Here is a 112,069-nt window from a genome sequence, read left to right as displayed (position 1 = left end):
GGGGGGGAGAAGGGTGTAGGGAAATGGGGGGGGGGAAGGGTGTAGGGAAATGGGGGGGGGGAAGGGTGTAGGGGAATGGGGGGGGGGGAAGGGTGTAGGGGAATGGGGGGGGGAAGGGTGTAGGGGAATGGGGGGGGGGGGGGAAGGGTGTAGGGGAATTGGGGGGGGGGAAGGGTGTAGGGGAATGGGGGGGAGAAGGGTGTAGGGGAATGGGGGGGGGGGGAAGGGTGTAGGGGAATGGGGGTGGGGGGCGAAGGGTGTAGTGGAATGGGGGTGGGGGGCGAAGGGTGTAGGGGAATTGGGGGGGGGGGGGGGAAGGGTGTAGGGGAATGGGGGGGGGGAAGGGTGTAGGGGGAATGGGGGTGGGGGCGAAGGGTGTAGTGGAATGGGGGTGGGGGGGGGAAGGGGTGTAGGGGTGTGTGTGGGAGGTGTGTGGGGGGGGGTGTGGGAGGTGTGGGGGGGGTGTGGGAGGTGTGGGGGGGGGGTGGGAGGTGTGGGGGGGGGGGGTGGGAGGTGTGGGGGGGGGGGTGGGAGGTGTGGGGGGGGGTGGGAGGTGTGGGGGGGGGGGTGGGAGGTGTGGGGGGGGGGGGGGGGGAGGGGGAAGTGGGGTGTAAAAGAACGCGGCCCCTCTGCAGTGTCCCGGCTTCCTCCTTTACCTGTTCTCGCTCTGCACGCCCCCCAGGCGGACTGTTCCATCCCGACCCACGTACAGCTGCAGGCCGCTGTCTGCAAAAGAAAAATGCAAGAGGAAAACAAGAGAGAGAGAGAATTAGGACTACAACAATCTGCATTTACGTAGCACCTTTCTAAAACACAGAGGCCGCAAGCGGCCAGATTTCCCTCACGCCGCACAGGCACCTCGTGAGCGCCCGTCCCCCGCCCTGTCCCGGCCCGGCCCTCACCCTCCGTGTTGCTGGACTGGCTGAAGTCCTGACTCCGGACAATCTCCTCCACGATGTCGTCCGCGTCCACCCGCGTGTCTTCCACCCCCGTGGGCCGGCTCTCCGCCGCCTCGTTCTTCCGCCTGCGGCCACAAAGAGGGAGCCGTGAGGCACGACCCGCCCACCGCCAGCACCGTCACCGCGCTACCCTTCACAAAGTGTCTCTGCCATGCTCCCGACCACCATCAACCTCACAGTCGGGGGCAGGATTGGGCCATTCGGCCCTTCGAGCCCGCTCCACCATTTAAACAAGCTTATGGCTGATCTTCTGATCTCAATTCCACCTTCCTGCCCGCTCCCCAGAGCCCATTGGAAGCACACTAGCTTCCAATTAAACCTGTTGGACGATAACCTGGTGTTGTGTGATTTTTAACTTTGTACACCCCAGTCCAACACCAAATCATATTTCTTTCTTGCATCTGTCGATCAATTCTGCCTCCACTGTACTCTGGGGCAGTGACTCCTACGGAGTCAGAACCCTCAGAAGTAATTTCTCCTCATCTCACTCTGTACCCGTGACCTTTTTTTTTGCTCGAGGGTCCCACAAGGGGGAAAAACGAGTCTGTTCAATGTCCACCTTATCTACCCCCTTTGGCATTTCAAATACCTGAAATCAGATCTCCCCCCTCCTCGTTCCGCTGAACTCCAGCGAGTACAAACCCTAGCTACTCAACTGTTCCGCACTGGATAGCGGTTTCATTCCTAGAATCTGCCGAGTGAACTTCCTCCAGTGTCACCACATCCTTCTTCAAGGAAGGAGGCCAAAACTCAACAACACTCCAGATGTGGTCTCACGGACGCCTTATATCATTGCAACCCCACTTTTATAATCCTGCCCTTTTGCAGTAATTACCAAGACTCCATTTGCCTTCTCTACTACGTGCTGCATGCACCTGCACACCCACTTTCTGCGATTCATGCTTCCCATTCCAAATAATAAAATTTGCCTTTTTTATTTTCCAGGCCAAAACTGACTTATCCACATTCAACTCTCTCTGCCAGATTTTGGCCTATTCTCCTAGCCCATCAGTATCCATCTGTAGATTTTCATCTCCTTGTAAGCTTTCCCACTTACTTTAGTATCATCTGCAACTTTGCTATGTTACACCCTGTCCCCGCTTTCAGATCATTTGTACACATTGTAGTGCATGTAGTTGAGGTGCAAGAACTGAACTGCGTTGACTCAGTGGTTAGCACTGCTGCCTCACAGCGCCAGGGACCGATCCCACCCTCGGGCAACCGGGTGTGGAGTTTGCACATTCTCCCCCGGTCAGCGTGGAATTCCTCCGGGTGCTCCAGTTTCCTCCCACAGTCCAAAGATGTGCAGGTCAGGGTGAATTGGCCGTGCTAAATTCCCACAGTGTCCAGGGATGTGTAGGTTAGGTGCTTTAGTCAGGGGTAAATATAAAGCAACAGGGTAGGGGAATAGGTCTGAGTGGGATACTCTTCGGATGGTCAGTGTGGACTTATTGGGGCAAATGGCCAGTTCACACACTGCAGGGATTCCTCCCCTACTGGATCAGTCTTTCACATGGCACATCACCGGTATCTTTTTTAAAAAAAACCTTGATGAGGTGGAGGTTGCCTTTGCTGTGACTGGGTCAGTCTCATTGGTCAAGCAGCCTCATTGGGAGCACGGTGCCTCTGACACTGCGGCACCCTCTCAGTGCTGCAGCCTGGGTTTTCACACTCAGGGCTCGAAACCAGGTCTTCCCGGCCCGGGGTGGGGGGGGTTGTTTTGGGTGGAAAGCAACATTCCTTGTCAAGCTAACGCAAACCAACCTTAAAAAGTTTCACCACTCCCGCCCCCGTCCACCTTCTCCGGACCTTACCTCGACAGTTGCTCGGAACGCAGCGGCGGTCTGAAGGGCACCGTAGATTTCTCCGGACCGAGATCCCGGACGTCAGCCATGCTCCCGAGGCCGCTGCTCCCGGAGGAGTTTTCCCGCCGGTGGGTCGACTCAGAGCGGGAGACGGAGGGGGAGCACTCTGAGCTGTAACCTACCGCGAGGGCAAGGAACGGAGGAAGAGGCAGACTCCAGGTTAGTAACTCGACACAGAGAGCGTCTTACCCAACCCCTCCCCCGTATTACCCACCCATTTGTGGGTTGGCTATAGCAGACAACAATCCACCATTCCCATACTGGGTCTGGGGGCCAATGGTAAAAAGGATAGACCACCAGCAAGACGACACTGAGCCATAGAAAATAGGAGTAGGCCGTTCAGCCCCTCGAAATCCTCTCCCACCATCACGGCCGATTCTCCAACTCTGTACTCAGTTCCTGCTTTCTCCCCCATTCCCTTTAGCCCCAAGGACTACACCCCACTCCTTCTCGGGAACCAGTCGTAACCATGACGCAGTGGCTGATCGTATCAGTACCAAGTGACCTGGCTGGTCAGACAGAATTCCCTCAGACTGGTCTGCCTCCGTCAGAAGTTAGTGTTGGACTGCCTGGGCTCTCCAGCCAAAGATAGCCTCATCTGATTGGTTAATGTAACCTCGATATATCTATCGGAACCGTGACCTTATACAATAACATGACACACACATACAGACTCAGTTGGAGCACAGATAAAGCTAGTAGTCTCAATGGGAATGGGAGGCAGGAGGGTGGGAGAAGTGATACCAGTTGTAACCAATCTGCCATCAATAAAGATACAGGATGATTATAGCCCATCCCAGTCAAAAGCCACCTCTGCCCCTCCACTTCAGTCAAGTACATCTCAAGCATCCCATCCCAGAGTTTTATCCCATTATCCTCTGGAGAAGGTGGCTTTCCGAATACAGGTATCTCCTGCTTTTTGAAAGTTTGCTTGACGTAACTTGGCTTTGACAAAAGACCTACATTAGTAGTTGTTTTCGCTAACCAAAGAGGATTTTCAATTTATAGAAAAATAAAAAAGGTGAAAAATTTCCCAAATAAATTAATGCTTCTTCACTTTACACCATTTTGGCTTACAGAAGATTTCATAGGGACACTACTTTCGGATAGCGGGGGGATACCCGTAATGGAATTGGTGCTCCAGTGTGATGCCCCACACAGTCCAACAGCCGGGTACCGTGTGGACCAGAGCTGACACCAGAAAAGATCCAGCCTGGTATGGGTACAAACAGGGAGCAGCCCTCTTCCCCTCCTCTTACCCCTCCCACGAGCGACGTTACTCACCTGAAAACTTTGATACTTGGCTGCAGGCACTAGAATTCCGGGAATGCCTTTGCCGGATCACTTCCTCCGGAGCAACATGGGTAGTGTTTTCCAAATCCTCCACCACACCCGCTTGGGGGGAGAAAAATAGAACAAGATTGCGGGTTTAGCTGAGTCAGCGCACCCCAGAGCACTTAACAACTGACGCAACAATCAGGGAAGCCTACCCTGAGGGAGGGGGAGGGGGAGAGGGATATAAGAGTCGGGAGATTCTGCCAAAACTATGCAAAGGCAAAGGTCAGACCACCAACTGGGAATACTACTACAACTGGGTTCCTTATCTAAGGCAAGATATACATGGCATTGAAGGCAGTCCAGAGGTGGTTCACTCAGGTGATCCCAGGAATGGAGGGATAGTCTTATGGGGAGGTGAGGTTGGGTCTGTACTCATTGGAGTTTACAAGAATGGGAAGCCACCTCATTGAAACATACTTAGAGGACTTGGTGGCTCAGTAGTTAGCACTGCTGCCTCACAGCAACCCGAGTTCAATTCCAGCCTCAGGCGACTGTCTGTGTGAAGTTTGCACATTCTTCGTCAGTTTCCTCTGGATGCTCCAGTTTCCTCCCACAGTCGTGCAGTTTAGGGTGAATTGGCCGTGCTGGAATTGTCCGTAGTATTCACAGATGTGGGGGTCAGGTACATTAGTCAGGGGTAAACGTAGAGTAATGGGGTAGGGGAATGGGTCTGGGTGGGTTATTCTTCAGAGGATTGGTGTAGACTTGGTGGGCCGAAGGGCCTGTTTCCACACTGTAGGGATTTTATGAATCTCTGACTTGGAAGGGGAGATGGGGAAAGGTTGGTTTCCCCTCATAGGAGAGCCTTGGACCAGAGGACATCATAAGGGGTCACATGTTAGAGTGAGAGGAAGGGAAATTTCTTCTCAGAGGCACCAAGGCTGGGTCATTACATATATTCCAGGCAGCGATAGACAGATTTTCCAACAGTGAGGGAATCGAGGGGAAAAAGGCAGGAAAGCCGAGCTGTGGATGATCAGATCAGCCACGATCACATTGAAGGCAGCAGCAGACTCGATGGGCTGAATGGCCTACTCCTGAGGCTATGTCAGGGCTTCGAGTCAAAACTTCAGCAGCATATCAGGGGCCCCTTCAGGCCATCGTGCCTGCACCAGACATCAAGCATTTCCGCGATGCAATCCGTTTTCCACCACATGACCCATAGCCTCGTAGACTGTGGTGTTTCACCTCGAGCAAGGATGGACAGGAGGAAGCCATTTCTTCATTGGAAGAGAGCTAGGAGACTCTCCCCAAACCAATTTACACCCAGCCAACTCCCACTGACAGCTGTGTGAAAACTCCAGATTAAGCAGTCTCCCTGCAAGGAAGGTGGGTGGATTAAATGTTTCATAGAGACAGAGTTTGGTGAACGTAAAGATTAGATTAGATTCCCTACAGTGTGGAAACAGGTCCTTCGGCCCAACAAGTCCACACCGACCCTCCGAAGAGTAACCCAGCCAAACCCATTTCCTTCTGACTAATGCACCTAACACTACGGGGACAATTTAGCCTGGCCAATTCACCCTGACCTGCACATCTTTGGACTGTGGGAGGAAACCTGAGCACCCGGAGGAAACCCACACAGACACTGGGAGAATGTGTAAACTCCATACAGACAGTCGCTCGAGGCTGGAATCAAACCCAGGTCCCTGGCGCCGTGAGCCACCATGCCTCCCGGACGACAAGCCCTCTGGGACGTTCGGTGATAATTGCCCCGACCTCAGTACCCGTATGTTGGGGTTGAATCTTGTATAGCTCAGCCTGCTGCTCCCAAACCAGCCAGGGAACAGGGAAGTGGTGGAGGGGAGCTCAGCGATTCTCCTCTTACCTGCAGCCAGGAAGGACCTGGATCTCGACAGTTTGGAAGAGCCACCCTCTGACGTGGGGCTCCCTTTACCATCATCTCCTTTGCAGTCCGGAGCCAGGGAATTCTGCCGCCCCAGGACCTCAATGGGCTGTGCTGTGGAGGGTGGCCTGTGGGGAGCAAGAAATGAGGAAGTTAAAAACATTTCTTTTCTGTGTTTTAAAAAAGGCGCCACCGGCAAGTTGAACACTAGAAAGCGCACTGTACAAGAATCTTGAAGATCATAGGACAAGCACGGTGTGGGCGGCACGGTGGCACAGTGGTTAGCACTGCTACCTCGCAGCGCTAGAGACCCGGGTTCAATTCCCGCCTCAGGCGACTGACTGTGTGGAGTTTGCACATTCTCCCCATGTCTGCGTGGGTTTCCTCCCACAGTCACAAAGATGTGCAGGTCAGGTGAATTGCCCGTAGTGTTAGGTAAGGGGTAAATGTAGAGGTATGGGTGGTTTGTGCTTTGGCGGGTCAGTGTGGACTTGTTGGGCCGAAGGGCCTGTTTCCACACTGTAATGTAATCTAATCTAATTCACTCGAGAAGCGCTTTCCTCAAAAGGAAATTAAAAAGGGGCGTTGCCATGTACTATAAATTTATAAAACACTGACTAGTCCTTGGTGGATTAGTGCACTCAGAAGACAAACAACATAGGAAGGGTATCAAGGCTTTGGGGATTGTTGCAGACTTTCTGCTGCGCTTTGTGGGGAATATGGGTCATTTTTCCTTCGAGCAAAGCACAACGGTTAGCGCTGCTGCCTCACAGCACCAGGGACCCAGGTTCGATTCCAGCCTCAGGCAACTGTGTGTGGAGTGTGCACATTCTCCCCGCATCTGTGTGCATTTCCTCCCACAATCCAAATATGTGCAGGTTGGGGTAAATTGGCCATGCTATATTGCCCCACAGCGTAGGATAGGTGTATTAGTCAAGAGTAAATGTAGAGTAATAGGGTAGGGAAATGGGTCTGGGCAGGTTACTCTGATAATAAAACCCAGGGTCACTTCACACATCCAACTGGGATAAGCAACAACCAAAACAGGAAGAGTTGGAAAACAACGCAGAGCCAGACCCTATAGAGACAGGGTTAAAAACGGACACACTGACAACTCCTGAGTCTGCTCTGCCCTTCAATAAGACCACAGGTAAATCAGATCGGAGCATGTCTGCAGTTGATGGGGGTGGGGTGGGAGGAGGCATCACAATTTGGACTGTGCTTTTAAATTTTGAAGCAAGTGGGGAATTGGATATTGGAAAAGGGGAGGGAAAAGCAACCAGCATCCCACCGTATGGTAATTACTCACGTCTTGAAACAGGGATCACCGGACAACAGCTGAAGACTGATGGATACCTGGGGGAGGCAAAGAACAAAGAGGTGGGGGAGAAAGAGGGAGGGGGAGGGAAAGAAAAAAAAAGTCAGTATACACAGGCCCAAGGAATTTCAGGGGAATTCTGTTCACTTTGGGAACACTCCTCCTGCATGCTGGAGGACCTTCCCTGGAGGAACCCGTCCCTGTCCCGCTCCGGACTGGGTTTCATTCTCCAGCTGGTGCTGGACAAACTACTGGGATTGCTGCAGGGAACCGGGACCTCTGCTTGGGAACTGCATGGGGGTCAGCTCTCGGAGCCAGAGGGCAGACAGGGAGTGTCCCCGAGGTGAGGGGTACTGTCTGAATGGGAAAGGGCAGGATGATAGGCCCCAGCGTTCCATCAGCCCATACTGCGTGAGGAACCCTCCAGTTCCAGCCCCTGCAAACACTAACCACGCGACGCCTGGAGGAAAAAAAAGCCTCATCTTCTGCTTTGGGACCCTGCAATCACACAGGATCAATGTGGATTTCACTGGTTTCCTCATCTTCCCCTCCCCCCACCTGATCTCAGATCCAATCTTCCAACTCTGCACCGCTCCCTCGACCTGCCCATCTATCCGCTCAGCTCCATCACCCCCGACCTCCACCTACCCATCACACACTCAGCTACATTCCCCCAGCCCCATTCCATTTATCTCTCAGCCCATTTGGGCCCCCCCCTCCCCATATTCTTGACGAAAAGCTTATGCCCAAAACGTCAGTTCTCCTGCTCCTCGGATGCTGCCTGACTGGCTGTGCTTTTCTAGCACCACACACCAACTCCTGTTTCATTCCCCCATCTGACAGGAGTCTACAGCAAAGCAGCAATGTCACTGGGCGAGCTGACTGGCCTATACCACTGGGGGTGGGAGAGTGGGTTCAAGTCCAACCCGGACAGGGAGAGAAATTCGCAATTTTTTTTTTTAAAAATCTGAAAAGTTACGAAGGTCAATTGTTGAAAAACCCCATCTGATTCACTACTGCCCTTCGGATGGGAAATCTGCCATGACTCCTGAACCAGTGGCTGGTTTGTGGATGGCAGCTGGGCAGTTAGGGATGGGGTCAGCGATCCCACAAACAAATACACACGTTTAAAGAGAGATAACCTCGACGGGCAGATTCGCCATCGTTTACCTGAGAGAGTTGGGCTCCTTGCCAGGACACCCAGGCCACGGAGTAGAATTTGGGATCTCCGTTTTAATTGGACAGTGACAATAAATGCACACAGTTAGCAACGATGCTAACCCCCAACTCCCCCGAGGACCCCTCACCGTGACTCAATGGGAGGTGACCAGCACTTCCAGAGCTCTGTACCTTATACACACACAGACCAGTGAAAGGGAGAGACTCACATACAGGGGGAAAGAGACCCACCCACTTGGGGAAAAAAAACTCTTAAATAAGTCATTATCTGAGTGCCCATCTGAGGTGGGGTGACTCAGGTTAATGTCTCATCTGATAGGTTCGCCCTCATGACTGCAGCGCCACCTTCAGTCTGTCCCTGGGTTGCCCGCACAGTCCGGTAAAATTGTCCAGTTGCTCAGCAGGACCAGTCCCTCAGCCTGGACCCCGGTCTTGTGAACCGTCTCAGAAAGGAGCAGCGGCCCTTCACATTGGGAATGGTCACTCAATGGAGGTGCCAGAAGGAAGTTGGAAGTGGAGTGCGCCCCCCCCCCCCCCCACTACTTAACGCTTTCTCACCGACACTAATCCCACCTCGCCCCTCCCTTCTGACCACACTCCCACACCAACCCTCCCGCCAGCTACCTTCAGGATGGAGTTGTCCTGTCGCGTTTTCTTGGTGTCATAACCCTCCAGGATGTAACAGCGAGCGGTGGAACCGGAGCCCGCAAACTCCGCCAGGTTCAGGTCCACAAATCCCAGCTGCAAGGAGGGAGAGGGGAGACAGTGTTAAAATAAGGACAACACATCAACGACAGTACGGCTGGGCAGCTCGTTCTGGGAGCACAGGGGGAGGTCGAATCAGGGGTTAGGGTTGTACCCACTGGAGCTCAAAAGATGGAGTGGGCGTCATCTCATAGAAACCTATGCTCTGGCTTCCTCCCACAGTCCAGAGATGTGCAGGTTAGGGTGGAATGGCTGTGCTAAATAGCCCCATAGTGTTCAGGGACGTGTGGGTTCAGGTGGATTGGCCATGCTAAATTGCCCCATAGCATTCAGGAACGTGTAGGTTAGGTGCATTTGTCAGGGATAAATGTCGAGTAATAGGATTGGGGAATGGGTCTGGGTGGGTTACTCTTTAGAAAGAGTGTGGACTTGATGGGCCAAATGGCCTGTCTCCAAACTGTAGGGATTCTATGATGATTCTAACAGAACTAGACGGGGCAGATGCAAGAAGGATCTTCCCAATAGTAGGATGGGGAAGATCCCAGAACGGGGTGAGGGGGGTGGTTTATGGTCTAAGGATACACAGTCTAAATCATTTGGGACAGAAATTTCTCCTCCCAGAGCAATAAGCCTGTGGAGTTCATTTTGACAGAAAGCGATCAAGTCTGGGAGAAAGTGAGGACTGCAGATCAGAGTCAGGAGAGAGAGTGTGGCACTGGAAAAGCACAGTCAGTCAGGAAACATCCGAGGAGGAGAGACGGCGTTTCGGGCATAAGCTCTTCACCACACATTCCTGATGAAGGACTTATGCCCGAAATGTCGACTCTCCTGCTCCTCGGATGATGCCTGACCGGCTGTGCTTTTCCAGCACCGCAGTCAAGTCTGGGGCAGCTGGGGGACAACGTGCTGGATGGACCAGTCACAATTGATGTGGAGATACCAGTGTTGGACCAGGGTGGACAAAGTTATAAATCACACAAACACCAGGTTGGAGTCCAACAAGTTTATTTGGAAGCACTCGCTTTCGAAGCGCTGCTCCTTCATCAGGTAACTCGTGGGCAGGACCATAAGACACCGAATTTATAGCAAAAAAAGATTAGTGTCATGCAACTGACATGAGATGCTGAACAAGTTAAAAAAATCACAATCACGAATGACAGACCAGAAAAGGGGTGAATGGACTACTGCTCAGTTTCTGGAGTGAGAGACTAAAAATACAGCTCAGATTCATGTTGAAATGCAGAAGGATTAGATTAGATTGTCTTCAGTGTGGAAACAGGCCCTTCGGCCCAACTAATCCACTCCGCCCCACCGAAGAGTAACCCACCCAATACGTATCCTACGGGGAGAAAGTGAGGTCTGCAGATGCTGGAGATCAGAGCTGGAAATGTGTTGCTGGAAAAGCGCAGCAGGTCAGGCAGCATCCAGGGAACAGGAGAATCGACGTTTTCATTCCTGAAGAAGGGCTTATGCCCGAAATGTCGATTCTCCTGTTCCCTGGATGCTGCCTGACCTGCTGCGCTTTTCCAGCAACACATTTCCAATACTTATCCTACCCCTACCCCAGGCCTCCAATGTTCCAGGGAAAACAGCCCCAGCCTATTCAGCCTCTCCCAACAGCTCAAACCCTCCAACCCCGGCAACATCCTTGTAAATCTTTTCTGAACCCTTTCATGTTTCACTCATTCACTCTTTTTATTGTTCAAGAGCCCAGGGAGAAAGGCAGGCCTGATACCTCCCCCATACCGGACAGTCTCTGCAGGCCAACCCTATACTTATCCCTGACTAACACACCTAACACTATGGGCAATTTAGCCTGGCCAATTCATCTGACCTGCACGCCTTTGGATTGTGGGAGGAAACCGGAGCACCCAGAGGAAACCCACGCAGACACAGGGAGAATGTGCAAACTCCACACAGACAGGCGGGAATCGAACCCAGGACCCTGGTGCTGTGAGGCAGCAGTGCTAAACACGGAGCCACCGTGCCACCCAGAAGGAGTTCAGTGGCTCTTCAAAACAAGCATCATTACCTCGTGCCAACCTTCCCGCCCTCCCCACCCCAAACATCTTGCCCACTATTTACCCTCTGTCCCCTCGATCGCCTGAATTCAACCTGCCTCCACCTCACACTGGAACTAGAGACTATGAAAACAAGTTGAATAGGACCCACCCCGCCCCCACTTCTTCTCTCCACCAGAAAGCCTCATGACCCTCAGCCTTTCCCCACAAGACCTTACCTCCGCACCAGGCAACATCCTATTAAATCTCCTCTGAACCCTTTCCAAAGCTTCCACATCCTTCCTAGAACATGCTGACCAGAACTCTCCGCAATGCTCCAACTGTGGCCACACCAGAGTTTTGTACAGCTGCAGCATGACCTCGTGGCTCCAAAACTCAATCCCCCTACCAATAAAAAAGTCAACCCACCGTACACCTGCTTAACAACCCCATCAACCTTGGGTGGCAGCTTTTAGGGTTCTACGTACATGAAATACAGTTCCAAGATATAAAAGGGACAGGCCATTGAGGATGGGGAGGGGGGAGAAATGTCTTCATCCAGAGAGTGGGCAGCCTCTGAAAGAAAGTGGTCGAGGCCAAGACATGGAATGTTTTCAGGAAGGAGTTGGATAAAGTTCAAAGGGCATGGGCGATAACAGAGGGACTGAAGTGGATGATCAGCCTCCATCATATTGGAGCATACTCTGTAGGGCCTATTGCTGGTTCTATTTTCCATGATTTCAGATTTAAAATTTCACTGTCCTCGAGTAGTGAATCTGCCCCCCCCCCAACACCCCCGCCCCCTCAGAGCCTCCACTGGCACGTTAAACACAATTGAAAAGTCTCACTCACCTTCACAAACGATTTCCCGCCCTTCAGCTCCTAGGGAGAGATCAGATAACATCTGAGTGAGTTTCCGAGTTTACTCTTTCACTGTGCTGTGGATGTCCCCGACGAGGCCAACATTTATCGCCCCAAACACAACTCCCACCCACCAGTTTCCCCCTCGAGAAAGCAATTCCGAACAGTCACCATCCGTCCAGCCAAACCCTGGGGAGGTTCAATACACCCGAGGGCCTTGTTCTGGCCTTTCGGAGGGGAGCTGAGGCGTTGCTGAGGATCTGGAGTCAGACCAGGTAAAGATGGCAGATTTCCTTCTCTTGAAAAAGGCGACATTAGTGACACAGGTGGGTTTGCCTTTAAAACGTGAACTGGATGGCGGGGGGATGCAGACAGAGGGATGAGGGGCAGAAGGAGAAAGATGTGGGGGGAGGGTGGTGGAGAAGGAAAAACAGAGAGAATGAGGTAGAAAAATAAAAGCCTGACCCCTCTGGCCTGCAGAGACTGTCCGGTGTGGGGAGGTACCAGGCCTGACTTTCTCCCTGGGCTCTTGAATAATAAAAAAAGAGTGAATGAATGAAACATGAAAGGGTTCAGAAAAGATCCCTGGAACGTTGGAGGCCTGGGGTTTGGGGGGGTGGTCCAGAACTAGAGGGAATAGGTTTACAGACCTAAGGGGCAACTTTTTCACACAGATGGTGGTACACGTATGGAATGAGCTGCCAGAGGAAGTGGTGGAGGCTGGTTCAATTACAGCATTTAAAAAGGCATCTGGACGGGTATACAAATGGGAAGGGTTTGGTGGGATATGGGCCGGGTGCTGGCAGGAGGGACTAGATTTGGTTGGGATATCTGATCAGCATGGACGGGTTGGACCAAAGGGTCTGTTTCCATGCTGTATATCTCTGTGGCTCGATGAGAGAAAAGTTTTGACACTGCTCCCATCCTGTCACTGAGCCCCTGCTCTCCCCAAGGCTCCCCTCCCGAATATGCAGACACATTCTGAAAAGGAATAGGCACACCCAACACACCCATACCTCCAAGCTCTGTACAAAGCACACAATTAAACATTCTCTACATTCAGCACACCAAAAACAATCATTATGACCTTGGATTGGACATAGCACAGGGGGAACAGGCACTAACCCTTTCCTTGAACTGCCCAAGGAGGACTGGGAACCACTGGGTCAGAGAGCTTCTCAGGAGGATGTGGGAGCTGGGGGGGAATGGGGACTTTGATGGATATTGAAGATGGAGAAAACAGAAATAAATGAAAACAAAAACACAGAAGGAATGCAGGAAGGTCAAGGAGCAGGATGGACAGGAGGAGAGAGAGAGAGAGAGCAGATATTGGAAAATCAATTCATTGGCTGTGATTGTAGGGGTGGGGTGGGGGGTGAAGAAAGGGGTCTCACAAACCTTGCGGACGGAAATCCGACAGATGCTGGGGTCCAAGACCCCAGTGGCTGAGCTGGCACTCATCTTGCACATGAACCGTGACTTCTTTCGCCATTGCACGCAGTTTTCCTGCACCTCTTGCCTGGGAATAACAAAACAGGAGAAATCATCAAACCATCAAAGTGAGCACACAAACACACACACCACCCTTCTCTCGCTAGAGAAAGGGACCTTGCTTTCCGATAGTGGTCACTAACTCATCGCCTGCAAAGTAAACAGGGGCAGTGAACGGACAAGTTCCCAAACTGTTGCAACACGGGGTAAACCCCTCCTGCTAATTTAACCCCGACACACAAAGTCAACTCGCGCCGTAATCTGCTACATTTGGGGAGACAAAGAACTATGAGAGAGGTCGCTATTTAAAGTAAAACTTAACAATTTCATTCTTCAAGTCCAAAAGAGAACATTAAACAAGTATTTACGACTCCTTTCTCTTAAACCTATCTTTTACTTCCCACTCAAAAATACTGGCCTGATAAAAAAAACCCTGATTATGATTTACAAAATAAGAATTCAAAATTTCAAAACCAGCCAGCTGTCAAATCTTCTCTTTGTATCTTCCTCTGGAGATTTTCCTGTTGTCTTTTCTTCAATATTCTGGTTCACAGGTCTTTAAATGAACAGGTACCTTCCAGAGCACTATTCGGCTGGCAATCTATACTTGTTGATTTTATTGGCAGTTCTCCCCCTAACTGTTCAAAAGGTCTGGTTTTATAACCCAAAATATTGGATCATTTCATTGGTTTGATGTCATCCCAAACAGTAAAATTCAAATTCGATTGGATGTTTATATCTGGGGCATAACTTAAACGGATTGGTCGAATTTGAACTGGTTTTTGTTCTCTGGCAACCCAACACCACTGTGTCAACCAAATGTTACAATTTTACCTTGCTCAAGGCACACTGCTTTCAGCCAGTCCTTGCTAGCTTCCTCTCTCTCTCTCGAAGGTACAGAACACACCTACACCTTCATAACAAATGCAATGTCTCCTTAGTGAAATTTGGAGACAAAACTTCTGAGAGAAGGTAAGCTATGTTCTCACTAGAGGCTCTGTGGGTGGGGGATGGGGGTGTGTGCTCACGTCAAATAAACCAGTGACAACTTCAGCGGGTAGCTGATATTCCCTCTGCCCATCCCAATGACAGTGTCAATTCAAAACATTGAGGTAAAACGTCAGCAGATAGTGAATTGGGAGTGGGGGAGGAAGCAGAGAAACAAAGCCAACAAGGTTACACTCTGAAAAATCTGAGATGGATAGCTCAGTTGGTTGTGCAACTGGTTTGAGATGGCAATGGCATGGGTTCAATTCCTACGTTAGCGAAAAGTTAGCACAAATTACTTCCTTTCTCCTAACCTCACCCAAGATATGGTGACCCCCTCAGGTTAAACCACCACCAGCACCCTCCTCTCTGTGTCTCTCTAATGAGAGAACAGCTCTATGGATCAGTAAGACTATGGAAACTCCATCTTTACTAGACTGACTGCCTGACAGCTCTATAACCAGGAGCCTGGTGCTAGGTATGTTCGAAGTTGGATTTCAGACAGGTACCGCTGTCGCACGACAATGACTCACTCACCAAACACCTTTCACAGAGAGGGAATACACACCTCCCAGAACCCCACCACTAGAAGCTTAATTGCAGGTTTTTAAATAGCAAATTAAAAAGGAAACAACCACGTGGCTCCAGGGGAAAAAAAAATGTTTGGCTCGCTAGAAAGGAATTGGCAACAGAATAAAACAAAGTCTCCCAGCGCCATTGGGAACAGGACCCATCCTTCGAGGGGAGAGGGAACGGGTAGAAAAGCAACACCAGACTGACCCAGGCCTTTCGCCTGGGAATCCGGTCGGGAACACACTCTAAGGCAAGGTCAAGGGACAGAGCGGTCAGCAACCAGCCAGGAAGAAAAATCTACTTTCAGCTGTTACTGGCTCACTATTCAAGCCATTCCTTATCTCTGAAGATTTCATCCCAATATTCCAACATATTCAAAGTCTAAAGATATCAGCTGACACTTGGGAGCTGCTCAGCACACAGCGAATGGCCAATCTCTGTGGTAGTTCATTGGCCTACTCTGTAGGCCCTAGGCTTCACTCCAGTCGGCTGTGGTTGGTGGTATGTTGGTTGGGGACCGGGGAGGGAAGTGGTTGCCTAGGCAAGACATCGAAGGGGAGAAGAGGTTGGATAAGGAATCACACCAACGCTTCTACTTCCTCAGAAGGTATTCGGTCTGCTTTCCTTTAGGTTAGATTACTTACAGTATGGAAACAGGCCCTTGGACCCAACAAGTCCACACCGACCCTCCAAAGAGCAAGTCACCCAGCCCCATTCCCCTACATTTACCCCTTCACCTAACACTACAGGCAATTTAGCATGGCCATAGAGCTGTACAGCATGGAAACAGACCCTTCGGTCCAACCCGTCCATGCCGACCAGATATCCCAACCCAATCTAGTCCGACCTGCCAGTACCTGGCTCATATCCCTTCAACCCTCCCTGTTCATATACCCATCCAAATGCCTCTTAAATGTTGCAATTGTACCAGCCTCCACCAAATCCTCTGGCAGCTCATTCCATACACGTACCACCCTGTGCTTGAAAACGTTGCCCCTTAGGTCTCTTGCATACCTTTCCCCTCTCACCCAAACCTATGCCCTCTAGTCCTGGACTCCCCGGCCCCAGGGAAAAGACTTTGTCTATTTATCCTATCCATGCCCCTAATAATTTTGTAAACCTCAATAAGGTCACCCCTTAGCCTCCGACACTCCAGGGAAAACAGCCCCAGCCTGTTCAGCCTCTGCCTATTCCCAGATCCTCCAACCCTGGCAACATCCTTGTAAATATTTTCTGAACCCTTTCAAGTTTCACAACATCCTTCCGATAGGAAGGAGACCAGAATTGCATGCAATATGCCAACAATGGCCCAACCAATGTCCTGTACAGCCGCAACATGACCTCCCAACTCCTGTACTCGATACTCTGACCAATAAAGGAAAGCATACCAAACGCCTTCTTCACTATCCTATCTACCTGCGACTCCACTTTCAAGGAGCTATGAACCTGCACTCCAAGGTCCCTTTGTTCAGCAACACTCCCTCGGACCTTTCCATTAAGTGTATAAGTCCTGCTAAGATTAGCTTTCCCAAAATGCAGCACCTTGCATTTATCTGAATTAAACTCCATCTGCCACTTCTCAGCCCATTGGCCCATCTGGTCCAAATCCTGTTGTAATCTGAGGTAACCCTCTTCACTGTTCACTACACCTCCAATTTTGGTGTCATCTGTAAACTTACTAACTTTATCTCTTATACTCATATCTAAACCATTTATGTAAATGACAAAAGGTAGAGGGCCCAACACCAATCCTTGTGGCACTCCACTAGTCACAGGCCTCCAGTCTGAAAAACAACCCTCCACACCACCCTCTGTCTTCTACCTTTGAGCCAGTTCTGTATCCAAATGGCTAGTTCCTCCTGTATTCCATGAGATCTAACCTTGCTAATCAGTCTCCCATGGGGAACCTTGTCGAACGCCTTACTGAAGTCCATATAGATCACATCTACTGCTCTGCCCTCATCAATCGTCTTTGTTACTTCTTCGAAAAACTCAATCAAGTTTGTGAGACATGATTTCCCACATACAAAGCCATGTTGACTATCCCTAATCAGTGCTTGCCTTTCCAAATACATGTACATCCTGTCCCTTAGGAATCCCTCCAACAACTTGCCCACATCTGCACATTATTTGGACTGTGAGAGGAAACCCACGCAGACACTGGGAGAATGTGCAAACTCCACACAGACAGTTGCCTGAGGCGGGAATTGAACCTGGGTCTCTGGCGTTGAGAGGTAACAGTGCTAACCACTTGTGCCACCCAAATTTCGTCTGTTTACCGTGACTCTTCCCAATTTTGATAGACACATTGAAGAAAGCACCCTATCCAGGTACATCACAGCTCAGTAATGGCAACTGCTCTGCCCAGAACTGCAAGAAATTACAGAAAGAGTTGTGAGCACAGCCCAGTCCATTACACAAACCAATCTTCCGTCCATTGACCGTCTGCACTACCCAATGTCTTGGGAGAGCAGTCAACATAATCAAAGAGCCCTTCTACCCCAGTTATAATCTCATCCATTGGGCAGATATTTGAAAGCACATACTGACAGGTTCAAGTGTAGCTTCTACCTCGCTGTTATCAGACTTATGACCAGTTGATCTTTCTCTGCACCTTCTCTGTAGCTGTAACACATTACTGTGCATTCTGTTCTATATCCTGATGTACTTATGTAAGGCATGATTTGCCTGGATAGTACGCAAAACAATACTTTCCACTGTATCTTGGTACGAGACAATATTAAAGTCAAATCAAACAAAAACTAATTAAACCTAAAACACTCCCAAGGCTCCACAATCTGCAGATAAGCACAGAGGTGGAAAGCCAGCAGGTATTATTATTGGGATTACAATACTGTAGTCAGCATTAAGTCATCGTCATTATTTCAGTCTTTCAGAAGGTTTCCATGGCAAAGACACACAACCCACCCACTCTTCCAAATCATCAGCTCCTGCTCTATGGTGTCAGAGGATCCCACTCTACAGTCTGACTCGCCAATAAATTGATGACGGAGGTAGATAAACTCTAAGTAAAGAGTTGGGGGTGGGGGGGGGGAATGGAAACATTCAGTACAGACAGGATTGTGGCTTGGAGGCTACAATTAGAATAAAAGGGCACCGAATGCCTACTCCTAATTCACACGCTCACAAACAACCCCATTGCAGTGAGAGAAGTGCAAAGCAATGGGAGGGTTTTTGTACGATGACAGAATCGGGAGTCCCTGTTCTAACAAGGAGTTTGTCATCACGGGTTGCCATGGGGACAACTCTCAGAAACTTGTCTGTACACATCGAGGGCAGAGACCATTTCCTCATGACGCCAGAGGTTTGCGGCTTGACATCATGTTGCTAGGGTAAACATCTGGAGAATTTTTTTTTGTAAGTTGCAAGGAGTGAAGGCTGGGCAAAAGAAGTTTTAAAAAAGTGAGTGACCTTCACAGATAGCAGCTCAGGGATAACCGTATTAACCTAATCTCACTGACTAAAGAGAGATCACAGACAATAAAATAAAACAAAACATCCCATGGTGAAATAGCTCAGTGACAACTCATCACAGAGTTATGTGCAGATAGGTCAGGATGCATTTCTGGTATTGGTTAGCACAAAGTTAGCATGCAGGTACACCAAATGTTCAAAGCTAAGAGGAAGTGATAGTTCATCGCAAGGGGAAATAGAACATGGAAACGTGGATGTTACGTCCTGAGTAACTGAAACATCTGGTGAACTGTGTAGAGCATCATGGGCCGAAGGGCCTGTTCCTGTGCTGTACTGTTCTATGATGTGGGAGGTGCCTGTGTCGGACAAGGTCAGACGTTACACGACACTGCCTCTTCACCTGAAGGAGGAGCAGCGCTCCAAAAGCTTGTGATTTCAAACAAACCTGTTGGACTGTAACTTGGTGTCGTGTGACTTCTGACCTTGTCCATCCCAGTCCAACACCAGCACATCCACATCATAGAACAGGCCCTTCAGCCCATGATGCTCTACACAGTTCTCCAGCATCGGTCACCTGAGTTACAGAGTTGTGCAGCTCAAACAAATCCTTCGGTGCAACTCATCCATGCCGACCAGATATCCTAAAATTAATCTAGTCCTATTTGCCAGCATTTGGCCCATATCCCTCCAAACCCTTCCTATTCACATACCCATCCAGATGCCTTTTAAATGTTGTAGTTGTACTAGGCTCCACCACTTCCTTTGGCAGCTTGTTCCATATACACACCACCCTCTGTGTGAAAACGTTACTCCTTAGGAACCTTTTACATCACTCCCCTCTAACCTTAAACCTTACACCCTCTAGTTCTGGATTCCCCCATCCTGGGGAAAAGACCTTGGCTATTCACCTGCTCCATGACCCTCCTGATTTATTAAACCACTATAAAGGTCACCCCTCAGCTTCCAAGGCTCCAGGGAAAACAACCCCAGGCTATTCAGCCTCTCCCAGTAGCTCAGGAAAAGGATATAAACGCATTGAGAAAAGGCGGAGTAGACTGATACCTAACACAGACAGGCTGTCTTATGAGGAAAGTTAGATTTGCATCCAGTGAATGCAAGCAAAGGGGAAACTTCACTGAACATAAAAGATCCCAACTGGCCTCGACAGGGCAGATGGGGAAAGGATATTTACTGTTATGTAGAATTGTGATCTTCTATTTAAAACTGAGGGAATAGATGATGAACTATAGGCCCCTGGGAAGCACTGAGGAGCAGAGAGACCTTAATGCACATTTTCACCGGTCTCTGAAGGTACAAGAACACACAGATAAAGTGGGTCAGGTGGTACATGGTATATACTTGTCTTTTCAGTCAAGACTGAGGGTTCAGAGCAGGGCTGTTAGCCTGGAACAGCATAAAACATTGGTTAGGCCACAATTGGAGTGGTGTTTAGTTCTGGAATGCACATTTTGGAGGTGGCTGTGTCGCAGATATGTAAAATCGTGAGGGGCATAGATGGGGCGGACGGGAAGAAACTGTTCCCCTTGATGGAGAGGTCGTTGACCAGAGGGGCATGGATTAAGGGCAAGGGGCCAAGAGTTGAGAGGAGATACGAGGGAAACTCATTTTCACCCAGAGGGTGGTGGGAATCTGGAATTCACTGTCTGCAAGGGTGGTAGAGGCAGGAAAACTTCATAACATTGAGGAAGGCTGCAGGTGGGGACTGGGGACGCCAAGGTTGGGGTTAGAACAGTTAGCTAGTTGTATCTGCACAAGCCAAAAACAATGGACTGAAGGGCTTTATCTGTGCTGGAAATCTCTAGGGCTCTGATTATTATTAGCAAAGGAAATCCTTTTTCTCAGGGGGAGGGGAGGGAAGAAACGGAGGCAAAACATGAGGCTTTAGAATTCTCTCCCTGTAAGAGGTGGCAAAAGGAGGGACCTTGAATATTTCTGAAGCAGAGGTGGATATATTCTTAAGTGAGGGCAGGCAGGAATGTGGATTGGAGATTACATTCAGATCAGCCATGTATCTAGAACAGGCTTATGGGGCTGAATGGCCTAGTCCTGCTCTGAATTAGTGTCATCATAAACAAGCTGGAATCATAGAATCCCTCCGGGGTGGAGACAAGCCCTTTGGCCCAACAAGTCCACACCGACCCATTCCCCCACCCTATTGCTCTACATTTACCCTTGACTAACCTGCACACCTCTGAACACTATGGAGCAATTTAGCACAGCCAATTCACCCTAACGTGCACGACTGTGGGAGGAAAGCGGAGCACCCGGAGGAAACCCACGCAGACACGGGGAGAATGTGCAAACTCCACACAGATAGTTGCCCGAGGCTGGAATCGAACCCAAGTCCCTGGCGCTGTGAGGCAGCAGTGCTAACCACTGAGCCACCATGCCTCCAAAGGTTGGAAGTGTATCCCATCGGAAGAAACATAGAGCTACCAGTTTCAGAAGATGCAACACACAAGGCGACTGGTCAGCAGCTGTGGCCTCTGTTGTGCTTTCTCTGAGATACAGCAGATAGACCCCTATCCAACCTCTGCCCTCACAGCACCCTCCTACCCTGCTGCCTGCAATCCCCATCCAAGAGCTGCTGCAACACTTGTGCGCCTCAAGATGAGGTCAGAGAAGGAAAAAAAAAACAAAATTAGGAAACATTCTCAGAAGCTCTTTCTGTGGTGAGTAACTCACTTCCTGACTCCCAAAGCCTGTCCATCAACAACAAGTCACAAGTGGGATGGAATATTCCCCACTTGCCTGGATGGGTGGAGCACCAACACTCTAGAAGCTCAGCACCATCCAGGACAATGCAGTCCGCATGATTTGCCCCATAACTATTACCACCGACATTCAGTCCCTCCACCACTGATGCTCAGTAGCAGCAGTGTGCACTGTCTACAAACGTACTGCAATAATTCTCCACATTCATCCTCAACAGTGGGTTCCAAGTGCATGGCCTCTACTACTTAGAGGAGGGTAGCATGTATATGGAAGTTTCATTGCAAGTTCCCCTCCAAGTCACTTATACAGTCAGACTCACTGTCTCTGAACGATCCCTGCAGCCAGAGTCAGAGAGATGCTCAGCACAGAAACAGACCCTTTGGTCCAACTTGCCTATGCTGACCAGATACCCTAAAAATTAATCTAGTCCCATTTGCTAGAACTGGACCCATATCCCTCCAAACCCTTCTTATTCATATACCCAGTTTTCTCATTTCAGCTCTGCGTTGGGAACACCATCACCCAATGGTCTCTGGTGACCAAACATTCTGGCCCACCAACCAATCCAGTTCCCAAAGCAGTTTACTGGGAATCATTCCAGAACACAAGAATTGTGAACTGGCTTATTTTGGACAGAAATGTGCCCAACAGTCACCTCAATGTCCTCTGGAAGGAGGACAAAATGGTATACTGTATGCGTCATAGAATCCCGACAGTGTGGAAACAGGTCATTTGACCCAAGTCTACACTGACCCTCCAAAGAGGATCTCATCCAGACCCATTCCAAAACCCTCCTCCTCTACATTTATCCCTGACTAATGCACCTAACCTACACATCCTTGAACACTATGGGCAATTTAGTATGGCCAATCCACACTAAGCTGCACATCTTTAGATTGTGGGAGGAAACCAGACCACCCAGAGGAAACCCACGCAGACACGGAGAACGTGCAAACTTCACACAGACAGGCGCCCATGGCCTGAATTGAACACAGGCCCCCGGCGCCGTGAGGCAACAGGGCTAACCACTGAGCCACCGTGCTGCCCTTGAGTAATCGTCAATGTAAAAGTTGAGACCCTATTTTTAGCCAATTTTCCATATATCTCATGTAAAGATTGACCCTGGTTCTTCACAGAGAAGAGATCAACATTTCCTTCGTTATTCGTTTAGAGATGGGCGACACGGTGGCACAGTGGTTAGCACTGTTGCCTCACAGCGCCAGAGACCCAGGTTCAATTCCCGGCTCAGGCGACTAACTGTGTGGAGTTTGCACATTCTCCCCGTGTTTGCGTGGGTTTCCTCCAGGTGCTCCAGTTTCCTCCCACAGTCCAAACATGTGCAGGTTAGGTGAATTGCCCGTAGTGTTAGGTAAGGGGTAAATGTAGGGGTATGGGTGGGTTGCGCTTCGGCGGGTCGGTGTGGACTTGTTGGGCCGAAGGGCCTGTTTCCACACTGTAATGTAATCTAAAAAAGATCAATTGGGCTTCTGTTAACGATTCGGTATTTTTGACCGTAGCATGAATTTCAGCCCCTCAGTAATGGCATCCACGTAATAGTCGGCCTCATAAAACCTTAACCTTAAAAGCAATTGACTTTCACATGAGTATGTACAGTATTAGGTATGGATGGTAATGGAAATGGGTTGGGTTGGAGTTGGGGGGCGGTTTGGAGGAGGCGGCTGAGAGAGTCACGGGCAAAGGAGGAAACTAGAGAACGCGGAAACAGATTTGCATTTAAACACCACCATGCACATCCTCAGTTCATTCCTTAACAAAGCGACTCCTCAAAAGTTTTGGCCAATTTATGACACAGCAAGCTCCCACAAACCGCCCAATGAGCTCACGTCTGACTGCAAGCGGCTCTCATACCCCGTCTAGACTGTTCTCAGTTTGGATGGTCTTTCTGGCTCCCCAGGTCCCAGAGTGGGAATCGAAGCTGGAGGCTTCTGCCTCAGAGGTGGCGGGGTTAAACAAAAAAAAAAGAGAATCTGCCGACCAGGTTAAACTGGGGCAGGATGCGGCGACTCAAGGGGCCTACACGCAGTTTAGACAAATAGGGTAGGCGGGCAAACACGTGGCGGGTGCCGCACAACCTGAATGTGTGTGAAGTCGTAGACTTTGACGTGATAAATGTGAAGCGTTATTGAACACTGATGTATTGGGAAGCGTGGACATCCAAAGGGATGTGGGTGCCTTGGCAATATGAGCATATAGGCAGCCGTGGCAAGTAACTCAGACGCCAAGTGGCACATCAAGAGGATGTGTGTTGAGGAGGGGGGATGCTTCACTGCTGTTAGGCAGTGCCTTGGAGATACCACACATGGAGTCTTGCACACAGCTTTGGCCCTCCCTGCCTAAGAAAGGATACACTTGCCATAGACAGAATGCAGCAGAGGTTGATAGGGGGATGATGGGCATCAAGCACAGAGATCAGACCTGTATTCCAGGTTTAAAAGCACGAGGAGGGAGATCCTATTGAAACGTATTAAATTCTCACAGGGCTGGACAGACAAGACAAAATAGGATGGCTCCAATGGTTGCGAGTCTCAGGGACACGTATCTCAGGATATACAGGGTGGTTCAGCTTGAATTGAATGAGCTTTATTGTCACATGTACTCACACCGTGAGCAGTGAAAAGTCTACAAGTCACCACATTAGGTACGGATTCCAAATACAGATTCCTCGGGAAAATAAAGAAGAGAAAAATAGACATAAAGAGTCCAGCATAACAGATCTTCAAAAACAAAAATCACAGGAATACATTAGAAAAATGAAGATACAAGCTCAGAATAACAGTCCTTTCATGTTAGAATAATGAAAGAGAAAACAAGGAAATTTTTAAAAAATAAAAGAAAAATTAGTCCATAGCTGTTGTGAAACTTGAAAGGGTTCAGAAAAGATTTGCAAGGATGCTGCCAGGATTGGAGGATTTGAGCTGAACAGGCTGGGGCTGTTTTCCCTGGAGCATCAGAGCCTGAGGGGTAACCTTAGAGGTTTTTAAAATCATGAGGGGCATAGATAGGATAAATAGACAAGGTCTTTTCCCTGGAGTGGGATGGGGGAAAAGAGTCCAGAACTGGAGGGCATAGGTTTAGGGTGAGAGGGGAAAGTTTAAAGGGACCTAAGAGGCAACTTTTTCACACAGAGGGTGGTACATGTATGGAATGAGCTACCAGAGGAAGTGGTGGAGGCTGGTACAATCACAGCATTTAAATGGCATCTGGATGGGTATATGAATAGGAAGGGTTTGGAGGGGTATTGGCCAAGAGCTGGCAAATGCACTTGGGACTAGATTAGGTTGGGATTTGTGGTCGGCATGGACCAGTTGGACCGAAGGGTCTGTTTCCGTGCTGTACATCTCAGTGACTGTATTTCACAGCTCTGGGGACAAGAATCCCAACCCCACCCAGATGGTGGAATCCCGGGTTAGACTCGAACCACGCTGAAGAAAAACCACAGAGACCTACGCCAAAACCACTACGAGGAAATCCAGACGGAAAGATGAGGAGACAAGGGAAAATGTCTTCAGTCAAAAGGGGATAGAACCTATGCAATTTTCTACAATAGAATGATGCTGTGGAGGTCACATCGTTGAGTGACAGCGACAGAGAGAATTTTCTTCAAGATATTTAAAGGCATCAGGGTGAAGGGTAGGAAGAGAAAGCAACAAAGTAGCATTAAGACAGAGGATCAGATACAATCCTACTGAATGGCAGAACAGGCTCTAAGGGCCGAATGGCCTACTCCCCATTCACGCATAAGCATGTGGATGGAGCAGCATGACGAGCATCAGGACAGAGTTCATGAAGTAGTTTTTCGATAACGTAACAGCCCAATCAGAGTCTGGTATATCTGTGTGCTATGCACTATAGTACACAGTCTCAACATGAATTAAATGGTTTTATTAAAAAAGTCTAAGCCCCAAGACAACTTTTGTCTTTGCTTTCTGTTTGAACAGCCAGTCTTCAATCCAATCCCATTGACGTGAGGCAAATAAAAACACACGCAAAGGAATGAGGAGAATTTCTCTCTCAGACAGATTCATTAGTCTGAGGAATTCTGTTCCCCAGAGAGCGGTGGAGACTGATCGCAGGATTTTTTATGAACAACATAATCTGTGGTCAGACTCCTCTGGTCAGAGCAGAACAGTTCCCAAAAAGATCAGCCATTGTCTTGTCAAACAACAGGGCAGGATAGAGGGGCTGAATGGCCTGCTCCTAACCGGTGTGTTCTTCTGCTGACTCGCAGTAACGAGACGATGGAGGTCTACAGCATGGAAACAGACTCTTCGGCCCAACTTGTCAATGCTGCCCAGTTTTCACAATTAAATTTTTGTCCCATTTGCCTGTCTTTGGTCCATATCCCTCCATACCTATCCCATCCATGTCCCTGCCCAAATCTTTCAATGACAAAATTGTACTTTGTGAAGAGTAATTGCCCCTCTGGACCCTATCGTATCTCTGCCCTCTCACCTTACACCCATGCCCTCTAGACTCTAGCCCTAGCCTAAGGCTATCAAGAGGAAAAGCTGTTGACTATCTACTTTAGCTACACCTCATGATTTTATAAACCTCAGTAAGGTCAACCCTCACCTCCTATGCTCCAGGAGAGAGAAAAAACATCCCATCCTATGCAGCTTCTCCAAATAACTCAAAACCTTCCAGTCCAGGTAGCATTCCAGTAAATCTTTCCTACACTTTTCCCAGTTAAGAAAGATAGAACCCCTACAGTGTGGCCCTTCAGCCCAACAGGTCCACAATGAGCCATTCCCCCAACCAATGTTTACCTCTGACTAATGCACCTAACCTACACTTCCCCTGGACATTATGGGCAACTTAGATTAGATTAGATTCCCTACAGTATGGAAACAGGCCCTTCAGCCCAACAAGTCCACACTGACCCTCTGAAGAGTAATCCACCCAGACCCATTACCCTCCCCTATATTTAACCCTGACTAACACTATGGGCAATTTAGCATGGCCATTTCACCTAACATGCACATCTTTGGACTGTGGGAGGAAACCAGAGCACCCAGAGAAAACCCCCGCAGACACAGGGAGAACATGCAAACTCCACACAGACAGTTACCAGAGGTTGGAATTGAACCCAGGTCCTGGCACTGTAAAGCAGAGGTGCTAACCACTGAGCCACCGTATAATAGGGCAGCCAAGTACTGCACTCTCCAAATATGGCCTTATATTAGTCTTGTACAGCTGCAACAAGACATGCAACTCCTTTTACTCAAATGCTCTGACTGACGAAAGCCACGCAAACTGAAAGTCGCTTTCAGTTTAGATAACAGAGCAGGGTGAAACAGGACTCTCTCAAAAAGGAGGAAAGTGAGGTGGGAGGAAATTCAGGGAGTGATAGGATGATGATTGGGGTTGGGTGGGGGGGGGGGGGGGGGGAGAAAACAGTGTTTGTGTTAAATGCACGATGAGGGAAGATGGCCTCCCTGAACAGGCAGGGTCAGTTTGCAATTACACCTCACAATCACAAGGTTGTGGGTTCAAGTCCCACTTTGGACGATAATGGTGTCTCATGCTGCAGCCTGCGCAGCACTGAGGGGGTACCACACTGTCTGGGGTGCCGTCTTCTGGACAGAAAGGTTAAACAGAGGCTCACTTTCAGTTGGGACATAAAAGAACCCAATTTCAGAGAAAGGAGGAAAAAGAAAGAGATCCCTGGGGTCCTGACCAATATTCATGCCTCAATGTCACAGAAACACAGGACCTGGTCAACATCAGCTGGCTATATACTGGTTACAAGTCATGTCCACCATTTCTCCACCAACACTTTGACAATGTGTGTTTGGCTGCAAGGCTACTTGGAGGGGCCCTGTGCTTACAAAGGTTATACATACATGCAAATTAATTGTGGCTTGAGTGACAAATACATGGTTTACATTTTTAAAAACCACTGGGATGACACAGGAGGATGTGGATGAAGGATGGGCGAGGAGAGAGGCGAGAGAGCGAGAAAAAAGGAGAGAAGAAGAGAGAGCGAGAGAAGAAAGAGCGAGAGGCGAGAATGGGGAGCGAGGGCAGAAGGAGAAAGAGCGAGAGAAAGAGCGAGCGAGAGCGAGCGAGAGCAAGAGAGAAAATGGGGAGGAGGGGGAGTGAGGGCAGAGAGAGAGACAGAGAGACGTGAGGATTTACCCCATAATTTCTGAAGTTGGACTGAGAATCAATTTTCTCTGTCCCATTTCAAAGCAAAAAGAAAAAGTGTGTGTGGGGAGAGGGGAGGGAGGGAGGGAGGGAGGGGGGGTTTTGTCACCTTTTGGGGGAATTCTGCAGCACGTTTTAACCTCCTGTACTTGGTCAGAGGCTGCAAAGGGTGACCTGAAAATACCAGTGATTTTTCTTGACCAAGAAAGCAACAATACTGCAGCTAGCCTGAAGAAGGGAGAGAGAGAGAGAAAGTGGGGGTGGGGGGGAGGGGGGGGGAGACGAGACGAGAGGAGAAAGTGGGGGTGGGTGGTGGGGGGGGGGGGAGACGAGACGAGAGGAGAAAGTGGGGGTGGGGGGGGGGTGGGGGAGACGAGACGAGAGGAGAAAGTGGGGGTGGGGGGGGGAGACGAGAGGAGAAAGTGGGGGTGGGGGTGGGGAGACGAGAGGAGAAAGTGGGGGTGGGGGGGGGGGGGAGACGAGAGGAGAAAGTGGGGGTGGGGGGGGGGGAGACGAGAGGAGAAAGTGGGGGTGGGGGTGGGGAGACGAGAGGAGAAAGTGGGGGTGGGGGGGGGGGGGAGACGAGAGGAGAAAGTGGGGGTGGGGGGGGGGGGAGACGAGAGGAGAAAGTGGGGGTGGGGGGGGGGGGGGGAGAGACGAGAGGAGAAAGTGGGAGTGGGGGGGGAGACGAGAGGAGAAAGTGGGGGTGGGGGGGGGGGGAGACGAGAGGAGAAAGTGGGGGTGGGGGTGGGGGGAGACGAGAGGAGAAAGTGGGGGTGGGGGGGGGGGGGGACGAGAGGAGAAAGTGGGGGTGGGGGGGGGGGGGGGAGACGAGAGGAGAAAGTGGGGGTGGGGGGGGGGGAGACGAGAGGAGAAAGAGGGAGTGGGGGGGGGAGAAGAAAGGAGAAACTGGGGGTGGGGGGGGGGAGAAGAAGAGGAAGGGGGGGGTGGGGGGTTGGAGAAGAAGAGGAAGGGGGGGGTGGGGGGTTGGAGAAGAAGAGGAAGGGGGGGGAAGGAGAAGAGGAAGGGGGGGGAAGGAGAAGAGGAAGGGGGGGGAAGGAGAAGAGGAAGGGGGGGGAAGGAGAAGAGGAAGGGGGGGGAAGGAGAAGAGGAAGGGGGGGAAGGAGAAGAGGAAGGGGGGGAAGGAGAAGAGGAGGGGGGGGGAAGGAGAAGAGGAAGGGGGGGGAAGGAGAAGAGGAAGGGGGGGGGAAGGAGAAGAGGAAGGGGGGGGAAGGAGAAGAGGAAGGGGGGGGAAGGAGAAGAGGAAGGGGGGGGGAAGGAGAAGAGGAAGGGGGGGGGGAAGGAGAAGAGGAAGGGGGGGGGAAGGAGAAGAGGAAGGGGGGGGAAGGAGAAGAGGAAGGGGGGGGAAGGAGAAGAGGAAGGGGGGGGAAGGAGAAGAGGAAGGGGGGGGAAGGAGAAGAGGAAGGGGGGGGAAGGAGAAGAGGAAGGGGGGGGAAGGAGAAGAGGAAGGGGGGGGAAGGAGAAGAGGAAGGGGGGGGAAGGAGAAGAGGAAGGGGGGGGAAGGAGAAGAGGAAGGGGGGGGAAGGAGAAGAGGAAGGGGGGGGAAGGAGAAGAGGAAGGGGGGGGAAGGAGAAGAGGAAGGGGGGGAAGGAGAAGAGGAAGGGGGGGGAAGGAGAAGAGGAAGGGGGGGGAAGGAGAAGAGGAAGGGGGGGGAAGGAGAAGAGGAAGGGGGGGAAAGGAGAAGAGGAAGGGGGGGAAAGGAGAAGAGGAAGGGGGGGAAGGAGAGAGGGGAAGGAGAAGAGGAAGGGGGGGAAGGAGAAGAGGAAGGGGGGGGAAGGAGAAGAGGAAGGGGGGGGGAAGGAGAAGAGGAAGGGGGGGGAAGGAGAAGAGGAAGGGGGGGAAGGAGAAGAGGAAGGGGGGGGAAGGAGAAGAGGAAGGAGGGGGGAAGGAGAAGAGGAAGGGGGGGGAAGGAGAAGAGGAAGGGGGGGAAGGAGAAGAGGAAGGGGGGGGAAGGAGAAGAGGAAGGGGGGGGAAGGAGAAGAGGAAGGGGGGGGAAGGAGAAGAGGAAGGGGGGGGAAGGAGAAGAGGAAGGGGGGGGAAGGAGAAGAGGAAGGGGGGGGAAGGAGAGAGGAAGGGGGGGGAAGGAGAAGAGGAAGGGGGGGGGGAAGGGAGAAGAGGAAGGGAGGGGGGGAAGGAGAAGAGGAAGGGTGGGGGAGGAGAGAGGAAGGGTGGGGGAAGGAGAAGAGGAAGGGTGGGGGAAGGAGAAGAGAAGGGGGGGGAAGGAGAAGAGGAAGGGGGGGAGAGAGAGAGAGAGGGGGGGAGAAGAGAGAAGAGGGGGGGGAGAGGAAGAGAGAAGGGGGGGGAGAGAGAGAGGGGGGAGAAGAGGAAGAGAGAAGGGGGGGAGAGAGGAAGAGAGAAGGGGGGGAGAAGAGGAAGAGAGAAGGGGGGGAGAAGAGGAAGAGAGAAGGGGGGAGAAGAGGAAGAGTGAAGGGGGGAGAGGGAAGAGAGAAGGGGGGAGAAGAGGAAGAGAGAAGGGGGGGAGAAGAGGAGAGAGAAGGGGGGGAGAAGAGGAAGAGAGAAGGGGGGGAGAAGAGGAGAGAGAAGCGGGGGGAGAAGAGGAGAGAGAAGGGGGGGAAGGGGGGGAGAGAGAGTGAGGGGGGGAGAGAGGAAGAGAGAAGGGGGGAGAAGAGGAAGAGAGAAGAGGGAGAGAGAAGGGGGGGAGAAGAGGAGAGAGAAGGGGGGGGGAGAAGAGAAGAGAGAAGGGGGGGGGGAGACGAGAGTAAGGGGGGGAGAAGAGAGTAAGGGGGGGAGAAGAGAGTAAGGGGGGAGAAGACGAGAGTAAGGGGGAGAAGACGAGAGTAAGGGGGAGGAAGACGAGAGTAAGGGGGGGCGAGTCGGGGGGGAGCGAGAGTAAGGGGGGGAGACGAGAGTAAGGGGGGGAGACGAGAGTAAGGGGGGGAGACGAGAGTAAGGGGGGGAGACGAGAGTAAGGGGGGGAGACGAGAGTAAGGGGGGGAGACGAGAGTAAGGGGGGGAGACGAGAGTAAGGGGGGGAGACGAGAGTAAGGGGGGGAGACGAGAGTAAGGGGGGGGAGACGAGAGTAAGGGGGGGAGACGAGAGTAAGGGGGGGAGACGAGAGTAAGGGGGGGAGACGAGAGTAAGGGGGGGAGACGAGAGTAAGGGGGGGAGAAGAGAGTAAGGGGGGGGAGAAGAGAGTAGGGGGGGAGAAGAGAGTAGGGGGGGGAGAAGAGAGTAGGGGGGGGAGAAGAGAGTAGGGGGGGGAGAAGAGAGTAGGGGGGGGAGAAGAGAGTAGGGGGGGAGAAGAGAGTAGGGGGGGGAGAAGAGAGTAAGGGGGGGGAGAAGAGAGTAAGGGGGGGGGAGAAGAGAGTAAGGGGGGGGGAGAGAGAGAGTAAGGGGGGGGAGAAGAGAGTAAGGGGGGGGAGAAGAGAGTAAGGGGGGAGAAGAGAGTAAGGGGGAGAGTAGGGAAGAGTAAGGGGGGGAGAAGAGAGTAAGGGGGGGAGAAGAGAGTAAGGGGGGGGAGAAGAGAGTAAGGGGGGGGAGAAGAGAGTAAGGGGGGGGAGAAGAGAGTAAGGGGGGGAGAAGAGAGTAAGGGGGGGGAGAAGAGAGTAAGGGGGGGGAGAAGAGAGTAAGGGGGGGGAGAAGAGAGTAAGGGGGGGGAGAGAGAGTAAGGGGGGGGAGAAGAGAGTAAGGGGGGGGGAGAAGAGAGTAAGGGGGGGGAGAAGAGAGTAAGGGGGGGGAGAAGAGAGTAAGGGGGGGGAGAAGAGAGTAAGGGGGGGAGAAGAGAGTAAGGGGGGGAGAAGAGAGTAAGGGGGGGAGAAGAGAGTAAGGGGGGGGAGAAGAGAGTAAGGGGGGGGAGAAGAGAGTAAGGGGGGGGAGAAGAGAGTAAGGGGGGGGAGAAGAGAGTAAGGGGGGGAGAGAAGAGAGTAAGGGGGGGGGAGAAGAGAGTAAGGGGGGGGAGAAGAGAGTAAGGGGGGGGAGAAGAGAGTAAGGGGGGGAGAGAAGAGAGTAAGGGGGGGGAGAGAAGAGAGTAAGGGGGGGGAGAGAAGAGAGTAAGGGGGGGGAGAGAGAGAGAGAGTAAGGGGGGGGAGAGAGTAAGGGGGGGAGAGAAGAGAGTAAGGGGGGGGGGGAGAGAAGAAAGTAAGGGGGGGGGAGAGAAGAAAGTAAGGGGGGGGGAGAAAAGAGTAAGGGGGGGGGAGAAAAGAGTAAGGGGGGGGGGGGAGAGAAGAAGAGGAGAGAAAGTGAGGATCCCAGGGCGTGGGATGAAAGTAACTCCCTCCCTCACCGGGTGGACTCCTCGCTGAAGGATCCTCCGTCCAGCAAGCGGATCTTGCAATACAGAATCCCGTTGATAAACGGCACGGCGGAGAGATGCACCACCGTCAGACTGACCAGGAACTTAAATTTCTTCTTCTTCATCATCAGGAAGGCCATAGAACAGGGGACCACCCCTCCTTCTGAGACGGAGCTGAGGAGGGGGGGGGCGGGAACAACACTATTAAACACAGACCAAAATCCATTCACAAACTGGCATGAGAGACAAAAAAATGTCGAAAAAAAAATACTTAAAAGGACAACACCCCAAATATCTGGCTTCCCTCCCCGTCAAAATCCAACATTGTTTTTCTTTCTCCATTACCTGGCTGAGGGGGGGAAAACAAACAAATCCTCGCTGGAAAAGGTCAGGTCAATCTCTTTAAAGTCGCCTTCTCGGGAGAGTGAACTCTTATCCCCTCCAGTGTGCCTGTATCTCCAGCGAAGGGAGTTGGTTAACTGACAGAAGCGGGGGAGGAATGTCACAATCAGGAAAAGCCCGAGCACTGGGTTGGACTTTTTATTTCTCCCTGAGCAGTTTTTTTTTTAAAAAACAGTCCCTCCTCGTTTCTCTCCCTGTGTCTGTCTGGTCTTGTCAGCCCCCAACCGGTTTGACCTGACACTTGAGCTGCTTTCTTTCTGACTGACTTTAAAGCTGCCACTCTCTCGTATTTTAAAAAATTATTGATATCCACTTTTCTGACAGAACTCTCCACGCCCCTTCCCCTCGTGGCCTGAGGTAAAGCACCAATTGAACTATTCGAGTTAATACCTGAACATATCCAGGATTTCAGTCATGTGGGAGTCCCTGTTACTCTTCCAGCACAGACAGAGCTACAGCGAAGGACATGGGTTGGGGGGCCGCGGGGATGGGAGAGCAATTTGTCCGCAAGCTGTTGTTTCCTCGCCTCTTGAGGTGAAATTATGACCTCTACAAAAAAAAACCCAAAAATCACACGGAAAAGTAAGCATTTTCTCAACCGATGAAGCACTTCATAAGTTTGTAAAACAGGAAGCAACTTGCGCACAGCAAGATCCCTCGTGATAATGACTCTGTGTTAATCCGACTTGGATTGATTGGCCCGGACGTCAGGGATATTTCCACCCAACCCTCCAAACACATATACTTTGTTCAAGATAGTGCAACAGGATTATTTTATGATATTTATTAATCACAAATCACATTTTCTGTCCAGGCTCTGGAGTGGGGTTTGAACCCTCAACCTGGTGTTTCTAAAGCCAGCGGTGCTGAGTCACAGTGGAAGAGGGGGCAATGTGGAGTTGCAGACCGATTCCTTCCCCGACTTGAACAATGGTCTCAGCTTTCCTCAACCTGCTGAGGGGTGCAACTGGTTGGCTTTTTCCGAACTCTGGGAGTGCCGATTGGAAAATGGAGCACTGTCCCCCCTCGGTCTTGGTCAGACCCCGGGACGTGCTCAGAATGTTTCTTCCCTCTCAGCTATGTCACAACATCAGCCAGAGGTTGTGGCATGCCTGGCACGTATTCAGACACTTCCCCTTTTCTGACTTCAAAGGCTGAGGGGTGACCTTATAGAAGTTTATGAAAATTAATGGATAGGGTAAATAGACAAGGTCTTTTCCCTGGGGTAGGGGGAATCCAAAACTGGAGGGCATAGGTTTAAAGGTGAGGGGGAAAAGATTTAAACGGGATCGGAGGGGCAACTTTTTCCCCACAGAGGCTGGCGCGTGTATGGAATGAGCTGCCAGAGGAAGTGGTGGAAGCTGGTACAATTATGGCATTTAAAAGACATTTGGATGGGTATTTAAAGTCCCGTTTGCCAGCATTTGGCCCAAATCCCTCTAAACCCTTCCGATTCATATACCAGATGTCTTTTAAATGCTGTAATTGTACCAGCCTCCACCACTTCCTCTGGCAGCTCATTCCATACACACACCACACTTTGCGTGAAAACATTGCCCTCAGGTCCCTTTTAAATCTTTCCCCTCTCTCTTTAAAACTATGCCCTTTAGTTTTGGATTCCCTGAACCCTGGCAAAAAGATGTTGCCTATTCACCCTATCCATGCCCCTCATGATTTTATAAACCTCTATAAGGTCACCCCTCAGCTCCAGGGAAAATAGCCCCAGCCTATTTCAGCCTTGCCCTGTGGCTCAAACCCTCCAACCCGGCAACATCCTTGTAAATCTCTTCCAAACCCTTTCAAGTTTCACAAAATCTTTCCTGTAGCAGCTGAGACCAGAATTCAATGCAGTGTTCCAAAGGTCATCTGAGCCTGTAGAGCCGCAACATGACCTTTCAACTCCTATACTCAGTGCACCAGTCAATAAAGGAAAGCATACCAAACACCTTCTTCATTATTCTATCCACCTGTGACTCCACTTGCAAGAAACTATGCACCTGCACTCCAAGGTCTCTTTGTTCAGCAACACTCCCTTAGGACCTCACCATTGAGTGTACATGTCCTGCCCTGATTCCGTACTGCTTTTCCCCTTTTAAAGCTGTTGGTTGGTCATGTATCACGGGGTTGGATTTTACAAGGGGTTGGTTTGCCACAGCCCTGTTGAGCAGGGTTTGTAAAGTGATTAATTGGGTGTTTTGTTGATTTGATACTTTTTATTTGAAAGAATACAACCTGGTCCACCACTCCTCCTTGTAAAAAGGAGTCAGTTAGGAAGGAAAGGAGAGCAGACTGAAAATTGTGTTGAATGGAAGAAGTGAAAATTTACCATTGTTGAAGAGATGCCATCTCCTATTCTCCTTGGTTCTGAGAAACTCGAGAAGGGGTATCATTGCGGTGTTCGCATTGGTCGGGTTAACAGAGTAAATCAGGAAAAGAGCTGTTCAACCGCTGGGCATGTCCATAACCAGAGGACACAGAATAATGATCACAACGTAAGAACTAGGAGGAGCAGTAGGCCATTCAGCCCCTCGAGCCTGCTCCGCTATTCAATAAGATCATGGCTGATCTTTATCGTGGATTCGGCTCCACTTACCCGCCCGTTCACCCGATCCCTTCACTGTTCAAAAATCTATCTTTGCCTCAAAAGCATTCAATGAGGCAGCCTCAGCCGCTTCACTGAGCAGAGAATTCCACAGATTCACAACCCTTTGGGTGAAGAATTTCCTCCTCAGCTCAGTCCCAAATCCACTTCCAATTAATTTGAGGCTCTAACACTTCTTGTTTCACCCCCAGTGGAAACAACCTCCCTGCTTCTATCTTATCCATTCCCTTCATAATTTTATATGTTCCCCTCTCTGGTGGAGACATCAAGATGAGATCACCATGGAGGAACAGTCATTCTGTGCTAGCTCATTGTATGATTCACTGTGTCGTTACAATCCAGTGTTATACTTCCCTCTCCCTTTATTCATCATAAACACTTTCTGGTACAGGCTTTGATCAAGAGCAGAAATCCCACCCTATACTCAAGTAGCCGAGGTCTATGCAGATGGGACTTGAGGCTGTTTGAGTTGATGTTGAGAACTGGGGCATCTCATTGCCAGGAGGAATGGAAGGAGTGGGGGAGACAGAGACAGAGAGACACAGAGAGAGAGAGAGAGAGAGACCTTACTTCACTCCATTTATAGTTAAAACTGCACTTCATTGAATAGTTTATAAATTCCAGTTCCTTTTTATGGCCTGTCTGTTTATTCAGAGGGGAGACCTGCACAAGTTCCAGCTGCTGTGTGCAGGAGAGCTGCTCACTCGAGAACACTGGGCAAGCCGTTCGATGAGATACAGGCAGGTGAAGAAAACTGCAATTAGGTAGCAGCTTCCAAGGCCTCAGAACATCCCAGAGAGTTTTACAGGTCAACCACATGCCTCTGAAGGGCAGGGAAGGCTGTAATTAAGACAATTTCGGAGCTGGGAGGTCATGTTGCAGCTGTATAGGACACTGGATAGGCCACTTTGGCAATACTGTGTTCAAGCCTGGTCTCCCTGCTCTCAGAAAGATGTTCATGGAATCCCTTCAGTATTGGGATAGAAGGGGGCCATTCAGCCCAACAAGTCCGCACCAACCCTCCGAAGAGTAACCATCCAGACCCATTTCCCTACCCTATTACTCTACATTTAGGAGAAAGTGAGGTCTGCAGATGCTGAAGATCAGAGCTGGAAATGTGTTGCTGGAAAAGCGCAGCAGGTCAGGCAGCATCCAGGGAACGCACAAAAACGCACAACCCAGATGGCCTCCTTCTTCAAGGACCGCAATTTCCCCCCCGATGTGGTCGACGATGCCCTCCACCGCATCTCTTCCACTTCCCGCTCCTCCGCCCTTGAACCCCGCCCCTCCAACTGCCACCAGGACAGAACCCCACTGGTCCTCACCTACCACCCCACCAATCTCCATGTACAGCGCATCATCCGCCGTCATTTCCGCTACCTCCAAACGGACCCCACCACCAAGGATATATTTCCCTCCCCTCCCCTATCAGCATTCCGTAAAGACCACTCCCTCCGTGACTCCCTCGTCAGATCCACACCCCCCACCAACCCAACCTCCACTCCCGGCACCTTCCCCTGCAACCGCAGGAGGTGCAAGACTTGTGCCCACACCTCCCCCCTCACCTCCCTCCAAGGCCCCAAAGGAAACTTCCATATCCGCCACAGATTCTGCACCTCCACACATATCATCTATTGCATCCTCTGCACCCGATGTGGCCTCCTCTATATTGGGGAGACAGGCCGGCTACTTGCGGAGCATTTTAGAGAACACCTCTGGGACACCCGGACCAACCAACCCAACCACCCTGTGGCTCAACATTTCAATTCCCCCTCCCACTCCACCAAGGATATGCAGGTCTTTGGACTCCTCCATCGTCAGACCACAACAAAACGACGGTTGGAGGAAGAACGCCTCATCTTCCGGCTAGGAACCCTCCAACCACAAGGGATGAACTTGGATTTCACCAGTTTCCTCATTTCCCCTCCCCCCACCCTGTCTCAGTCAAATCCATCAAATTCAGCACCGCCTTCCTAACCTGAGATCTTCTTCCCGACCTCTCCGCCCCCACCCCAGTCTGACCTATCACCCTCACCTTGACCTCTTTCCACCTATCACATTTCCGACGCCCCTCCCCCAAGTCCCTCCTCCCTACCTTTTATCTTAGCCTGCTGGACAAACTTTCCCCATTCCTGAAGAAGGGCTTATGCCCGAAACGTCGATTCTCCTGTTCCCTGGATGCTGCCTGACCTTACTCTACATTTACCCCTGACTAATGCGGCTAGCCTACACATCCCTGAATACTATGGGGCAATTTAGCATGGCCAATCCACCCTAACCTGAACATCTTTGGATTGTGGGAGGAAACTGGAGCACCTGGAGGAAATCCACACAGACACAGGGAGAATTTGCAAACTCCACACAGACAGTCACCAGAGGCTGGGATTGAAAGCAGGTTCCTGGTGCCATGAGGGAGCTGTGCTAACCACTGAGCCACCATGAAACTTGAAAGGGTTCAGAAAGGATTTACAAGGATGTTGCCAGGGTTTAAGGGTTTGAGCTACATGGAGAGGCTGAATAGCTGGGGCTGTTTTCCCTGGAGCATCGGAGGCTGAGGGGTGACCTGATAAAGAGATTTATGAAATCATGGAAAGATGGAAAAGCCAGGGTCTTTTCTCCAGGGTAGGGGAGTCCAAAACTAGAGGGGAGAGGTTTAAGGTGAGAGGGGAAATGTTTTAAAAGGGATGTAAGGGCCAACCTTTTCATGCAGAGGATGGTACGTGTACAGAATGAGCATCAGAAAAACTGGTGGAGGCTGATACATTTAAAAGGCATCTGGATGGGTATATGAATAGGAAGGGTTCAGGGGAATATGGGCCAAGTGCTGGCAAATGATTAATTTAGGATATCTGGTCGGCATAGATGAGTTGCATTGAAGGATCTGATTCTGTGCTATATAGTCTATAACTCTACAGCATAGCAGCCAATGGCAACAAAGATCCCGCAAACAGTGAAGTCACAGATGACCAGATCACCTGGTTTAGTATGTGTAAGTGCGTTGGAGAGTGGGGGTGGGGGGTAGTACCTCCAACAGGATAGTATTCCCTGGAATACTGCACCAACGTATCAGCTTTAATTGCTCTTCGACTCTCAAACAGTTCAACGTAGGCGAGTGTGTGTTCAGCTGGCCGGCGGCTGACAAGCGGCGAAAGTAACTTTTCTCTCATTTTTATTCATCATTTCTGCTGGAAGAGGGTCATGCTCAAGGAATGGGTATGTGCTATGTAGTCCTTCCACAGCTGAATAGCTCACTGTCAGGGAAGCTTCCAGGTTATCACTGACCGTACCCCCCTCCATCCACCTCCTCACCGCCACCCCGCGACCCCCCCCCCCCCCCCACACCAAGAGAGGTCATGGAGGGTAAGCTAGTGGCTGGGAGACCAGCAAAAGTGAACAGAAACAGAGAAAGAAAGGTACAGAACGTTTATTCCGTGTCGTATTGGTTGCATTCTCTTTGAGGTTCTGGAACAGTGTCTTTTACAATAGCTGTCAGACACTGTATTACCCTGGTCCCTGTCTTTGCCTCTGTCAGACTTTCGGGTACTTACACTCAGCCCCTCGCTCACTCTTCCCCACACCCAGTGACTCCGGGCAGTCTGAGTAAACTGTGGTGGATGAATCCATTCACTCAGCTCTCCCCATTCACTGTCAGTTTGAACACTGTGGGTTTGAGGTTAAACCCTTACCTACCTTCCCCACATTCACAGTGCCTCCAGGCAGCTTGAACAAACTGTGGTGGATGAAACCCCTCCCCTCATGTGGGAGTTAGCTCATTGCTTCCACACTTTTCCTTCAGATTTCTCTGTTTTTCTTGGTGCTGTCATTCCAGGGTTTGGTACACTTCCAGGGTGAGGAGGGGGGAGGTGGTCAGTGAGGATTGTAATCTTGAAAAACTACGACGAGTCTATAGTAAAAGAACCTCTGGCAAGGAGGGTGAGGGAGAACAGGAAGGGACACCTCTCTTTAGGAAAGGGTTCTTTGAGTGTTGGGAAGGGCACGGTAAGAGACCAAAGGTAAGTCACAGGCGTAATTCCAGGTAAATGCGGCACTTTCTGTGGTTCACCTTAATTTCCCTTCGTGTTTGTAGTGACCTGACATCAGCAGAAATGAGAATCCCTGCTTCAGGATCTTTGGGCCGTCCGTGTGTTAAAATCATATGTTGCACTCTCGTCAGGAGACACACACTGTCTGTGACTGAACCAAACTCCAGCCACAATTAGCACTGATGTTCTTCGTGAAGGGGTCACAGACAGTGAGCTCAAAACGCCGTCAAGGTGACTCAGACAATGCACACCAGAGTGGGGGCAAGTCATCAAAAAGCTTGAATAAACCCCCTTCCCCAAAAGAAAAAATGCGCAAAGTTCACGATAAACAGGCTTCTTTGTCGCCTTTAAACAGACAGTGAATCATCCACATGAAATGTAATTTTTGCCAATTTAGATGCACAGGCATCATCAGTAACATATGTGTATACAGTTCTTGTGATGTAAAAAGGCAGAGACAGAACCAGACTTGAAAACAGATGCTGAAGAGTGAGAATACAGGAGCTATAAGGAAGGCTTAGCTAGAAGTCTTGGTCAGGGAGATGGAATTTAAAGAGAGGAGCTAGAGATGTTGGTGGTGATGATTAGCAAATTGGTTCCAGGATTGAGTATAGGAGTTGGGAGGTCATGTTGCGGCTGTACAAGACACTGGTTAGGCCACTGTTGGAATATTGTGTGCAATTCTGGTCTCCTTCCTATTGGAAGGATGTTGTGAAACTTGAAAGGGTTCAGAAAAGAGTTACAAGCATGTTGCCAGGGTTGGAGGATTTGAGCTATCGGGAGAGGCTGAACAGGCTGGGGCTGTTTTCCCTGGAGCATCGGCGGCTGAGGGGTAACCATATAGAGGTTTATAAAATCATGAGGGGCAAGGATAGGATAAATAGACTAAGTCTTTTCCCTGGGGTGGGGGAGTCCAGAAATGGAGGGCATAGGTTTAGGGTGAGAGGGGAAAGATATAAAAAAGACCAAAGGGACAACGTTTTCATGCAGAGAGTGGTGAGTGTATGGAATGAGCTGCTAGAGGAGGTGGTGGAGGCTAGTACAATTACAGCATTTAAAAGGCATCTGGATGGGTATATGGAGGGATATGGGCCGGGTGCTGGCAGGTGGGACGACAGTAGGTTGGGATATCTGGTTGGCATGGACGAGTTGGACCAAAGAGTCTGTTTCTGTGCTGTACATCTCTAAGTGAGGCTGAAATCTGTAAATATGTCTTGCCTGTTGTGGGACACAGTCGTCCTCCACAAAGTACTGGATCTCGGGACCCTGTGTAAAACAGCTGTAGACTGGAATTTTTGCTGAAGTATAAAGTGCCAGTAAAAGGTTGCAGAAGTCAGACCAACTCTGGCAAATGAATGACCAGCTCCAGAACAGGAGAGAGAGATCGAGGGAGGGTATTCCAGAGGTTCGGGCCTGAGTAGCTGGAGGGATGGCCACCGAGTGGGGATGGGTCGTGACATGGGTAGAGCCAGACTGTTGTTTCCAGGAAGGCGAAAGCTGTCATTCCCCCCGCCCTCATGTCAGACAATGTTGCTACCAAAGGGCAGCAGGTAGATGAGGAAGGGGCAAAGGATGGATCGTTGGTAGGAGTGGGGAAGAGCTCCATTGGAAAGTGGCAGTGGTGGTGTGGGGCGTGCAGAAAGAGATGCTAAGAGACTTTGGCTCTGCTAATGCAGCTAAAAGTAGAACAAAGAAGGAGCAGTCCCACTGAGCTGGGCAATAAAGGAGCAGGGTGGCAGGGTCAACTCGGCCAAGTATGTTAGGCAGTCAGGTCAGAGAGTATTTTCTTCACAGCAAGTGAAGTATTTCTTGAGGAAATGTTGGAAAGTGCTTTTGGATACCACGAGGTGGTGAAAGGTCCTACATGGATGCGAGGTCCTATACTGATGTAAAATGCTGCACTGATGCAAGGTTGCAGTCTCCTGTAACAGTTCTGGGGCCTGCAGCTCCAGCCTTGACAGGCTTTATTTACAGTATCTTCCCTAAATAATAATTCATCAACAGGGAGGGAGATGTGCACAAAATCCAGGACTGACTATATATATCACAGAATTGACATAATACAGGAAAAGCTCATGCAGTCCATCATATCTATACTGGCCTTCTAAACAAACCATTTGACTTGGTGATAATCTCCCACCTTTTCCCTCCAGTGATGCACTTTTTATATCAAAACAACCATGCCTCAATTGAACCTGCCTCCATCACCCGTCCAGGCAGGGCATTCTCGATGCTAACTAGTTGTACAAAAACTTTTTTTTTTTCTCACGTCACATTTACTTCTTTTGTAAATTACTTTTGATCAGGCCCCGTCTCATTCTCAATCCTTTTTTTAAAGTGGAATCAGTTTCTACTTGGTCCTGGACTGAACACCATGAGATACTTCAAAGTATGGTTCCAACGTTGGAATCCTATTCATAACGACCGAGAGAATTCCCAGCCTCAAAGAGAGTCAGGATTCTGGCTGTTCCCACAGAGAAGAAAGTAGCATCAACATGACTGAGGAATCTGGGCACTACTAATTCTCATCTGCTGGGCTGCGCAACCAGCCAAGTGGTCGGACCAGGATGTCTGTAACAGGAAATGTTGCAAAAAGACTCTATTTCAACACTGCGAAGATGCAGGATAAAGGAAGGCGATTGTGAACATGAACCTGTATATCTGGTTGGGTGACATGAACCTGCACACATCTCATACACAAAGTGTCAAAATGACAGGAGGAAGGGTGGGACACCACTAAGTTACCATTATCTGCAAGCAGGGGATGAAATGGAGATACAGTGGCAGGGCTGAATTGAGCAACAAGTTTTGAACATTACGAAAACACTTTCCCAAGTTTGCCCACCTTTAAAACAAGTCTATTTGCCTCAACATTTCCACTCTGCTGTTATATGTTCCACAACAACCTCCAATTGCTCTTCTTCATCCTTCGTTTATACTCCTGTCTCTCTCTCAGGTGCGTCACATGCTCCCTTGAAAGTATGAAGTGTCTGGAAACTCTAATACAGAAGGTTGAGGGGCATCTAAAAAAAAAACAAACCAACTAGCAGCAGCCTGACCTTGCTGCTGTGCGCTATGGAGTTGCAACGCTAGTCAGTCTCATGCATTGAGGGATTGCAAAAGCTCAGGGCTGAGTCTCACCTTTTTCAGCTCCAGTGAGCAAGGTGGTAGTTTGGCTGGACAGCTGGTTTGTGATACTGATGCCGACAGCGTAGGTTTAATTCCCTCACTTGTTGAGGTTACCATGAAGGACTCTCCTCAACATTTCCCTTTGCTTGAAGTGAGGAAACCCTCAGATTAAACCACCACTTGTCTCTCTCTCTCTCTCTCTCTCTCTAATGAGCATCTAGGATTTATGTTATGTTATGTTAAATCCAGTACCAGATTCAGCAGTTTCCCTTCCCATCTCCCCTACCCCTCCTCAAAGACAGCACTATTCTTTGTTCCTTTTGGATAATATTTTGAAGGACAAGTTGGGCCGAATGGGCTGTTTCCACACTGTAGGGATTCTATGATTAAAAAAACATTCTCACCTCTTTCTCCAACTGTAGCACCCCCTGCATACCAACTGCTCTCGCGGACTCCTTTGTTTTGACTATTCTTGAGTTTCAATAGTGATAAGAAGGGGTTTGTTTTTAACAATACAGCAAGTGACCCTCCCGAAGTGGCTGTTAAAGTAGATCCAAAGCAACTTTGAAAAAGGACCTGGATCTGTCCTTGAGCCTGGCGGAAGGGTTAGAGGGTGGGGGACATTCACAGGGATGGTGAGTGTGATGTTAGGGGGCGGCACGGTGGCTCAGTGGTTAGCACTGCTGCCTCACAGCACCAGGGTCCCAGGTTCAATTCCAGCCTCGGGCGACTGCCTGTGTGGAGTTTGCACATTCTCCCCATGTCTGCGTGGGTTTCCTCCGGGTGCTCCGCTTTCCTACCACTGACCAAAGATATGCAGGTCAGGTGAATTGGGCATGTTAAATTGCCCATAGTGTTAAGTGCATCAGTCAAAGGGAAATGGGTCGGTGTGGACTGGTTGGGCTGAAGGGCACGCTTCCACGCTGTAGGGAATCTAATCTAACCTAATCTTCAATCTATCCTACACTTACTGCACAGTGCATTTCAGAATGGGTTTGAGACCCTAGCTCACTCCCTTTCCTTATCACCACAAGGTGGATTACCTTCTCCAGGTCACACAGACCTTACTTATTACTAATGGAGATGCAAGTTATTACAGCACAAGGCGAAGCCATCTGGCCCATAGGAGTGTGTAAGTGGTCATTTGCAACAGGGGGATAAAATAAAGCAAGATGGGCCAAAAATTCAACAACTTTTCTATTTGGCTCGCTGTTTCTCAATATTTGGAGTCAGAACTATGAGGGTGAATGCAAGTATTCATACAGACACAGACACATTCCCTTAAATGAGCTGTAGTAACAATGTTCTTTCAGGCCCTGTGCTGAAGGAGTTACTCTGGTCTTGCGGGAAAAATACAATTTCTGTCTCAGCTCCTCACCCTGCATTCATCAGGACAATGTGCTAGAAACACCAATGTAATGGAAAAGCAATGTTTATACTGTACGCTCCCATTTTCTCGTGGCCTCCTTATTAAATCTGGGACCTTATACCCTAACAGAGAAGAGTACTGACCAGCAATGTCCCTGCCAATGAAGATCTACTTGCTGGAAAATCAGCAATTGCGCCCCATTCAGTTGGGTGCCCCTTCAATCTTGGGAATGTCCCACCGAGTGCAAAACGAACTGCTTCAACAAATGCTCACGGGTCTGCACTATCCAACAATGGTTTACTCAGCATCATGAGCTCAGTGCCTACTTGGTACTCAACTATATAAATTGCGTGCAAATGCCTTTGATGGTTTTCCCAACAAAAAACAAATTGTGTTTATTCAAAGGGATGATATTTTCCCACCAAGCCGTCATAAGAGTTGGGTTTGGGGAAAAATTCTCTGGTCCGAACCCAAGGCACCATCTTGGTGTTTACTTCCATAGCTCGAATAATTGAGTGTCAAGTCAACAATCCGAAGATCATTTTGGTTCAAACATCCTCTGGCCACGCATTCTGCCAACACCACAAACCCCTCCATTCAACAAAAAGGAATTCTTTTCGATATTTACATTTCTTTCTCCCTCTAGCACGTTAAAAATAAATAAAATGTCTAAGTGGTGGCCACCTCAGTGCTTCCAAAGAGGTCTGAAGTGGCTCTCAACCCATTTCCGTTCAAAGGTCTTGGCACAGCATTGACACAGGATACAAGACACACACTCCCTGGAAGCCAACAAAACTATTGCATTTTTCAAAGCAAAAAAATAAACCATACTATTGTCCCTGCAAGACAAAACGTTGGCTAATGGGAGCGTTTAACCAGCATGCAAAGCAATGCAAGCTAGGCAAATAGGTTTAAACAGAGGGAGACAGTGAGGTCTGCAGATGCTGGAGATCAGAGTTGAGTGAGTGTTGCTGGAAAAGCACAACAGGTCAGGCAGCATCCGAGGAGCAGGAGAATCCACGTTTCGGGCTGGAGCCATTCATTAGGAATCCTGATGAAGGGCTCTGGCCCGAAACGTTGATTTTCCTGCTCCTCGGATGCTGCCTGACCTGCTGCGCTTTTCCAGGACCACACTCTCAAATAGACTTAAACAGTGTGCATGTGGTCTGACCTCTTTCTGTTTAAAAGAATGTTCAAGGGGAAAGGGTGTGAGAAACCGGTTTGGGTTGCTCGCACAGACAGCTGGACTCTGACAGGATGGATCGTATGGCCTCCATCCACGCTATAGCCATTTATACAATTGTCTAACACTTCGTTCAGTGTCCCTTGGCTCCTGGTGTCCTGGGGGCAGTGGGACCATCACAGCTGAGATTGAACTGCCTGTCCCTACAGTGGCACCATCACCGAGGGGGCTGTGCAGAATGGTGTTGGGGATAAGGGGGTGAAATCAGGGCTTGGTGGGATAGGAATGTAAGTCTCTCCTGAAGACTGGAGTGGGGGGTGCGGGGAGGAGAGGGTGGGGGGGGTGCGGGGAGGAGAGTATGGGAGGGATGGGGGAGTGGAAGGGAGGGAGGAAGGGAGAGAGAGGAGAGAAGAGAAAAGAGAGAGAGAGAGACATAGGCAGGGGGAGAGAGAGAGAGAGAAAGAGACAGGCAGGGGAGAGAGAGCGCGAAGGGGGGAGAGGGAGAGGGGAAGAGAGGGAGGGGGGGAAGAGAGGGAGGGGGGGAAGAGAGGGAGGGGGGGGAAAGAGAGGGGGGGGGAAAGAGAGGGGGGTAGAGAGGGAGGGGGGGGGGGAAGAGAGGGAGGGGGGGGAAGAGAGGGAGGGGGGGGAAGAGAGGGAGGGGGGGGGAAGAGAGGGAGGGGGGGGAAGAGAGGGGGGGGAAGAGAGGGAGGGAGGGGGGAAGAGAGGGAGGGGGGAAGAGAGGGAGGGGGGAAGAGAGGGAGGGGGGAAGAGAGGGAGGGGGGAAGAGAGGGAGGGGGGAAGAGAGGGAGGGGGGAAGAGAGGGAGGGGGGAAGAGAGGGAGGGGGGAAGAGAGGGAGGGGGGGAGAGAGGGAGGGGGGGAGAGAGGGAGGGGGGGAGAGGGGGGGGGGAAGGGAGGGAGGGGGGGAAGAGAGGGAGGGGGGAAGAGAGGGAGGGGGGGAAGAGAGGGAGGGGGGAAGAGAGGGAGTGGGGAAAGAGAGGAAGTGGGGAAAGAGAGGGAGTGGGGAAAGAGAGGGAGTGGGGAAAGAGAGGGAGTGGGGAAAGAGAGGGAGTAGGGAAAGAGAGGGAGTGGGGAAAGAGAGGGAGTGGGGAAAGAGAGGGAGTGGGGAAAGAGAGGGAGTGGGGAAAGAGAGGGAGTGGGGAAGAGAGGGAGGGGGGAAGAGAGGGGGGGGGAGAGGGGGGGGGAAGGGAGGGAGGGGGGGGAAGAGAGGGGGGGGGGAAGAGAGGGAGGGGGGAAAGAGAGGGAGTGGGGAAAGAGAGGGAGTGGGGAAAGAGAGGGAGTGGGGAAAGAGAGGGAGTGGGGAAAGAGAGGGAGTGGGGAAAGAGAGGGAGTGGGGAAAGAGAGGGAGGGGGGAAAGAGAGGGAGTGGGGAAAGAGAGGGAGTGGGGAAAGAGAGGGAGTGGGGAAAGAGAGGGAGTGGGGAAAGAGAGGGAGTGGGGAAAGAGAGGGAGTGGGGAAAGAGAGGGAGTGGGGAAAGAGAGGGAGTGGGGAAAGAGAGGGAGTGGGGAAAGAGAGGGAGTGGGGAAAGAGAGGGAGTGGGGAAAGAGAGGGAGTGGGGAAAGAGAGGGAGTGGGGAAAGAGAGGGAGTGGGGAAAGAGAGGGAGTGGGGAAAGAGAGGGAGTGGGGAAAGAGAGGGAGTGGGGAAAGAGAGGGAGTGGGGAAAGAGAGGGAGTGGGGAAAGAGAGGGAGTGGGGAAAGAGAGGGAGTGGGGAAAGAGAGGGAGTGGGGAAAGAGAGGGAGTGGGGAAAGAGAGGGAGTGGGGAAAGAGAGGGAGTGGGGAAAGAGAGGGAGTGGGGAAAGAGAGGGAGTGGGGAAAGAGAGGGAGTGGGGAAAGAGAGGGAGTGGGGAAAGAGAGGGAGTGGGGAAAGAGAGGGAGTGGGGAAAGAGAGGGAGTGGGGAAAGAGAGGGAGTGGGGAAAGAGAGGGAGTGGGGAAAGAGAGGGAGTGGGGAAAGAGAGGGAGTGGGGAAAGAGAGGGAGTGGGGAAAGAGAGGGAGTGGGGAAAGAGAGGGAGTGGGGAAAGAGAGGGAGTGGGGAAAGAGAGGGAGTGGGGAAAGAGAGGGAGTGGGGAAAGAGAGGGAGTGGGGAAAGAGAGGGAGTGGGGAAAGAGAGGGAGTGGGGAAAGAGAGGGAGTGGGGAAAGAGAGGGAGTGGGGAAAGAGAGGGAGTGGGGAAAGAGAGGGAGTGGGGAAAGAGAGGGAGTGGGGAAAGAGAGGGAGTGGGGAAGAGAGGGAGGGGGGGAAGAGAGGGAGGGGGGGAAGAGAGGGAGGGGGGGAAGAGAGGGAGGGGGGGGAAGAGAGGGAGGGGGGAAGAGAGGGAGGGGGGGAAGAGGGGGAGGGGGGGAAGAGGGGGAGGGGGGGGACGAGAGGGAGGGGGGGAAGAGAGGGAGAGGGGGAAGAGAGGGAGGGCGGGAGAGAGAGAGAGAGGGGAGAGAGGGGGGAGACACAGAGAAGGAAAGACAGAGAGGGAGAGATAGCAAGGAGTCCACTTTTCTTCCTTGAAGTGAAAAACTGCGAAAAAAGGCTTGTTGGTGTGTTCAGGCTTCACTGCAGCACAGAGCTGTTGTACTTTATTCAAGATTAAGAACAAACAACAAAAAAAAAAGAGTGCAACGCGGAGTTCCGCGGCGGGAGGAGAATAATTGAACAGTGTGGACAGTGAGTGGACTCACGATGGGGACCCACACAACATGGGAACCTTGCACTCGCTCCCTGGTCAGAAACTGGACAAGTCCAGTCGACGGTGGGGGTTTGGGGAGAGAACGGAGGCTGCACTATGAGGGCTCTTCAAAGGCAGTGTGTGTGTTTGGAAACCGCTCTGCGCTGTATTCCGGGTCTTCCCTTATCCTCTTCTGGATGTCGGACTGGATCTGAAAGGAGAGGTGGGAAAAGAGGGAAAATCAACACGATCACTTCGAGTCCTCCCCTCGCCACCTCCCTTCCCAGGATCAGGGCAGCGCTTGGAGCGGCCACTGGGCCCATCAAATTCACACTGGCTCCTTCTAAAAACCGTTAAGTTGCACTCCTGTGCTCTTTTCCCCATGTCAGTGCTATGCGCAGGACTGCCACTTTCTGTTCCCACCATTGTCAAAACAACAGCTCTCTGGTTTGGCTGCCCAAGGTGCATTTATCAAACACAGTAAGGTTACCCCTTGGGAGGTATCACAGCTTAGTCCAAACATGTCTTTATCCTCCACAGGATAGTGATCAGTAGCAGCGATCGGATAGACAGGGTGGCTTTATTCATTGGTGTATTGAGTATAGGAGTTGGGAGGTGATGTTGAGCCTCTGCAGGACATTGGTGAGGCCACCTTTGGAATTCTGTGTTCAGTTCTGGTCTCCCTGCTATACGAAAGATGCCATTAGACTTGAAACTGTGCAGAAAAGATATATGAGGATGTTACCAGGGTTGGAAGGTTTGAGCTATAGGGAGAGGCCGAACAGGCTGGGACTGTTGGAGACTAAGGCGTGATCTTATAAAGGTTTATAAGATCATGAGGGGCATGGATAGGCGAAGAGGCAAAGTCTTTTCCCCAGGGTAGGGGAGCCCAAAAACTGGAGGGCATAGGTTTAAGGTGAGAGGGGAAAGATGTAAACAGGACCCAAGGGGCAATTTTTTCACACAGAGGATGGTGCGTTTATGTAACGAGCTGCCAGATGAAGTTGGAAGAGGTTGGTATAATTACAGCATTTAAAAGGCATCTGGATGGGTACATGAATAGGGAGGGTTGAGAGAAATATGGGCCAAGTGCTGGCAAATGGGACTAGATTAACGTTTCTGGTTGACATGGACAAGTTGGACCGAAGGGTCCGTTTCCGTGCTGTTTAACTCTATGACTGTACCCCGCTCTTGAGTGTGGAACGCAGGGTGAGGAGATGACGGAGTGGTATTACTGCTAAGACAATAAAACCAGGTAATATTCTTGTGATCCAGATCAAATCCCATCATTACAGATGGTAGAATTTGAATTAGTGATGGCCATGAAAACTATGCTGATCGTCAGAAAGACCCAACTGGTTCACTGATTTCCTTGAGGGACGGAAATCTCCGTCTTTACCTGTTCTGGCCTACGTATGACTTCACAGACCCAAAGCAATAGGGTTTCAGTTTCCCACTGGGCAACTAGGGACAGGCAGTAAATGCTGGCCTGGCCTGGTCAGTCAAGCCCAAATCCCGTGAATGAATAAACATAAAAATATAAATGCCCTTTGTTTTTTTTTTTATGTTTAAGATGAGGAATCAACCAATGCCTCAGTTTTAAAGCTTCCATCCTTATGGTCAACTCCTTCCGTTGCTCCACCTTTCCTGCCTCTCTAACCGCCGTCAGCTCTGCAAGGTGTGAGGTGCGATGACCCACAAGGTGGACAGGGATTGTAAGCCGTACTGTCAAAGGGCAGGAGGAATGAGGGGGCCCTGGACAGCTGAAGGCACACACCCCCTCTCCTCGCTAGCCCCACCTGAGTTGACAGAACAATTAAAAATCAGCGAGAGCGTTCCCAATATCTGGGGAGACTGCCCCCTCGAACAGATCTGTCACAGAAACTCAAGGGAAAGGTCACTGTCTGATGGAGGGAACATTTCCCACCTCCAGCCTTCAACACTCCACTAGTGTTGGCACTTGCTGTTGCTCCTTTAGGCCTTCCAAGCAGCGCTGAAGCGAGGTTTGTCGGCGTCTCCTCATTCTTTGCTCCGAAAGCTACAGAATTCTCCCTTCTCCCCCCCACCTGAGTTCTCCGACAATCTCCGCACCCCAGATCTGAGCTAACCCAGTTTCCATCACTTTGGGAAATTTTACCTGTTGCCTGTAGGCTTCTTGGGCCTCTGCTTTCTCCAGGTCCCGAGCCAGACTTTCCACGCTGGTGACCGGCTTGACGCCGACCGCTTTGGCAGCTTTACCCACGGCATCCGCCAGAGAGAGTTGTGGCCCTTCACCCTGCATCGTCTGCAACAGAGAGAGAAGGAACCTCTCACTCAACACAGCGACTGCCAGGAGAGAGCTCACTACCACTCGCACATCACACCACTGCTGAAGCGTACCCTGTAACCTTCTGTTTAAACTTGAAGGTCTTTTATACAACATAGAACAAAATAGTGTGCTGCAATTCAACAATGTTGGGGTAGAGGAGATAGGATCAGGGTATCACACCAGTGAAGGACTGCGTTGGTCCGATCCACATCTCCATTTCTGGCCAGCACCATGGAGTGTCAAGAGAGGGGTGATAGAAAAACATAGACAGCAGTCACCAGGACTAAAGGATTTAACCAGGTTGATCAAGAAAACCTATTTCCTCTGATGCAAAATTAGAGCTAGGTCATTCGAGGTAGTGCCAGGAAGCACTTATGCAAATTATGGCGGAAATTTAAAATTCGCTCACTTAAAATAGTCGGCCTCTGCCTGCGTCTGTCGGGTAACAGTATGAATGACCACAGAACCAAGGCAGATAGATGGAGTTACATGAAAAACATCAGCTCTGACCTCATTGAATGGAAGGACACCTAAAGTGTTAGCTTTCCTGTCAACCTGACTGACTTACTGCATAGTCCAGGCAGCAGGCATAAAGCTTTTCCTCAGGAATACTGGGAAACTGTTCCAGGGCAACTGGAGAATTGCTTTTTACTAAAACGTACAGACTGCAGAGGCGTTGGCCAAGATAATTCATGAAGTTCGTTGTTGCACCATCAGTAAATTGACGTTACAGTGAATACAACAGGAAACTGGCTCACATATACATTTCCAGCCCAAATGTTTACTTAACCAGATCCAATAGTAAACACTGATGTAAAAGTGACAGGATATTTGCGTGTCCCCAAGGCTTTTAATGTCATCGTACAACAGGGGGCCAATTTTTAAAATATAGTCTCAGGAGAAGAACCAAAAAGGCCATTATTTTGTTGTCTGTCCCGAACTGCACGGACTTTCTGGGTCATTTCAGACGATGGTCAAGCTTACTGTGGGCCTGTAGTCACGTGTAAGCCTAACCAGGTAAGGGCGGCAGATTTTCCTTCCTAGAGGGCGTTTGACAATCAGATGGGTTTTTTTTTAAAATGACAATTGAAGCCAGCTCCATAGTCACCATCCCCGAGAGCAGCTTTCTATCCCAGATTTCATTAAACAAATTTAAACGTCAGCAAATGATTGGTCACTGGCTGCAGCACATCGAGCACTGCATCCCGAAAAATGGGATGCCACAGAGCCAAGTAAAACCTTGACTGATTTTGACCTGCTTTAAAGCAACATACAGCACACGGTGAGGCCACTCTGCTCTCTCTTTGTCATAGAGTTACACAATCTTAATCCTCTCCCAATGGCGACAGACCCCGCAAACTGTCCTTTCCAAGTAATGCATACAATCCCTCTGCAAACAAGCTGCTGTTTCCACCACCCTTGCCTGGGAAGTGCATTGCAGATCCTAACTTGCTAGCTATTCACTCTCTCTCCTGCTGCTTTCTGAGCCAATTCTTCTACATGTCTTTTGTGGTCACTGAATGGTAATCATTTTCTCCTCATTGACTCTGTCAGAACACTACTCATTCATGCCTTAACCTGCCCTCCGAGAGCAATCTCAGCTTCTCCACACAGCTCCCATCCCTTGTATCCTTTTGACAAATCTGTTTGGCGTCCTGCTCAAAACCTTGATTTTTTTTCTGAAGTGCAAGTTGAGGGTGAGGTAAGATATCCCAGATGAGTACAACCCACTGGTTTGAGATCTCTGTTAAATCCAGGGAACCGTGTACGTATTTGGATAGAATCAACTTGAGCCAGCTCATTTTCATTGTTCTCCTGGTACACTTACCGAATGCTTCGCGCACTGGTTAGTGACATACACACGGATAAGATCAAAGGGAAGGTGCATTACCTTGCGCCGTTTAGCTGGCATGCCGCTGAGGTAGGCATCACTGAGAGGAGGCTGCGGCTTCATCTTCCTCTGGCTCTGGATGTCCTGTCGGATTACGGGCACCCATTCCTGAGACGGAAAACAACAGGTCACAGACTGGCACTCTGAACCCACTGCCCTGCCCTGTTCCAGAGGGGCAGTGTGTCTGACCTAGTGCCCCCACCCAGTGCCAAATTTTGGGGTGGGGGCAGGGAGAGAGACAAAGGCAAAACCACTGTGCCACCCAATGCCAAAGGGGAAAGAATATCTGACCCAATGCCCCACACTGAGCCAAAGGGAAGACATCAGAGCCTGACCAACTGCCCGGCCCAGTTTCAGAGGGGGAAAGACAAAGTCTGACCCACTGCCCCAGCCAGTGCCAAAGGTGGGAGAACGACAGAATCTGACCCATTGTCCTGCCCAGTCCCAGAGGGGTAGTGTCTGCCCCACTGCCCTGCTCAGAACCCGAGGGGCAGAGTGCCTGACCCACCCAGTGCCACAGAGCGAATGAGCTCTGGTGATCTACTGTTCTTCCCAGTCCCAAGGGCTGTATCGGACCCACTGGCTCTACCCTGTCCCGGGGCAAGACAGTGTCTGACTTTGGGGACTGGGGGCAATTTGCACCCACTGAACTGCACAACCTGCAAGTTAACACCCTCCCAGGGGTGACAAACAAAACGCAGATCTTTTGTTTTCCTGGCCGGGGCTCTTCCTACAGAGAGCCATGGGATAATTTCACGCAGGGCTTAAAAATTACGAAGGGATTGGTGGGGGAGCCGTGAAGGAAAGGTTTCCACAGGTGGCAGGTGGGTGGGGGAGAGGGGATGGGGGTAGAGCGAAACCCGAGGTCACAAACAGAAAACAGTCGTCAGCAAAATCCAATAGTGAATTCAGGAGAGAGTTTACTCCTCGGAGCTCGGTGAGAATGTGGAACGGGATCGTTAAAGTTGAGCAGCGTAACTGTGCCGAAGGGACAGCCAGGTAAATACAGGAGAGCTGAGGAGGGGTCGGTGACTGAGGGGAGCAACAGAAGCCTCGGTGAACCAGTGCAGACAGGTGACCCGTTCCTGCGCTGCGCAGGCGGCAAAACTCACCGGCGGCACAGCGGCCACCCAGGGCTCTGCCTCGGAGCCTTCCCTCTGTGCAGCGTCCGCTCCCATCGATACGGCAGGCTCTGTTGACATCACCTCCTCCGCGGTGGTGGCGGGAGCGGGAGACGCAGTCGAGTCCTTCCTCTGTCGGCCAAAACAGGGGAGACAAAAAAAAAACACCCTAAATCACTGGGGTTAGAGAGTCCGGGGCGGGGGGTGGGGGGGAGCTACAGGAGGTCGTGAGCGAAAAGCAACTGGCGCCTACGTCAACTCTCAACTAACAGGAAATAAAACAGAGGGCACAGACGCATCAGCAAACAAGAGGGAAGAAAATGACAGGTCCTGTTTGAGATGACAGCCCCTGCGCAGGATTTTGATTTAGCTGGTGAGGAACGCGGGCCACGATCCCAGAAGAGCTTCGGGATGAGGAAATTGGAATTCCGATTCAATACCAAAGAGGCGGGTGGCAAAAGCCAACCAGTGGCCAGGGTCTCAACACAATGGGGTTTCTCGACCATACAAGGAAGTCACTTGGCCCATCAAGTCCAAGTCGGCCCCCCCCACCCCAGCACAGCAATCCAGACCGACCCACTGTCTCTACGTGGTGCCTGTAGCCATAGAGACGTACAGCACAGATACAGACCTTTCGGTCCAACTCGTCCATGCTGACCAGATACCCTAAACTGATCTAGTCCCATTTGCCAGCATATGGCCCACATCCCTCTGGACCCTTCCTATTCATATACCCATCCAGTTGCCTTTTAAATGCTGTAATTGTACCAGCCGCCACCACTTCCTCTGGCAGCTCATTCCATACACACACCATGCTCTGTGTGAGAAAGTTGCCCCTTAGATTTCTTTTAAACCTTTCCGCCTCTCACTTTAAACTCTCTCGCTTTTGACTCCCCCACCCCTAGTGAAAAGAGCATACCTATTCACCTTATCCATGCCCCTCATAGTTTTTTTAAACATCTATAAAGCTCACCCCTCAGCCCTGTTTGTCCCAGCCTATTCAGCCTCTCCCTACAGCTCAAATCCTCCAACCCTGGTAACATCCTTGTAAATCTTTTACGAACGCTTTCAACTTTCACAACATCTTTCCTACAGCAGGGAGACCAGAACTGAACGCAGTAATTGAAAAGTGCCCTGCACGTTTATTTTCATCGAAGCCAAATTTCCCTTCAAAATCACTGATAGTTTCTCGCGTCCTCCCCCACTCCGCTAACATTGGCTGCAAGTTGCCCTGACTGCATCGAAGGAGGTGTCGGTGCCATTGTAGGATTTCGACCATCCCCAGACTGTCGCTGCACAGTGCTTAGTGAATCAAAGCCACAAGGAATACTGATTGCAGCTTGTTAATCCTATGCATTCTCAGCCATACTCTCATCTCCCCATCCAAAGCTGTCTTAAAGCAGGAGGAGCTATGTGTGGGGCCCTATCATTACCTGCCTGTGCTTGCCTTTTGACAAGAGTTGGCTCTATCAGATAACCTCTGCCAACTACTCCGGACCTTGAATTTTTAAAAAAAAAATCTATTTTTCTAATGAACCCATTCAGACATGTAATACACACTTACACGGTGGGACTTGAACATGGGTGGTCTGGTACAGGGGAAGGGACATTACCACCGTGCCTCAAGAGGATGCCAAGGACTTTGAAAGATAACGGTGGGAAGTCCCCACCAATTACCTCGTCAGAGTAACACATTGCTGGCCTTTAAGAATTGCGTGCAAAGTAAACATTTCTGATCAGCTCATTGCTTTTAAAACACTGGGGGGCTTCTCATGTTACCTGTGGTGCTTCCTGCACAGTCTCCTCAGACTCTGTTGGATGTTCCTCCACACGGTCCTCAGACATGTTCTGCATTAAAGGGGGCACTGTTAGAGTTGCACATAGAATAACAGAATCCCTACAGTGTGGAAACAGGCCCTTCGGCCCAACAGGTCCACACCGACTCTCTGAAGAGTAACCCACCCAGACCCATTCCCCTACATTTACCTAACTTACACATACCTGGACACTGTGGAGCTATTTAGCATGGCCAATACACCTGACCAGCACATCTTTAGACTGTGGGAGGAAACCAGAGTTATCTTTCAGATCGACGGTCTCCCTCACCAAGACCTCTCCCCTTCTGATTCGTTCCAGTCATTTACGTTCATACCTCAAAGCAGCTTTTCTGGTCTTTATCGCAGTGTTGGCTGGGGGACCTCAGAGAGTGGTGGGTGTATGGAATGCTCTGCCCCAGAAAGCTGTGGAGGCCAAGTCTCTGGATACTTCAAAGAAAGAGTTGGATAGAGCTCTTAAGGATAGTGGAATCAAGGGTTATGGGGATAAGGCAGGAACAGGATACTGATTGAGGATGATCAACCATGATCATAATGAATGGCGGTGCTGGCTCGAAGGGCAGAATGGCCTACTCCTGCACCTATTGTCTATTGCTGCATTTTCCAGTACAGAACAGCCACTACATGCTAAACACAATCTACCGACTGTAAACGAGATTGGGGATGCTACATCCATGAAAGTTCACGCAGCAATGCCTCGGAGGTAACACTCCGAACACACACACACACACACACACACACACACACACACACACACACACCCGCTCTCTCGGGTACCTAACTCCGGGATGCAGAGATGTTTTACCTCTTTACCTGACTTGCTAGTGGATTACCTGCTGTGTTTCTGGCTCTTGGGCCGAAGGTTGCCTCCTCCTGACGTACTGCAGAATCTGCTCCTCTGTCACTGGCATGTGCTCCATGATCACTTGTAGCCTCATTGCCATCATAGTGGTCAGCCAGTTCACCAGCGAGGGGTTAACATCCACTGACATACGCCGCTGAGGTGGCGTTTGAGAAAAGCAGAACAGGAAGGAAAGGCAATTAGAATGCAGTGCTCCCAGCCTAAACCCACTTTGGAACATCAGAGCGTGTGGGTTGACAAACAAATTCTAATCGGTCAACGCCAGTGATCTGTTGCGCTGTTGCAAGGTTGGGAGGGGGGGGGGGTTCAGGTAAAACAAACCAAATCAAAGAACTGGAGAAAAAGGAGGGAAAAGGAAGCGAAAGAGAAAGGAGAGAAGTAGAAAGGAAGGGGCACGAACCATGGTCAGCTACATTTACATAATAGTGGTGGGCACTTGGAACGCGTTGCCAGCAGAGGTGGTAGAGGCAGGCACGGCAGATTCGTTTAAGATGCGCTTGGACAGATGCATGTGTAGGTGGGGAGCAGAGGGACACAGATGCTTAGGAATTGACCAACAGGTGTAGACAGTACATTTGGATCAGCTCAAGCTTGGAGTGCCGAAGGGCCTGTTCCTGGGCTGTAAACTTTCTTTGTTCTTTAGCTTAAATACAGCAGTCGTTTCAGGCTGTGATACTAGAGCGCGGTCAGACTGTCAGGAACTCAGATTTGTTTTGGAGTCTTTAATGGGATTGCAAGAACAAAAATTGGTTGTTCATCCCTAACCGTCCCTTGGACTCAGTGGCATGCTAGGACGACTTTTCGGCGTACAGTTAACCACAATGCTGAGGGGGCCTGGGGTCATCTTGTTCAGTCCAGGTAACGGGGGTAAGATTCAATTCTCTGAAGGACATCAATAAACTAAAAAGAGATTTTCAACAACCATCAAAAATTGCTTCGTGGTCACTGTTAACTTTATACGTCCAAATTATTAATAAGGCTAAATTAATTAATTAATTATTGAAATTAAATTCCACCAGACGCTGTGGTGGATTTGAATCTATGTTGTCAGAACATGTGCTCAGGCCTCAGGATGACTAGGGATGGGCACAGCAATTCAGACAGCATCCGAGGACAGGCAAAATCGACGTTTCGGGCAAAAGCCCTTCATCAGGAAGGGCTTTTGCCCGAAACGTCGATTTTGCCTGTCCTCGGATGCTGCCTGAATTGCTGTGCTCTTCCAGCACCACTGATCCAGAATCTGGTTTCCAGCATCTGCAGTCATTGTTTTTACCTCAGGATGACTACACCAGTGACTTCACTACCACTCTACTGTCTACATTGGGATGAGGAACAAGTGGAATTAAGTTCAGATGTATATTTCAGATTTATCAGCTGCTACGGTGGAAGTTGACCTCATAATCCAGAGGCATTAGCTTGGACCTCCCCAGCGATGTTGCCCTTGTGCCACCATCACCACCTGCTGCCATTTACAGAGATTTTGTTCCGCCCCCGAACGCAAAGGTTCACTTACGATCCGATCATTGATGACTGTAGTCAACGCACTCTGCTCTCCTCGTAGACTGTAGAGGTTCAGCGCTAAGCACTCAAACAGAGCCTGATTACACAGCTCCAGAAGTCGGTGACCAAAACTAGCGTCTGTGGGAAGAGAGAGACATCAGAGAGGACACAAAGCCTGGTCAGGTGTGACAAAGAGGGCAAGAGCAAACAAACGAAGGAGTGACTGAACGAGCAAAGAGTTTCTCTTCTGCTCCCTGACAGCTCAGTGGGTCAAATCCAACGGTATTGGCTGATCTCAACCAACTGGCCTCAGAAACCCCTGCAGTTTGCAGGCGTGAGGAAAACTTTACGGGATTTCTGCCCCCATTAATCATCCCTGGACTTCCAAGGAACCGGCAGTTGCATCACCCTGGGGAGGATGAGATGAGGCTTGTGAATCAGGTGAAACAATCGCGCAGACCCCAACCCACACTCGACCGACAATCCCGGAGCGACTCAAGCTCCTGTGTGAACTGAAGGCCAGCAGAAAGCTAGTGTAGTGGAGAGGAAGGAGCAAGAGATGGAAGTAGAGAAGGGTCAGCAAAAGAGAACAAATAAACAAGGACAGCAGCAAGACAAGCACACAGTACCCGTGCACTGGAGAATGTGTGTAGCAATCCGATTGAACTGCTCCCTCAAGAATTCCAAATTTGTACTGGTGATGTCTACTTCATCTCGCACAACCACAGACGCCTCGAGAGAAAACAAACAACATTAGCAAGCAGCACCGCTTTATATCAGGCAATTTATTACCATCAAAATCAGCTATCAGGCCCCAGGCAATTCATAGAACATAAAACATTACAGCGCAGTACAGGCCCTTCGGCCCTCAATGTTGCGCCAACCTGTGGAACCAATCTGAAGCCTATCTGTCCTACACGATTCCATGCTCGTCCATATGCCTATCCAATGGCCATTTAAATGCCCTTAAAGTTAGTGAGTCTATTACTGTTGCAGGCAGTGTGTCCCACGCCCCTACTACTCTCTGAGTAAAGAACCTACCTCTGACATCTTTCTATATCTATCAACCCTCAATTTAAAGCTATGCCCCCTCATGATAGCCATCACTATCCGAGGAGAAAGGCTCTCACTGTCCACTCAATCTAACCCTCTGATTATCTTAAATGTCTCAATTAAGTCACACCTCAATTTTCTTCTCTCTAACAAAAACAGCCTCAAGTCCCTCAGTCTTTTTTCCATACCAGGTAACATAGAAGTAAATCTCTTCTGAATCCTTTCCAAATCTTCCACATCCTTCCTATAATGCAGTGACCAGAACTGTACGTAATACTCCAAGTGTGGCCACACCAGAGTTTTGTACAGCTGCAGCATGACCTCGTGGTTCCAAAACTCAATCCCTCTACTAATAAAAGCTAACACACAGTATGCCTTCTTAACAACCCTATCAACCTGGGTGGCAACTTTCAGGGATCTATGTGCACGGACACAGAAATCCCTCTACTCATCTACATGACCAAGAATCTTACCACTAACCCAGTATTGCTATTGCTCCTTCCAAGTGAAACGTCTCACACTTTTCCACATTAAACTCCATTCGCCACCTCTCAGCCCAGCTCTGCGGCTTATCTATATTGCTCTGTAAACTACAACATCCTTCAGCACCACCACAACTGTACCGCCTTTAGTGTCATCTGCAAATTTACTAACCCATCCTGCTACGCCCTCATCCAGGTCACTTATGAAAATGACAAACAGCAGTGGCCCCAAAACAGACCCTTGCAGTACACCACTAGTAACTGAACTCCAGGATGAACGTTTCCCATCAACCACCACTGTCTTCTTTCTTTTTTCATAAAGGGTAGGGACAGTTGGAATGCACCCCAGGCCAGGGCATCTCTCTCGTGTCTGCTTCCACTCTGCCCTGTACCAGCTCAGCACCAACTGCTGGGCATGCAACTTGCTGCCAACTGCCTCATTCCCATTACAGAAGCAAAGCTTTAACAGCCCGAGAGCTCAGGATGCCAGTTTGCTCACTGAGCTGGAAGGGTTGTTTTCAGACGGTTCCTCACCATGCTCGGTAACATTATCAGTGAGCCTCTGGTGAAGCGCTGGTGTTATGTCCCACTTTATACATGTGTGTCGTGGTCTCAGAAAGCAGGACGTAACACCAGCGCTTCACCAGAGGCTCACTGATGACGTTAACTAGCATTGTGGCAAAATGTCTGAAAACAAACCTTCCAGCTCAGCGAGCAAACTTGCAACCTGAACCTCAACCTCAGCTACAAACCTGCAAGCCTCAAGAGCCGCGGATGGACCGAAGACCTGGGACAACGACTCATGAGCACTGGTCTGAAGGAGATCACATTTCTTGTTGGCATGGCAAGGTGGTACAGGACCAGAGGGGAATCTACGGCTATCTTATGACAAGTCCAGTTATGATCGGGAAATAGTCAGAGAACAAAGAAAATTTACAACCCAGGAACAGGCCCTTCGGCCCTCCAAGCCTGAGCCGATCTAAATGCACTTTCTAAACCTGTCACCCAATTCTTAAGCATCAGTATCCCTCTGCTCCCCACCTACTCATGCATCTGTCCAGATTCATTTTAAATGAATCTACTGTGCCTGCCGCTACCACCTCTGCTGGCAATGCGTTCCAGAGCCCACCACCCTCCGTGTGAAGTACTTGCCGCGTGTATCCCCCTCAAACATTTCACCTCTCGCCTCGAAAGCGTGACCTTTCGTTATTGAATCTTTCACCCTGGGAAAAAGCTTATCTTTATCTACCTGTCTATATGCTTCATATGAAAACAAACCTAACCTACTCAACCTCTTTTCATAACTAGCACCTTCCATACCAGGCAACATCCTCATAAACCTTCTCTGCACCCTCTCCAAAGTGTCCACTTCCTTTTGGTAATATGGCGACCAGAACTGTACATAGTATTCGAATGTGGCCGAACCAACGTCATGTACAATTTTAACATGACTTGCCAGCTCTTATACTCAATACCCCGTCTGATGAAAGCAAGCATATTATATGCATTCTTGACCACACTATTCATCTGTGCAGCAACCTTCAGGGTACAATGGACCTGAACTCCCAGATCTCTCTGCTCATCAACTTTTCCCAAGGCTCTTCCGTTTACTGTATAATTCGCTCTAGAGGTGGCACCAGCCAATGTCTATGACCCTCAGGAGCCAAACACAGCCAGATCACGCATCCTTGAGCCTCCTTTGTCTGTGCTAAGCAGAATTGTAATAACTTCACTGATTGTCCTGTGTTGTGGCTTGGCAGGGGTTAATAAGCGGCAGCTTTGGTGACCAAGTTTGAAACTGAAGTTGGCAGAACCTGCTATCCAGTTGGAAGCAGGTGTCCCAGAGATGTTTGAAGGAGATGACAGACCATGTGGCAATTCCATACACTCAGCCGAACTGAGAGGCAAGAAACTACAGTGCGTCCGTAAAGTCACTGGCCTGCTTTGGTAAGTATTATGTTGTAAGTTTAGTGAGTTATCTCGCCAGTTATTTCCTGTGGCCCTACTGGTTCAAGTCCCAAGCAAACACACAGATACTGAGTGGGAGTTTAAACTGCAGCCTCAATGTTACCATGACGATCTGGAACACATTCGCCTGGAATTGTGGGACAGGATCATATAGTGCAGAGCAGAAAATTACCCCACCCTACCCCTCCCTACAATCGCATCATGCCAAGGAGTTTACAGCACACTTACAAAACTTTCTTGGATGTACTCCTCTAGACCATTTATCAAGACGTCTGTTGATGCCTAGAATGAAAGGAACATGCATTTGGGTATCGTCTGATGTTAAAGGTCTGAAATCAATTCCAGCACAAACCAGAGTAACCATCTTAATCCATCACACTGTGTCGTCACCTCAGCCTGCTAATCATTGCTTCTGTGAAAAATAGTTTTGCCGCTATTGGTTGCTGCAGTGCACAAACCAATATAAAGCCAAAACTCACTGTGTAACAGATGAACACAGCAAAGGCTCATAGATCTGGGCCTGGAAGCAACCTGGTTAGATCAGCCCTGGTCAAATACCGTATTGAACAACTGAGCCAAAACCCTTTGATGAAATTCCAGTCTGCACGGAGGTGGGGGGTCCGAGAGGGGAGGGGGACACACGGGTCGAGAGAGGGAGAGGAGGAGGTGGGGGTGGGGGAGGAGGGAGGGAAGGGAAGGGAAGGGGGTGAAGTGGGAGGAGGGGGTTAGCAAGAAGGAAAGGAGAGCGAGAGAGGTGGGAGAGGAAAGGGGAGCATGGGGACAAGGAGAGATCTTGGCGATAGAGCGAGTGGAAAAGTCAGTTGGGATAAAAACGAAGGTGCGAGTGAGAGAGATGCATAGCGGGAGGGGAGGGAGGGAGGGGCAGGTAAACAAACAGGCAGAGCGGTGTGTCTCTGCTTACCCGGATGTTCTGCTCTGTTGGCTCCTGGTTGTTGAGGTACTGCTCCCGGAAAAAGCGGTTGAGCTGAGGTTGGATCCGTTGCAGGGGCTGGAACTGGCCGTGCAGCAACATGATCATATCCACCATGGAGAAGTTCTGGCAAATCAGGGACAGCAGGTCTCCGAAGAATCCTGCGAGGGACAAGAACGGCAGCTCAAGACGTGAAGGCTGGGCAAGAGGCAGGGAGGCAGGATAGAACATTTACATCAGAAACTGGGGGGCGGGGCAGTTCACCAGGAAACGCCAAGTGAACAAACGAGACTGAGAAATCAAGGAGATACTTTCTCAAAGGCAAACACTGAAGGGGGTGATGCAAATTTGGTAAACACAGCAAGCGTACCGTTGTCATTCCCAGAAAGCCTTGACTTTTAAAAAAATGAAAAGCACAACAACAAAGTCATAAGACACATAACACGCCAAAAAGCATGTTCACATTCGGAACCCTCTCTATGGCATCCTGTTCCTCCAGGGGAGGAAAGCTTTGAAGCCCAGAGAGCCGTGCATTCAGGGTGACTGGACGACAAACCCTCCACTCCGTTTGTCAAACCCGAACGCGGGAAGAGGGGCCAACGCACCGAGAGCGCCGTCTGCTCCCGGCTCGAAGATGTTGCTGGTGCCGCTCAGCCGCTGGATGAAGTCAGCGATGCTCTCGGTGCTGCCCTGCTGTGCGTTGAGCGAGCCCATCATGGAGGAGAGCACCCCCTGCACCACGCTGGTGAAGAACTCCGGAGTCAGGGTGTCCGCTCCCGCCTGCTGCTGCTGTCTGCCACCGGCCCGGTCCTGACCCGGCTGCGGCTGCGATGGTGGAGGAGGGGGGGCAGCGGGAGCCCCCTGAGCCGTCGGCTGGGAGGCTGCCGGGGCCGCCTGGGGAACCGTCACAGCTCCCTGCGCCGCCTGAGGAAGAAGGGAAGAGATGGTGAAGCCGAGTGAGTGGCTGACCCGGGGGACAAGCAGTTCTGTCCAGCGAGCCATTGACCCCCTGGGGCCCTTACACCACACAGTCACAGAGATGTACAGCATGGATACAGACCCTTCGGTCCATCTCATCCATGCCAACCAGATATACTAACTTAATCTCGTCCCATTTGCCAGCACTTGGCCCATATCCCTCCAAACCCTTCATAATCATATACCCATCCAGATGCCTTTTAAATGCTTTAATTGTACCAGCCTCCACCACTTCCTCTGATAGCTCATTCCACACATGTACAACCCTCTGCGTGAAAACGTTGCCCCTTCGGTCTCTTTTATATCTTTCCCCTCTCACCCTAAACCTATGCCCTCTAGTTCTGGACTTCCCCCACCCCTATCCATGCCCCTCATGATTTTATAAACCTCTAATAAGGTCACACCTCAGCTTCTGATGGTCCAGGGAAAATAGCCCCCACCTATTCAGCCACTCCCTATAGCTCAACTCTTGGCTAGGGACAGTAGGCGCGAGATTGGACAGGGGACGCAAAATGAGAGGGATCGCTTCTATCACACGTCCGAGAGTCAAACAAATCTGCGTACATGGTCCAGGTGTATAAATGGCAAGCGCTTTTCAACTGCATCACCCAGTCCAGAGGAAGCTCACTACCAGGCAATTCCTGGGATGCCTTTTGGAGGACAGCACAAGCCCGTGCCTTTAATCACTGGAGTTTAGGGGACGGACAGAAACAAAGGTGATTTGGAGAGAACGTTACCTCTCACAGGGGCATCTAGAAACAGACTGGACACAGCTTGAAATGGGGAGGGGGGGGGGAAAAAAGAGGGAGAGAAGGAGGAGGAATTTCTTCTGAGGGTTGTCAGCCTTTGGATCTCCCTGGCTGTTGACACAGCGGAGCCTGGGACACTCAACAGACTCAAGGCTGAGGCATGGAGCTTTTGGATGGGCGATAGTGTCAAGGTTTATAAGAAACAGGAGCAGGAGCAGGCCATTCGGCCCCTCGAGCCTGCTCTGCCACTCCACAAGACCGTGGCTGATGCTTCTACGCAGACTCAGCTCCACTTACCACCCCTTAATCCCTTTTACTGTTCAAAAATCTACCTTTGCCTTAAAAACATTCAACAAACTGCCTCAATGGTTTCACTGGGCAGGGAATTCCACAGATTCAAAACTCTTTGGGTGAAGAATTTCCTCCTCAGCTCAGTATGAAATGTGCTCCACCTTATTTTGAGGCTATGTCCCCAGTTCTAGTTTCAACCCCCAGTGGAAACAATCTTCCTGCTTCTCTTATCTGTTCCCTTCATAATTTTACACGTCTCTGCAAGATTTCCCCCCACCGTTCTTTGAAATTGCTACGAGCATAGTTCCAGGCTATTCAATCCCGGCTCATGAGCCATATCCGGAATCAACCCAGTGAACCCCCTCTGCGCCTTCTCCAGTGCCAGTAGATCCCTCCTCAAGTGTGGAGACTGAGACTGTACACAGTACTGCAGGGTGTGGCCTCACCCTTGTGCCGGGTGAGGGGCCACATTGACAGCAGACACCGAATGGCAGAATTGGCTCCATGGGCCAGATGGCCTACTCTCACATCCTTGTGCAAAGTAAAAATCTGCGCGGGCTGCAGCCCTGAAATAGACAGGAACAGAAACTCAGCATGGCCGGCAGCATCACTGGAGAGAAAGCAGGGTTAACGTTTCAAGTCCGGCGGGATTCCTCTTCTCTCCCGCAGATGCTGCCAGAATCTGTTGAGTTTCTCCGGCAACTTCGGTTTCCGTGCCTGCTTTGGGTGCTCAATGCCCAGTTTTGACCGACACAGGGAAAAATAGTCAGCAATGGGTTTGCTGGTAAGGGCTCAGAGGGTCGCGTTCACGCAGCAAATTTAGCTCCAGTTTTAAGTCGGTCACGTCTTAATGGTTCTGGGTATCTGGACTCTTTGAGAGACAGGGAGGACAGACTTGAACCACAGGCAACAGGCTCCACGGTTCACTCCTTGGGTGTGCTGTTGCTGCAGCAGTGAAACAAATTATAGCACAGGAGGCTCTCTGGACTCAAAGGATTTGGGACAAGGGCAGGAAAGTTGGGATTAGTGCGCTTTTGGTGGTAGCTGCATCAGTGTCTTTTCTGCGCCGTACGAACGCGATTCCTCTGCCTCACACTGGCTCTCTGCAAAACATAGCGAACGCTCCCAAACTCCACACCCACCTGCCCACGGTCCTCTCCCTTTCCCAGGACCACGCTCCCCGGTACAACTGTGACTCCCTGCAAACCATAATGAACAATCCCAAACTCCATACCCACCACCACCACCGCCGCCCTCCGGCCCGCTGCTCCTCTCCCTTTTCCATCACCACGCTCCCCCTCATATGACTGTGACTCTCTGCTTGCGCTGGTTCTCTGCAAAACACAGCGAACAATTCCAAACTCCACGCCCACCGCTGCCCTCCGGCCTCCACCCCGCTCCTTTCCCCCCTGGACTGCGATCCAGTCACCCTTACCCGCGAGAGAGTGACGGCCTCACCTGCAGGAACTCGGTCATGCCCTGGACAAAAGCCGGCATCCCCGGCAAGGTGACAGTGATGGTCGGCGAGCCCACGCCGCCGGCGCCCGCCGCCCCCAGCAGGTTGCCGAGGAGCTGCGAGAACTGGACATCGGGGGGGGCAGGGTGCTGCTGCTGCTGCTGCTGGCCGCCACCGTCCGCTGTGGCTGAGGCGGTGGTCCCGGTCGAGTTGGTGGTGGAGGTGGGGGCTTGGCCGGCCGTGGCTGACGTGGTGGTGGACGAGGCGGCCGTGGTGCTGGTGCCGGTAGCTGCCGAGGAGCCGCTGTCACTGGTCGGGGGCTGGGCTGCAAGAAACAGACGGCAGAGGAGGTGGGGCGGGGGGGGAGGAGGAGAGGGGGTGGGAGAGCATGAAACCACCCGGCAAACCCTTCGGAGTGTTGAAGAAATGCGACAGGGAAAGGGCAGGATAGGTCTTTTGTGTCTGTCTCACCGGCTAGTCTCTGAACCCTCGCAATCCCGGGGAGAATGGATTTAATGACCTGCGTGTCCTCCAACCATCGGAGAGAACATCAGAGTCAGAGAGATGTACAGCACAGAAACCGATCCTTTGGTCCAACCCGTCCATGCCAACCAGATATCCTAACCTAATCTAGTCCCACCTGCCAGCACCCGGCCCATATCCCTCCAAACCATTCCTATCCCTCCATATACCCATGCTGATACCTTTTAAATATTGCAATTGTACCAGCCTCCACCACTTCCTCTGGCAGCTCATACATGTACCCCCTCAGTGAAAAGGTTGCCCCTTAGATCCCTCTTATATCTTTCCCCCCCTTCACCCTAAACCTATGCCCTTTAGTTCCAGACTCCCCCATCCCACGAAAATTACTTTGTCTATTTATCGTATACATGCCCCTCAATTTTGAGAGAGATAGGGTCTCGGGAGCCAATTTGTCTTTTCAAGACCACAGAGAGTTTACTGAAGTGCCCCACGCCTGTCACAGCCTTCATCCGGCGGAAGACAACCGCGGAGGGACTGGTAGGCGATGCCCGAGTGGTATTCTCAATGGATCCAGGTCATGCTCAGGCTTGAATCCCGCCACGGCAGATGGTGGAATTTGTTTATTCAGGGAGGGAAGTTGCCATCTTTACTTCGTCTGGCCAATATGTGACTCCGGACCCGCAGCAATATGGTTGACTCTCGGCTGATCACCAGGCGATTATAAATGGGCAATAAATACTGGGACACTCTCATCCCATGAATGATTTTTTTAAAAAAACTTCCTAACACGTCAGTTCAGAAGCAGACATCAGCCTCAGACTGAAAAATTGCTTTAACCCCTCCTTTCGGGATAATAACCACTCCCACCTGACTGCCAGCACAGAATCGGTAGCTCCTTAATAAATGACTTTGAAAGCACCAGTACTCAAGCATTTGGTTAAGCTGCAAACGCCAAACCCTACTCTTAGAGAGTCAGTCAGTGAGAGACAGGGAGACATCACTAAATCCTGCAGAATGAGCTCACAAATCGACCTGTCTTGCCAAGATCCAGCATCTCTCATGGCTTACGTGATCACACAAAACACCACACGGTGTAGAATTCACAGGCCATTCATCCCGACAGGTTCGTGCTAGCCTTTTATCTCAGTGTCTTCGCCAGGCCCTGTCAACATACCCACTCTGCGGCATTTCCACAGAGGCCACCCAGCTACTTGCTCTTGTGCTGTGTTCAGTCAGGGATGTTACAAAGGGGAGGAAGCACTGTTACAGCGGCAACATCGAGCTGAACGCTTCATCTGAAGGGCAGCACGTTCAGTGATGCCGTTTCCTCTCAGAACCGCACCGAAACACAGAGCTCAGCTCCAGAGGGTGGGAGTGTACCGACAGACTTACTGGAGCTGACACCTGGATTGTGAAGTGACAGTAAAGAGCGGAGAGCGCAGAGCAAAAAGGGGCACCATGAGTCAATCAGACACTTACCAAAGACGACGGGCTGCATCAGAAGTTGCCCTACCAGTCCGGTGATCATCTGAGCAAGAGTGGCAGGACCGGGGGTGGGACCGGGACCAGGGCCGGGGCCAGTGCCAGGATCAGGGGCAGGGGTAGAGCCAGGAGGAACCTGGAGTGAAAAGAGCAGGCACAGAAAATGAACTGCACGCTTACAAAGAAGGCACTTGAACTACAAAAGTAAACTTAAACATAGCCATGCCCGGAGCTGCTTATTTGAGCAGCAAACAGTCCTGGGAACACTGGGCAGCACAGTGGCTGCCTCACAGCACCAGGGTCCCAGGTTCGATTCCAACCTCGGGCGACTGTCTGTGTGGAGTTTGCACATTCTCCCAGCGTCTGTGTGGGTTTCCTCCGGGTGCTCCGGTTTCCTCCCACAGTCCAAAGATGTGCAAGACAGGTGAATTGGCCATGCTAAATTGCCCATAGTGTTAGGTGCATTAGTCAGAGGGAAATGGGTCTGGGTGGGTTACTCTTCGGAGGATCGGTGTGGACTGGTTGGGCCGAAGGGTCTGTTTCCACACTGTAAGGATGTCTAATCTAATCTAATCTAAAATCCTCTCAGCTCGGACACCATCTTGTATGCTTTCACAGCCTGCCAGCTGTTTCCCCACTCCTTACACCTGAGGCTTGACAGAGGTTGCTGCACAGCACCACAGCAAGTGAGGTAAGAGTGCAAGAATGTCACTGTGACCCACGATATTATATGAAATTTGACACCAGCCCCGAAAGTCCTTTTATTTTGCTACATCCTCAATAAAACAAAATGGTTTAATAGGTGTACAGTTCTGGTCGCTCTGCTATAGGAAGGATACTATTAGATTGGAGAAGGCGCAGAATAGATTTACAAGGATGTTACTGAGACTGGAGTCTTTGAGTTAGAGAGAGGGGCTGGATAGGCTTTTTTACCCAGGAGCGCAGGGAGACTGAGGGCTGACCTTGTAGAGGACCATAAAATCATGAGGGGCATGAATAACGTGAATTTCATGGTCTTTTCTCTTGGGAAGGGGAATTCAAAACTGGAGGGCATATTCTTAGGATGAAAGGACTAAGATTTAAGAAAAAAGAGACCTGAGGGGCAACTTTTTCACAGAGAGGATAGCTCGCATGTGGAATGAGTTGCCAGAGGAAGTGGTAGGTGCAGGCACAGTTACAACATTTAAAAGACATTTGGACAGGTACATGAATAGGAAAGGTTTAGAGGGATACGCATGCAAGGGGGGGCCTCGTTTGGTTTGGGAAACTTGATCCGCATGGACTAGTTGGACTGAAGTGCCTGTGTGCCTCTATCCGCAGTAACAGAGTGATTTTACCACATCCCTCATACTGCGATCTATCTCTCATGAGTTACCTGTGGGCCAGGTTGTGGTCCTGATGCTGACTGGGTCTGCCGTGGGGGAGGGGGTGGAGGCCGGGTAATCACCACTCGGGCAGGTGAAGGCTGAAACCCAGGAACCTGCTGCCCTGCTGGAGAAGGGGCAGAAGAAAAGATGGAATGAAACACTGAGAGAAGAACATGTACGCTGCCTCACGTGTAACACTGATCACCTTCAGAAAAGCTTCTCAAATGGTAACCTCTCCCAGCCCCACTCCACCCTGGTCTGCAATCAGATTAGGCCACCAGTCGGCTGTGCCTGCCACATAAGCTACTGTCAAACGCTCGTGGAATTAAAGAAAAAAAAATTATCAGGAAGTAATTAATTCATTATATGGAACTGGGACCAACTTCCTTTTACAGGACTGCCTTATGTGGGTCAGTTCTTGCTGACACTGAAATAAAGCCAAAAACGCTGGAAACTCTCAGCAGGTCTGTCAGTTGCTGCACAGGCAGAGTTTCTGTGATCCTACTTCAGCTACTCATGATTCTGAAGGAAGGTCACAGACCTGCAATGTTAATCCTGTTTCGCTCTTTCCCCACCACTCTGAACATTTCGGGCATTTTCAGACTTGATTTCAGCTTTCCAGCATCCACGGGACTTTGCTCTCACCACTCGGAGCCGTGTGTGACCTTCGCGATATCAGACCCGCTCAGTGCTCTTCCCACTGCTACTCTGTCAAGTCGAGAGGATTAAGCAGCGATTGGAACTGGTTACTCTAATCCAACGGTCATATTCTTACGAGGCAGCGCTGTCACAAAAAGCATACTGTCAGCCTTGCTTAGCTGGCAGTGTCCACACGAGGGTCGGCAGATTGAGAGTTCTGAGCTCCCGCTGCAGGCCAGAAGCATCCTTTCCAATGCCCTAATTGACTGCCTTGCACCCAAAGGTGAAGGCACTCACTGCTCAACTGCATGGCTGCTCTCACTAAGTTCTTCCTTTACTCAAAAGTGTCGAGCATGGAGCCATTAGCAAACAGACTACTTCATAAACGGAGTAGGACAAATGGGAATGTGGTAAGCAGGGGGGCGGGGTTTGGATCCTGCTTTTAACAATGTTTGATTTACTGCCAATAGCTATGATTTGGAGATGCCGGTGTTGGACTGGGGTGTACAAAGTTACAAATCACACAACAGCAGGTTATAGTCCAACAGGTTTATATGGAAGCACTAGCTTTTGGAGCGCCGCTCCTTCATCAGGCAGGATCATGAGATACAGAATTTGTAGCTTCTCAAACTGCGGTTGCTTCACTAAATTAATAGCTAATTATCAATTTAAATACGTAAGATTAAACATGCACGACAGGACTAGTGGCATGCCACGATTGCAGCGAAGGTGTTGACAGAATGTGTTGCATCCCCAACAATTAAGTCTGTGGTAAGTAACTGCAATTCAGACAACTCCAGTTCAAGAACTCCGAACTGAAGTCTTAAATGCAAACACCAAAGGATATCAGGGAGTGGAAGAGATAACCTGTGGCACTTTGTTTTAGCAAGACAGTCAACCCTACTAAGGTTCAGGAGTAAGTTTAGTGTAGGTCTTTAGGTCAAAGGCAGGAGGGCACGACTGTGATACAGACAGGCACAGTGATTCAGGGTGTAATGGGAGGTGTGTGGGATCTTAACTTTGACCTACAGGTATGATGCACCCAAGAACATGGATTGCAGGGTGGATCAGTAAGCTGACCATGGTGTAGGAGGCTTCTCAACTAGGGGAGAGTCTAAAGGAACATGGTAATGACAGCACTTATTTTAGCTACAGGGCTAGATGCTGTGACCAAGAGCTCTAAAGTTTATATTTCCTTCATTACAGTAAGGTTAAGAAAGTCTCCTTGTAGCTGGAGAGGAAGATCTAGTGGGAGGTATTGGAACCAGTAAACTTTGCGCGTAGGAAGCTGAAACCTGAATTGATGTTCTGCTGAGAGAATTTGAGGGGTTAGGGTTCAAATTAAAATGCAGAATTTCAAAAGGTATTAATCTCTGGATTGTTACCTGAAGCACACACCAATTGGCAAAGAGTCATGCTCATGACAGAATTAAGCATGTGCCTCAAGGTTTGGTATGGGAAGAAGGGCTTCAATGCACAACTATCCAAGTCAATGGGGAAAGACGTCACTTCTGCCGGGATGCACACCAATTAAACTGAGCTGGGATCTGTGCCCTGGCAAATTGTATAGCTTGAGATGCAGATAGGTAATCTAAAGTGGGAGGATATGGATCAGTTGAAAGAGATTTAGAAATCCAAAGAGATAAATTCAGGCAATTCAGCAGTGTAGTGATTTGACTAAAAGCAAGCAGAACGGGTCAGGGAAGAACAGAGTTTAATGATAATGGTGCATCAGTCAACAAGGTCCATGCAAAGAACAGGAATAAAGTAATAAAATTCTGTCCTTTAACTAAAAGAAGAATTATTTACACTAAGGTTGATTAACTCATAGCACAAATAGCAATAATTGGTTTCAAACATTGTTACAAGGTGACTAAGGCTGGGAAATAAATATTTCACTCCATAAAATATTCCAAATATTCAGGCAGAATTAAAACACAGCAGCCCTGACAGTAAAGAATTATATAATCAGAAATGAGAAACAATTTTTCATTCTGAAGATCAGGAAATAGAATTAAGATGACCAAGAATTACAAGGATCAGAAAACACTGGTTAAAAGACTCCCAACTGTGGTTATCTTGTGGGCCATCATGTTTGGCAAGAAATATTTTGTAGCTTCAACAAAACTGAAGTAATACTCATGGAAAATGTTAATCTCCATATCGACTGGGCAAATGAAATTATCAATGGTGGTGTATAAGATTGTTTCATAGAATACCTTTTCACCAGTTCCCTGTTACATACATCAAGAACAAAGCCACTTTACATCTATTAGTGTGAAATAAAGTAGGATTAATTAGTACTCTCTCTGTAAATGACCCTTTGGGAACAGAGATCACACAATTAAACTCCATAATCTCGTATCAAACAACAATCAGAGCTACAACAAAACCAATTACATATTGCTGAAACACTTCATCAAATCTTTTCATCTTGTAATCATCTTGACAATTCGCAAGAATACCACTTTAAGGGGGAAAAACGTTTGTATTGCACGAGAGAAGAGTGTTGACTGGTTGCCAAGTGGACTCTGATTGGTAGAAATCGCCATGGAAAACACACCAGTCAATGACAACTGACAGTTAACTGTCAGTGCTTGTTTAAACTTTAATCCAAATAAGTTGACATTGATTGGTCAAGGTACTGTTCTGAAAAATGAACCAGCGAATAGCTATTGCCTATTTTGTTGAGTTGAGTCCGGCACACATGTAGGTATTCTTTCTGTCTGCAAAGTACAAGGCCCTACACAATTAACACATGCATCTTCCAGTAATAGTTATTTTAAAAACCCATGAAGGTAGAACTGGAGAGCAAGCCAAGGCTGATTAGGCAAACAGGCAATGTTAAGGCAGCACATATCAACCATGGGAAACAAGATGAGCTAATAACAAAAAAAATGTCCATCAAAAACACATTGCAATAAACAACAAAAGAAATCAAAAATGAGGCAGTAACTTGAAGAAATGTAGGACAGCATTACATTAAAAGACTTGGAAGATCTCAATGCTGCAAAGGAAGGATTTGCAGGTTTAAAATTTAGGAAAGGGTTCCCTGCAAAAAATGATTAAAAGAATATGGAATGGGAATAAATCAGCCGAGAATCTAAAAATACATAAGACTTTTTGTCAGCAGAAGTAGATTAGCTGAAGTAAATGTTAACCTCATAGATGACTGGAGAAGTTACATACAAAACCTAAATATTGCAAATGCTGGAAATCTGAGATTATAAACAGAAAGTGCTGAAAATATTCAGCAGGTCCATCAGTCCTAAAAGCAAAACGTCATCAACCGGAAATCATGAATACTTTTTGTCTTTGCACAGATCTCTCCGAACCTGCTACTCATTTCCATTACTTTCCGTTTTAATTTCACTCGATACGTTCCTGGGACAAGGGAATTCTTTTTTTGCTGCCTCTCAGACCCCTGGAATCCGTGAAGGGCAGTGGCTTTCAGAAGCAGAGGCCATTCACCGACACACTGAGCGGGATTTCCAGCATAAGTGGATTCTACTCTGACCTATGTGACAGGCGAGTTGAGTGATACGGCTGAGGCAACTGACCGGGTGCACAAGACGATCCACAAACATGATAGGCATGTTTCTAGTCATTGTCAGCTGTCTAAGACACTCCTCCTTCCAAACCCTCAAACTGACCGAGAAAAAAACAATTACTTCACAATGATCATGCAACTGTTTCCTAGCCCATTATAAAGGATTGCGAAATGTGTACTGATTCAAGCTTCTTTCCCACACACTCGCTCGACAGAGCCCTGGGGCTACCTGCATTAACCGTTCACAGTGCAGTCTAATGCACCCATTCTGTATTCACGAGACTCTTTCCAGTGACAAAGACATTTGGCCTAATATGCATGTGCTTGTTCTTTAAGAGAGCAACTGACCCCAATTTCCCAGCAAAGTTTCCCTTCATGCACATGTCCAATTGCCTTTTGAAAACTACTTTAGAATCTAATTTAATCAATCCCTCAGGTTCCGTTTCAGATCTCGTGTGATTAGAAATGTCTCTGCATTTCACTTCTAATCATTTTAAATCTACGACTCCCCTGCATGCAGAAAAAACTGCTTTGCCTGATTTTATCAAAATCCCTCATAGTTATGGTTATCACTTCTTGATCTGCCCTCAACCGTCTCTAGTCTCTCCATTCTCTCCAGAGAACTAAATTCTCCAGTCACAGGTATTGTCCTGGTAAATGTGCTATTCTCAGGGCCTTGCCTTCCTTCCCAGAATTAGGTCCACACGTCAGTTTAAGCCCAACCAGAGAACTGCAAGGTTTACTATGATTTCCTTGCAATTCTGCTCAATGCCCCACTTACAAAATCAAGTACCACGTTTGAGTTGAGAAAAGCGTTCTGTCACCATACCTGAGCCCGCGCTAGCTGCTGCCATAGCCTGCTGGGTAATCTGGTGCATGATGGTCTGCATGAATTCAGGTGTTATTCCCGGGACCTGAATGTGAGGCATGGCACCTGAATAAGAAACAGTAGTGGTTATACGCAGATGCAACATTTGCACATCAGCAAACAATGCAGACAGATCTGCAGGGCGTCGTTTAACTTGTAAAACGATTATCACACAACACTTGAAATGAGGTAGGAGAAAGTGAGGACTGCAGATGCTGGAGATCAGAGCTGAAAATGTGTTGCTGGAAAAGCGCAGCAGGTCAGGCAGCATCCAAGGAGCAGGAGAATCGACGTTTCGGGCATGAGCCCTTCTTCAGGATTCCTGAAGAATGGCTCATGCCCGAAACGTCGATTCTCCTGCTCCTTGGATGCAACTTGAAATGAGGTACCAGGACACATGAAGAAAAGCTGGGTCAAAGAAATAAGTAGCATTTTAAAAGGGGAGTGCGTGGTTGTGAGGGGTCTAGAGTTCAGAACGTGCCGGCCCCAGGAAGGCCAAGGCAAGACCCACGTTAAACAGGCTCTTCAGTCCAACTTGTCTGTGCTGACTAGATATCTCAAATTAATCTAGTCCCATTTGCCAACATTTGGCCCATATCCCTCTAAACCCTTCCTATTCATGTACCCATTCAGATGCCTTTTAAATGCTATAATTGTACCAGCCTCACCACCTCCACTAGTAGCTCATTCCATAAGCGCACCACCCTCTGCGTGAACAAGATGCCCACTGGTCCTTTTTTAAATCTTTCCCTTCTCACCCTACACCTATGCCCTCTAGTTCTGGACTCCCCCACCCCAGAGAAAAGACCTTGTCTATTTATCCTATCCATGCCCCTCAATTTTATAAACCTCTATAAGGTCACCCCTCAGCCTCCGACACTCCAGGGAAAACAGGCCCAGCCTATTCAGCCTCTCTCTTACAGCTCAAACCCTCCAACCCTGGCGACATCCTGGTCAATCTTTTCTGAATCCTTTCAAGTTTCACAACATCTTTTCTATAGCAGGGAGACCAGAACTGAACACAGTATGTGGTGCTGAGATTAAAATCTAGGATGCCAGAGGGTCAGAATTGGGAGGTTTGTTTTGGGGTGGGTGGGCAGTGACATTGAAAGCTTGGGATAGGTTTGGGGGGGGGTGGGGGGGGGGGGGAATGATGAAATTAAGCTTAAATTCAGTAAGCAAGACACATTTAAAGAGGTGAGAGGAAGACTCTGGGTTCAAGGTTTGTGTAAAGATTTGTCACTCGGATGCTGGTTGCAGCAGTTGTAGTTCTGTTCACCAACCTGGGAGGTTGATTTGCAGACATTTCATCCCCTGTCTAGGTGGCATCCTCTGTGCTTTGGAGCCTCTGGTGAAGCACTGCTGTACTGTCTCTTCTGGAATGTATTTGGTTCCGTTTCTGCTGCTTCCGTTTGCTCGTTGTACTGACCGGTGTACTGGGTCTAGATCTGTGTGTCTCAATGCATAGACCCAAATATACCGGCCACTACAACGAACAACCAGGACTGGCAATCGGAAACAGCAGGAACAGAACCACATACATTCCAGAAGGGACAGTACAGCAGCGCTTCATAGAAGGCTCCAAAGCACAGAGGATGTCATCTGGATAGGGTACAAAATGTCGGCAAATCAACCTCCCAGCTTGGTGAACATAACCCACAACTACGATAAGACTCTGAACGTGATGATAATTAGCCATCTGAATTTTGAGTTGAGGAGTGGGTGCAGTGGCAATTACTCAATTCGCCCTTCTCTGTCAGAGGGATCCTTATAATTGCTATTTTGGCGTGACGGAGGAAGGGGCAGAATTATTTTAAAAGAGCTTAGACCTACTTTCCACACAGGCGAAAAAAAAAGGCTTTTCTCGCTTATTTCTAATGCCTATACAGAAATTTTTTGTAAAGGTTAAGGTTGAATAAGGGCTGAGGTCATTTATCAGTTTTATTGCGATTTTTTAAAAAAAAATTCTTTCATGGGATGTGGGTGTTTCTGGGGAGGCTTCCATGTGAAATGGACCTGGAGAAGGTGGTGGTGATTTGCCTTGTACCCCTGCAGTTCTCAGGGTGCAGGTATACCCACAGTGTTATTTGCCAGGGATTTCCAGGATTTTCAACCATATATACTGTCCGAAGAGCGATATTTATACAAATTGGAACGTATGCTGATTTGAAAAGGTACTATGTTGCTACGTTCTGCTATCTTTGTCATTTTAGCTGGTAGAGGTCACTGGTTTGAAAGGTACCAACTTGATGAAGTTGCTGCAATGCATTTTATGTATGTGCACACTACTGCCATTATGTGGTGTGGTAGAGGACAATGAATGCTGAAGGTGGTATGACAAGATGCTGACCCAACAGATTTTCCATTGATGACGGTGAATGATGAGCAGTGCTTCACCCGGAGGCCCACTGAAGATGTTGCCTAGTAGGGTGACGAAACTTCTGGAAATGAACCTTCCAGCTCAGCGAGCAAACCTACATCCAGAACCTCAACCTGAGCTACAAATCTTCTCAAAACTTACTGAACTTCTTCAGTTTTGTTGGAGCTGTGCTCACCCAGGCAAGCAGGCAGTATGCCAGCCTTGATGGCCAGATTTTTATGGAGATAGGGTGGTCAGTTATTTTCTGCCCAACTCCCAGCCTCTGGCTGGCTCGTGCAGTCAGTACTGATAAGGCATGCGCGATTAAGTTTCTCACCAATGGTAACCCACAACCCCATCTCAAGATGTTGAAGATATTGGACTTAGTGACGATAATTTCACTGTTAAAGAAAGATGTCAGTGTCAGGTTAGAGAGCAATTGTCTGGCAGTCGTGCAGCACAAATTTTACTAATTAGCAAACACATTTCCTCCTCAACCTTACGGAAGACTGGAGAGAAGGCCCATAAATGAATCAGCTGAAAGTGTGCATTAACCAGAGACTTGGGAGGTGTTTAATAGAATCTCTGAACAGGTTGATTAGAAAATATCTATTCTAAGGAATTCTTGCAATAATGCCCTGGGGCCAAGATGACAGATCTCCACAACCATTTTCCTCTGCACTTCTTCCGATTGCCTTCAGTTTTGCTGAGCTTTCTGATGCCACACACGGTCAAACTTTGTCTCAACAAGGACAAGTCGTCACCCGGTGAATTCAGCTCTTTTGTCCATTTGTGAACCTAGGCTGCCATAACGCTTGGAGCCCAATGCCCTCAGTGCGAGTCAAACTGCTTAATGGTAAGTAGGTTTGTCCTATTTAAATGCTGCTCATTAACGTAGTCAGTTACACCTTCCATTACTTTTCTGATGATTGAGAACAAAATTAATCCAGATTGGATTTGTTCCATTGCTTGTGGAGAGGACACACCTGGGAAATTTTCCACACTGTCAGGCAGGCGTCCATTTTGTAGCCATACTGGAACAGTAGTGAATATTATAAGAAAACAATAAAAAGAATTCAGATGAAGTGGATAATTTTGTTTTTTTCTTCTTCTTTTCAGTTGCCAAATTCAAGGAGCGAAGACTAACATTCAAAAAAGGTGCTGACAGGGAAGAATGAATAAACACCACTGCATCTCAAATTGGATCATCAGTGCAGATAGCAATAGAAGGTGTTGACTGAGCGGAATTAGTGCCTGACGGCAGGACTCAAGTTACACTTCCAATGCAGCTGCAGCCAACAGTGGTTTCTGAGAAAGGAACAAGATCAGAAGACAGAGACCCAACCCAAACAGTATTGAGGACATACAGTTTCAATTGTGCACTCCAGGAAAAGGCAACAGATTCAACAAAATATCAAGAAAGGAAGATTCTGTAAAATACAATACTTTTGAGATTAGACATTATAGGATATTAACAGCAGCAAAAGCAAAGTGCAGGATTTTTCCTTTTGAAAAGAAGTAACTGCACTCAGTTCGGCATCAAAGTTCACACAGCCAGTGTCAATTTCAGAGACATTGGTACAGCCTCCTTTGAGAGGCGCAGATATCCTAGGGACAGGGAAAACAAAACAGTGAACAAGTATTTCACCTCAAATTCAGATGTCTGTGATATCCTGTCTTATCAGCGACAGAACTTCTCGACACAAAATGTCTTAGTAGATACATACCCACTGAAACTCTACCAGAGGTAGTGCATGGTGAACACAGTCAACCTGTCTCAAAGACAAGAATTTGCAAATAGTACTTAATTATCAAAAGTATTGAGGCACTGAGTTTACCTTCAACTCAGAAAGAGTCTTTATAGAAAACATTGGTACAACTTTCGCCTCAGTTGCTGACACACATATTTTCAGTCTGCAGTACATGCCTCTAGTTTTATCCAATGCTTTTGGGGAAGTGGAATGAATGCTTTATGGTGGTGCTGCTGCACTAGCTAGGCACTTACCTGGGCCAGAATTTCCTGTTGTTGATGAAGCAGTTGCAGAAGCATTCCCTGGTGTAGCAGAATCTACGCAGTGAGAGAAAAAAAAAACACCTTTTGGAACACATTATGATACAGCTGTGTGCTATGATGGTTTCATGGTTAATACTTTTTTGTGAACTCAAAGATTGTAGAGGCCTAGATTTTTTTATTTTTAAAAAAAGAGATCCAACGAAAGGGAAAACATATGACTAATTTTGTGACTGGGGTTTGCATCTGTTTTGTTTGACTTGTGTTTTGCAGGCTTGGAGATAGTTTTGAGTTCAATCGAGAGAAGCCTATTACAGAATAAGCTGTCCATTACTCCTGGTTCTGAAACAACTTGATGGTTAATTCAGCGCAAAACCCGACTGACCGCTTGAAGAGCAAGCGACTGACAAGAGTTCAGTCTGACTGATGTGATTCCTGAGCAAGCGGCATCTGCCAAGCTGCCAGAGACAATTGCCCATGTTTGGTGACATGTTACAGAACATCATACCAACATTTTGAATCTTAGCAGTTCTTGATAGCAGAAACCCCTGTTGGCCATGGGTGTTTTCACCCTTACAAAATGAATCTCTGCAAGACTTATTTTTACTTTTGCCTGGTGTGCGCGCGCATGTGCAAGAGAGAGGTTAGAAAGGTAAATATTTTTACTTTCATATTACAAACTAAGGATGTTAATCAATTTTACAGTCTCATTGAATAAATTGTTTTTAAAAAATCAATAATTTTGATTTTATTAAAGAATTGGATGTCTGGATGGATTTTTTGTATTCTAAGTCTAATGTAGAGAAAGTGTATGGCTGTTTTAACCAGTTGCCCTTATGACCAGTTAAATGTATAGTAGTGGGACTATATAAAGGCAGTGCACTGTGATGTGAGATAATGTTAAGTGAATGAGAAACACTCGTGCCAATTGTGTCTCATGGGGAGCGGGGGGGGGGGGGGAGAGAGAGAGAGAGAAGAGAACTCCTTTAACTTAGACATCAGGACATCAAGGGATCATCAATATCACAATGGGGGCAAGAGTTAAATAACATCTCACTCATGCATATCCCTCAAGTCCTAGACAAAAGCAACTAGAAATCCAGTACGGACATCTTCTTGCCATCACAGCCCGACCATACCTCCTTGAAGATTCATCTGCATCATGACAACGGGCTCCATGGTTTGATGTGTAATGCGGATGACCCGGGGATGTGGAGTCTGGGTCTGAGCCTGGGAGCCCTGAGTCTCCGGCGCTTCCCGTGACTCCGGGCCCTGTGGCTGGGCAGCAGGAGTGGCATTGGCAGTGGGGGAGGCCGCTGCCTGACCCTCAGCCGTGTGCTGTGTCCGGTTGCCGTTGGTCGTCATGGTGACTGTCGTTCCAACATTGATCTGCTGAAATGGCGAGAAATTGCTATTTTAGTATCCGGGAGGTGGGACATGCACGTACGGTGGCAAGGTTTTAGGCTATGTACACGCTTTGAAAGAGATCCACCACTGACAGAAGCATTCCCCTTGTCCCGCACCAGTGGCTGGGCATGCTACTTTAACCCTTACCTTCAGGTAAAATGTTGGCCACTTGTATCCGAGACACGAAAGAATATCTTTAGCCAAGAGGGCTCAGAATTGTTGGAATTCTCTGCAGAGAGGCAACTGCTGCTTGCGACGCTTTCCAACAGTGGTTGTAAATGACGGGAGAGCTCACAGACCAAGATGCTTCCAAGACCCATCACTGACAGACTCACCTGCACTCCTGCATACCCAAAGAGCCAGTGTGCAGTAACTCACCTGAATGGGCACAGCCTGCTGCAGCACTACAGGTGAAGCGTAATGGGACATAGGCCTCACCACATGCAGGTGACGGGGAGTGTTAGCTGCCAAGTTGCACCTGAGGTCAGACAGAGCCACGAAGGTGTTGCCCAAGAAACGAAGGGCTTCGCCTACAAGGTTGATGATCCTCTGGTCTTCTTCTCTGCCTTCAGTCTGTTGGAAGGGCGGGTCAGAAAGGAAGGTTACGAGAAATATCGCACAACACACATTCATCTGATTTCTCCCAGTGCCCAGTTTGCGTTTCTAATTCTTCTGAAAGGTGCTGACCATGCTGGAGGTGGTACAATTCCATGCAGAAGCAATTGTCATTTACATCCCAACCCAGGTGAGTATACTTCAAATATGAGCCTAGATAGTAAGTCAGGCTTACACAATTTCAGGCGATTTAAATCCAAATACAGCATTTTTAATTCCCAACCACTTAAAGCAGGCTGGGGATTCCATGTCGCACTGCTAAGGGTTGTGATGCGATATCAGCTTGTGCTTCTGTACAATAGGCTACATGGGGCATTTATACAGTCAACTGATGCAACTCACCACTGACCATTCCCAGACAGCCTGGAGTCAAACAAAAACAGGAAGTGCTGGAGGAACTCAGCAGGTGTGGTAGCGTCTGTGAAGAGAACTTCATCAGAATTGGAGGGTTGCTGACCTTGAAATGTTAACTCTGTCTCTCTCCTCCGATGCTGCCAGACCTGAGTTCCTCCAGCATTTTCTGTTTTTGTTTAAGATTACCAGCATCATTTCTGCCTACGTACAAATTCAGCAACACAGCAGAGGGGAAGGCACACTGCAGGAGGAGCAGAATTTGTTTCCAGCCACTTAATGGTTTTGTGAAAGCTACTTTCATTGGAATGCAGCAGGTTAAGGGACAGTTTCAATGAGGTCTTTAGGATTTTGCTTAACATAGGGTTGTTGAAAAGGGAACATTTCCTGCAGGCGGGGGATAGCCAGGACAGGACTACATTATCTTCAGTGCTCAATATCATGATGGGTCTGGACAGAGTAGATAGAGAGGAATAGTTCCTACTGGCAGAAGGGTCAGGAAATAAAAGTCACCAGCTTAAGGCAATTAGCTTAAGAAACAACAGTGACACAAGGAAAATCTTTTAACAAGTGATTAGGATATGGAACGCCTTGAGGGTGGGGTAGAGGTGGATTCAATGCAAAAGAAAATGGGCTAATAATGTACAGAGGGAAAATTGACAGCTTTACTAGGAAAGGGCGGAACAGTGGAAATCAGGTGGGTTCCTCTTCCACAGAGCTGGCATAGACACAATGAGCCAAATGGCTGTAAATGCAAAATCAAGAGTCTGGTTCAAAAGTCAGGAAATGTTTCGCTACATCAAGGATAGATGAAACGTCTCACAATGAAGCACGAGCTGCTAACTCAACTAAGAACTTTTAACTCAAGAACAGATTTCTGCTAGCCTGGGAAATGGAGCCGAGGCAGGTGTATGGAAGCTGAGCACAAGAATGACAGTGAATAACACAATAGACAGACTGTCAACCAATGCCACCACCCCCCCATCCTCAGATGCCTTGGTTCCCTCATGGTCCAAGAGTTTATTGATCTCAGTTTTAAATGCACCAAGCGTTCACACAACTCCGTGGGATGGGTAATTCCAAAGATTCGCCACTGAAGAAATTGTTCTCTGGCCTAAATGGCACTTATCCTGAGGTAAAGTTTGGAAGTTGGACACCTTTCACCAGCGGAACGGGAAACACAAACACAAGCGCGCGCACACGGACACACACAGACACACACACACAAAACTTGGTGGCATACGTTGTTGTTGTAATCCGCGGTCGTGGCCGTGCTCAGGATCTCTTGGTACCGCTGAACAAATGGTTGCAGTCTCGCTTCTACCCTCTGGAGCTCAGTCAGAACCTCGAGGTACTCTGTGGGGGATGGGTGGCTGTGAAAGAGAGAGCAAGGAGTCAAAAACAAAATCTATGTAAGTTCTGAATGATGAACTGGCCGTTTTACCAGCTTGACTTCTCGCTGCATTTCCTGGTTTCCTCTTTCTGAAAGAAAAACCCTTCACCATTCAAATGGTCTACTGCCATATCCTTTCCATCCTACTCATTCATTAATTATTTCCTTTCAGATTAATATGTTCCATTCTTAACCCAAAGTTCATACCTTTCAATTTGTGGCCACTAGGATTTGAACGATTGAACCAGTAATCAACTTATTTTCTGACTGAACAGATTGTAGTTTAGATTATAATACTTAGCACTTTTGCCTCTGAGTCACAAGGGGTCCAGATCCCACAGTAGGACGCAAGCACTAAAATCAACTTTTGACAGCCTAACGCAGTACTGAGGAAATGCTGCACTGCTGAAGTGCCATCTTTACAGTTAAATCAGGTGCGAGATCAAGGTCCCATTGTCTGCTCAGGTGGATGCAGAAGATTCCTTGGCGCAATTTCAATGGAAGACAGGGAAGCCAGCCCCAGTGACCAATACTGATCCCTCAATCAACATCACAAAAGCCAACTGATATCTAGTTATTGTCACATTGCTGCTTAAGAGCTTGCTGAGTGAAAACCGGCTGCTGTATCTTCAACAGTGACTAAACTGATAAGTACTTAATTAGCTGTAAAGGTCATCCAATGGTCACGAACAAATGCCAAGTGGATGCTACAGTCTTCTTTACTCACCTCTAAATTTCGCTCTTTGTAAAGATTACTTTTTTAGAAGAAATTCAATTGTAGTCTTTTGATAGAATATACTCGAAGCATTACTGACGATAATAAATTTTCACAAAACATTTCACCTTGTGCTCATTCTGGGTGTACGTTTGCTCGCTGAGCTGGAAGGTTTGTTTTCAGACGTTTCATTACCACACGAGGTAACATCTTCAGTCCTTCATCCGGAGGCTCACTGATGATGTTACCTAGTACGGTGACGAAATGTCTGAAAACGAACCTTCCAGCTCAGCGAGCAAACCTACATCCAGAACCTCAACCTGCGCTACAAACCTTCTCAAAACTCGCTATCTCGTACTCATCCAGAGTATTCACCTGAAATACCAAAGTAAAAAGGGGAAAGGACTGATTGTTTAGCAAGTGACATCGACTGGTAGACGTACTATCTTGGAAAATGTTGCAGTTAGAACATGACTGATAGTTAACTACCAAACTTTGTTTAAATGATAAACCAAGCAGGTCGACTGATTAGCCAAGGCACTGCCTTGAGAAATTAAGCAGAGCATGGCTGTCACCACTTTGTTGAGTTGAAACAGGCACTACATGTGCATGACCTTTCTGTCCACAAAGAACAGGACCGCGCCTATTCCCCCAAATGTCCAGCAAGTAACTGCATATCCCCTTCAGCTGCTCTCCAACTGGCCTGTCCTTTCAAAATTCACAATGCAGCGCATTAGATACTGGATATTACACATACCAGACGTGTACCCGTGGTTGGAACACCATTTGCTAAATAACCCTGTGTGAAGACTTATGCTGACTACTGACGGTGGATGGTCAGTCATGCTTGCAGTTGTGTGTACTTAAAAGTTACTTATAACAATACACAGGGTATTGTTCTTTTCAGACAGAAAGAATATGTAAACTCAGTTGCATCAAACCACAAAAGAAAAACCACTAAGTATGCATAAACCACACTGAGTGTCATGATTCCAGGTGGCGACTCACCAACATCATCTTCTCAAAAGGCAATTTAGGAACAGACAAAAAATGGTGTCTGAGTGAAATAAAACGCGACTGAGGCGGCCATGAGCAGGCACACAAGGGGTGGCCCCAGCTAACCTACTACGAAACCCCGGTGACCCCAGAACTTTGCTCAGAAAGAGCTCTAGCAAGCAATTCACTTAACCATGTTATTCTCAACATCCAGCAAGAAAAATTCACTGATTTTTCTTTTCAAAAATCAAATGCAACCACAAAAGACTTAGGAAATGAAAAGCACAGGAAGGAAGCAGATTTGTTGTACATTCGCCTTACCATTAGCAATGGGCAGAGTTTTCCTGCCCTGTTGGAAACACCAGGCAGAGACCACCTCCTCTGCTTTTTTTTCAAGCCATCTGATCACTGGCGAGAGTTTAGAGTCACCAGAACATTTCACACTTGTATGGTAAATACTGGTTAAAAAACAAACAGCCATCTACTATAGCTCAGTCATAATGAAAGACCCCATAATAGAGGCAGCATGGCAACTGTACAGGAAACACCACCTTGGTTTTAGCCTGCAATACCCTACTCAGAGTGCAGCTACGTATGTATGAACAAGATGCTTTGACAGTTATTCTAACTTTGATGTTTTTGATGTTCATGTTTGTAGTTGGTGGGTACAATTCTGATTTTGTTTATATTTAACTGAAATCTAACCTGTAAAATGCTATAGTTCCCTGCCTTAGTGGAAGAGCAGTTGAGTTTAATTAAAGCAGCCCCAACCAGTTTCCCACTAAATGGACCATTCACGTTAGGAGCAAATAAAACTAGCTAGTTTAGATTAGATTCCCTAGAGTGTGGAAACAGGCCCTTCGGCCCAACCAGCCCACAATGACCCTCAAAACAGCAACCCACCCAGACCCATTTCCCTCTGACTGATGGACCTAACTCTATGGGCAATTTAGCATGGCCAATTCACCTGACCTGCACATCTTTGGACTGTGGGAGGAAACCGGAGCACCCGGAGGAAACCCACGCAGACACAGGGAGAGCATGCAAACACCACACAGACAGTCACCCAAGGCTGGAATTGAACCTGGGACCCTGGTGTTGTGAGGCAGCAGTGCTAACCACTGAGCAGTTTAGTGCAACAGAGCACTTAAAATAAAAGGGCTCAGTGGTAGAGTACTGGGTTAGAAAGCCTGGGTTCAAATTCACCCTCTCCAGGGGCATGTCATAACATATCTTAACTGGTTTGGTCTCAAAATATCTGCCATAGAATGAGGAATTAGATATTTAAGCAAGTTAGAGGAAAAAAAAGTACAAAAACAGAAATTGCGAGAGAACCTCAGCAGGTCTGGCAGCATCTGTGGGAAAGAAAAGCATAATTGACAACTTGAATCTGGTGACTCTTCATCAGAACCAGGTGAAGAGTCACTGGACTCCACACATGAATCAACCTTAACACTAAATTAAGCAGAACTTCAAAGGTCACAATCCCTGCACTGTTACCAGAGTCATGCACAAATTGACATCGCGCAGATCAGTTTACAGACACCAATGCGTGGCTCTAAGAATGGTTTGAGAGAAGTGGGTTCTGGTTCTTGAAGCAGTAGCGCCAACGCTGGGAAAAATGGGATCTTCGTTTATCAAATGTTCTCCACCTACATTTACTGAATTGTTACTCACGTTAACTCTACAACTAGGAAAGTAGAGAAGATTTCACCCATAACACTAAGGACAAGGGATCAAATTTGGGAAATGAATATAAGAATAGAGTCAATACCAAGGAGAAAAGTACTAATGTGGGAAATGATAAACAGACTGTGATAGGAAGCGATACGAACAGATAAGACTTAAATTTACCAAAAAGAGCAAAATGATAAAACTAAGATCCCGACACCTGAATGCACATGCCATTTAAAACAAAGTCAGACGTCATACGACACCAGGTTATAGCCCAACAGGTTTACTTAAAATCACAAGCTTTTGAAGCGTAGCCCGATGAAGGGACTATGCTCCGAAAGCTTGTGATTTTAAATAAGACTGTTAGACTATAACCTGGTGTTCTGTGACTTCTGACATGACTCAACCCAGTCCAACACCAGCACTTCCACATCATTAAAAACAAAACAGATGAACTGAATCAGCAAACAGAAATATGTACATATATTCTGGTACCTACAGAGACATGGATGCAGGATGACATGGATTGGGACTTGAATCTTGAAGGGTGCGTTTCATTTATAAACGACAGAAAAGTAGGAAATGGTGGAGGGGTGGTTCTGTTAACTAATTACAGTGTTACTACTATAGACAGGGACGTGGAAACAGTTTGGGTAGAAACGATAAAGTCAAGAAGTCACTTGGAGGGCTGCATAGCTGTCCACCCAAACCTACAGTAATGGTTTCTATGTATATTTTAAAGAGAAAAGAGCTAACAGAGTGACCATGGATTTTATAGAAATTGAGTCTAGTGAATTTGAAATGGAAAATAAATGGCGGTTATTTTGCATTGGCCTTCACTTTACAGGTAACAGAAGCATTGAGAATGGAAGGGAGGAACTCAAGAAAATTACAATCAACAGAGACGTGACACTGAGTAAACTGTTTGGAGCTACCAGCAGACACATACCCCAGTCCTGGCTAACTTCATCCCAAGGTCTAAGAGTGCCCAATGAGATTGTTACTAAATTGGTTTTAATTATCTTGAACTCTCTTGATTCAGGATTGAATTGGTTAGTATACAAATAGAGTACAGGTTGCTCTGGTATAATGCTCATTTCGTTAACACAAATTGGCTACAATGCAATTGATGAATTGTGGGCGCTGTTTGAATAATGCGAACTTTCGACCGAATGGGTACAGCAATTTCTGTAGAAATCTTCTACAGCGTGAAGTTGCAGAGGAACGCAACTGCCGCGTTATCGCAGAACGTACTGTAATTAAAAACACTAACAAAATGCTACCATTCTTTGTGAAGGAAATACAAGAGAAGGGAGGTTCAGTTTCAATTATACAAAGCACTGACGAGATCACATCATTTGGAGTTTAGGAGAGTAGGAGGCACTCGATTGAAAAAACAAGGTACTGAGTGGTCTTGACAGGATTGATATAGAGAGGATGTCTCCTCTTATGATGGGAATCTAGAACCAGAGATTACTGCTTAGAAATCAGGCATCACCTATTTAAAACAGAGATGAGATGAATCTTAATCCGCCAGAAGTGTTTATAACATGTCACCAGAAAGGGTGGTGGAAGCAGAATCATTGAATATTTTCAGGACAGATTCCTGTTAAGATGGGGAGGTTGTGTGAATGAAAGGCTACCATTGATGGGCAGGAAAGCAGATTTGACGTGACAATCACCCCAGTCGTGATCTGAGCGAATGGCGGAGCAGACTTGAGAAGCTCAATGACCAAGCCCTGCATGTTCCCACACCGGTTCAAACAGCACCCCCTGTCCCATGAATGCCAAAATCAACAAAGATATAATTCATTCGCCCGTTTGACACTGTCAACAAATTACTGGGCAGCAAAAAGAATGACGACCTTGGGTCCCAAAAAGAACAGAATTAGAATTTTTAAGTGGCGGTGCAGGGAACAAAATGGAGAGGACATTTAAAAAGGGAGGCGGACTTAACTCGATATAGGATAAGGGATGAGGTGATTTGCTCCAGACTTCTTGGCAACTGGCCTGTACACCATTTAGCGAATTGCTGTTGCCCCTTTTGTAACAGAACACTGCAATCCCTCGTATCCACCCAAGGGAGAAGATATGTTTAACATATTAAAGGTGGTGCCACTAACAATGCAGCACTCTCTCAGACTTCCAACAATCAAAGATTGAACTTTGTTCAAGTCCCTGAGCTCAGACTTGGACCCACGACGTTCTGACTTGGGAGATGGCAGTGTTACCAACCTTCTGATGAGACGCTCTGCACCTCTTACCCTTTCCATTTGACATTAATGTGCAACACAACTAGAGGGAGATGTCCCAAATGAAGCCGGCGAGCAGACCCACACATACTTTTGCAGTCAACACTTACTTGGGCCCGGGCAGAGCTTCTTCGGTCTGTGTGGTAGCTGAGGAGGAGCCCACATTGTGGTCAGTGGCTGTTGATGTGCTTGTACTCTCCTGGGAGACGCTCTCAGCTGCTGGTTCTGGAGGCTGGGCCGTCGTTGCTGGTGGAGGCTCTGAATTGGACGTCTCCATGCTTTCTCCAGCTACCGGTGTGGCGGGTGCTGCAGGTTCTGCCGACAAGCCCGAGGCACCCACTGGGCTCTGAGCAGCCATCTCCTGCGGAGTGCCATTCGTATGACCCTGAGAAAGGTTTTCAAGAATGGAGCGTTACTTACAGGAAACATACAATGCTTGACCGCTGGCTTGCTCGAAACTGCTTCAAATTGTATGATTGGTCAGCCATTCTTATTCAACTTATTAGTTATCCTTCACAACGAACTTGGTTAAAGATCCTCACTTCGCAAGCTTCTCCAATGAAAGCTCAAAGACGGAACATGCCAACTCAGTTTCTCACTCTACCTATCGATGTAGCCTGAGCAAATCTGTATCTCAGCAATTTCTGCTTCTGTTTACTAGCATAGCACCACGGATCAAAGGACATCAGTTCAATGGAGAAGCTGGGGACGGTTCTCCTTACAACAGAGAGGTTTGAGATGGTGGGGGGTAGGGCTGTGATAGAACAAATAAGGGAAAAGATGTTTGTGGCAGAAGGGTCAGAGAATATCAATTTAAGGCAATCAGCAAAAGAATATGGCAGAGTGGAAGGCAATGTCCGAAAGGTGACCAGTTCCTCAGATCATCAAGAGGAATACGTTGACTGAAAGCATAGTCAAAACAGGTTCATTTGTAATTTTCAAAGGTAAATTTGCTAAATAGAGTCATAGAGATGTACAGCTTGAAAACAGACCCTTCGGTCCAACCCGCCCATGCCGACTAGATATCCCAACCCAATCTAGTCCCACCTGCCAGCACCCAGCCCATATCCCTCCAAACCCTTCCTATTCATATATCCATCCAAATGCCTCTTGAATGTTGCAATTGTACCAGCCTCCACCACATCCTCTGGCAGCTCATTCCATACACGTACCACCCTCTGCGTGAAAAAGTTGCCCCTTAGGTCTCTTAAATATCTTTCCCCTCTCACCCTAAACCTATGCCCTCTAGTTCTGGACTCCCTGACCCCAGGGAAAAGACTTCGTCTATTTATCCTACCCATGCCCCTCATAATTTTGTAAACCTCTACAAGGTCACCCCTCAGCCTCCGACACTCCAGGGAAAACAGCCCCAGCCTGTTCAGCCTCTCCCTGTAGCTCAGACCCTCTAACCCTGACAACATCCTTGTAAGTCTTTTCTGAACCCTTTCAAGTTTCACAACATCTTTCCGGTAGGAAGGAGACCAGAATTGTACGCAATATTCCAACAGTGGCCCAACCAATATCCTGTGCAGCCGCAACATGACCTCCCAACTCCTGTACTCAATACTCTGATCAATAAAGGAAAGCATACCAAACGCCTTCTTCACTATCCTATCTACCCGCGACTCCACTTTCAAGGAGCTATGAACCTGCACTCCAAGGTCTCTTTGTTCAGCAACACTCCCTAGGACCTTTCCATTAAGTGTATAAGTCCTGCTAAGATTAGCTTTCCCAAAATGCAGCACCTCACATTTATCTGAATTAAACTCCATCTGCCACTTCTCAGCCCAGTGGGTTAAGATCCTGTTGTAATCTGAGGTAACCCTCTTCGCTGTCCACTCCACCTTCAATTTTGGTGTCATCTGCAAATTTACTAACTGTACCTCTTATGCTCGCATCCAAATCATTTATGTAAATGACAAAAAGTAGAGGGCCCAGCACCGATCCTTGTGGCACTCCACTGGTCACAGACCTCCAGTCTGAAAAACAACCCTCCACACCACCCTCTGTCTTCTACCTTTGAGACAGTTCTGTATCCAAATGGCTAGTTCTCCCTGTATTCCATGAGATCTGACCTTGCTAACCAGTCTCCCATGGGGAACCTTGTTGAACGCCTTACTGAAATCCATATAGATCACATCTACTGCTCTGCCAACTTCAAAGGAAAATAAGCTACAGGATTATGGATAGAAATCAGAGGATTGGAATTAATTGGAGTGTCCTACTATCTAAAGTACAATGGACTGAATAGCCTCCTCCTACACTGTTTTAATCTATGTGATTTTGGATTTATAGCATTTGCCATTTGCTCCCAGTATCCTTCTCTGTGTTTACCATTTGCTCTGATGCTGCCCCTATAATTGTTTGGTGAGGGGCAATCTTACCCCACCCCAAACAAAATTTAAAATTCACCTCCTACCTGCACAACTTTGATGGCCTCTAATTTCCTAATCAGCCCATAAAAGGCAGACCCAAAAGAAGCAGTGATGGTCACCAGTGAGGTAGTGACAGAGGTTCAGTGTCAGATCACTCCAAGCAACTGGCTGAAAAGCAGCAACTATGTAATCTTGAGGCTGATGGCACTGAACTCCAGCTTTTGACCCTGGAAGAATCATGATCCAGAAATGAAATGAAGCTTTCAGCCAATCTAACAATAGAGATAATTATTTCTAGAACAAAGTGAGGACTGCTGATGCTGGAGATCAGAGTCGAGTGTGCGTTGCTGGGAAAGCACAGGTCAGGCAGCATCTGATGAGGAGAATCGACATTTCAGGCATAAGCCCTTCTTCAGGAATGTTCAGAGCAACGGAGAGGACTTGGTAAGGGAGGGAGGTATAGTGAGAGAGGGACTCACTGAGATCTTTGTAAGAGAGGAGGAGAACTTCTTCAAGCTCGGCATACTTGGAAGAGGATTCGCAGTAAGGTTAAAATCAACTAGGAGAAAGTGGGGACTGCAGATGCTACCATATTTCCAAAGGGACAGATTGGCCATGATCTTACTGAATGGCGTGACAGGCTTGAAAGGCCGAATGACTGACTTTTGAACGTATTTCCTGTATTCACGCAATCTAATGCAAAATAGCTTCGAGCAAACAAAATCTGAGTGTGCGTGAACGTCACTGCCTCCCCATTTGACATCAGGGAAAACATTTGTGAAACTTGCCAACTGTTTGGAGACCTGCCATTTCACGCTGGCAAGGATATAGGATTCTCTCCAGAGCACAATAAAAGCTAGTCAAAAGTCAGAAGGCAGTAGACAGCATGTTTCCTGGGTGGAAGCTCACTTCACCCATTACTTGCAGTACTCATCAGCACCTGGAAAACTACAGGGAAAGTAAAAGTCAACATCTAAACTCTTAACACCTTGCATGGTGGTTTAAACTCTTTAAAATTTCTCCCATGACTCCCATCACTTCAGTGTCATGCAATCCACAGCATTCTTCCCAGGCATAAACTAAGCTTGCAGGAGTAGTATCTGTAACTACAGTGCTGTCAATGAAACTGTGCAAGCAGTTCTAGATGGAAGCTGCTTCCCTATCATGTCAGCTGGCTGTTTCCCACCTTGTACACATTATCTATCTTCAAATCTTCACCTCATCCACATGACTCCAACAATCAATTAGTGTAAATATCTTTCCTAATTGACGATTTCACCTTACTTTTATCATTCTAGATAAATGCTCTCGCTAGACTTACTAATCAGCAGAACCAATCTATCAGTCTTCCTCCACCTAAGCACTTCGTAAGTTTGATGCCTCTATCAGATCCTATTTTACCTTGCCTTGCTCAGTGACTAAAGCCAGAGTCTGTTCAGTCCTACAACAAAAATAACCTACACATCTATCACACCTTTATGAAACTGTAAGACCCCCCCCATGGCACTTGGTAATGGCATTATGCAAAGTGTGACACAGAATCAAGTAACAGGTTTTAGATTAGATTCCCAACAGTGTGGAAACAAGCCGTTCGGCCCAACAAGTCCACACTGACCGTCCGAAGAGTAACCCACCCGGTCCCATTTCTGTCTGACTAATATATCTAACACCATGGGCAATTTAGCATGGCCAATTCACCTGACCTCCACAACCTTGGACTGTGGGAGGAAACCGGAGCACCCGGAGGAAACCCATGAAGACACTGGGAGAATGTGCAAACTCCACGCTGACAGTCACCTGAGGCTGGAATCAAACCTGTGTTGTTGTGTCAAATGGCTCAACAGCTTGATCAAAGAAGTAGGCTTTAAAGAAATGTGTTTAAGTGGAGCAGCAGGGAGGGAATTCCAGAGTGGAGGATCAAGGCAACTGAAGATGCATTCAATGATGGAAGCCATTAAAATTGGGATGGAGGTTGGAGTTGGAGCAGTGAAGGCACTTTGGATGATTGTAGAGCTGGAGCAAATTACAGGAGAGGAGGGCGGAAACTACAAAAATCGAGGGATAAGGCCACAGAAGGGTTTAAAGCAAGGAGGAGAATTCAAAATTCAAGACAGTATTTGACCAGGACTCGATGTAGGTCAGTGAACACAAGTATGGCAGAGGAATCAGTCTTGCTGTGAGATTTGGACACCCTAAGGTTTAAGGGAAATATGTGATCATGCTGGAAGAGGTGCTGTTGCCTGGGTTGGAGCACTTTGGCTACTAAGACAGTCTGGATAGGCTTGGGTCGTTTTCTTTAGAGCAGACAAAGCTGAGGAAGGACCTGACCAAGGTGCACAAGATTATGAGGGGCATGGACACGGTAGATCAGAAGCAGTTGTTCCCCTTGAGATCAATAACAAGGGAACATCATTTCCAGATGAAGGACAGGAGGTTAAAAAAAGACTTGAGAAAAAAAAATCGTTTCACCCAGAGTACGGTGGGAATCTGTGACACACTGACTGGGAAGGTAGTAGAGGCAGGAAACCTCGCAATATTTATCAAGTACGTGGATGAGCAGGTAAAGTGTCATACCATTCAAGACTATGGGCCAAGAGCTGGAAATGGGTTTAGTGTAGATAGATCGGTGCCGACCTGATGAGTTAAAGGGCCACCTCCGTGCTTTATGTCAGAATGTTGGAGCCGAGTGTGCATGGAAAAATCAAATCTAGGTGGTAAAAAGAGGCCTGAACAACGGTTTCAACAGTAATGAGCTAAACCAGGCAAAGTTAGACTGGGAATAAGTGAACGTAGAGATGTGGCAAGGGAGACTGGGAAGCTCAGATGTGAGACCAATATTGCCAACACTGACTCAGTCTCAGGGAGAAGGATGGGAACGGTTACTATAGGGAACAGGGAGGGGAAGGAAACTAGTGGCTTCAGCCTTCCTCAACTTAATTAGTGGAGATGTCTGAATATACAAGTACTGATAATTTATCAACAGTGGAAGTGGCAAGGGAGGCGGTGGTGATGTAAAGCTTGGTGTTGACAGAGCATGTGAAATCTTAGGCAGCATTCTGTCAGCTGAACCACAAGCCTTTCATCGCTCCTATAAATCCTAATAAATCTGTTGTGTCATAGCTCCAATATCCTGTGTGCAATAAATGCCAGGAACGCCACAACTGACACCATGTCGTTGCCTTGTACAGACTGATCACATCCTTGCTTTCATGTTTAATATCGCCAACCATAAAGCCTAATTGCCTGTTCAAAAATGTTCACAGCTACGCTTTTAAGAACCTGTGCGGATGCACCCCATTTCTCTATTCAATTAATAATTGAACAAGGTTTAGCACACAGACCTATCATTCTGATGTTTTTCACAAAAATGTTATCCTTTTCATTTGTCCATTCTGAACCTCATTTGTTTGATACTTGCTCACTGGACAAACACGTTCCGGCAACATCAATTCTCCTTCTGGCTGATCTAGCTTCTAAGCTCATCAGACCATAATACCATTCCTTTTACGTCTCTTCAAATAGAGAGCTCAACACACATCTTTGGAAGCTACACTTTGCCAATCCAAGAACTCTCTCATCTTCCCTACTCATGACCCTCTACCCAATCCTCTCACCCACGCTATTTTTTTTTTAAACCACACGTGCCTCAACACACTCCTCACAGCTGACTCTCGCAGTGGACACTTCACTCATTTTGTTTCACTGAACTCCCAACGGCAACGCCCCTGCATCGATAAAGGGCGGCATGTCAAACGGTATTTCTCGAAACAGAAGCATGCTCCTCACCTCCAGCCTGTTCAAGATCCCCTGAATGTCTCTCAGCATATGCTGTGCCAGTACCAGGCGAACTCTCGGCTCACTCTGTGAAAACAGAAAAGACAAGTTCCATCAGTGAAGAATGCCCTGGTGCACCTGAAACCCCACGTCAGCGGGGCCTAGATTCTCTGCTGACACATCTTGCCACCAGTACAGAATGATGCTGTACTATTGCACCTGGGGTTCAGTGTACTCTAACCAAATTCTCCATAAGCACAAGACCAAACAGAGTTCTGATCACCGTAGCACAGTAGATTGATTTTCGTCTTACTCATTAAGTATTCAAAGAACGAGAGAAGCTGTGGCCCACCAGCTGAAAGATAAGCCAGTCCTGATTTCAAGGCAACAAACCCCAGCATTGCTGCTGAATAAAAATGGTTCACTGACAGTTCGTCATTCCACGCTCCTCTGGTCACAAACCAATTCCAACTGAAAGCACCACAGAGAAAAGCTCCCACTCCGAGACAATGAGGCTGACTCGGTGACATAGCCATGAGGGAAGCGAGATCACACACGCGAAATGGTTGTCGCCAGAATACTCTGGTCTAGACTCAGCCCATTCCCTGAGCACATCAGTGATGTCTGTGAATCTCGGCAAAGACAAAGGTGGACAGAGTGCGTTTGCAGAGACAAACTGGCCAGAGCTGTGCCGTGGGTACCCAAGTAGAAATGGCTACTGGTGCTGATCCATTTGCAAGTTTGCCTCCCAGAGCGAAAGGAGAAAGGTTCCCATTTGTTGGTAAAAGGTCGTGTTGGTTTTTCTTTGGGGGCAGGAGTTTGTGGAGGGAGGCATGCAGTCATTGGGATGAAAATGCATTGTTACACCAAATGCATAATAACAACAGCCTGCATAAAACTGTGGGGAAAACTAGTACAGTGTCAGGATCACCAATCAACCCAATTACTTAAGAATTACAGCAGAGACAGACCATTTGACCCTGTGTTTAGTTGCTTATTTAAGTACTACATGAACCACCATCCTACTTCTTCTCACCTGTGGAACCTCACGTACGTATTCTTCTACCCCTTCTGTGCTACTGGCCCCATGCACTCCTTGCGGTAGTAATTTCCATGTCTTAATCACTCTGTGGATAAAGTTGCTTCTCCATCTCGTATTTCTAGTTCTAAACTTCCCCCACAAGAGCAAGTACATCTGCTTTATCAAACACTTGCGTATTTTAACTGTGTCAGTCAGGTCACACTTTAACTTTCCCCGAACTTCCTTAAATGGTCATAACTTGCCACATCTGGTACCATCCTGCAAAGCTTTTGTGCACCTTGTCTAATGCCTCCATCATTACTGAGGAGTGGCCAAAATAATGTTGCTGCTTCTCACCAGGCCTCTTGTATCTCTTTCAAATGGACAAACACACAACGTCCTCCTACTCCACATTAATTTAATTATACAATATTATGTAATGGTTCTACAATGAAATTAGCCATGGCATTAGAGGGCACTGAGTATTTTCTCCGTCCTGAAGTGTGCAAGACACAAGACAGAGACAATAGCAGCAAATTGCACCTCATCCTCCAAGGAAAGGCCAGCCATTCCTCCACCGATTCTGGGCTTGCCTCACTACCGCCTACCAGACAGGTTGTACTCATCTTCCTGCTAATGTAAGAATGGGCAAGGTTACAGAGGAAACCAGGGCTCGCTTGCACTCTTTCCCTCTCTCTGTACAACTCGGGCGAGAAGGGAATCAGATGAAAGATTGCAAGCCCCAGAATCATGTGTTGGTAGTCAGAGGTGACACGACCTCTCTGTCCAGTGGAATTATAAAAAGGTAGAAATACACCAGCCCGCAAATGACAATTAGCAGAACGACTGACACACAAACCTAGCTGTCATGAGAAAGCAACGCTTCAGTCAAGGGGAGGCAATGGCTCAGTGGTATTGTTGCTAGACTTGTCATCCAGAGACACAGGTAAAGTTATGGGGTGTCAGTTTCAAATCCCACTGAGCAAATTCAACAAAAGCCTCAAATGAAAAATCTAATGATGATCATAAAATCATTGTTGATTGTTGTTAAGAAAAACCCAATCTGATTCACTAAAGTCTTTTAGGGAAGGAAACTATCCAGCCTGGACGACATGTGACTCATGATCCACAGCAACGTGGCCGATTCTCACTGCCCAAAGCCCCCCCCACCCCACTGAAATGTCCTAGCAAGTCACTCAGTTGTATCCAGGGGATGACTTGCCAGCCCATATCCACCAGTGAATTAAACGAGAAGTTACTTACAACCGACAATTCTAAGTAACACCCAAATTCAACTGTGGTTTCTCTCCTCTCCTTCAATGTCATATTGTTCTCCTCTCAAATGGCACTATTCTGCTCTAATGCATAGCTCCCTCAAGTGCTTCCCTACAAAGTTTGTCATGCGTCAGCAGACCTTGCAAAGCTATCCAAAAAAATCTGATGCGCACCTGCACACACGTTTTTGAGCGAGATAGAACGAAAAGCAGAACGCAATCAGACAGTGATGTTGGTCCCTTTCCTCCTCGCTAACCCAGAAGCATCAAGATAATTGTTGCTTACCTACCCAAACTCAACTCAAAGCAAATAATGTCTACCTGTATGTGAATCCAACATCTTGGGGAAGTCGGCAAGGCCACCAGATTTCTGTAGCATCCCTGCTGGCTTGTTAACACATTGTATTGCTGCATACCTCAAGTATGTTTCTGCAAAAATACCTTTCCATCATGGAGAGAGTAACATTGCCCTTCAGAAGGCACAAAAGTGTGTTTTTTTTGAGAGAGTATTATCTGAAAGAGTAAATTAAGTGACTTCCAGAGGAAATATTTGAGTTCCACTTGCACCAAATATTAAGTACCCCAGAATCCCACACTTGTATTAAAAAGCTTAATAAAGTACCAAAGACTTGTTTATATAGCACTTTTCACAAGTTCACAACTTCACAGAGTGCTTTGCAGCCAATTAAGAACACTTCAAGTATAGTCACCACCGAAAAGCAAGAAACATGACAGCTGATTTGTGCACAACATCACACAAACAGCAGTGAAATCAAGTCTAGTTCACCTATCTTGTTCTTAAGTGATAATTTTAGGGAGAGAAATCTTGATCAGAACCTTGGTTTGATGTCCGAGCTTCTCATAGTTCACACTGCCTCATGCTTTTAGGCTAGACACTTGTTAGAATTTCCTCCCATAATTCAGAAGACTTATAAAGAACAAAGTAATTTCCGAAGGGGAGCAGGAGAAAAATATTCAGAGTAACCTCAATATTAGTGATAGATGTGCCAATGAGGTGCACAAATATGACAAGTGCAGGTTTGTAACTACAATATATTCCAGATTAGACACACAATGAAAGTACCTGAAGCACTCAACTCAAAACATATTGATCAGCGTCCATGTTAAGTTGCTGGAAATGCACAAGGCAAGGCGCAGCCACAGCACAAATGATTTCAACGTTAAATACATGGTGAAGGATTTCTGTTTCCAGACCCCTCAGCAAATCATTGCCCAAACTGATTCTCCACCCCATTTCCTTTAGAGAACAGCAGCCAGGGAATGACATACATGCCTACTGAGCTCAGTTACATTTTGCTGCACTGTACTATCTCTAAGAATTGTACATCCTCAGCCTACATGCTAACTACAAACATGGATGAATAAGGCAGAAGCAGCATGGGTCAATGGTGGGATTAACAAGATGGGGAAAAGACACAGTGAAACATAGAGGGCAAAGAAAAGACAGAACACAAAGTTACCTGGATGGGACTCTGTTCCACATTGATGTGCACATCCATCGACGATCCATCACTCTTCAGGAGTGCAAAGGGGAGGGAAGGAAGGAAGGAAGGAAGGAAAAAAGCACCAATCACAAAATAAGCAGCTACTCCCAGCCTCGATGCACCTGTAAGGAGCACCCTACCTGCGAATCTCAGCCTAGGTTACTGGCACAGCTAGCAAGAGGGGCCCTATCGCATACAGGCGTGAGAAAACAGGCTGAATCTTCCACCTCAACTCCACCTTCTCGTACTATCTTAGAAACAAAGGGAATCAACAAAACCTGACCTGAACATACTCAAGAATTGAGGATTCACAGATCTCTTGGTTAGAATTCAAAAATTCACCACCTTTCAACTGAGAAACTTTTTCTTCACATTTGCCCTGAATGTCCAACCACTTACCAAAGCAGTGAGTATCCCTAGCTTAGATGAAATGTCCTCCCAGCATCTACGTTATCAAGCCCAAAAGAATTTTATATGTTTCAACAAGATCACCTTTCATGTTTCCAAACTGCAGAAAAATGAGGCCTAACTGACTTCATGTTCCTCGCAAGGTAATGCGCTAATTCAGAGTCAGTCAAGTAAACCACTTTTAAGCCAAGGTTATCTTCCCTTAGGTAAGGAGACCAAAACTGTACACAGCACAATGGACACACGTTAGCATGGCTCACAGCTCAGGGCTTCCTGCGTAGTCAGAAAAAGATCATGAGGCAGCCGCACATGTACTGTGCAGTGAGCACTCTCTCAGGCACTATCAACATTCCTCTCCAGGAATAGGGAATAAATCACCTCAGAGTTTTAGTTGAAGCGTGCAGCTGGTCAACGCAGTTATGAAAAAGCTACAATTTTACCTGAAGCCCCTGCACAATACTGCCTTATCAAAAGAACATACAATTTCTCTTACACGTGCATGGGCAATGGTGAATGAGCTTTAAAACTGACTGCAATTTCAGACATTTCTGGGAAAGGTGAAAGGTCATTGTATAAATGTATGTTTACTTCACATTCTGACTACACCATCAGGTATGAAGTGAAAGGAGACAATTCCATTGTCATCAGGTTTTCAGTGAGGTATGGAGTCTTTGCTATTGCTGTTGTATTTGAAACCGCAGCATTGATAACAAGGCAGCTGAATCAATTCATTGCCCAATGGCACATGCGTGCATTTCTATGTCACCCAGCTCTAGCCAAGGCATAGTCTTGGACTGGCCAAGGTTAGTTAATTCCTTCAATTCCACATTTAACGGTAGTATCTTTGTCCTTACAAAGGCAGCAACAGCCAACTGCTGACTGCCTGAAATTGTTGTGACCCTCCCTTCCCAATAAAGACTGCCTGGGATTATTTTGCCTTATAAACTGCCACAAAGATATATGTGGTGCATTTCACATCCTCAGGACATCTTACAAAGTGTCCTACAGCCACTGATGCACTTCTGGAGATGTAGTTACTGCTGTAACATGGAAACATGCAGCAATCAACTTGCATAGTGCCACTTCCTACAAATAGCATCAAGTTAGATCCAGATTATCTGCTTTAGGAGATGTTTGAGGGATGAATGTATGTCAGGACACCAGGACATATCCTCTGCCTTGAGATCTTTTATATCCACTTGATAGGGGAGAATTGCACTTTAACATCTGATCCAAAGATGACTAACTCAAGCAGTGCACTAGGAATGTGCACATAGATTATTCATTCAAGTCTTAGGAATGGTGCTTCAGCCTGCATACCTGATTTAACCACATATAGAATAGTGAGTGAGAAAAAAAGCACAATATAATGAACAACAAATACAGAAATAGTGAAGGTAATGGCTTCAAATGAAAAACAGACTGAAAACTTCAAGTGCAGTTTGACTTCATCTGAACTGAAAGGAGCTGGAAAATGGTGTTTTTTAATGCAGCAGACAGAGCGGCACGAGGAGGAGGAAGCCGAACTGACTGTGAACGTGCCCAGAGCAAAAGACCAAGGTCGTGAACAATAATGGTAAAGAGGAATTAGGTATGTGAAGTAGGTGTAAAAAGAAAAATGGAGTGCAGAACTAACATCACATGGATGCTGCCTTCTGATCTAAAGGTTGGATTAGGAGAGAGAAAATTCAGAAAGGAAACTTACAGAAGGCAGTGAGAAATGACAACTGACAGAACTGAATGAATGAATGAAACAAAGAGAAAAAGTGAGGCTGAAATATCAACTAAAACACCACTGACAATCCTGCTGGTGCACAGGCTAGCTATCATCGCGAAAGGTTTAAGATTTCAAACAACATACTTTGTCACAGCAAAGCTCTCTTTTACAGAATGGTTAACGTTGTGCATTCTTGGAATATTTTTGCTTTAAATCAGTCAGTGGAAGGTTAATTCAGAATGATTGATGGAATCCAGCAGAGTGTTTTAAGCAGTTTGGCCAATTTGTTTTCATGTTTGTAAAGAATACAAAGAATACTTGATAAACATCTCAAGAAGTTCATCAATGTTTCAGAACCAGAAACAATAGATTAGATTTAACGAGTTCTCCTTCCTTTCAAATAGCAATCACATTTAATTACATCTTCATGTCCCTTCTTAAGGAAAAAAAATCTTCCTTTCTTTAATTCACTGTTGGGATGTTGACTTGAACTGCTGTAGTCCATGTGGTGGAGGCTGTTTGAGTGCTGTTTGAAATAGAGTTCCAGGGTGTTGACTAAATAATGGCCATATATTTCCAAGCCACAATGGTGCATGGCTTGGAGAACTTGCAGGTGATAACGTTCGCACGAGCCAAGTTCTAAATCATCGCAAAATTTATCTTGTTCTTTCAGTGAAAAACGTTCTAATTCTAAACTTTCTGCTTCAGAACTGGCAACCCTGACAGGTGACCCGCAAGTTTCCTCAAAGAAATGCCGCGAATCATCCTGCACGTTTCCATTCCATCACAGCCGTTGCACTGCTCTACTCCACAGAAGACATCATGATGTTGTCTTAACCTTTTTGGTCCTGGGTTCACTAAATCCCATTCAGCACAGGGAGCTCCAAGATTGCGTCACCACAGCGATGTTAAGCCGAGCACAAGATGCTTTCTCAGAATCGCTGGCCGGCATGTGAGGAACTTGGTAAAAGCTCCCCAATCATCACTACATGGTGACTCCTTCTGGAGGCACGAGTAATTGAGGATAACTATCAGAATCTAGAAAACTGGCCAATATGATGGAACGATGCGATGCTCACTCTTCACACTGAGGCATGAACAATGCCCCCTTGCAGCAAGATATAGAGTCATAGAGACGTACAGCACAGAAACAAACCCTTCAGTCCAACTCGTCCATGCCGACCACATATCCCAACCCAATCTAGTCCCACCTGCCAGCACCTGGCCCATATCCCTCCAAACTCTTCCTATTCATATACCCATCCAAATGCCTTTTAAATGTTGCAAGTGTACCAGCCTCCACCACTCCCCTCTGGCAGCTCATTCCATATACGTACCACTCTCTGAATGAAAAAGTTGCCCCTTAGGTCTCTTAGATCTTTCCCCTCTCACCCTAAACCTGTGCCTTCTAGCTCTGGAATCTCCGACCCCAGGGAAAAGACTTTGCCTATTTACCCTATCCATGCCCCTCATGATTTTATAAACCGCTATAAGGTCACCCCTCAGCCTCTGACGCTCCAGGGAAAACAGCCCTAGCCTATTCAACCTCTCCCTATAGCTCAAATCCTCCAACACTGGCAACATCCTTGTAAATCTTTACTGAATCCTTTCAAGTCTCACAACATCTTTCCGATAGGAAGGAGACTAGAACTGCATGCAATATTCCAACAGTGGTCTAACCAACGTCCTGTACAACTGCAACATGACCTGCCAACTCCTGTATTCAATACTCTGTTAGAGAGGACCTGTGAAACCATACCCCATGGAAGGTGTTATTTTCAGAGATGCAAGTTACTGGATTTTTTTTAAAATGCATTTTATTCTCAATAGCTGGAACACACTTGTATAAGTAGGTGACCAGAAATGCTACAAATGCAGCGAATAGAGTCTGACCAATGCCCTGTAGGGTATTCATACATTTTTTCATTTGTCTCGAGCCTCGTACATCACCTATCTTTCTGGAACTGTAATGAAAACAGACCATAAAACAGGAGTGGAGTGCAGGGGGGTGACAAGGAGTATTAATCTGCTTAAGGTTCAATGAATTGTTCGATTAGTAAGGAGAGCTCAGTTTAGAACATTCTGTATTGTACCTTCCAAAATACATTTGCTGAGATAAATTGCTACAATGAAATAAAGACCATATGGATGCATCAGCAATACTGGGTAGAATGGTCTTCCATAATTCATCATGTGATCTGAAGCAAGGCAGTAGCTGATGTTGTGATCGGAATGAGGTCAGCCAGATGGAGCCCAAATAATGAGTTCCCTGACTGGGGCTGTTAATCTGCTCCAATCAGGGAGCCCTGGCTGACAGGAGTGTCAGACATCCCTGCTCACAATGAGGGCCAGCTCTGAGAAAGGTGGACCAGTGTCACGGATTCCCCATATGCAGGTGACAGGATGTCGGTCTCCATGGAGTTTCTTCAGTGGCAACAAGGGAAGAGCACGCACCTGAAGAAATTCGCTTGTAACAGACGCAACTTTGAGCTGGGTTAAGCGTTTGTGTCATCATGCAATGACCTGGGAAGTTCGACTTGTTCGATCTTGAAAACTGGGACCCAAAGGAATGCATTACTTTTTCTGGGCAAAGGATATTCGGGCTGACAAAAAGCATTGAGTGATTCACCTGATAGCTCATGAACTGGCAGCTTTTTTGGTTATTAGGATCCCAATTTTCCCAGACGCACCAGATATTTTTCAAGAGCTGACAGATTTAGTCAAAAAAAATTATGACCCCAAGCCGTCTCTAACTCTGTGATGCTATCAGTTTTACAAGGCTATTCAAAAATTGGAATCCCTGTTGGGATTTTTGACTAGGTTAAGATGACTGGCAGAAGCATGTGACTTTGGTTCAACCCTTAATGAGATGCTGTGGCACCATTTGGCATGTGGGATTAATGATGCAAAAGCTCCTACTAGCTGAAGCCCAACTGGACTTTAACCAGGCACTACAACTGGCTTTATCATTGGAAAATGCAGTAAACATAGTATATGAGTTACAGGGTACTCTCATGCAAGAGGACACCCTTGCCAGACTGGGAAGGGACAGACAGCATCAGGAAGGTCAATGGCAGACACAAGGCTCCGCTAAGTGAGAGAGACAGTTTACTTCAGGGGGCAAAGTTTAGTGTCGGAACCATGGGAATGGGCCTGCATGGGGAAAAGGTATGGCCGATGCAAGGTCAGGTCCAAAGATGCTGCAAACTCGCAAACGTGGCAACAGCAAAATGTGCTTTGCCCTTGGCTACCTTTCTGATTGTTCTGGAACCTGTGGGTTCTACCTTTCCGTCAAGTGTAGACGTAACCTCAAGAGTCTGAGATGGACACAGCGGATGTCACTGCCTCGACATCTTTGCCGCCTGACGAGAAGAATGAATTTCTTCAGAGATGCTCTGGGTGCAACAGGTGAGTTACTGTGTTTGTATCCCAAGGCAGAGTTGGAGGAACCTGATCCGATACTAAAATGCTCCAGGAGGAGCTACAAAAAGATACGGCTGTGGACTTAACAGAGAGGGATGTAGCGATTGTAACAAATTCAGCTGTGTGTACCTTACAGAATGAGTTCCCTGACTGGGCTTGTTAATCTGGTCTAATCAGGCAGCACTGTCTGACAGATATAAACAGGAGTGTCAGAGGTCCTGTTCACTCAGAGCTCTCTCTGAGGGAACTGGATCAGTGTCAAGGACTCTCCATGTGTAAATTAAGGGCAACAGGATACTGGCCTCAGTGGAGTTATGTCAGCTCAGGCTTTCAATGTCTGTGGAATGAAAAGGGATTGATAAATGAGGGGAGAAGGAAATCCAGCCAAGAGACATGTGCTTAATTGTTCTCGAGACTCCAGTCATAATCTGTTGATAAGCAAATCAATATATTTTTTTTTAAAAAAAGGAAAGGTGACATGTGCAGACGTATGGAGAAACAGCAGGGGATTATGGGGCTGTTAGGTACTATTTTCAGAGAGCTGGAACAAGCATAATAGGCTGAATGGTCTCCTGTGCTGCAAGATGCAAATGCAAGCCATGTGTGCGCTCCAGAGATGGCATATATCTCTGAAATTAAATTGATTTTTAAGGCTCACTCTCTTGCCAAATACAGCAAAATACCAAAGGACACTGCAGGCAACTGTACTACATCAGTGCACTGTACTTCACATCTACTGACTCAATTCTTTGCACTGTTCAATTTCAGAATTTTGAGGGAATGGGTTTGCAAGCACCTGTGTTTCAAAACTGCCAAAGGAAGACTGACATTAATCAAGGGTATTCAGATACTTTGAGGAGAAAGTGAGGACTGCAGATCAGAGCTGAAAATGTGTTGCTGGAAAAGCACAGCAGGTCAGGCAGCATCCAAGGAACAGGAGGATCAAAGGGCTTATGCCCGAAACGTCGATTCTCCTGTTCCTTGGATGCTGCCTGACCTGCTGTGCTTTTCCAGCAACACATTTTCAGCTCTTATTCAGATACTTTACAAATGGATTCTTGAGAATGAATTATAGACTGGGTTTTAATAAAGGAATTTGCCTTACATATTGAGTAATGACTATCTGGCACAAATCTGCAGTCAAGAGTTCAGATAATACAAACAAGCAAACTTATGCCAAGTGCCGAGTTGTCGACTGTTAACAAGATTAAGATTCTGCCTTGAAATTGCTTCAGAATGTCTCTCTCTCTCTCTCTCTCTCTCTCTGGTAAATGCAGAATGTGCAGATTGAGATCTTTTACTTTTGGCTGGATTCTATGCTGGCGGTAGCTGTTATTCTTGGCAACCTTCTAATCCATTTAATGTGACACAGTGGCGCCGGGCCAGTTCACCTGGGGATTAACTGCAGTTAATTGAAAATTGTGTGGCCCCAATAAGAAGTGGGGAAAGTATGCAGGATGTATCTCTTAAAATCTGCCGTCCATGGGTTCTCATCTCCCCGCCTCTCCTTGTGAATCTGTTAGCTGGCTGCAGGATTAGTATTCTGTGATACTGATAGCTGACTCATAAGTAGTTGCAGACCCAGATCCCTTGCCTGTAACCACACGGCTCCCCCAGAATTGTACCCCAGAATCAATCAACTCACTCCCTTTAACCCCATCTAGAAGGGGGGCTCCCACACTAATAAAGGCATCAGCCATGCCCCAGTTGGTAGCACTCTTCCTCATGAATCACAAAGCTATGTGTTCGAGTCCCACTCAAAGGGCTGAGCTTGCATGACTGACGCTCCATTGCTGTCCTGCGCTGCACAGAGTTAAATGCAACCGTCTTTCTGGCCAAAGGTTAAACCTGGGCCCCGATCAGCTGTTCTAATGGTGGTTTTTTAAAAAATCTCAGGACATTAATTTCAGCAAGAGCTGGGAGGTCTCCTTAGTCCCAGTCAATATTTAACCCACTATCAACGTCACAAAATAAAATCAACCAACAATTATCACATGGCTGGTGGGAACTTCCTGTGCACAGAATGGCCATGAGATTTCACAACAACTGTGACTACACCACATTGGCAGCAAAACATTTTGACAGGTCTAATAGTCAAAGTAAAATATTGCTTAAATACAAGCCTTTCTTTTACCTTTTCATAATTTGGTGCTTTATTACAAGGTCAATTTCCTATAGAGGCTAATAACCTACAAATTCTGGGGACAGGCTTTCCACTGATACTCATTCCAAGTCTACTAACTCCCACAGTTACCTTAAATACACTTTCCCACATCTTGCTTCCTAATAAGAGTCTGTTCCACTTTCCCAGTTTCCCCACCACATCGGCCAGATTTCTTCCACTGGGGTTTCTAACGGGTTCTCCTTTTTACTCAAACAAAACTCCAACCCCATTTTTTTTCTTTTTTCACAGCTAACATTTACACCGGTCTTACAAATGAACTCCTCGTACAGCCAGAGAAGTCTACAGCACAGAAAAATGGCCCTGAAGCCTATCAACTCTGCAATGGTCAAAAACAAACACCTAATTGCCCGAATCCCATCTTCTGGCACTTGGACCATTTCCTTGACTGTCTTGGCGTGGCATCCTCCCTGACCTCCAGTGTCACAGCCTTTGCCTTTGGCACTGGGCACTTCAGAATCTGTTATTGCTGTTCCTCCCCTTTAGTCCACAGTATTAAAAACTACAATTTTCCACCTCCTTTTAGTTCAGAAGTCGTCATCCTGGAGTCGAAACTTTAACTCTTACATTTCTCTTCACAGATGCTGCCAGACCTGCTGAGTTCCTCCAGCACATTTTATTTGATTTATGGCTTCCAGCATCTGCAATATTTTGCTTTTATCCCTAAAATATCTTGCTGATTCATCCAAAATGGGCATCAAAGCTATCTTTCTTCATACAGCTCACTGCACATGTTTGGTGAAAAAGTGTTATCCTATTACTCCCATGTACTGGCTCTTTTTCCATTTCCCTGCAAACACTTCCCATTCAAACATACTGTCAAAAAGTCTTTAGAATTTTGCTATTCAATCTGCTTCTACCCTCCTTTCAGGCACCTTATTTCAGGTTGTAAACAAATACAAAAGGAAAAGTCTTCATTTCATGGCTGGTTCTATTTTTTAAATTCATTTTATTTTATCATAAACAACAATGGCAAGGCAAGCATTTGTTGCTCATCCATAACTACACTCAAGAAAATGGTGGTGAGCCATCCTCCTGAATTACTACAGCTCGTGTGTTGGGAATGAACACAGTAAAGAAATGGCCATTGTGTCCTCTGGTTACCAACCCTCTTGTCATTATTATTCTTATTGTGGGGGTGGGGCTCCATATTATCACAGTTCAAATTGCCTGTGAAGCACTTTGGTATAACCCTCAGCTCTGTGCAAGTCTCTTTTCACGTTGCTTATTTGACCAAACCCTTCATGATTTTGAACACCTCTGTTACATGCCCCCAAAGCTATTTTCAACAGCATCAGTGAATATCCAAAGAGACTTGGGGGCTCAGGTGCATGGATCTTTACAATGTCATGAACAGGTATACAAAGCAATCAAGAAAGCTAATGGAATGTTGGCCTTGATGTCTAGAGGACTGGAGCACATGGTCACAGAAGTTATGCTGCAATGTACAAAACCCTGGAGTACTGGGAGCAGATCTGAGCACCACAGCTCAGGAAGGATAACACTGGACTTGGAAGGACTACACTGTTACATGTACAAGAATGAGACCTGGACTTCAGGGGTTAAGTTATGAGGAGAACTTATATAAATTCGCCCAGCTTTCTCTAGAATTTAGAAAGATAAGGATCAATGTGATCAAGTTCTTCAAGACATTGGCATTGGAAGCTATTTCCATTAGTGGGGTTTCTAGAATTAGGGCCATACTCTGAGAATAGGGTCAGACCATTCAAGAGAAATGTTAGAAGCATTTCTATACACAAGGCGGAAGATGCTTGGAATTCACTTCCACAAACGAAATTGGATGCAAGGTCAGCTGTTAATTTTAAATCTGAGATTTTTTTTGTTAAGCAAAGGATTGAAGGCAGGCATTTCTCCTGCATTGCAAAAGCTACAGATCAGCTATGACTCATTGAATGGTGGAACAAGCCTCAAGGGGCTGAACAGTCCACTCCTGCTCCTGCGTTTCTAATGAGTGTTATTCTTCAGTTTCATCACACTGCTGGTACTGTAACCAGCAGATGGCCAACCATGCTTTCTGCATCTTCAGTCAGCAGGCAGCTCTGGTCAGTAATGCGACTTTTGAGTTTCGAGGCCACTGCTGCACTTTCCCACCATATTTCCATTAATTCATCTCTACAAAATAAAGCCAATATTTTTCTGAAGCCTCAGATTTTATGTTCCGTCTGTTCCCTCTTCCTTTCTGTTCTCATCTTCAGTGGCATTTTGTAGTGTGCGTCTCTAGCCTGTGGGAAGGTTTCGTAATGCAGGAGAAATAATTAAGTGGAAAAAACAAATTTTAATTACATCTCAGAACTTGTTTTAAAAGTTGCAGACGCCTGCCTAATGGATTGTGTTTGCCTGCGTGGGGATAGATTACTTGCTTAGGCAAGATTTTGGCCTTTAAGCTAACTCTATTTCTTTGTGAATTTCATCACAGTTTTGATCCATTCAGCAGCACTTCAATTCCCATGAATCAGTCAAACCCAGTCCTTTTACTGGCAATAAATTTCGCAACAAAACAATGAAAAGATTCCCCACTGGTTTCATGAAATGGCAAGTCTTTTTTATTAAAGCAGCTTCCTGTTCCTTCTTTTCCCATTTCCCCCTTCCATTGATTCACATCTTGCAGGGGTGTCACATCATTATAAAATCAAAGTCTCAAATTATATTACAGTTTTGGCCAATATGAATGTTTTCCACTCATTCCTCTCGACCAGTCTACATCTGCCTGTGGTTAATCACAGGGTCCAGCTCAGACATCTCTCCTCCGCTGTCCAGCTGGGTGGGACCACCCTCACTTTGTTCCATTCACATTCATCCATTCACAGCCTAAGACTCTCCTAATGTCGTCGCATCCTCTCCCCAAATAGCTTCCTCTGAAGTTCTGCCCGGCATCTATCATTTGGCTCCTCATGAACACATTCTCCTTCTGAAAACAGACGATATTTTCACATGCACGCCACTTCCGTCACCAGCAGGCTTTTGTTTGATGACATTTGACAAACAAAAGGTTGCTGTTGCATTACATAGTTTTCGTTGTACTGAGGAAGATGTGTCAGCCACGTGGCCGTTCTCCAGTCATGAGTGGAAATGGAAGGGTCATCAACTGCCGAGTCAATAAGAGCAAGACCAAGCCTCCCATCACCAAATGCCCAGGCAAGCTTGCTGCAGTTGTCACTAAGCTCTGGCCCTAATGCAAACCATTGCTACATCTTCACATTGTCCAGCCCAGCATGGAGACAGTGAGGGTGATGACAATGTCCGTCAAGGACAAAATCAGTTCCACAATCTTCCACTTCAACACATCTGGCTCAAATGAGGTACATAACCAGGGGTTACGTCACCACACTTATGAAGGTTTACTAGAGGAAGCAGTGATCAAATGCCTGTTCAACAAAGTGCATCCATTGAAGGCAATCAGAATTGTTATAATCTTTAGATAAAATACAGAATGTTTTACCACAAACCACTGCTGACAGAGTCCACTAACATTTTTAAAGGGGGAATAAAACTGGCTTCTTAAAAAAAAAGGAAAGTGTATAGGGAGTGAGAATGAAGAGATGAAGAGGGAGGATTGATGGGAGATGAGCCCATTTGTGCTGTGACAGTCTACATTCCAGGACTGTTAGATGGTCATTCACAATATATTATTCTTCTGCTGAGGTAAAGTAGAGAAATCTTTCAAGGCCTGTCAACCAAACTATGCCAACTACACATGAGACTCTCTCATTCAAATTACAGGTTAAAACCAGTAGTTTGTTTTCTCTTAGAAAAGGCTGGATAACATCAATTAAAATTCTGACTAAAGAACACACTGTTCCTGGACAGCTATCTGTACATTCCAAATGACTGCTCGCCTGTTCTCTTGAAATACCTTACAGCGATAGGAATGCTACACTCGAATTGCAATGCTGCAGAAATGCATGAACCAAAGACAGACAGATACAGATGCTGATACACAGCTTACATTAAACAATTCGAAGAATACTTCTCTGAAGAGTCATTCCAAAAATCAAACCAGCATATCGCAGAGAACAATCTGATATGGCTTTGTGCTCAGTGTTAAATGGTTCATCTCAAAAGCAATTACACTACCCACATGCAAAGTGAAAGGCAGAGAGGGTGGAAGTATAATTTCCAAATTTGAAGGATTACTAGTGTCCTTGCAATTACTTGTGCTGAGGATTCTAGAGTTTCCCCACTGTAGGTGCTTTACTTCACCTCATTGGGAAGTAAGAACAGGACAAGAGTACTGAAATCTAAATCTAAATCTAACCATAACCGGGCCAAAGGTGAAGGTGCAGAGATGCAACAAATTCAAGGAACAATCCCATCAAGAATTGCTAAAGACTTCAGCCACCACTTCAATTCAACTTGGCAATTTGGATTCTACATGCCTTGCCTGAGTTTAATAATTTAATATTCAACAGTAATTGTTACTCTAGAATTAGCACATATGGAATTCAATCCATGCCAGCCAAGCATGAGTTGACAAATAATGCAGAAAGAAAATGGAAAAAGCAGAGCTATTTTATCTTTAGTAGATGTACTGACAAAAACTATATGCAAGTTACAGTAACCTTGAAACAATGGTAAGATCCCAAGAAATTATCACATTTGCATCATGGAAGCGTAGATAATAGGGGCAGGAATAGGCCATTCACTCCATCATTCCTAACCTGCCTTTCAACGTGGCTGATCCTTAATTTCAATGTCATACTCCTGTTCTCTCCCCATACATCTTGAGCCTTTGGAACTTTATTCATTATTTTCCTGAAGTACATTTCAGTCACTTGGCCTCCTCAGCCTTCTGTGGTACAGAATTTCACAGGTTCACCAAATGGAGAAATGCTCTGCTGCATAACGCAACGCTATGACCCTGTGTACCCATCCCAGTGAGGAGAAACATCAGCCTGGCCAGAATGTTACTTTTGTAGAGTTGTACAGCACGCCAACAGACCTTTCGGTTCACCTCAGTTGTGCAGACAGGCATCCCGATCTCACCGATTCCCAATTGCCAGCATTTGGTCCATATCCATCCCCGAAACCCTTCCTAAACATCTACCCATCCAGATGCCTTTTAAATGTTCTTGTTCCAGCCTCCAACACTTCCTCTGGCAGCTTATTCCATACACACACGACTCTCTGCATGGAAAACGTTGCCAAAGGCCCCTTTTAAATGTTGACCCCTCTCACTTTTAACCTACTCCTTTTAGTTTTGGACTCCCCCATTCTAAGAAAAAGATCTTGGCTATTCACTCTATCCATAACCCTCATGTTTTTATCAATCTTTGTCAGCTCAGAGTCTGACTCTCCAGGGGAAAAAGCCCCGGATTATTCAGCCTGTCCCTACAATACAAATCCTCCAGTCCCAGAGCAGCCTTATAAATCTTCCCTGCACCCTGTCAAGTTTAACAACATCTTTCCTATAGAAGGACAACCAGAATTGTACGCAGTATTCTACAACTGGTCTCACTAATGTCCTCTACAGGTACAACATGACATCCAAACTCCAATACTCAATATTCTGCCAAAAACCTTCTTCTCTACCCCATCTACCTGAAATTCCACTTTCAAGGAACTATGCAACTGCACCCCTCGGTCTCTTTGTTCAGCATCACTCACCATTAACTATACAAGTCCTGCCTTCATTTGCCTTACCAAAATGCAACACCTCACATACATGTAATTTAAACTCCTCAGCCCATTTGATCAAGGTCCCATTGTACTCTGTGATAATCTTCGCTGCACACTACACCACCTATTTTGGTGGAATCTGAAAACTTACTAACCATACAGACTGTTTCAATGAGTTCCTTTTTCATTCTTCTAAACTTCATTGAATACAGGCCCAGACAACTCAATCTTACCTCATAGGACAAACCTGCCATCCCAGGAATCAGTCTGGTCAACTTCTGCTGCAATGTATGGCAAGCAGGTTTTCTTAGATAAGGAGACCAAACCTGCACACAATACCCTAGGTACATTCTTACTAAGGCCCTGTACTGCTAAGACTTCCTTGCTCCTGTACTTAAATCCTCTTGCAACAAAGGCCAATATATCATTTACCTTCCTATCTACTTGCTGTACCTGCATGCTTGCTTCTGTGACAAGTGTACAAGAACACCCACATCCCTATGTACATCAGAACTTCCCAATCTGTCACCATTGAAATAATACTGTAATTGCATTCCTACCAAAGTAGTCAATTGATGTTAATACACTTTGTACCACATCTTCCACATATGTCCCTACTCACTCAATGGAATTGCCCTGAAACCTCTCTATAACCTCGCCACCCTCAAACCAGCCAAGCCTTATGTTGTCAGAAAATGTGCAAATATGACATTTGATTCTCTCACCCAAATAAACACACACACACACACAGTGAAGAGCTGGAGCACCAGCATTGATCCTGTGGTATACCACTTGTCTTCCACTCCACTCCATTTATTCCGACTTTCTGTTCCACGTCTGACAGCCAATTACTGTTGTTGGAGGTCAGTCATTTCAATTCCAGGACATCTCTGCAGGAGTTCCTCAGGGGAGTGTCCAAGGGCAAACCATCTTCAGCTGCTTCACCAATGACCTTCCGACCATAAGGTCAGAAGTGGGGATTTTCGATGATTGCACAATGTTCACCATTCGTGACTCTTCAAGTACTGAAGCAATCCATGTTCAAATGCAACAATATCCAAACTACGCCTGACAAGTGACAAGCAATATTAGTACTACTCAAATGCCAGGCAATGACCATCTCCATTAAGAAAAAACATAATCACTACTGCTGGACATTCAATGGTGTTACTATCACTGAGTCCCTCACTATCAACCAGCTTGGGGTTACCAATCACCAGAAAATCTACTGAATTTGCTACATAAACACAGTGGCTACAAGAGCAGGTCAGAAGCTAAGAATAGTGCTGCCAGTAACTCACCTCCCGACTCCCTAAAGCCTGTTCACTACCTATGAGGCGCAAGTCAGGAATGCAGTGGGATACTCTCCACATGCCTGGATGGGTGCAGTCTCAACAACACTGAACAAGCTTAACACCATCCAGAACAAAGCAGCCCACTTGATGAGCACTATAGCTACAAATACCATTCCTTGCACTACTGCTGTTCAGTGCAAGATACACTGCAGAAATTTACTGAAGATCCTTAGATAGCACTTTTCAAACCCATGATCACCTCCATCTAGGAGGAGAAGGGCAGCACATGCGTGGGAACACCACAACATGCAAGCTCGCCTCCAAGCCACTCAACATTCTGACTGTGAAATATATCACCATTCCTTCCTGCCACTGGGTCAAAATCCTGGATTTTGTGGCTCTACCTCCAGCATCTACACTGCAGCAGTTCGAGAAGGCAGCTGACCACCACCTTCTCAAGGACAACTTGGCACAGGAAAGAGCAATAAATGCCGACCAGCCAGTGACACCCACGCCCCATGAGTGAATTTTTTTTTAAAATCTACTGTACCGAGTTGGCCTACAAATGACTGCCCTCAGACAAAAACCCAATCAAGTTATTCAGTTCAAGGGAAATTAGGCATGTGCAAACAAATGCACAATTGCTAACATTTAACTGAATATTAGCCAATAAGAGGTGCATTCGTAGTTACAAAAGGAACGAGATCTGCACAGGAGTGACTCGTGCCATTAAAC

The 112,069-nt window shown here is 47.7% G+C and overlaps 2 protein-coding genes across 6 annotated transcripts in view; both read right to left on the bottom strand.

Annotated features, from left to right (window-relative positions):
• The window catches only part of LOC122541404 (early estrogen-induced gene 1 protein-like), a 44,976-nt gene extending 12,308 nt beyond the window's left edge, over positions 1 to 32,668 (bottom strand). Inside the window, exons 1-11 of one of the 2 annotated variants that reach the window (XM_043678145.2) lie at positions 32,528 to 32,668; positions 31,727 to 31,909; positions 13,470 to 13,590; positions 12,063 to 12,092; positions 9,130 to 9,246; positions 7,318 to 7,364; positions 5,991 to 6,136; positions 4,109 to 4,219; positions 2,774 to 2,942; positions 903 to 1,024; positions 657 to 726 (exon numbers count right to left, since the gene is read on the bottom strand). In XM_043678145.2, coding sequence (XP_043534080.2) covers positions 657 to 726; positions 903 to 1,024; positions 2,774 to 2,942; positions 4,109 to 4,219; positions 5,991 to 6,136; positions 7,318 to 7,364; positions 9,130 to 9,246; positions 12,063 to 12,092; positions 13,470 to 13,590; positions 31,727 to 31,909; positions 32,528 to 32,553 — 1,142 coding nt within the window. In that variant the 5' untranslated portion in view covers positions 32,554 to 32,668. Of the gene's footprint in view, positions 1 to 656; positions 727 to 902; positions 1,025 to 2,773; positions 2,943 to 4,108; positions 4,220 to 5,990; positions 6,137 to 7,317; positions 7,365 to 9,129; positions 9,247 to 12,062; positions 12,093 to 13,469; positions 13,591 to 31,726; positions 31,910 to 32,080; positions 32,230 to 32,527 lie in introns of those variants that run through there. The other variant, XM_043678146.2, reaches the window with a different exon arrangement.
• A 14,334-nt stretch (positions 32,669 to 47,002) lies between these two features.
• On the bottom strand, positions 47,003 to 96,698 carry LOC122541405 (large proline-rich protein BAG6-like). Of its 4 annotated transcripts, none has more exons than XM_087979330.1 (22): positions 96,649 to 96,698; positions 92,885 to 92,959; positions 86,834 to 87,108; positions 80,937 to 81,066; positions 79,106 to 79,300; positions 78,460 to 78,712; positions 77,315 to 77,377; positions 72,912 to 73,016; positions 67,902 to 68,017; positions 66,524 to 66,662; positions 64,564 to 64,886; positions 61,693 to 62,011; positions 61,079 to 61,248; positions 60,385 to 60,438; positions 57,283 to 57,385; positions 56,667 to 56,791; positions 55,125 to 55,289; positions 54,236 to 54,304; positions 52,448 to 52,588; positions 51,336 to 51,443; positions 49,274 to 49,420; positions 47,003 to 47,347 (listed from the first exon to the last, which is right to left on the bottom strand). In XM_087979330.1, exons 1-22 carry the CDS (start codon positions 96,685 to 96,687, stop codon positions 47,252 to 47,254), a joined length of 3,210 nt encoding a protein of 1,069 aa, XP_087835456.1. In that variant the 5' UTR covers positions 96,688 to 96,698; the 3' UTR covers positions 47,003 to 47,251. The 4 variants fall into 4 exon arrangements, with proteins under 4 accessions (XP_087835456.1, XP_087835458.1, XP_087835457.1 ...); XM_087979332.1 differs by having other exon boundaries at positions 67,902 to 68,014; XM_087979331.1 differs by having other exon boundaries at positions 78,460 to 78,709.
• Between the last annotated feature and the right edge of the window lie 15,371 nt (positions 96,699 to 112,069).

Source organism: Chiloscyllium plagiosum, unplaced genomic scaffold (assembly GCF_037043375.1).
Source record: "Chiloscyllium plagiosum isolate Xiang-an unplaced genomic scaffold, Cpla_swu_hap1 HiC_scaffold_35, whole genome shotgun sequence".
In the NCBI taxonomy this organism is placed as follows: Eukaryota; Metazoa; Chordata; class Chondrichthyes; order Orectolobiformes; family Hemiscylliidae; genus Chiloscyllium; species Chiloscyllium plagiosum.
Note: the sequence above shows the minus strand (reverse complement) of the source record. Positions and strands in the feature narration are given on the sequence as shown.

What these genes read in the sequence shown, in the direction of transcription:
- LOC122541405 (XM_087979330.1), bottom strand. Translation starts at nt 96,687, where the DNA reads ATGGATGTGCACATCAATGTGGAACAGAGTCCCATCCAG. An exon ending in ACACATTCTCCAGTGCACGG is followed by an intron (nt 56,792 to 57,282) that starts GTACTGTGTGCT and finishes CTCTTCCCACAG; the next exon opens with ACGCTAGTTTTGGTCACCGA. An exon ending in AAGAGCCAGAAACACAGCAG is followed by an intron (nt 54,305 to 55,124) that starts GTAATCCACTAG and finishes CCTTTAATGCAG; the next exon opens with AACATGTCTGAGGACCGTGT.